At 37.0% G+C, this 144,179-nt stretch overlaps 4 protein-coding genes and 1 pseudogene across 4 annotated transcripts in view; 1 reads left to right on the top strand and 4 right to left on the bottom strand.

Annotated features, from left to right (window-relative positions):
* Positions 1-408, bottom strand: part of NF-YC2 (nuclear factor Y, subunit C2) — a 3,041-nt gene extending 2,633 nt beyond the window's left edge. The window contains exon 1 of the mRNA XM_016315974.3: positions 229-408. The gene's annotated coding sequence lies outside the window, so the exon portion shown is untranslated. The remainder of the gene's footprint in view (positions 1-228) is intronic.
* Positions 409-10,488: 10,080 nt separating this feature from the next.
* Positions 10,489-11,290, bottom strand: LOC107611239 (uncharacterized). The gene is made up of 3 exons (XM_016313191.1): positions 11,283-11,290; positions 11,043-11,123; positions 10,489-11,011 (listed from the first exon to the last, which is right to left on the bottom strand). Exons 1-3 carry the CDS (start codon positions 11,288-11,290, stop codon positions 10,489-10,491), a joined length of 612 nt encoding a protein of 203 aa, XP_016168677.1.
* A 38,003-nt stretch (positions 11,291-49,293) lies between these two features.
* Positions 49,294-50,145, top strand: LOC107611240 (uncharacterized). Its single transcript, XM_016313192.1, has one exon. It carries the CDS (start codon positions 49,294-49,296, stop codon positions 50,143-50,145), a length of 852 nt encoding a protein of 283 aa, XP_016168678.1.
* A 904-nt stretch (positions 50,146-51,049) lies between these two features.
* On the bottom strand, positions 51,050-52,778 carry LOC107614494 (aspartic proteinase CDR1). The gene has a single exon (XM_016316691.3). The coding sequence runs from the start codon at positions 52,750-52,752 to the stop codon at positions 51,430-51,432; it is 1,323 nt and encodes a 440-aa protein (XP_016172177.1). The 5' UTR covers positions 52,753-52,778; the 3' UTR covers positions 51,050-51,429.
* An 18,948-nt stretch (positions 52,779-71,726) lies between these two features.
* Positions 71,727-102,825, bottom strand: LOC148549013 (uncharacterized; annotated as a pseudogene).
* Between the last annotated feature and the right edge of the window lie 41,354 nt (positions 102,826-144,179).

Below are 144,179 nucleotides of genomic sequence, written 5' to 3'. Positions count from 1 at the left end.
CAAAAGAAGCACAAAGACTCTTTTTAGTCCCCAAGCAGCAGCATAACTAACATAAGAACAAAAAAGAAAAAGCTTTGGCACTGCTGATTCCAGCTCATGTTTCATTTTCTCAGCGTTTCCATGTAGCCAAACACTTGGAGCAAAGTTGAAAAATACTTCACGAACCGGAAAATAAAAGTAGAGGGGAGAGAGAGAGAGTAAAGAGGAAGAGCTGTTTGAGAAAGTTACCAAGTCATGGAAATTGAGGTCGAGTTTTTGGCGGAGGGAGGATCGTCTACGGCGGAGAAACCCTAGCAGAGAGAAAACCAGGGTAAAGTCAGAAAGAGAGAACAGGAAAAAGTGGGAAGGGGAGATACAGTGAAGTGAGAAGTGAAGAGTAGAGAATGCGTTTGAAATTGAGATTGAAATGAAGAGAAAGAGAGAGAAGAGGGGTCTTCTGTCTCTGGGAGCATCTGCCGATCGACACGTGGCGGTAACTGAGAGTTCTGACATGTCTGTATGCATTGGGGATGTCCATGTGTCATATATTTAGTGGTAGCTGCTACATTAGTATAAACGAAAGCGACGTATCGTCGGAGATGACAGCGCATGCGGGGCTGCGAACAAGTAAGCTAAGCTTACTCAAATTATTAATTATTAAGAGATAAATAGTAAACAAAAATGTAAAATGTGTTTTGTTTGTTCATTGTTTGATTTTATTTTTGATAAAACAAAAAAGATAAGTGAAAATATGTTTAGTTAGTTTTTTGAAAAAGTTGAATTTTTAAAAGGTGTTTGCTTTGGTAATATAATTAGTTTATACATACTAGTATGAAAAAAAAAATATACAAGTAAAAAGTTGCATATAGATTATATTTTTCCAGTCAAAATTTTTTTTTAAAAATATTATATCAATATCTATACTAAAATACTCTTATACATAATTATAAAAAAATAAAGGAAAAACTATTCTAAAGGACCGTTAAGAAGATTTAATTATTAAAAATACTAAAATTATTAAGAAGGACCAAATCTTTTTATAATATTTAAGAAGAAAAACCAAATCTTTTTATAAAGAGACAAAATATATCTTTTATTTATTTATTTATTTATTATTTTTTATAATTTTTATGTTGATAAATTTTATTTTTCTTAAAATTTTAGTAATTTTTATTAATTATTTATTTATTTTTATTTTTATGATCAACATATAGCCTCTTTATTATGAAGTCTGCTGAACTATCTGATTGAAGTTTGATTCTCTATACCAATGAATTTTTTGCACTTCTCCAATGGATTGGCGAAGACTTTGAATTGCTTGAACCAGTGATCTACTTCACCCATGAACTTGGTATGTCAAGGTTATGAGATATCTGCATTCCAAATAGAACAATGATTTTCACACCGTGATCATGAACATATACACCACATGTTGCCGCGGCGGAATCTGTGACCGTACGATTGGCGTCGATTTTCATCCATGGTTGAGAAGGAGGAAATCAAGCTATAATCAGGTTAACTTAAGTTTTAAGTTTATCTAAATTAAATAAAAAAATAGTTAAGAATATATTTATCTCTTTATAAAAAAATTTGGTTCTTTCTCTTAAATATTATAAAAAAATTTAGTTTTTTTTAATAATTTTAGTATTAAAGGTCCTTTAAAATAATATTCTTATAATTTTGTTGCTGAAAAACTAAATAATCCCTCTTTATTATTGTAACCAAATATCTTATCAAATAAAAAAAAAAACAAATAATCTTAATTTAAAAATCTCAAAAATTAAAAAATTAAAATCAAAGAAACAAAAAACAAAATCTCAATTATTCATTTGAAAAATAAATCCCAATTGCACATATGAAAAGAAAAATTTATTATCTATTATATATTATTAATTTTATAACTAAAATATGACACATATCATTATATCACTGTAATTGAAATAAACATATTTTTTCAAAATTAAAGAGTTCTTTCTTTATCTTTCTCCATTTTTCTCTCTCTCAATTTTTACTTACTCTATCTCTCTTATATATTATTATTGATAACTAATTACAAATTTGACAATCAAAATATATAACATGGTATTTTCTAATTGTATTCAAATTAAATTAAAATTAAAATTAAAGTATAGCTATATTATATATTATATTTATATATTACTAACTAATTTAATAACTAAAATTTGTCACATGACATTCTCTTATTAAAATTTAGAGAATATATTTTCCTCCAAAATTAGTAAACCTCCTTCTTACATTCTCTTATTTACCTCTTTCTTTTTTCTATTTCTCTCTATCTTTCCCACTCTATATATAGTTTATAATTAATATTTATATTAGTAATTTGACAAATCAAAATGTGTCATCAGATATTTTTTCATTATAATTAAAATGAAATTTTTCCTTAACTTCCAAATTAACAAACTCCATATTTCATTCTTCTTCTTTATCTTTCTCTCTCTTTTCTCTCATTCTCTATTTTTCTCTACCTTTCTATTCTATAAAAAATAAAATTAACAACATAATATAATTTAAATAAAAAATATTATTATATGCATATTTTTTATTTAATTTTAAATTTTTACTACTTATCTTTCTAACCTATATTTTTACTTTTTTTTTCTTTCAAATATTTATTACATATAATTTAGAGAAAATACTAATATTGTGATTAAAAATTAAATTAAGATTCACTTGTTTAAAAAAAATAAATTTGAGTTAATTTTATAATTATTAATATAAATATTTTTTATGCTAATATCTAATTATAGTTTTTTATATATAAAAAAATATTACTTTTAGATAGCAAGCATAAAAATTAATTATGTCTATTTGTGCAACAGACTTAATACCTAATTAAATATAAAAGTATACACGTTAAAGTCTTTCAAGTTTTAGACATCGAATGTTAAAATTAATTATTAGTAAAAAATTAAACTCTTTTGTATAAAAACAATAACTAAAAAATTTATTATTTAATTTTTTTTATCTACAGAGACCCTGGTCTTCTTAACCGACGGAGACTTTTGTTCCTTACAATCTTTTTGTAAAAGTAGTTTAATACTATAAATTTTTTATGCCATAATTTATAAAATCAAGATCAACGTAATTTTAAAAGATTTATATTCCCATAATGTTATTATAGATAAAAATAATAGTTTTTAATTATTCATTCCCTTGTAATAGTCTATCATTAGCCCTACTATAGCAATAGAGTTCATGGATTTGAATTTAACTCTTCCATTCTGATCCTATAACACTCTAACTAATGAATCTGTTATGCTATAGTCTGACGAAAAAAAATTGTCAGTTTAAAATTTTTACAAAAGTAATCAATGTCGCAAGTAGCCTAAATTGACAATTGACCTCAAGTTAAAGTTTAGAACAACGTTACAACAATTAAATCAATAACTGGGAGGGGAATTCTGGGTCATTTTTCCTAAGAATTGCCATAAAAAGCACATCACTAATTAAAAATTTTTGAGGATTTTTAAGTTGAGTGCGGAAAAAATAAAATGACTAAAAATTAAAGACAATGAATGACTAACAACTAAATTAAAGCAACTAAAGTTATCAATCAACAATTAATAACTAACAAGCATGTAATAAAAGATAACAACAACTAAAAGCATATATGGTTAAGAGATATGAAATTGAAGTGAGAGAATTAGGAAATCAAAACTAACAAAGATGATTAACAATCAATCAATATAAAAACCTTAGTTAGGGGTGAGAATTAGAATTTCTATCCTTATTATCATCATCAATTGTGATAAAAATTGTCTATTGCTCTCACTTAGTTATCCTCTAACAATTGAAAGAAAGTCAAGTGAGTACAATTGACTATAATCCACAAGTCCTAATCAAATCTTAGTGAAAGATTAATTTTGGTGGAATTCAAGCCAACTAGCAACCTTCAATTATCAAACAATAATAGAATTTGACAATTCAAGAGTTTTCAATTACTCAACCCCAAAGTCAAGAATGGAAATTTACTCCATAAGTCTAAGTTGCATTTTCACAAACACCTTATAAGTACTAATAGAAGTCATTATAAAATTGAGAAATAAATCCAAATTAATGATATCCACTATCAATTATCAACAATAGTAAATCAAATAACACATATAAAACATAAAAATCTCAATGCATTCATTAGGAACCAAAGTTAACAAAATGCAACATCATAAACTAAGGTAACTTGAATCACAAGACTACTAGCAAACTTAGAGAAGAGGAACTACAATTCAAGCAACAAAATAAAAATCTAACAAGATCCAAAAGAGTAATTGAGACAAATTATAATCAAATTGTACTAAACCCTAGAAAAAAGGAAGAGTTTCTCTCTCTAGAAACCTAAGAACAAAAACTAGCTAAAATTAACTCCCCTTATGTGTATGCTTGGTTGCCTCCTATTCCCCCTCAATTTTTGGTCTTTCTCCCTTTAAAATTAGCTTGATTTAGGCCCAAGAAGGGTCCAAAAATTGCTGACACGTGTAATTCTTATGAAGTCACACGCTACATGTCACGCGTACACGCAAGGTCACGCGTACGTGTCGCTTGACGAAATCTCTGGTCACGCGTATGGGCAAGATCACGCGTATGCGCAACTGGGCAGATTTCCAAAACTTCATGAATTCTCCACTTTTACATGCTTTTTCTTCATTTCTTCAATCCAATCTTTGCCTTTTAAGCTTGAAATTACTTAACAAACACATCAAGGGATCGAATAGAATTAAAGTGAATTAAATTTAGCAATTTAAGAGTTTAAAAAATATATTTTCACTCTTAAACACAAATTAGGAAGAATTCATAAAGCCATCATATTTCAATGAATAAATATAAAAAAAGTTGATAAAATCCACCAAATTTAATACAAAATAAATCATAAAATTATTATTTATCACAGTCACAACTGGCTATTAGTGAGGATATTAAAATGATATCTAACCTGTGACTTAAATAATTTATTAATAACATTGACAATAATACTAATGATAGGAGTTTGTAAGCCATTTTTTTATATGTATGTATAAATTCAATTGAGATTCTAGAAAAAAAAGTAATGGCCATTAAAAGTGAATAACATTACAATTTTAGAATTATTTTCGGTGGCCATATAAATTGTCAAGAAAATGGCCGCTAAAAGTTATATACTTTTTGTGGCCATTAAAAAGGTATTTACCGGTAAATATTATAAATGCTACTAATACCTTTTAGCGATAAAGTATAAGACGGTTAATGTCTAATTGTCGGTAAATGTATTAGTGGTTATTTTTATTACTGCTAAAAGCAAAATAAATGGCCGCTAAAAATAATTTTTCTTGTAGTGAGAACACCAAAAAATATGAGTGGAATAATATAAATAATTTTGAATAGGAGTTTCAGATTTAAATGATACAAAATTGTACATAAAACATATGAATGTGTAGGATTACAAGTGTTCATAACACGCAGCGGAAGTAATAAAGTAATCCTATTGATCTATTTTGTGCTTAAAACTTTATTGAAATAAGATGGGTTAGATGCCAATACCTGAGTACCCTAGTGAATGAAAACTTTCTTCTTCGATAGTACGAAGGTAATATGTGTATCCACACCGAGACTGATCCTTGTTGTCAACTCCTTGACCAATGGATTTAACTGAGAAATTTCTTGCAACTCCTTGCACCATCAATTCTTCACTAAGAATTAGAATATTTGTGTATGTGGAGGTAAAAAAAAAACTTCTGTGTTCTTTCTTTTATCATATACACATATATATAGTATGAGATTGATGACTGATTTGTGAATCAAATTACAACTTAATTTGAAACAGAATCAGTTGGGATCTTATCCATATTTAAAACTCATCATAGAATAAATAATTAATTATTTAATATTCTCAATTATCATATTATTATATTCATGGTGCTAGCAAAGAATATAATAATATTCCATTTGAATTAATATAATTATTTATTTGATCTAATCAAAATAATAATTAAATGATTATTTACCAAGGATTAGAACACTCGTTAGTGTGTGACTCCATAGGTTCAATACTAAGAGGGTAGTAAATTAGTCATACTAAATTTACTAATCAAGGTTGGCGTCTAGCAACGCTCCTTGACGACCCGATAGTATGAAGTAATAATATTTTTGCTAAGAACCCAAGATGAACAAAAAAAATACAACTCCTTCCATCTTTTCAGCTCTTTGCTAACTTTTAGAGTACGGTTTGATTGTCAAACTCTAACTTGTAACCATTATTATAATGAATTATGAATGACTTAAGAAACTCATTTCTTAATTCATTCAAACCCCTTGGCCAAGGCATTGTTTATTTCATTCATTATAATCGTAGAGCTCAAACTCATTACCATAGTTGATAGATTCCATTTTGACTAATCATTAATCCTACAAGTATTTAAATCATACCCAATGTCCATTCAACTAACACCGTAGGGTGTTAGGTGTCCGGAATCAAAGTATAACAAATACATTGTCAATTACTATGATAGTCGCAGGTCAAAGGAAAATTCTAATATTATGTTCATCATAAGAATATCCTATTGACAAATATACGGTAACTATAACCATTAGAAATTCTTAGAGTGAGTTAGTTCAATGGTTATATCTCTATATATACCATTTATATATATAATTTAATAAATGAGATCTATTAATCTTCATCCAATGAAGACTATTTTATATATATATATATATATATATTAATCTATCCGAATCACTAATGTCCCATTTTTAGTGATTCTACGATTAAGAACAATTTAAATTAAAAGTACTCAAAAAACGTAAATCTCATTATTACGATCCCTATCGTAATTATTCGTTTCTAATTTTAATTAAGGACACTATCATAAATTATAAAAGTTTATTCTTATAAAAAGAAATAATAATAATAATAATTCACAATAGTATTTTGTTGGACATACACACTTATCTCCAACAATCTCCCACTTGCACTAGAGCCAATGACTGATTGGATCTAGGGCATACATGTATTTCCAACAAAATCTTCCACTTGCACTAGAGTCAATCAGTCATATATTTCAATCCCAATTCCCACATGTGCTTATCAAACTCTTTTGATCCAAGTGCCTTAGTGAATGGGTCTGCTGCATTATCCTTCCCAGCAACCTTTTGAATTTCAACGTCTCCACGTTCAACGATCTCTCTTATCAAATGATACCTTCTCAAGATATGCTTAGATTTTTGATGTGATCTTGGCTCTTTTGCTTGTGCAATGGCTCCATTATTGTCGCACAGTAATGGAAGTGGTTCTTTAATTGAAGGCACCACACAAGCTCGTTTATGAACTTCTTCATCCAGACAACTTCTTTAGCAGCCTCACTTGCTGCTATGTACTCAACTTCAGTTGTTGAATCAGCCACAGTAGCTTGTTTGGAACTTTTCCAACTCACTGCACCACCGTTTAAAGTGAAAACATAACCTGAAGTAGATTTGCTATCAACTTTTTCTGAGGCAAAACTTGCGTCAGTGAACCCTTTTGGTATAAGCTCAGAATCTCCATAGATGAGGAATTGGTCTTTGGTTCTTCTTAAATATTTAAGAATGGATTTAACCACCTTCCAATGTTCCTCACTAGGATTTGCCTAATATCGACTGGCTACTCCTAGCGCATATGCGACATCAGGACGTGTACATGTCATGGTATACATGATAGCTCCCATTGCACTAGCATATGATATTCTACTCATGCGTACTCTCTCTTCAGAAGTTTTAGGACAATCCTTTCTACTGAGAGTAATTCCAGTGCCTATTGGTAAATAGCCCTTTTTGGAGTTTTTCATGTTATACCTTTTCAATATGGTATCAATGTACGTAGATTGTGAGAGTCCGAGCAACCTTTTAGATCTATCTCTATAGATCTTTATTCCTAGAATATAGGCTGCTTCTCCCAAATCTTTCATGAAGAATTGTTGAGATAGCCAAATTTTGGTATTTTGCAATGCTGGTACATCATTTCCTATTAGTAATATGTCATCAACATAGAGTACTAAGAAAATGACTGTCCTCCCACTAAACTTTTTGTATATGCAAGGATCCTCTTCACACTGGATAAAATCGAACTTTTCGATTGTCTTATTAAAGTAAATGTTCCAACTTCTAGAAGCTTGCTTTAGCCCATAAATGGCGCGTTGCAGCTTACAAACTTTACTATGATCAGACTGAAGTGTGAAACCTTCAGTTTGTGTCATGTACACTTCCTCTTTGAGTTCTCCATTAAGAAAAGCTGTTTTCACATTCATTTGCCATATTTCATAATCATAGTATGCTGCTATAGCAAGTAGAATCCGAATAGATTTGAGCATTGCCACAGGAGAAAATGTTTCTTCATAATCTATTCCCTCCTTTTGACGGTATCCCTTGGCAATTAGATGGGCTTTATAGGTCTCTACCTTACCATCTACTCCAATCTTTTTTTTTGTAAACCCATTTGCAACCAAGGTTTTATGTCTTTTGAGGGTTCAACCAAAGTCCAAACATTGTTGATCCTCATAGACTCTATTTCGGATTCCATGGCACTCTGCCATTTTAGACTTTTGGAGCTTTGCATTGCCTCTTCATAAGTCTTATGATCATTATCATCATAATCGATCCCATTTTCTACATCATCTTGCACCATTAGGTTTAGCCTTAGTGGTGGATGATGTTCTCTTGTGGACCGTCGAAGAAGTAGTTCTTGTACCAAATTTGGAGGTTGTTGAACCAGTTCCAAAGATAGTTCAAGGATTGGTTCATTAATCTCTCTTTGAACTACTATTGATTCGTTATCCTCAACTCTTGAAGATGATAAATTTGGTGTTAGTTTGAGTACATCCAAAGTTGGTTGCTCAACTTGAATTTCATATTCTTGAGCTTGTACTATTTCATTGGTTTCTTGAACTTCATCAAGTTCTATTTCTTCACCTTGTCTTCCTTCAAAAAGAAATTCCTTTTCTAAAAAGGTTCCACCTCTTGCCACAAACACTTTGTGATCAGAAGGGTGATAGAAATAATAACCCATTATTTCTTTAGGGTAACCAATGAATCTACATTTATCGGACCTAGCATCAAGTTTATTACTTTACAATTTCTTAACATATGCTGGACATCTCCAGACTCTAATGTGCTTGAGATTTGGTTTTCATCCTTTCCATATCTCATATGGTGTTGAAGAAACTGCTTTAGTGGATACTTTATTTAGCAAATATGCTGTTGTTTCTAAAGTATAGCCCCATAAATTCAATGGAAGATCAGTAAAACCCATCATGGATCGAACCATATCTAATAAAGTTCGATTCCTCCTCTCTGAAACATCATTGTGTTGTGGAGTACCAGGAGGTGTCCATTGAGAAAGAATCCCATTTTTCTTTAAGTACTCAAGAAAATTATCATTTATATATTCTCTTCCTCTATCAGATCTAAGCACCTTAATGCTTTTACCTGTTTGATTTTCAACTTCACTGCGAAAAATTTTGAACATTTCAAATGACTCAGATTTGTGTTTCATAAGATACACAAAGCCATATCTAGACACATCATCAGTGAAAGTGATAAAATAGGAATATCCTCCTTTGACTTGAATTTTCATTGGTCCACAAACATCTGTATGTATTAGTCCCAATAATTCTGTAGCCCTTTGTCCATGTCCCATAAATGGAGTTTTGGTCATTTTTCCTTTGAGACAGGATTCACAAGTTACATATGATTCATAATCATATTTGTTAAGGTAACCTTCTTTATGTAACTTAGAAATCCTTTTTTTCTCCTATTTGACCAAGTCTACAATGCCAAAGATATGATTCATTTACTTGATTATTCCTCTCTCTTTTGAGAGTAGAAACATGCATGACAGAATTACCATTTAAATCGGGAAGAATATAAATGTCATATTGGAGATAGCCATTTATGTATAAGTCATCACCATAATAAGTAGAACAAATGCCATTTTTAATATTAAAATAAAAACCACGTTTGTCCAACATAGAAACAAAAATAACATTTGCAACAAAATTAGGAACATAATGACAATTCTCCAATATTAATGTCTTGCCCGTAGGCATTGCTAAAGAAATAGATCCTATAGCTACAGCAGCAACATTTGCTCTGTTCCCGACTTAAACGTAAGTTTCTCCCTTCTTCAGTCATCTACTTACTCGTAGTCCCTGCAACGAATTGCAAATATTATGAGAACTTCCGGTATCTAATACCCATATAGAAGAATTAATAGTAGCTAAAGAAATCATGAAAACTGTTTTCAAGCATGTCTTACCTTTCTCTTTGGTTTTCAAAGAAGCAAGGTACTCCTTGTAGTTTCTTTTCCAATGACCTTTGCCTTTACAATAAAAGCATTCAGAATCATTTTTGTCAACCTTTTCTTGTTTGTCCTTGGGTTTGGTCTCACCACCCTTAGGTGCCATGTGTTCTCTTTTAAAATTATTCTTTCCATTTCCTTTTGCTTTCCACTTTCCTTTCTTCTTAGAAGAGCTGCCAACTACCATATCAACTCCTTTCTTTTTTCTCAGATGAAATTTGATTCTCATAATCAATTAGCATGTTGAGCATTTCATGAAGATCATAGCTTACTTTAATTATATTAAAGCTAACAATGAATTGTAAAAAATTTTCTAGAAGAGATTGCAAGATCAAATCTTGTGAAAGTTCTTTGCCCAATTTGCATCCCAACTTCTCAAGTTGTTCAATAAGATCAATCATCTTAAGAACATGGGGTCCAACAGGAGAGTCCACATCAAGTGTGGATCTAAACAAAGTTTTGGACAATTGATATCGGGCCGTATTACTTTGTGCACCATACATCTTCTTAAGATGTTCAACAATAGTTGGTGGATCCATATCCTGATGTTGCCTCTGAAGATCAGAACCCATGGTTGCTAGAATGATGCATTTGGCAGTAAGACAATTTTCCAAGTACTTCTCATAAGCCTTGGTTGCCTCATTATCAATACTTCCATCCTCTTTAGGAACTGGGGCCGTTACAGCAGGCTTATCGATTATATCAATTAGCCTTTCATGAGAACAATTTCAAATTGCGATACCAATCATCATAATTGGCTCCAGCCAATTTGTTATTTTCAAGTATGCCACGCAGTGATAGAGCAGACATATTATTCATGAATCTAAAAGGAAAAAACAAATATAAGTACGTATTCACACATACAAATAACACTTTCTACAATAATTATTATTATAGAAAATTAAGAAATCTTTATTTCTTAAATTAAGTGTTAAAAAATATTTAAAATCATGAATGGGTATCTTGGTTGTCAAGTCATTACTCATACATTTTTAAACAGATGATTAAATGTATCACATACAATTTTAATCCCAAATAATTACCTGGTTGTCAGGTTATTATTTAATTGAATTATATTTTATACCCCTAGGTTGTCTAGGTTCAAGTAAAAATTAATTCATTCCATGTATCAAATACATATATATAAATTTTATCCTTGAGTACGAATCTCCTGGTTGTCAGGTAACTCCTCGTAAACAAAGTATAAAATTTATTTATCCTTTTTTTTCTTTCAGTTTTATTTCATAAATAAATAAAAAATAATAATAACAGTATGTTCCTTAACATACATATAATTTTATCCCATATAAATTTATAATTTTGATAATAGCATCCCATGCCATTATTAGGAATCACATTCACAATAATAACAAAACTTAAATTAATCCTATTAATTCTGTAAATTTTTTGCAATAAAGTTTTAAACATAAAAGGGTCATGGCTCTGATACCACTGTAAGATTACAAGTGTTCATAACACGTAGCGGAAGTAATAAAGTAATCCTATTGATCTATTTTGTGCTTAAAACTTTATTCAAATAAGATGGGTTAGATGCCAATACCTGAGTACCCTAGTGAATGAAAACTTTCTCTTTCGATAGTATGAAGGTACTATATGTATCCACACCGAGACTGATCCTTGTTGTCAACTCTTTGACCAATGGATTTAACTGAGAAATTTCTTGCAACTCCTTGCACCAACAATTCTTCACTAAGAATTGGAATATTTGTGTATGTGGAGGTAAAAGAAAAACTTCTGTGTTCTTTCTTTTATCACACACACACACACACACATATAATATGAGATTGGTGACTGATTTGTGAATCAAATTACAACTTAATTTGAAACAGACTTTTATCATATACACATATATATAGTATGAGATTGGTGACTGATTTGTGAATCAAATTACAACTTAATTTGAAACAGAATCAGTTGGGATCTTATCCATATTTAAAACTCATCATAGAATAAATAATTAATTATTTAATATTCTCAATTATCATATTATTATATTCATGGTGCTAGCAAAGAATATAATAATATTTTATTTGAATTAATATAATTATTTATTTGATCTAATCAAAATAATAATTAAATGATTATTTACCAAGGATTAGAACACTCGTTAGTGTGTGACCCCATAGGTTCAATACTAAGCGGGTAGTAAATTAGTCATACTAAATTTACTAATCAAGGTTGGCGTCTAGCAACGCTCCTTGACGACCCGTTTAGTATAAAGTAATAATATTTTTACAAAGAACCCAAGATGAACAAAAAAATACAACTCCTTCCATCTTTTCAGCTCTTTACTAACTTTTAGAGAACGGTTTGATTGTCAAACTCTAACTTGTAACCATTATTATAATGAATTATGAATGACTTAAGAAACTCATTTCTTAATTCATTCAAACCCCTTGGCCAAGGCATTGTTTATTTCATTCGTTATAATCGTAGAGCTCAAACTCATTACCATAGTTGATGGATTCCATTTTGACTAATCATTAATCCTACAAGTATTTAAATCATACCCAATGTCCATTCAACTAACACCGTAGGGTGTTAGGTGTCCGGAATCAAAGTATAATAAATACATTGTCAATTACTATGATAGTCACAGGTCAAAGGAAAATTCTAATATTATGTTCATCATAAGAAAATCCTATTGACAAATATACGATAACTATAACCATTAGGAATTCTTAGAGTGAGTCAGTTCAATGGTTATATCTCTATATATACCATTTATATATATAATTTAATAAATGAGATCTATTAATTTTCATCCAATAAAGACTATATATATATATATATATATATATATTAATCTATTCGAATCACTAATGTCCAATTTTTAGTGATTCTACGATTAAGAACAATTTAAATTAAAAGTACTCAAAAAACGTATATCTCATTATTACGATCCCTATCGTAATTATTCGTTTCTAATTTTAATTAAGTACGCTATCTTAAATTATAAAAGTTTATTCTTATAAAAAGAAATAATAATAATAATAATAATTCACAATAGTATTTTATTGGATATACACACTTATCTCCAACAGAATGTATACAAGAAAAAGAACTCCAAGGCATAGGCTATGAAAAAGGCAACTTAATTGGATCTCAAGCCAAAACGACCTAAATAAGATAACACCAGCTCATGTCTATAGTGCATACAGTAAATAAATCAACATCGAAAAAAGACTACTAAAACTGAGAGGGACACCAAGAACTGAGTAAACTCGTCAGATGTGAACTTGACATTGCTAGAATCCGTTGAGATTTGGAAAAGAGAAGTAAATAGCAATGGGTGAGAACCTGGCAATTTCCAGTAGGATTAACGAATCCAAATAACGATTTTATAAGGGAACATGAATTCTCTAGGTATTCCTAATCTCCAACTCAATAGAATTTCAATGTATAGGGTTTTAACTAAACCATTTGAAAGGAATCACTAAGGTGTACTATGATTTTGATTACAATTTATCTAATCCTCTTACTTATCAATTCACTAACTAAACCCTTAGTATCATGATTCACTTACAATTAGAAGCCAAGAACTCTAAAGTGAACAACTCGCTTATCGACTTTAGACAAATACTACCATAATGCATTCCTCAATATATAATTGGCCATCCTAAACCTTAAATTAACCAAATCCATCAAATTTGGCGGCAATCAAAATCACTAATAATCCCAACCATCATATCATCTTACCTCATCCTTTCAGGAAAAACAAACACAAGCAAGGCATCCAATATTAATCATAATAAGGCACAAATAGTTCAAGTAATATAGAGATAAGCAAGTAGGAAAATTCAATTAATTGTGCACACTCAAACAAATAAAACAAATATATATAATGCATGCTAATCTTATTGTCTATGAGCTCACGTGAACTTAGGATAAAACCTCTCTATCTAGAATTTAAGCTAGAGCTTCTCCTAGAAAAATCAAAATCCTACATTTTAATTTCTCAACCCCAAAACGCAAAAATAGAATAGAATGAGAAATAGAGAGGAGTTCTCACGATTACTCACTGTAAAAGTAGTATAGAAATAAAAAGGGAGATAAAAAAAATGAATTTAAAGATGATGATGAATAGTAACACTCGTTTTTTTCCTTTCTTCTCCCAATCTCTCGTGCCCTCTTCTCTGGAAGAGAGAGAGAGAGAGAGAGAGAGAGAGAGAGAGAGAGAGAGAGAGAGAGAGAGAGAGAGAGAGAGAGAGAGAGAGAGAGAGAGAGAGAGAGAGTATTATTAAGTATGGATGAGGGGTATTTTTATCTTTTTGCCCAGTGGTCCTACCTAGGACCCAAATCTTAAAGATAATCTATTCCAATTTGTGTTTGAAAAATTTTTCTGGTTACTTTTGTAAGAACTGGAGTTTTCACGAAAAATCGTTTAACTAGAATAGAATAATTTAATTGACTGGAATAGGTTCAAAAATATAAAAATATTTTTCTTAAATTATAAATATGAGATTCAGATTCAGTGGATTTTTCTGAGTTTGAAAATATATCTTTTGGGAAAGATTTTTGTAAAAATGTGTACCGGTGCGTAAGCCGGTAGTACCGGCTCTAGTCTGTCTGGTACTGTGTTTTGAGAAAAATAAAATTTTAAAAATTTAATTTATTATTTTGAAAAGACAAAAATAATTTAGAATCGAAAATCGGGCGTTAATCTTAAAGGTTTTGACCCAAAATGGGCCAAACGGGCTAAAAACGTTAACGGATTGGACCAGGTGTAACACCTTAACTTTTAGCACCTCATAATCGCACTAAAAGTCCGAAACGCTACTTACCTCTATTCCTTTAATTATATACTATTTTTATTTAATATTGAGCCTTCGCGAATACGAACCAAAGTTTAAACCAAGAAAACGAAGAGTCTGTACTTCAAACCATTTAATCACAAATATATATATATTCACATAGCATTATATATATAGACTTATTCCAATATTCTGAAAAACAAATGCTACCCCTCTAAAAAAACCAAAACAATAAACGACGAGGGGAAAATAAATTCTAACAACTCAACTTGTGAATATAATCTTATATGCTATTGTAGCTCCGCAATAAACCATCGCACCTGTAACTGAAAGGGGGTGGAAATAGGGGGTAAGAATTGGAAAGTTCTTAGTAGGGTAGGAGTAGCTAGTTAAGTTCGTTTTGCTATTATTAACTAACCGTAACTAACAACAGAACACATATAAGCATAATAATAAAAGAACACATAAGTCAATTAGTCATGCAGCACACACACACAATCACAGAGTTACATAGCACAGAGATATGCACAAACAAGCATGATGCATGTCAAGTCCTATATAGGCTAAGAGCTTATGTGTCGGTTTGTTGCCCAATTCCCGACCCCTGGTCTTGAGATAAGCGTTTCGTACCGCCGTCTTTATCTCAGCCAACGTCCCCTCCATGAGCGTTACGTATCGCCGTTCTCATGGGAGAACCTTCCTTCCGGTCTCCAGTGAGCGTTACGCATCGCCGTCCTCACTGAGCCGTCCTTATAGTATCAAGTGAGCGTTATGTATCGCTGTCCCCACTAGACACTTGGCACTAAGGCCCAAACAGCATTTAACTTTTTTTCAATCTTTGCTCTCTACTCTACTGTGGTAGAGATCCCTTTAGTTAATACATTCTTTCATTCTTGCCCTCTGCTCTCCTGTGGCAGAGATTCTTTAGATTCTTTTAATATTTGCTCTCTGCTCTCCTATAGCAGAGGTCCTTTTACTTAATATATTCTTCTTTTGTTGTTCTTTTTCTTTTCTTTTTTTTTCTCATCTTTCTCTTTTATTTCCTTACTTCTGTTCTTTCTCTTTTCTTTTCTTCAATCTTTTAATTCTTTATCTTAATTCAACTTCACACTCTTTTCTCGCCATTCCCTAATGTCTTATGAAAAAGAATCATAAAATACTTTAATTAAGTCTGCGTTTTCTAAAACTTTTAAGATCACTCTGTTGCTCTTCTCTGACTTATGATAATATTAATAATGTATTTACTAGATAATATTCTTAATAATAAAATAATAATAACAATAATATAAATAAGATATTTTAAATGGTAAATAAATAATACATATATCTTTTCTTAAAACTTAGTTTATAAAACCTTATTTTTAAACTTTTATTAATTACTTTTTAAATCACAAATTTTTTAATATTCTATTTTTAACCTTAATATTTTATAAAATTATATTTGAACCCTCACTTATTTTCAAATTTTAAAAAATAACCCTGAACTTTACTTATTACCAAAAATACCCAAAAACTTATATAATTACAAATTCTACCTCGGTTTTTATTCACAAAAATAATGTTACCCTTCAAAAATAAAGTTCAAATACTAATCCTCCTCTTATACTAAAACCAAATTCCTTAGCCCTTTCCTTTCAAAATATTACTTATAATTTAATCTGTTTTTGAGTTTTTCGATTACCGCTTCTTCGTAACTTTTAATATACTCTCTCAGCCATCACACCTTACCAATATTTTTCAGTATTTTTACATAAAACAGCCCAAAAATCACTCAAAACAGTTTGGTTCTAAGCTAAATTCACTAAGACCAAACCATAATCTCAAAAATAACAATAAATCAACCAAATTCAACACAAAATTCAATCAAACTCAATAACAATTAATCAAACCAACATTCATTTATTAAATCCACATTTAATTATTATAAAATTACCAAACTCTACCTCCATATGAAATCAAAATACTCGAGGCTATGGAAAAGCTTTCTGACCGAGCTGTAAAAAAAAAATATCAGAAATCATCTGTGTTTTTTTGAACTTCAAATCACCGAACTCAAAAAGAAAAAAAATTATTTTACCGTCAATTTCTATCGAACAAAAATAATGCCAACATATAAAAAAAAAAGATACAAACACTTTTATTAAATTAAAATTTTTATTAGAATTACGAATTAAAAAAATCGAAGTTGATAGTCCTTGGTAGGGGGTGACGGTTTCTTTCTCCTCTCTCTTGGCTCTCTTTCATTTCCCTCTTGAAATCAACTTAGCCATGCAATTTGATAATGACTAATGGTGTGTAAATGATGATGATTAATGAATGTAAAAAGGCAACGTGTCATATCATATATATGTCATATGCAACCATAATGAACTCAGCCACGTTGGTTTATATATATATATATATATATATATATATATAAAAGGCCCTTCGCCCAACTCTTTTTTTTCTTCTTTTAAATTTTAATAATAATAATAATAATAATAATAATAATAATAATAATAATAATAATAATAATAAATTTAAATTTTTATCTATTAAAATAGTTTTTAATAAATAATTTAAACTATTAAAATAAATTATAATTAAATTAAACTTCAATAATTATAAAATTTTATTTAATTATTTTTGCTAAAATAATTTTTTTAAAAATAAAATCTCAATAAATATAATACCACATAAATAACTAATTATTTAATTTTCAAAAAATTTAGAATCTTACACAGAGTTTATGTTGGACTCAAGTCTAACATATATAAATTCTATTTAAATGGCAAAACAGCCACTTTCACCTCAAAGAGAAAGAGAGCACGTGGATAAAATAAAGAGAGCTCAAAAAAGAATTAATTGGACAATTAAGTATTTAACTAAAATAGTTAAAATGTGTTCTAACAGGGTCAAAAATTAAAAATTAGAAATTTGAACATTTATCTATGATAATTGAATTCAGTGAATTTTTTTGAGTGAAAAAATATAATTATATGCAAAAAATTGTGTAAAAACGTATTCTGGTATTTTAGCCAGTTGTACCAGCTTAAATATGTCTGGTACTAAGGAAGGAAAAATTAATTTATGAATGAACGAAGTTAAGAAGTTAAAATTTATAATTTAGAGGACTGAAAATAATTAAAATATGAATTAAACACCAATCTTAAAGGTTTTGGCCTAAAATTGGGCCAACAGATTGAATCGAATGAACCGGACCTACGTTGGGCCTAAACCCAACCTATATAAGTATTTTTCAAAGGCCATTTCATCACATTATAACACATTGAGAGAGAGAGAGAGAGAGAGAGCAACTGAGATGAGAAGAGAGTGTCGTGAAGAACCAAAACCCCAATCCCCTTTTTTATCCTCAAAGCTCCACAACTTTCTCTTTGGAGCTCCGATTGCTGCATGTTTGCGGCCACACAAATCCCATCTCATCCTTTTCAATTCTATTAAAAAATTTTGGTAAGCGTCTCCTTCACCAAGCTGTAGTTTCAATTTTCTTATGGAAATCACGTTTTTGGTGTGTGTGTTCATGAAACTTAGTGATTCTTATATTTAAGGGAAGCTCAAACTTGAGTTCTAACTAGATATCATCACCAATATTAGTGGGTAAAGGTAAGAGCCACTTTTCTCATTTTTTTATGAAGTTCTATGAAACCTTAGAATTTGAGTATTGTGTATATTATGTAAAAATAGTGTAGATTGAATACTGGAAGCATTGAGTTGCTCTTTGGAGGTGCTTGAGCTTGGTGGAGGTGATCTTGAAATTTAGACATGGTGAACTTCAAATTTGAGAGTTTGGTTTTGGCTTCATTAAAGTACAGTTTAAGTTTTATTTAAATACTATGTAATGTGACATGAAGTCCTAGGCTAGAGGCCCTAGGAATAGGATTGAATTGTATGACAGGATGAACTTAAAATGTGTAATTGATAAATTATTGTTGGACTTGAGTTTGTTTTGGTGATTGGTTGTTTGAGAATTGTATGAGAATATGATATGAGTTTGGTGATTAAGCAAGATGAATTGATGAATTGGAATGTGAAAATATAATGTGAAATTTATGATGGGTTGGTAGTTATTGAATGATTGATGGGAAGTGTAGATGATGAGGTAATTAGGTATTAGATGATTGAAAATTTATGAATGAGTAATTAAAAATACGGAGGAGTGCCTAAGATTGAAATTGGTATTGAATTGAGTGTGGTTGATTTGGTTTGAAATGAGAGTTTTGAAGACTAGAGGCTTTTGATAAATTTGGTAAAAACCTATTTTTAACCAACATCGGTGGACCACAATATGGCCCTCGGAGTTTGGATTTAAATGAACTTTGTCTTAAATTGAAGATGATTATGAGAACTTTAAAAGAGTTTAAAGATAAAGAAAAACAGAGTTTTGTAGAGAAAGTTATGAACATTGAAGGTTAGGTGTAAAAAACTGAACTCTGTGAAGTTGCAGAAAACCAGAATTTCTGGTTTGTGTGCCTATGCACCATATGGTGCGTATGCACAAAGTAGAGGATTGGAAGTGCTCGTGCGTACGCACGAAGGGTGTGCGCATGCACACCCTGGAATTTTTATAAGTTGTGTGTACGTACACTATGACGCGTACACACACGCTGGGAATTCGTTCTGGCGCCTACGTACTCACAGTAAGGATGCGTACGCACAAGCCCTGCCGTTTGGCCTTCCTAGCAAAACTTTCGTAAAATCCTGTTATAAGTCTAGAGCTAGTGAATTAGAAGGTAGCGGAGCTAGGAATGAGACTGAATGAGTTAAGATAGTAAATATGAGGAGTTTGGGTTATGATATTGTGATGTGATGATGATTGTCATGATTAAGGTATGATGAGGATGATTATAGGATCACGATATAATAATGATTTATTATGAATGAGATATAATGAGGACGACTATGATATGGAGAGATAATGATAATTGATTATGATTGAAATGTGATGAGAATGGTTGTGACATTGAGAGATGGGGATGATGATTTTGATTAGGAATGGAGTGGAATGGAATTGAGATGGAATTCAATAATGAAAGTAACTTTGAATTGAGATATACCTACTGGGGAAGTGCAGTGGAGTGATTCTATTTGTCGCAGTAGAGTGATTCTACTTTCTCCTAAATGTGATTGCAATGTAGTGTAGTGATTCCACTTATTGTAGTAGAGTGATTCTACTTGTTTTGCAATATAGTGGAGGAATTCCACTTGCTGCAGTAGAGTGATTCTACTTGCTCTTAGTTTTTGACCCTCTGTCGTAAGGGTGGCCGGACACTTATATCTTTCTGGATTTTATCCTCTAAGAGAAGTAATTTTTCTTGAGAGATGCGCGTACGTAGGGACTGTCCAAGGTTCACTACCGGACATATTGGGTTTGGCTGGATAACCGACAGATGAGACTCATTGACCATAGGGTAGGCATACATCATTTGTATTTGTTTGATTTGTTTGAGTTTGCTACTTGTAATGGCTTGCTTAATTTTGTGTGTGTGTGTGTGCGCGCGCGCATATATATTAATTGACTATATGCTAATTGCTTTACTTGAATTTACTTGTGTAGTGCCTGTTTGCCTTGTTTGTGTTTGTATACCTGAAAGGTTTCTCATGTTGGTGTGGGTTGAGGCTGAGGCTGGTTTCGTTTGAATGTTGGAAGTATTGGGAAGAATGGTGAAAATTAATGAGATAACTGAGGTAGATTAGAATTCTTTGAGGTAGTTGCCTGGTTATAAATTAATGTGGACTTAGGAAATGGAAATGTTGAAATATGGAGTTTAAGATTGTTTGGTTGCATTTCCCGTTACCTTATATTGTATTTTTTTTGGCATTTTTACCATATTGAAAACCCATGGGCCAGTGATTCTCATTCCGTATATATCTATTATTTTTGAGATGCAGGTCCTGGTGCTCCGCAGTGAGTTAGATTTCATCTAGAAGACGGTGAAGTTTATTTTGAATTCTGCTTTGTATGTTATTTAGACTCCTCTCCATTTTATTTCAGAAAACTTAATGATGTATATGTCTATATTTATTTCTTTTGGAAACTTTATAGATAGAGGCTTTGATGTATCTTAGGGATAGTTAGGATCTGTTATCAACTGCTTTTTGATAAACCCCAATTTTGTGGTTTATATTGTGCTTATTTTAGGGGATTTTATCATCTTTTCCCACATTTATTCAATGAAATAGCATGATTTTGTAATTCTCCCTTAAATTGTGCTTAAGTGTAAAAACATACTTTTTAGGCCCATAAATTGGTGATTTTAATTCACTTTAATTTCAATCGATGCCTTGATGTGTTTATTGAGTGATTTCAGGTTCATAAGGCAAGTATTGGATGGAAGAAATGAAGAGAAAAGCATACAAAGTGGAAAATGCATGAAGAAACAAAGACTGGGAATACTGCAATGGGCGCGCAAGCGTACAAGGCGCGCGCGCGCAGAAGTGGCATCGCATGGCGACACGTACGCGTACATGACGCGTACGCGCGGATGAGAAAATGGACAAGCGACGCGCACGCGCACATGGTGCGTACGTGCCGATACTCACACGTGACCCACTTAAAGGCAAAATGCTGGGGGCGATTTCTGAGCTGCCCAGGCCCAAATCCAACTTGTTTCTGAGTGTATTTCATGCAGAATTGAAGTCTAAGCAAGGGGGAGCAATTAGTTAGTCAACATGAGTCTTTAGTTAGTTTTCTAGAGAGAGAAGCTCCCTCTTCTCTCTAGAATTAGGTTAGGATTAGGTTAATCTCTTGTAGATTTTGCATTAATCACTTGATTTCATCTTGTTTCTTTTACAATTCCTTAATTCTACATCTTGTTTCCCTTAGTTGTAGTGTTAATTTCTTGTTTTACTCTCTTTTATGTTAATGAACAATTGTTGGATCTCAATTTCTTTTAATGCAATTTTATGTTTTCATGTCTCTTTTATGTTTATCTTCATTGTTATTGTTGATTTCTTGCTTATGTTAGTTATAGGTTTTGTTAATTCTTGTATTTTGTGATGTTTACTTTTATTGCACTCTAGGTATTTGATGAAATATTTCCTCTAATTTTTGAGTAGTTCTCTTGACCCTTGGCCTAGGTTAAGGGGATTGAGTGATCTTGAGTCATTGGGCTTCATTGAATTGGTGATTTGAGAACCATTGGGGATCAATTTGATAACCATTAACTCTAGCCTACTACTAAGTTAATTAGTAGCTAAGTTGGGACTTATGGATTGATGTTGATCAAGCCATTTGACGTACTCCAAGCCTAGGAGTAGACATTACGTACTTAAGGCTTTAGTGAGTAGACCTAATGAGCTCGGTTCCTCATAATTACCAATACTTGCATTGTAGACAAGGATGGCGATCTCAATTACCTATGTCTTAGCCAAGAGTTCTTTACCTTGCTTTCTTTAATTACTTGATTGATTTACTTTTCTTGCCCCTCTTATAAATCAAACCCCTTGTTCTTTCATAGCCAATAATTGACCACTTCATTACACTTTCTTGTGAGACGACCCAGAGTTTAAATACTTCGGTTAATTCTTATTGGGGTTTGTACATGTGACAAAACCAAAGTTTAATTTGATGTGAGGATTGTTTGTTGGTTCGGAGCTATGCTTACAACGAAGTTCTAATTTCTATAAGAGAAATTCTAGACCGACAACAATTTTTGTATCAAATTAATGGCTCCGTTGCCAGGTAGTTGCAATGGTGCTATGTTATTGGCTATTGTATATATTGTGAATAGCTTGATTTTGGGTTTATTTGTTAATTTTTGCTAGTTTTAGGATTTAGTCTTCTTTAATTCTTATTAGCTTTTGTTTTTATTTTCTCTTATCACCATGAATTCTCATCACTTTGGCTATGAGTTTGGTTCAAACTATGTTGTAGGAAATGGAAGCTCTAATGAGGATTTGCATCAAGGAATTGGAGATCAAAGCTTGACAAGAGCACTTGGGGACATGACTACTCTCCTCACGGAGATGCGTAAGGACCAAAGGGCATTCCATGCCATCTGAGCCGTTCAAGCGCCACCCCAACGTGACTACTCTTCGGATTCTTATGGGTATACTCCTAATCCTAATGCATACCAATCTAATGTATGTGATGACCCCTATTGTGATTGTCAACCACAACCATCATATGCATAGGAACCCCCTCCTCAACATAGCCCTCAACAACCATACTCATAAGTCTCATACCACCATTCACCTTCATATAACCCTAACCCATACCTACCATACCAACCACCATATAAACCATATCTAGGACCACCACCATTTCAATACCAATACCCCCAAGAACCACAATTTCTATATGCACCACCTCAAGACTTTCACCAACATGAACCACCTTCCGATTACAACACCTTTCCCTCAAACAATGAACCCTCTTTTCCACCACCACCTTCCGATGAAGCCCACATGCAAGAACTAAGACATCTTGAATCTCATATCTTAAGGCAACAAGAGGAGATAGAAAAGGAGTTTAAGGAGATGGAAACCAAGATGGCTACCTGGTAGAAGCCGTTGGTTGCCTAGCCTCCCACCTGAGCTCATGCATTCCAAGTACTCCCGTTGATGAATGTGGAGAAGCAACTAAGGAGCTTAGTGATGGAGTAAAATTGGAGCTCCAAGGTGAAGAAGAAGAGTTAAGGCAAGAAGTACAACATGAGGACAAGGTAGAGATTATTGAACAAAAGGAAGTAGTGGTCGGGTACTTAGGATATGTTGAGTACATAGAGGAATCTCAAGTTGAAAAGCTCCCTTCCACGGAGTTAGGAAGGGATGTTAAGGAATTGGATAGAGAGTTGAGGGATATTGACTAAGAAGTGGACTCTATCATTAGTGATTTTATGTCCACGTTGATCAATCCCCTTGATGATCTTGTTGAACCTTCTTCCATTGGATTAGAAAGCAATGTTGAGGAGGATAAGCAACTTCCAAGGCATGTTGTAAGTGAAGAATTGGAAGAAACATTCCAAGTAATAGGCCCTCATATTTATGATGATTCCGTATCAACACATAAGCCTTTTGACCTTGATGAATCCTTTCCCAATATGTTTGGAATTGATGAAGAAGTAGACTTCACTAAACCTTCTATCTATGGCGAGAGTGATGAGGAGGAGATAGAAGAAGTTGTTGATCAAGAAATTAAAGCTGAAGAAGCTTACAAAGAGGTGGAAGTTGCAAAGGAAGACCACAAGGGAACGGACCTTGCATTGACTAAGTGTGGGGAGGTCACCCTCCCTAAACCACCATCGCTCGACACAACATTCAAGTGGGTAAATTTCCTTTCTATAAGCCTTGCTTTCTCACTTGAATATGGGTTTCTTGGAAATGATGGTCAACTTAAAGCCCTTTGTGGAGTTAAGAGTAGGGGAGAGTTGTGTAGTGGTTGGAGACGTCATCCTAGGTTCACTATGGTTGCATGTTCAACGTTTGATAGCATGGATTGGTGTAGTGCTAAATTGATTGGGTCTAGGAGGATCGTTTGGTGCTCACATGAGAATTCAAATCACTTACCACCCAAATGGAATTGTTTTGATCAACTAGAAGATGGGTGTGAGAATAATATATGGGATCCCGGATCACAACATGAAGACCAATTTTGGGAGCTCGTATCTTGGGAAGAACCTCACCCAAGCTTGGTGAAGATGGTTGGAAATACTGACAACCGACTGAAGAACAAGCACTCTTGGAGGTTCAAGGATGAATACAAACATAAGCCACCTTGACAAGGAGCCTCTCAAATGTCCAACTTAAGGACTTAAACTAAAAGTGCTTGGTTGGAGATACCCCACCATGGTAAACACTTTCCATTCTCTTGTAGATATAATGAATGAATGAATTGGGTTCCATTGAAGGTAGCTTCTTTACTCTTTAGTAGCTGTTGTTTTGCTTGCTAAGTTGTTTATACATTCTATGCCTTAAATAAGGATGATTCTTTGAATTTGAGTTTTTTGCTTGAATTGCAAGTTTCCTCAAGTTGTTTGAAAAATCCTCAAAAATTCAAAAATATGGTTGGTTTTGCATTTTGGCTGGTTTTTGAGTCTTAGAGAAGGTTAGGAGGATTTTGAGCTCTTCTTAGAGTTTTTGAAAAAAAAAAAAAAAGCCACGCGCAAGCGCACAGTGCGCGCGCGCGTCCGTTGTGCATTTTGCATTCTCCAGGCCAAGGACCAGAGAGTTGTGCCACTTCTGGGCCAACTCTGTGCCTTGAGCCACGTGAATGCGTACATGACGCGTCCGCGCCCCTTTGCGTTTCCATACCCACGCGTAGGCGCACCTGTCACCTCCGCGCCCCATCATCGCTCCGATCACCCACGCGCAAGCGCACAGTGCGCGTGCGCGTCGACGCGTTTTTGCATCGTCCAGGCCAAGGACCCGGGAGTTGTGCCAACTCTGGGCCACCTTTGTGCCTCTGGCCTAACTCACCCCGCGTGGACGCGCATCATACACGTCCGCGCCCATGCCCACATCTCCCATCTACGCGGAGGCGCACCTGACGCTTCCGTGCCACTTCCTTATTTTCCCGCCCACGCGGATGCGCACTGTGTGCGCACGCGTGGATTCGAAAACCTTAACCCCAAGGACACGAGAACCCTAGCGCAGTTGCGCACTTTCAACCCTTTTCCCCAACGTCTCTCCCTCTTCTCCTCCCACCGTTCCTCTATAACCACCATCCCTAAGGTTCCCAGTGCCACTATTACCGCCGTCCAACGCCGAACACCACCACTGTACCACCGATCTCTTCTTCTTCTCGCTTCTCTCTCTCATTTCCCCTCCTCATCCCTTTCTCACTCACCCCAACTTCACTGTTACTGCCGTCGTGACCTCCATTGTTGCTGGCAAGCCTTCACCGCAACTACCAACCTTCGTCCAGTCACACTCCCCCTCCATCTTCCCTTCCTCTCTGCTTCGTCTGACCACCCACCTAACCTCTGCCCTTACTCTGTTTTCACTCAATCTCTGCTCTGCTTCCAGCACCCCCGCGAGCTTCGCCGTAGTTCGCCATCACTGGCAGCAGAAATCGGCCGCCCCATTCACCTTCCCTCTCCATTTCTTGGTCCATTTCTTCTACTCTGCTTCCAGGTTTCCTACTGCCCTATTTCTACTCTATTTTTTTAGTTTTGTTTAATGATTAGAGTAGATTAGTTAATTGGTTATCTTTGCATGTTAGGTTAGATAGAATTGCATGCTGTTAGGTAGTTAGGATACGGTTAGATGATTCTAGGCCTGATAAGTGCGCCGTTTGTGTTTACTCGTTCAAATATTACATGCTGAATGATGAGTGGTATGCTCTTTTGTATATGTTCTGTTTCACTGCTGTGCTGATTTTAACTGCTGCTTGCTGAGTTTCATTGTCTGATTGTGTTTGGTACTGCCCTACTATACGTAATCCATGCTTATGTCATACTTGTGCATTTTTGGATTCACATACCTGTTTTTGCTGCTTTATGCTATCCGGGAACATCCAATTTACTGCCGGAATGCTGCCCGAATTTCTGAAAATTGCTATATGCTTTAACTTGCAACCTAAAAATCGAACTTAGCACTTTTCAAATTGAGTTTTATTCAACTTCAACAAGTTCAATTCCTAGGTTGCTATGGTTGGCATTTCCGTGCTTACTTGTATTTCCCGCGATATGCAATGGATTGGTTAGTTCAAGGAGTTGCTTGTCGGATTTCTGTGACAAACAATCCCTTACTTGACTCATCAACTTGAACCTTTTTGTGTCCTCACCCTTCAAGTTAAGTCAACTGCCTTTTGACTCATACTAAAACTTACAATTTGACTTTAACTTGTGATTTTCCTCAATAAGGTTCATTTAATTGCAATAGTTGGTGAATCTCACTGGTATAACGCTTTTTGATTCAATATTGTTTTCAAGTGCTTTTGGTTACATTAGTGCCTACTTCATTCTCTCAATACCAACTATTGCAAAACCCTTGTGACCATGAGATTGATTGATGATTTCCTTCCAATATATATGCTTCTGTGTAAAATTTTCATATTTCATCATCAATGATGCATCTTTTTCATGGATGTGAGTATACTTACCTTTCATACTTTGTGCACTTCTTTTAATTGAGCCAATAACCGTCATATCACTAATTTCTGAACCGGTTTCCAACTCTAACTTGATTAACCAACTGATTTCTTCTTTTTGTTTTCAACCTAACTCCTTTAATCATTCTTTTGGATATGACGTCTCTTAGGCTTAATGAACAAGCATTGTGCAAATGTGGTTTGAATTCTTGGTTTGTGCCTTGGTTTGAATTCTAAGTTTTGTTACTTGCATTCCAAGAATTCTCTTTTCTTCACTCACTTCATGAATATGTCTTACCTTGTGTGCTATACATCTACTTGGCTAGTTGCTTATATCATATCATATCTGTTTTTTAGGATGTCGGATAAAGGAAAAACCATAGCTACTACTTCAAAGAAGAGGAAGCGCTCTCAAGCCTCTACCCCCTCCCCTTATGCCAACTATGCCAAGAATCCGCTTAATGACGTGGATAAAGAGAATCAGCAGCTGCCGCCAACTGACACAACCAAGTTTTCCAATCTCTACTGTGAGCTTCACTTCCCTAAATATCGAAAGACGAATCTGAACATTGAGAAGAAATTAGTCCTTCCCAATGACGTGAGGTGTGCCATCAATACCCGTATTCTGGAATTGGGCTTGGACTTTGTTGATAGGGATTTGGGAAGAATAAACACTTCGTGGGTCAAGGAGTTTTACTGCAACTTCTTTCGTGTGACTCTTGATTCAGTCCATCTACGGGGTAAGCAGATCTTAATTACTGAGGCAGCTATTGAGGAGGCATTGCTCTGCTGACCTCGTACTGGTGACACATGTGCCTATCAGCAGGCAGAGATAGCTATACACTGCATGACCTTTAATTATGAGGCGCTGAAGTGCGTTATTGCCACACCGGATGCCCCTTGGGTGATGGATTCTAGCAACAAGAAGTCCAAGGGGATGTTATTTACTTATCTGTCTAGAGAGGCTAGGACTTGGCAGCAGATATTTGCCCACTATGTCCTGCCCACTACCCATTTTTCTGAGATTTCGATGGATATGCTTGTTCTGATTGGCTGTGTCATGGAGGGGAAGGAGGTATATAGTGCACGAAATTGTGATCATCAATGGCGCCAACAACTTGGTACGCACAATTGTAATCTCAACTCTTTGCCACAACTCTGTACAACTAACCAGCAAGTGCATTGGGTCGTCCAAGTAATAAACCCTACGTGAGTAAGGGTCGATCCCACGGAGACTGTCGGCTTGAAGCAAGCTATGGTCATCTTGTAAATCTCAGTCAGGCAGATTTAAATGGTTATGGAGGATTGATAATTAAAAGATGAATAAAACATAAAATAAAGATAGAGATACTTATGTAATTCATTGGTAGAAATTTCAGATAAGCATATGAAGATGCTTTGTTCCTTCTGAACCTCTGCTTTCCTATTGCCTTCTTCCAATCATTCATACTCCTTTCCATGGCAAGCTTTATGTTGGGCATCACCGTTGTCAATGGCTACTTCCCGTCCTCTCAGTGAAAATGTTCCAAATGCGCTGTCACCGTACGGCTAATCATCTGGTGGTTCTCGATCATGTTGGAATAGGATCCATTGATCCTTTTGCGTCTGTCACACGCCCAACACTCGCAAGTTTGAAGCTCGTCATAGTCATCCCTTCCCAGATCCTACTCGGAATACCACAGACAAGGTTTAGACTTTTCGGACCTCAGGAATGGCCACCAATAATTCTAGTCTATACCACGAAGGTTCTAATCTTATATTAGAAACCCAAGAGATACACATTCAAGCTTGATTGCATGTAGAACGGAAGTGGTTGTCAGGCACGCGTTCATAGGTGAGAATGATGATGAGTGTCACGGATCATCACATTCATCAAGTTGAAGAACGAGTGTATATCTTAGAGAAGAAGTAGGCGTTAATTGAATAGAAAAACAGTAGTACTTTGCATTAATTCATGAAGAACAGCAGAGCTCCACACCTTAATCTATGGTGTGTAGAAATTCCACCATTGAAAATACATAAGAACAAGGTTCAGGCATGGCCGAATGGCCAGCCCTCATAAAGGTCTAAGATAGCATAAGACTAATCAAAGATTTAAGTATATAAATACAATAGCAAAAGGTCCTATTTATAGAGAACTAGTAACCTAGGGTTTATAGAAATGAGTAAATGATGTAGAAATCTACTTTCGGGCCTACTTGGTGTGTGCTTGGGCTGAGTATTGAAGCTTTCACGTGTAGAGACTTTTCTTGGAGTTAAACGCCAGCTTTTGTGCCAGTTTGGGCGTTTAACTCCAGCTTTTATGCCAGTTCTGGCGTTTTGACGCCAGAATTTCTATGCTGACTTTGAACGCCAGTTTGGGCCATCAAATCTTGGGCAAAGTATAGACTATTATATATTGCTTGAAAGCCCATGATGTCTACTTTCCAATGCAATTGAGAGAGCGCCAATTGGGCTTCTGTAGCTCCAGAAAATCTACTTCGAGTGCAGGGAGGTCAGAATCCAACATCATCTGCAGTCCTTTTTCAGCCTCTGAATCAGATTTTTGCTCAGGTCCCTCAATTTCAGCCAGAAAATACCTGAAATCATAGAAAAACATACAAACTCATAGTAAAGTCCAGAAATGTGATTTTTATTTAAAAACTAATAAAAATATAATAAAACTAACTAAAATATACTAAAAACAATGCCAAAAAGCGTATAAATTATCCGCTCATCACAACACCAAACTTAAATTGTTGCTTGTCCCCAAGCAACTGAAAATTAAATAGGATAAAAAGAATAGAATACACAATGAATTCCAAAAATATCTATGAAGATCAGTTTTAATTAGATGAGCGGGGCTATTAGCTTTCTGGTTCTGAACAGTTTCGGCATCTCACTTTATCCTTTTGAAGTTCAGAATGATTGGCATCTATAGGAACTCAGAATTCAGACGGTGTTATTGATTCTCCTAGTTCAGTATGTTGATTCTTGAACACAGCTACTTTATGAGTCTTGGCCGTGACCCAAAGCATTTTGTTTTCCAGTATTACCACCGGATACATAAATGCCGCAGACACATAACTGGGTGAACCTTTTCAGATTGTGACTCAGCTTTGCTAGAGTCCCCAATTAGAGGTGTCCAGAACTCTTAAGCACACTCTTTTTACTTTGGACCACGACTTTAACCGCTCAGTCTCAAGTTTTCACTTGACACCTTCACGCCACAAGCACATGGTTAGGGACAGCTTGGTTTAGCCGCTTAGACCAGGATTTTATTCCTGTGGGCCCTCCTATCCACTGATGCTCAAAGCCTTGGATCCTTTTTATTTTACCCTTGCCTTTTGGTTTAAAGGGCTATTGGCTTTTTCTGCTTGCTTTTTCTTTTTCTTTCTTTCTCTCTTTTTTTTTCGCATATATATTTTTTTCTGCAAGCTTTTCACTGCTTTTTCTTGCTTCAAGAATCATTTTTATGATTTTTCAGATTATCAAATAACATTTCTCCTTTTCCATCATTCTTTCAAGAGCCAACAATTTTAACATTCATGAATCAACAAATTCAAAAATATGCACTGTTCAAGCATTCATTCAGAAAAACAAAAGTATTGCCACCACATCAAAATAACTAAACTGTTTTAAAATTCGAAATTCATGCACTTCTTTTTCTTTTTCAATTAAAAACATTTTTCATTTAAGAAAGGTGATGGACTCATTTTCATAGCTTTAAGGCATAGACACTTAGACACTAGTGATCATGTAATAAAGACACAAACATAAATAAACATAAAGCATAAAAATTCGAAAAACATAAAATAGAGAACAAGGAAATTAAAGAACGGGTCCACCTTATTGATGGCGGCTTGTTCTTCCTCTTGAAGATCTTATGGATTGCTTGAGCTCCTCAATATCTCTTCCTTGCCTTTGTTGCTCTTCTCTCATAACTCTTTGGTCTTCTCTAATTTCATGGAAGAGGATAGAATGCTCTTGGTGCTCCACCCTTAGTTGTCCCATGTTGGAACTTAATTCTCCTAGGGAGGTGTTGATTTGCTCCCAATAGTTTTGTGGAGAAAAATGCATCCCTTGAGGTATCTCAGGGATTTCATGATGAGGAATTTTCTCATGCTCTTGTCCATGAGTGGGATCTCTTGTTTGCTCCATCCTTTTCTTAGTAATGAGCTTGTCCTCATCAATGAGGATGTCTTCCTCTATGTCAATTTCAGCTGAATTGCAAAGGTGACAAATAAGATGAAGGAAGGCTAACCTTGACAAAGTAGAGGACTTGTCCGTCACCTTGTAGAGTTCTAGGGATATAACCTCATGAACTTCTACTTCCTCTCCAATTATGATGCTATGGATCACGATAGCCCGGTCTATGGTAACTTCAGACCGGTTGCTAGTGGAAATGATTGAGCGTTGGATGAACTCCAACCATCCCCTAGCCACAGGCTTGAGGTCATGCCTTCTTAGTTGAACCGACTTTCCTCTTGAATCTCTCTTCCATTGAGCACCCTCTTCACAAATGTCTATGAGAACTTGGTCCAACCTTTGATCAAAGTTGACCCTTCTAGTGTAGGGGTGTGCATCTCCTTGCATCATTGGTAAGTTGAATGCCAACCTTACATTTTCCGGACTGAAATCTAAGTATTTTCCCCGAACCATTGTAAGCCAATTCTTTGGATCCGGGTTCACACTTTGATCATGGTTCTTGGTGATCCATGCATTAGTATAGAACTCTTGAACCATTAAGATTCCGACTTGTTGAATGGGGTTGGTGAGAACTTCCCAACCTCTTCTTCGAATCTCATGTCGGATCTCCGGATATTCACCCTTTTTGAGCTTGAAAGGGACCTCGGGGATCACTTTCTTCTTGGCCACGACTTTATATAAGTGGTCTTGATGCACCTTTGAGATGAATCTCTCCATCTCCTTTGACTCGGAGGTGGAAGCTTTTGCCTTCTCTTTCCTCTTTCTAGAGGTTTCTCTGGTCTTAGGTGCCATAAATAGTTATGGAAAAAGAAAAAGCAACACTTTTACCACACCAAACTTAGAAGGTTTGCTCGTCCTCAAGCAAAAGAAGTGGAGGGAGGGGTAGTGTTTCGGCCAAGGGGGTAAAGTAGTGTTGAAGATGTGTGAAAATGAAGGAGTGAAGATGGGTTTATATAGGAGTGGAGGGAGGGTTTGGGTTTGGCCATGTATGGGTGGGTTTGGGAGGGAAAGTGTTTTGAATTTGAATGGTGAGGTAGGTGGGGTTTATGATGGGTGGATGTGGATTGGTGAAGGATTTATGGAGAGAGGGTAAAATTTGATAGGTAAGGGGTTTTTAGGGAAGAGGTATTGAGGTGATTGGTGAAGGATATTTGGGGAAGAGTGTTATGAAAAGGTGTGAAGAAGAGAGAGAGTGAGTTGAGGTTAGTGGAGATCCTGTGGGGTCCACAGATCCTGAGGTGTGAAGGATTTCTCATCCCTGCACCAATTAGGCTTGCAAAATGCCCTTTTCTGCCAATCCTGGCGTTAAACGCCAGGTTGCTGCCCATTTCTGGCGTTTAACGCCAGCTTCTTGCCCTTTTCTGGCGTTAAACGCCAGTCTGGTGCCCATTTCTGGCGTTAAACGCCCAGAATGGTGCCAGACTGGGCGTTTAACGCCCATTCTGCTGCCCTTACTAGCGTTTAAACGCCAGTAGCCTTCTCCTCCAGGGTGTGCTATTTTTCATTCTATTTTTCAGTTTGTTTTTGCTTTTTCAATTGTTTTTGTGACTTCACATGATCATCAACCTACAGAAAACATAAAATAACAATGGAAAATAGAAATTTAACATAGATAAGTAAAATTTGGGTTGCCTCTCAACAAGCACTTCTTTAATGTCAGTAGCTTGACAGTGGGCTCTCATGAGCCTCATAGATGCTCAGAGCATGCTGATGGCCTCTCAACACCAAACTTAGAGTTTGGTTGTGGCCTCCTAACACCAAACTTAGAGTTTGAATGTGGGGATTTTGTTTGACTCTGCATTAAGAGAAGCTTTTCATGCTTTCTCTCCATGGTTACAGAGGGAGATCCTTGAGCTTTAAACACAAGGGAGTCCTTATTCACTTGAAGGACCAATTCTCCTCTGTCAACATCAATCACAGCTTTTGCTGTGGCTAGGAAGGGTCTGCCAAGGATGATGGATTCATCCATACACTTCCTAGTGTCTAGAATTATGAAATCAGCAAGGATGTAGTGGCCTTCAACCTTTACCAAGACATTCTCTACAAGTCCATAAGCCTATTTTCTTGAATTATCTGCCATCTCTAGTGAGATTCTTGCAGCTTGTACCTCAAAGATTCCTAGCTTCTCCATTACAGAGAGAGGCAGGAGGTTTATGCTTGACCATAGGTCACACAGAGCCTTCTCAAAGGTCATGATGCCTATGGTACAAGGTATTGAGAACTTTCTAGGATCTTGTCTCTTCAGAGGTAATCTCTGCCTAGTCAAGTCATCCAGTTCTTTGGTGAGCAAGGGGGGTTCATCCTCCCAAGTCTCATTACCAAATAGCTTGGCATTTAGCTTCATGATTGCTCCAAGGTAGTTAGCAACTTGTTTTTCAATAACATCTTCATCCTCTTCAGAGGAAGAATACCCATCAGAGCTCATGAATGGAAAAAGTAAATTTAATGGAATCTCTATGGTCTCTGTATGAGCCTCAGACTCCCATGGTTCCTCATTAGGGAACTCCTTGGAGGGCAGTGGATGTCCATTGAGGTCTTCCTCAGTGGAGATCACTGCCTCTTCCTCTTCTCCAAGTTCGGTCGTGTGGGTCATGTTGATGGCCTTGCACTCTCCTTTTGGATTCTCTTCTGTATTGCTTGGAAGAGTACTAGGAGGGAGTTCAGTAACTTTCTTACTCAGCTGACCCACTTGTGCCTCCAAATTTCTAATGGAGGACCTTGTTTCAGTCATGAAACTTTGAGTGGTTTTAATTAGATCAGAGACTATGGTTGCTAAGTCAGAATGGCTCTGCTTAGAATTCTCTGTCTGTTGCTGAGAAGATGATGAAAAAGGCTTGCTATTGCTAAACCTATTTCTTCTACCATTATTGTTGTTGAAACCTTGTTGAGGCCTCTGTTGATCCTTCCATGAGAGGTTTGGATGATTTCTCCATGAAGGATTATAGGTGTTTCCATAGGGTTCTCCCATGTAATTCACCTCTTCCATTGCTGGGTTCTCAGGATCATAAGCTTCTTCTTCAGATGAAGCTTCTTTGGTACTACCTGTTGCTACTTACATTCCAAACAGACTCTGAGAAATCATATTGACTTGTTGAGTCAATATTTTGTTCTGAGCCAATATGGCATTCAGAGTATCAATTTCAAGAACTCCTTTCTTCTGATTTGTCCAATTATTCACAGGATTCCTTTCAGAAGTGTACATGAATTGGTTATTTGCAACCATTTCAATGAGTTCTTGAGCTTCTGTAGGTGTCTTCTTCAGATGAAGAGATCCTCTAGCAGAGCTGTCCAATGACATCTTGGACAGTTCAGATAGACCATCATAGAAAATACCTATGATGCTCCATTCTGAAAGCATGTCAAAAGGACACCTTCTGATCAATTGTTTGTATCTTTCTCAAGCTTCATAGAGGGATTCACCTTCCTTCTGTCTGAAGGTTTGGACTTCCACTCTAAGCTTGCTCAATTTTTGAGGTGGAAAGAACTTTGCCAAGAAGGCATTGATTAGCTTTTCCCAAGAGTTCAGGCTTTCTTTAGGTTGTGAATCCAACCATGTTCTAGCTCTGTCTCTTACAGCAAAGGGAAAAAGCATAAGCTTGTAGACCTCGGGATCAACCCCATTGGTCTTGACAGTGTCACAGATTTGCAAGAATTTAGCTAAGAACTGATGAGGATCTTCCAATTGAAGTCCATGAAACTTGCAATTCTGTTGCATCAGAGAAACTAATTGAGGCTTAAGCTCAAAGTTGTTTGCTTCAACGGCAGGGATTGAGATGCTTCTCCCATAGAAGTCAGGAGTAGGTGCAGTAAAGTCACCAAGCACCTTCCTTGCATTGTTGGCATTGTTGTTGTTTTCGGCTGCCATGGCTTCTTCTTGTTTGAAAAGTTCTGTTAGAGAGTTGTACTTTAGCTTCTCTTAGCTTTCTCTTCAAGGTCCTTTCAGGTTCAGGATCAGCTTCAACAAGAATGCCTTTGTCCTTGCTCCTGCTCATATGAAAAGAGAGGAGAAGAAAATATGAAATCCTCTATGTCACAGTATAGAGATTCCTTGAGGTGTCAGAGGAAAATAAAAATAGAAGGATGAGATAGAGAATTCAAACTTATCAAGAGAGATAGAGTTCGAATTGTTGATAATAGAGAGGTGTTAGTCCTTTAAATAGAAGGATGTGAGAATAGGGGAAGAATTTTCGAAAATAAATTAAAAAGATTTTGAAATAATAAAAAGAAATTTGAAAATTTGATTGATGATTTTTGAAAATCAAGATTGGGAAAGAAATTAAGTGATTTTTGAAAAAGATTTTGAAATTAGAAATCAAAGAGATATGATTGAAACTTAATTTTGAAAAAGATGTGATTGAAAAGATATGATTGAAAAGATATGAATTGAGAATTTAAAAAAAGGAAATTTTAAAATTAAAGTTGATTACTTGACTAACAAGAAATTAAAAGATATGATTCTAGAATTTAAAATATGATCCTTTCTTAATAGGCAAGTAACAACTAGAAAATTTTGAATTAAATCATTAATTGTAACAAATATTTTCAAAAATAGTAATAATTAAAAAAATGGAAAGAAATTGATTTTGAAAGGATATGATTGAAAAGATATGATTTGAAAAAGATTTGATTTTGAAAAATTATGAAAACTTGAAAAAGATTTGAAATAAAAACAAAATCTTTCCTCTAGTGTCCTCCTGGCGTTTAACGCTCAAAATGCCACCTTTTTGGGCATTTAACGCCCAGCCAGGTCCCCTGGCTGGCGTTTAAATGCCAGTTTTTCTTCTTCACTGGGCGTTTTGAACGCCCAGCTTTTTCTGTGTAATTCCTCTGCTGAATATTCTGAATCTTCAATTCTCTGTGTTACTGACTTGAAAAGACATAATTTTGAAATTTTTTTTTGAATTTTTAATGATGAGAAACAATAAAAAATGCAACTAAGATCAAATAAACAATGCATGCAAGACACCAAACTCAGAAGTTTGTATACTAAGGACTATAACAATTTAAAAATGCATGTAAGAAACAACAAAAGACACAAAATAAGAGAAATTAAAGATCAGAGCACTGAAATCATCAAGAACAACTTGAAGATCAATGAAGAACATAATGCATATATTCGAAAAAATGCAAGAAGAATAAAGACATGCAATTGACACCAAACTTAAAAATTGACACTAGACTCAAACAAGAAACATAAAATATTTTTTATTTTTTTTATTTTATAAATTTTTTTTGTGATTTTTCAAAAATTATATGGAAAGGAAAATAAAGGGATTCAAAATTTTTAATGAAAATTCCAGGAATCATTGCAATGTTAGTCTAAAACTCCGGTCCAGGAATTAGACATGGCTTACTAGTCAGCCAAGCTTTCAGTGAAAGCTTTGGTCCAAAACACTAGACATGGACAATGGCCAGCCAAGCTTTAGCAGATCATTACTTTCAACAGCAAAATTGATAGAAATCAACAAGTTCTTGTGATGATAAGTTAAAACCTTGGTCCAAAAGATTAGACATGGCTTCACAGCCAGCCAGACTTCAACCGATCATCATGAAACTCTAGAATTCATTCTTAAAAACTCTGAAGAACAAAATAGAAAATTTTTTGTATTTTTGAAAATTTTTTTGAAAATAAAAAGTAAAAAGCTTAAGCATAAAATAACATTACCTAATCTAAGCAACAAGATGAACCGTCAGTTGTCCAAACTCGAACAATCCCCGGCAACGGCGCCAAAAACTTGGTGCACGAAATTGTGATCATCAATGGGGCCAACAACTTGGTACGCACAATTGTAATCTCAACTCTTTGTCACAACTCCGCACAACTAACCAGCAAGTGCACTAGGTCGTCCAAGTAATAAACCTTACGTGAGTAAGGGTCGATCCCGCGGAAACTGTCGGCTTGAAGCAAGCTATGGTCATCTTGTAAATCTCAGTCAGGCAGATTTAAATGTTTATGGAGGATTGATAATTAAAAGATGAATAAAACATAAAATAAAGATAGAGATGATAATGTAATTCATTGGTAGGAATTTCAGATAAGCGTATGAAGATGCTTTGTTCCTTCTGAACCTCTGCTTTCCTATTGCCTTCTTCCAATCATTCATACTCCTTTCCATGGCAAGCTTTATGTTGGGCATCACCGTTTTCAATGGCTACTTCCCGTCCTCTCAGTGAAAATGTTCCAAATGCACTGTCACCGCACAGCTAATCATCTGTCGATTCTCGATCATGTTAGAATAGGATCCATTGATCCTTTTGCGTCTGTCACACGACCAACACTCGCGAGTTTGAAGCTCGTCACAGTCATCCCTTCCCAGATCCTACTCAGAATACCACAGACAAGGTTTAGACTTTCTGGACCTCAGGAATGGCCACCAATAATTCTAGCCTATACCACGAAGGTTCTAATCTTAGATTAGAAACCCAAGAGATACACATTCAAGCTTGATTGCATGTAGAACGGAAGTGGTTGTCAGGCACGCGTTCATAGGTGAGAATGATGATGAGTGTCACGGATCATCACATTCATCAAGTTGAAGAACGAGTGTATATCTTAGAGAAGAAGTAGGCGTTAATTGAATAGAAAAACAGTAGTACTTTGCATTAATTCATGAAGAACAGCAGAGCTCCACACTTTAATCTATGGTGTGTAGAAATTCCCCCGTTGAAAATACATAAGAACAAGGTTCAAGCATGGCCAAATGGCCAGCCCTCATAAAGGTCTAAGATAGCATAAGACTAATCAAAGATTTAAGTATATAAATACAATAGCAAAAGGTCCTATTTATAGAGAACTAGTAACCTAGGATTTACAGAAATGAGTAAATGATGCAGAAATCCACTTTCGGGCCCACTTGGTGTGTTCTTGGGCTGAGTATTGAAGCTTTCACGTGTAGAGACTTTTCTTGGAGTCAAACGCCAGCTTTTGTGCCAGTTTGGGCGTTTAACTCCAGTTTTTATGCCAGTTCTAGCGTTTTGACGCCAGAATTTCTATGCTGACTTTGAACGCCGGTTTGGACCATCAAATCTTGGGCAAAATATGGACTATTATATATTGCTGGAAAGCCCAGGATATCTACTTTCCAACGCAATTGAGAGTGCGCCAATTGGGCTTATGTAGCTCTAGAAAATTCCCTTCGAGTGCAGGAAGGTCAGAATCCAACAGCATCTGCAGTCCTTTTTCAGCCTCTGAATCAGATTTTTGCTCAGGTCCCTCAATTTCAGCCAGAAAATACCTGAAATCACAGAAAAATATACAAACTCATAGTAAAATCCAGAAATGTGATTTTTATTTAAAAACTAATAAAAATATAATAAAAACTAACTAAAATATACTAAAAACATACTAAAAACAATGCCAAAAAGCGTATAAATTATCCGCTCATCAGTATACTTCCCCCGGTTGATCAGGCAAAGCATGTGGCGAGCACACATTCGTGGCCTACTACCATTTCCCACATTGGTCACCAGCATGATTGAGTTAGCCGATGCCCCATGGAGGGACGATGACGTGACACCACCACCCCCAAAAGACGACGACAAGGAGGTTATTATTCTGTGGGGTACGTGGGTGCACGAGAAGCCCTCACCCAGACGTCGCTCTCGAGCTAGAGCAGTGGTAGAGGCAGCTAGACCTTCATCTTCAGCAGCCGCAACAGGACCCTCTTCTTCTTCAGCAGCAGTAGCACCTTCGCCACCACCAACAGCACCTGAGTCGACTTACCTACTAGTACAATGCCTGTTTTGCTTCATGGAGCGCAGCGAGCGTCGTATCATGCGACGTCTCGATCGCATAGACCAGGTGTTTGTATCACAGGGCATTGAGCTACCTCCTCTCCCCGACTCTCCCACTTCCGATGAGCAGGATCACGAAGCAGAGCACGAGGAGGAGCATGTTGAAGAGCCAGTTCAGCAGGAGGCACCTCCACAGACGCAGGCTACTCAGGAGACCCAACAGCCTCCCGAGGAGCCAGTACCCCAGACTGAGCCCCAGCCAGAGCCAGATGCGACTATTGACCCTCACCATGAGCCCGATCAGTAGCATCGAGGACGATGCTTCATCTTAAGTGTGGGGAGGTCACCGTCGTAGCCGTCGGTGGATTTGGTGAACATTTTCGGACACTATTTTCTAGCCTATGTTATTTTGCTGTATTTTACACCTTTTGGATCATTGTATATATTAGTATTGTGGATACTTTTGTTTAGACTGTTGATTTTACACTTTCGCTTTATATATGCACTTTTGCTTTATGTAGTTGTTTTAGCTTGTTTTAGCTTTTGGTTATGATTAGAAAAGTATTTTGGATTGTTGAAACCTAGTTGACCCTTCCTGTATAAGAAATGTGGTTTGATTAAAAAGGGGGTAAACTAAGGAAAATTTTAAATTTTCTAAATCACAACATTGCATTAGAATAAGCTTAGTCAATATGATGAAATTTTCCAAGAAATCCATTTCTAGGGCACCACCCCAATTGGTTGAAATTTTTTTTTAAACTTGCTTGAATTATACACTTTGTGGATCATGTTTTGAGCAAAGAACACAAGCATATGAGTTTTGAGCCTTAATTGTGTGGTTGCATCATATATAACCACCTATTCTCATTCTTGTGTGCATTATTCTCTTCCTATGATTGTAATCTTTGATTTGTTTGATTCTTTATGTCCATTACTTTGTGTATACATGCATTTATATTATTGAGGCCATTGTTCAAATAGCTCACTTACCCAAATAGCCTACCTTTTATCTTCCATTGTTAACCAATTTTGAGCCTATGCTTAACCCACTTATTCTTAATTGTAGCACATTACAAGCCTAAGTGAAAAACAATAAATGTCCCTTGTTTGGATCTTTGATTAGCTTAGGCTAGTGAGAGTGTTCATTATTTGATTTTGGAAAAGTTGGGAACATTGGGTAGGGATAAAAGTGTGTTGGTATTTGTGTTGAAAAATTGGGAATTGGGTGCATAATCATACGTTAAATATGAGACCATATGCGTTGATACTCTTGTATATATACTTTATAAAAAAAAAGCAATAAAAAGGGGACAAAATGCCCCAAGGTTCAAGGTTCAATAATGATCAATGCATATGTGTGGTGATCAAAAGGGAATGCATGAGTGTGTGAAGAAAATGAAGAATGGGTAGTTAGGTTTGTTTAGAATTGTATAGGTTGTCATAGGTTAGGTGGGAAGTTTAAGTTAATCAAAGATTCAAATTTCAAGCTCACTTGACCATATGCATCCTACCATTGACCCTAACCCTATTACAACATATGGGAAGTCCTCATGACATTTGTATGCATGCATGAAATAATTGTTGATTGTTAGATGAAAAATAAATCTTGGAAAGCATGATTAGGGGAGAATCAAGTGAATCAACCCCATACACTTGAGTTCCTAGAGCGGATACACATCCGGTGAGGGTTCGATCGCTCAATTACATGTTTCCACCCATGATCATCTTTTCTTGCAAGTTTATAAAATCTTTCAATAATTCAATTCAATTGTGGGTTGATTTGATTGCTATTGCCTTGGCCCTTGTGCTTGTATATGTATTCTTGGATGCATACATGTAGAATAGATCTCATATAGATAGGTTGCATGTAGTTAGTTTGCATTGAATAAATGTTGATACCCCTTTGCTTCTTTCTTGATTTTAGCATGAGGACATGCTTAGTTTAAGTGTGGGGAGGTTTGATAAACCCCAATTTTGTGGTTTATATTGTGCTTATTTTAGGGAATTTTATCATCTTTTCCCACATTTATTCAATGAAATAGCATGGTTTTGTAATTCTCCCTTAAATTGTGCTTAAGTGTAAAAACATGCTTTTTAGGCCCTTAAATTGGTGATTTTAATTCACTTTAATTTCAATCGATGCCTTGATGTGTTTATTGAGTGATTTCAGGTTCATAAGGCAAGTATTGGATGGAAGAAATGAAGAGAAAAGCATACAAAGTGGAGAATGCATGAAGAAACAAAGATTGGGAATACTGCAATGGGCGTGCAAGCGTACAAGGCGCGCGCACGCAGAAGTGGCATCGCATGGCGACGCGTACGCGTACATGGCGCGCACGCGCGGATGAGAAAATGGCCAAGCGATGCGCACGCGCACATGGCGCGTACGTGCCGATACTCCCACGTGACCCACTTAAAGGCAAAACGCTGGGGACGATTTCTGAGCTGTCCAGGCCCAAATCCAACTTATTTCTGAGTGTATTTCATGCAGAATTGAAGCCTAAGCAAGGGGGAGCAATTAGTTAGTCAACATGAGCCTTTAGTTAGTTTTCTAGAGAGAGAAGCTTCCTCTTCTCTCTAGAATTAGGTTAATCTCTTGTAGATTTTGCATTAATCACTTGATTTCATCTTGTTTCTTTTACAATTCCTTAATTCTACATCTTGTTTCCCTTAGTTGTAGTGTTAATTTCTTGTTTTATTCTCTTTTATGTTAATGAACAATTGTTGGATCTCAATTTCTTTTAATGCAATTTTATGTTTCCATGTCTCTTTTATGTTTATCTTCATTGTTATTGTTGATTTCTTGCTTATGTTAGTTATGGGTTTTGTTAATTCTTGCATTTTGTGATGTTTACTTTTATTGCACTCTAGGTATTTGATGAAATATTTCCTCTAATTTTTGAGTAGTTTTCTTGATCCTTGGTCTAGGCTAAAGGGATTAAGTGATCTTGAGTCATTGGGCTTCATTGAATTGGTGATTTGAGAACCATTGGGGATCAATTTGATAACCATTGACTCTAGCCTATTACTAAGTTAATTAGTAGCTAAGTTGGGACTTATAGATTGATGTTGATCAAGCCATTTGACGTACTTCAAGCCTAGGAGTAGACATTACGTACTTAAGGCTTTAGTGAGTAGACCTAATGAGCTTGGTTCCTCATAATTACCAATACTTGCATTGTAGACAAGGATGGCGATCTCAATTACCTATGTCTTAGCCAAGAGTTCTTTACCTTGCTTTCTTTAATTACTTGATTGATTTACTTTTCTTGCCTCTCTTATAAATCAAACCCCTTGTTCCTTCATAGCCAATAATTGACCACTTCATTGCAATTCCTTGTGAGATGACCCGGAGTTTAAATACTCTGGTTAATTCTTATTGGGGTTTGTACATGTGAAAAAACCAAAGTTTAATTTGATGTGAGGATTGTTTGTTGGTTCGGAACTATGCTTACAACAAAGTTCTAATTTCTACAAGAGAAATTCTAGACCGACAACAATTTTTGTATCACTTTTACTACTGTAACCCTAGCCGATCTAAACTTCGTGGGTCGTGACTATTGGCTATTATATATATTTATATATATTCTATCTTTAATCTATTCTTCCTTTAAGTTTTATTTTTATTCTGCTTTTCTGGACGCGATGCTTTTCATTACGTAAGTGTTTTCAATCGCAATATTCTTTTACTCCCTTTTCAGGCTCCTCATTTAATAATAATTTCTTCCAATTATATAAGTATTATAACTCCACCTCGAGCATACCACCTTAGTATCATTGACTTATGACTCGAGCATAAGGATTTGGATGTTAGGGTGTTACACTGAGCCTATACCTGTGCTGGAGTCTGACGATGCGTATGTACCAAAGTTTCCACCCAAGGTGGAGATTCCACCTAATCCTGGTGATGCGTGCGTACGCAATCCCCCACACTTTCCGTACAGCAGCAGTACCAGCAAGTGCACTGGGTTGTCCAAGTAATACATGAGCAAGTGGGGATCGATCCCATGAGGATGGTGGCTTAAAGCAATCTTTTGGTTGTCTTGCAGGTCTTAGTCAGGCGGAATCATAATACTATGATTGTGGAGGAATACTAAATTGTAATAAAGTTAAAGTATATGGAGTTGGATGAAGTATCATGCAATAATAGGAATTATATGATGGGAATTGAGTTGAGAGTCGGAGTTGCTTTGTCTTTCTGAAGTAGCTCTGGTACTACTATCTTCTTTGCTCGTGACTGATCTTCTTCTATGGTAGGCTGTAAGTGATCAAAGCCATTGCCCTTGGTCATTGATCTCCTCTGCTACAGAATGAACGTCAGGTACCATGATCATTCAATCCAATTGAGGGTGAAGTGCTTAGCAAGTCATTCTCCTGGCGATCCTACTCAAAACTCCACTGACAAGGTAGAATCTTTCGGATCAGAAAAGTCCATAACTGTTGGTTCATGCTGTTGGTTCATGCTTTCCGGCCAAGTATTCACATGAACCCAAGTGGACGCGGGTGTTTGTCAGGCACGTTTGTCTTGGTGTGATGAATAGATCTGATTTGTCAGATCATCCTGTTCATCACGATGAAGATCAGGATATACATCTTAGAGATAGATCAGACACGGATCGAAGAAGAAGAAATAGTACTTTTAATAATTTATAGGACTCAGTAGGGCTCCTCCCCTCAAACTAGGAGGTTTAGAAACTCATATTGAGGTATACAACAATGATGAAAATGAAAATAAAGAGAAAAGTGATGAAAAAGTTCTAAAGATGATGTTAAAAGTCTCTTAAATACTAAACTAGTGACTAGTAAGGGTACAACAGTCTTTTTAGTGCTAAAATCTACTTCTAAGGCCCACTTGGTAAGTTTTTGGGCTGATCTTGATGAGATTCACGTCCTATGAGGTCTTCTGGATGTGGAACGCCAGCTAGGGTGTCATCTCTGGCCTTTTGGATATTGGGCTTTACTTCCTTGGGCGCTAGACGCCAGAAAGGGCAGGAAGCTGGTGTTGGACGCCAGTTTTGGGCCTTCTAATCCGAAACAACATATGGAGTATTATATATTGCCGGAAAGCTCTGGAAGTCATCTTTCCATAGCTGTTGAGAATGCTCTATTTAAACTTCTGTAGTTCCAGAAAATCTCTTCCGAATGCGAGCAGGTCAGATCTGGACAGCATCTGCAGTGCTTTCTCTGTCTCTGAATTAGACTTCTGCTCCATCTCCTCAAATTCAACCAGAAAATACCTAAAAAGGTACAAAAACATACAAACTCAAAGTAGAATCCAAAAATGTAAATTTAACACTAAAACCTGCAAAAACTTAATAAAAATTAAATAAAACCTATTAAAAACTATATGAAAACTAAGCCAAAAAGCATATAAAATATCCGCTCATCACCTGGGCCTCCTCTCCAACCAGCTGAGCAATTGATCACCCAGTACGGACCATTGGGTGAAGTTCTCATGCCGATCTATGCTAACAGACCTATCTATGTAGATGGGAATGCTAGTAGCTCGAAAGAGGAGGAGAATGAAGAGGATCTGGAGGATGATCCTAATTGCGAGGAGCAGCATCATGAGGGCAAAGATCAGCAAGGAGATGGAGCACTGGCAGGTTTGCCCAACGGCGATATTTGACCATATAGAGGAGTAGTTGATGATGCTTTTTCTTTTGATGATGTTCAACTTGGCCCGACCCTAATGACATTCAGCTTGCCCAACGGTAAGATTTTCCATATAATCTCAAGCAAATTGTGATTGTTAAAGCGCTACAAGCTCATAATTATACCATGATATAAGGTCTAAAGTCCCCTAGGTTAGCTAAATAGTAATACTTGATGATTGGCATTGGTCATAACATACTAAAAGTTGGGTCATTACATGACCCATTTATTAACATCGACATTGATGGCGTTTAAACACAGTCCTTAATCCACTCCGTCCACTTCTGGCCAATCCCATCTTTGACATTATAGTATCCACAAAACTCCATTTGACTCTGTCATAAGCTCTCTTAAAATCTAGCTTGATAATCATAGATGTTTTCTTCCTCAACTTCAACTATTAAAAAGTCTCACATGCAATCAAAGCCCATTATGAATTTTTCGGCCTTCCACAAAAGCATTCTGTATCTCCGATCCCCAACTAATCTTGGCATTAACCTCCACATTCTCCTAGCCAATAACTTTACATATTTCCTTGTACAGACAACCAACTATACTGGTCAGCCGCAAGTATTTGATCTCCTTTGTTCCAATAAACTTTGGAGCCAAAGTCACCCAAATGTAATATTGAAATAGTTTGGTAGTTTAGACGTCTCAAAGAAGCTCATCACGATTGCAATAAACTCTCCTCCAATCTCTACCCAACACCTTATAATAAAGTTCATATTATTCCCATCACTTCCTAGTACCTTTGAAGATTCATAATCCCAAACTGCTTCTCTCATCTCTTGAACAGATGGCATCATCTTTAGTGCTTGACAGAGAGAAATTGTCGTTTAAGAATTTTCACAAAATAATTCTGTTGAAGTATAGATCCAAACCAATAATCAACCCTCAATCAAAGTTTAATTTGTTTGTCACTAGTCGTCTCTCAAAGGAATTGCAGGAAAGTGTGCATATTATTGGTTATGAGATATTTTCTTTTGGGGTTTTAGAATGATGAACAAGAAATGTAAATTGTAAGAAAGTAAAGCTAACAACTAAGATAATATAAATGCTAAAAGACACTCTTGGCAAGGATTAAGAGTCAAGGCTTCTTATCTAGATCATTGACCACAACATGGTAATTACAAATGGTTAATTCCACTTAGTTTTCCTCTAACATCGGAGGGTGAACTCAAGTAGACATAATTGATCCTAAAACCAACTAACAACCCTAAATTACCAATTCAATGACATTAAGGCACCTAAGTCCTCAATCTCAAGTCAAGAGTGCTAAAATCTACTCTAAAACCCAATAAAGCGTTTTACTAAACACTTGGAAGGCATAAAAATGAAAGCATGGTAAAATAACAAGAATTAATAAAATATATGACTAAAAATTGCAAGATAACAATAACAATAGTTAAAGAAAGCAACAATGATCATAAAAATATAAATTGCATTAAAGAGAATCAAATTAACAAGAGTTCATAAAACTAGAAGTAACAAAATAAAGAAATTAACAAGAAAATTAAGAGAATTAAGGCAATTCAACAAGGAAAAGTAGATGAAACTAGATCAAAACAAGAAATAAAACCTAAATTTAAGAGGAATTTAACCTAAATCTACCTTGATTTTAGAGAGAAGAGAGAGCTTCTCTCTCTAGAAAAATAACCTAAAACATGTTCTATTCTAAACCTAATTGCTCTCCCATTGTTCCTCCTTGAGAATTGCATGAAATTCTTCAGAAATGAGTTGGATTTGGGCTTGAGAGGGTCCAGAAATCGCCAGCCACATTTTCTTTAAGTGAGTCACGTGCTTCGTGTTACGCGTACTTGAAAGGTCACGCGTATGGGGAACATGGCAAAATTTCAAGTCACGCATATGCGGAAGGTCATGCGTACGCGGAACTGGCAGATTTCTAAAACTTCATTTCCTCATGAATTCTCCACTTTTACATGCTTTTTCTTCATTTTTTCAATCCAATATTTGCTTTCTAATCCAGAAATCACTTAACAAACACATCAAGGTATCAAATGGAATTAAAGTGAATTAAATTTAGCAATTTAAGAGCCTAAAAAGCATGTTTTCACTCTTAAGAACAAATTAGGAAGAATTCATAAAACCATACTATTTCATTCAATAAATGTAGGAAAAGTTGATAAAATCTACCAAATTCAATACAAGATATATCATAAAATTGTGGTTTATCAGTGTTATAGATTCCTCATTATTAATCCGACTCACCTTCCCATAACAAACTAATATTTTACTCACCTTTCTCATCATCTGCTTCCATTGAATCTCTTTCTTTACATACCGTTTCTCACAACAACTAACTAGTGCTTTTTATTTTTTGCCTCTATTTTTCCATCATATATCCCATGCTGATTATATTAACACATTATTAATGATATTGTTCATGCACTGGCCCATAATTTAGCCAGACCCAAAATGAATGAAGCCCAACCTACAGACATCGTTCGATCTACCCCTACCCGACCTTATAAAGGTCAGACATGGCGACATGAGTCTAGCTCTACTTACTAAATAAATAACTAACTCCTAAGATATCTCCTATTAACCTAGAAAGGAGATCTCAACAACCTCCTTAACAAAAGGGAACAATTATCCACCAACAAAGGTGAAACTACACTAAAAGGTGGTTATCTATTCTACTATATATACACTGACACCCCTCAGGTAGATTCAAGTCTCAATCTACTAAAAACCTGCCGAAATCCTTTGCTAACTTAAGCATCGGAGTTTCTTGTAGGTATCATCCCTCACCTTCTCACGAGAAACTCGGACAGCGGCACCTCGATACCAATACAAGTCGGATGCTGCCATCGAAGGAGCCTGAACCTCACGTCTAGACCCAAATACAACCTAGTTTCAAGTAATCCTCGAAACAGATATTAATATATCTAAATATTACATTAAGCACATTAACTTAAAGAATAAATATAGGGAACTAATTTTAATTAGTTAATATTAGTCAATTTTTTATCTTAGAATTATTTTTGAACCCTTATTTTTTTTGAAGAATTTAGTGTTTTTAATCATAATTTATGATTTAGAATTTAGAATTTAAAATTTATCATAAAAGAATAATTTCAAAAGATACTTTTGACATCGCCTGAAAAATAATCGACTCTCTGATTGAACTCTAAATTGAAATATACTAATTTAATTAAAACGTTAAATACTTTAGATCTGATTTGAAAAAAATTGCCTTTTGAATAATATATAGTTTATTATTGCTACTTTTTCAAGGATATTTTTTTAAAGTTGTGTCAGCTACTTTTGGTAAATCAAAACAAAAGTAATTTTCAACAATAAGCACAATCTACAAAAATTATATTTGATAAAATTGTTGTTAACATTCAAAATAATTAAAATAAATAATATAATAAAAAGTAAGAATAAATATAAATATTTATTAATATATAAGATTATATTAAATTTTTAATTTTAAAAAATATAAACTAAATTTAAAAAATATTTTTATATTTTTAAAAACATTTGTAATTTTTCAAAATTAGAAGCACATGCACGTGATCATCAAATACTTGCTTGTACTTTTAACTATCCAAAAAACTTTAAGTAGACCTTAGTCTATTTTCATCTAGGTTTGGGGTGTTTAATTACATTTATAGGGGGATATTTTCTTTATGGAGATGTGCTTGCTTGTTATTGTTAAGTTGTACTTTTGGTTTACTGTAATTTGTTTTTAAAAAAATATTTGAAAAATAATACAAAATTAGTCGAAAATAATTTAAAACTGATATGGCGGTTACGAATATAAGTCATAACTCGATATCGCGCGTTATAGCTCGGCTTAATGAGCTATAAGTCATTCAAACGGTACCCACAATATTAACGTCCGATCCCACGGCGCAATAGTCGGATACGTTACAAATCTTCTGTAAACCGAGATAATCACACCAAATGTAACTAACAAGGACCTCAGTCTGTATAAAAGAAGGTAGAATATTTTCTTTGAGCAGACAATTTAAGAGATAATACTGACTTAAGTATTGGAGCGCCTTTGCAGGTACACTTCCCCTCCCCTCTTTCACGAGTTGCGAAGGAAAAGCTCGGACAAGAAAGGTTTATAGCTCGGTATTCAAGAGGAAAGCTCGGCAACTTGTTGTTGACTGCTGACGTGCTCTCCAGTATTCCCAGGAAAGAACAATTGGCATCCACCGTGGGCCGAACAATATATATATATATATATATATAAGCCCTACCTTATTCTCAGCCCCATTACCTTCACGTACACCTATGGCCGATGCACAATCTCCTTCTGCTTCCGAACTCCTTCGAATGGTGACCGAGCTACAACAGGCAAACCAGCGGATGGTGCAAGAAAATCAGAGAATGACTGATCAGATTGCCGAGTTGAACAACGCTCGGATAGAAAACAACAATGGTACGGTCGTCAACCGCAACAGGAAGACGAGGAACATCAATTTGATGCTTCACATGTTTTCGAAACTATTCGGATTCAGCCACAAGACGAAGAAGCGCAACCTGAAGATGAACATAAGGAGCTCGACAATTCTGTGGGATCCTTCACACCAGATGTGATGAGCTTCGAAATGCCACAAAGGTTCACCTTACCAATGACTCTTACCCCCTATGACGGGCTTGGTGACCCAAAGAAGTTCCTCAAAAAATTCCGATCAATAATGATCGTTAATGGTGCATCCGATCTTGTTTTATGTCGTTGCTTTCAATCTTATTTGGACGGCCCTGCACTTGACTGGTTTTGTGCTTTGCCTGCAGGTTCAATCTCCAGGTTCCAGGAGCTGGCCACGCTATTTGAAGATCAATTTCCTAGATCTGCTATTTATCTGCATGACTCAGATTATCTGAATACAATAAAGCAAGGCCAGAATGAGAGCTTGAAAGATTATATGACTCGCTTCACAAAGGTCGCCATGAGTATACCAGACCTCCACTCCGAGGTCCATTTGCATGCCATCAAGAGTGGACTTCGGCCAGGAAAGTTCCAAGAGACCATCCTTGTAGCCAAGCCAAAGACCCTTGCCGAGTTTCGCGAAAAAGCAAAAGGACAAATCGACATCGAAGAACTCAGACAAGCTCGGAAAGCCGACAAAACACAATACAGAGACGAAGATAAGGTACAAAATAATAAGAAAAATTTTAAACTAACTCCTCGGTTTGAATCCTATACACAGTTCAACACAAAGCGGGACGACATCATCAAAGAGATCCTGAACTCAAAATTGATCGAACCCCCGAAGAAGGCCGGCACCTATCAAGACACAAAGAACGTGAATAAATCCAAATACTGTACTTTCCACCAGAAGCACGGCCAAACTACTGACGAATGTGTGGTCGCAAAAGACCTTTTGGAGCGGCTAGCTCAGCAAGATCACATTGACAAATACATCAGTGGCCAAATGCAAAGGCATACACCATCCTTTATTGGAAACACCTCGTCAGAATAACAACATCGGAAAAAAGAGAAGGCGTCTTCAAGCCCATATGAACCACCTCGAGATGTAATCAACTGTATCTCAGGTGGGTACGCAAGCGGAGGAGCATCAAGCTTGGCTCGAAAAAGGTTTGTCCGAGCAATGTATTCAGTAGAAAGTACTCAACAAGAACCGAGAAAAGTCCCCCAATTTCCACAAATGATATTCACACGTGCCGACTTTAATTGCAACATTCAAAATTTGGATGACCCTGTAGTCATATCTCTTCAATTGGGCGATCTGCTGGTAAAGAAGGTGCTATTAGATCCAGGGAGCAGCGCCGACGTTCTTTTTCATTTTACCTTCTAGAAGATGAAGCTCAGCCACAACATCCTCCAATTATCGAGCGGAGACTTAGTCAGCTTCTCAGGTGAAAGAGTTCCCGTATTGGGATCAGTGTGGTTACAAACCACACTGGGTGAGCACCCCCTATCCAAAACATCTGATATTTAGTATTTAGTATTTAGTAGTAGATTGTTTTAGCCTCTATAATCTTATACTTAGCCGACCTTTTTTAAATAAGTTTGGCGCAATTGTATCCACAATTCATCTTTGCGTTAAATTTTTTGTGTAGGATGATCAAATTGCAACTATCCATAGCGACCATAAAGAAGCGCGATAGTACTACAACATCAGCACTATTTTATTTTATATATTTAATTATTATTTATTTTAACTTTAGATATAATAAATATATAATTATAAACATTACATACATAAGAATATAGATATTATTTTAAATAAAATAAATTTAGATTAGTATCTTATTATCTCCCTACGTATTATCTTTTGTATTATATGCGTGTTTGATACCTTGTTTTTATTCCCTCATGGTGGATGCTTAAACCTTCAATTTTCGAAAAAAAAAAAAAAACATTAAATCACTTAATCACATATTAATTATCATCAGTAATTTACATCTAATTTAACAGTAAATGCACCGTGAATTGGCCTATATAATAGAATAACAAATATAAAACATATGCAACCAAGTTGGGTTGGTCTAGTGGTTAGCTCACTAGTCCGCTTAAGCAAGTGTCGGGGGTTTGAATCCTGCCTTGTGCATGCAGCAACCCATTGGCCAGCGACAAACCCTTAAATGGAGCTCAGTACCGCGACGGATTAGTCATTGACTTGTCGGGTTGGGGGATACCGTGGAAAAAAAAAAAATATATAAAACATATGCATAATGCATATAACACAATCTTATTATCTTACTTTATTTAATACACAAAAGGCGTAGGTAACAAGAATTTGCTAATTACTATTAGTACAATTAGCTGGAGCAAAAGAAACCTTATTCCCTTGAAGATCGTACTCTACCTGAAAATTAATCTGCGCCAAATTTCCGAAGATGGACAATCCATTTAATCCGGTGTTGGGTAGCAGCAGCAAGCAGAGCAAGTTGTTGTCAACAACGGTGTACATGTTTTCAGTTGGCAAAGCAACATCAGCACCAGTAAAGTGAAACACGAAATCAGGCACGTTAACACCTGATCCTTGGAAACTGCCGCAAAAACCGTACGGTTTTGGAGGGTCTTGCAGTGCCTCAACAGCTGAGGATTCCGTGACCAGAGTCACGATATCATTGAACATACTTGGGTCAAGATAAGTAAACGTTGTCCCCGAATCAATGATTATGTTGCTAGAATTTTGAGTACTCTGAATCGTGTTATTACCAACGGTTATGCCTTCAAGATTAAGGTTGTAATAAGTAGGTGTAGAGGAATTGATGGTTAACGGAGTTGACACAACTCCGTTTCCTGAAATGATTGCATCGTCCCCAAATTTAAGCTTGCTTGTAGAATTTGAACCAACAGGAACCAAACAATACGAGAATTTGTGACCAATTTGGTCACCAAGTTGTGAAACTAGTGACAATGGCCCTGCTCCTAGACCAACTAGCCCTGTGGCTTTTTTAGTGCTATTAAACGTTACACTATTGTTATGGCCACATCCAAAAATTGAATTTGGAAATGTAACACCACTAGTGGAATCAAAACTTACGGAATCAGAAGCCAATTCTCCACTTGTGTAAGAGTGGTCGCCATATTTGTACAAATACTCGCAAACATTTGAGGTTCCACATGTACGCTGGTTTTGGTACAGTAACGTGCAATTTTCTGAGGTACATGAAATTGGAGTATAAGTGGAAGAGTTGTTTGGATCAAACAGTGGGCTATCTTGGGAGAAACAACTAGAATTGTCGTCGCACGGCGAGCATTGAACCCATATGAGATCACTGCCCGTGTCTGCGACGGCAATTCTTTCCACGGGAGGAGTGCCGATATAGATTTTCGTTAGGTAATCGCCGACCGCACCATTTGGAAATACAATGGATTCAGGGAATTGATTGCTACTTTCACTCAAGGCGTATCGCGCGATGGAACGCAGCGCGGCCTTCTTAAAAATATCCGATGAGGTCATTGAAGAATCATAAAACGGTGAGAGTGGGGAATCATGGTGAATAAGATCAATGGTGAAGCTTGTTTGGGTTTTAGTAGCTTCAACAAAGGGTATGAAATTAGAAAGTGAGTACAAATGTGCTGAAAACGAGAACAATAACAAAAGACTATGCATGGTGTTGTTGGTGGAGAACTATATCTAAAGAGCTTCTATTTATACAACGATCAAGAAACTTTTTATTAAGGTATTCCGTTGACAAATTCTTTAAATTGATAAATTCTCTGTTGTTATTGTCATTCTTTCTCGAAAAATTATTGTATTTCCCCTCTTTACTGTAATGTTTTGTGTTAAGTTGATAAGTATAAACTATATCAACTATACTACTTGCACATTAAAATCAGTTACTAAATATAAAATATATGTTAAAATATAAATAATATTAAAAATAAATTAAATTACATATATATTTATATATAAAATATATTGGTAACTGATTTTAGTGTAGGAAGAATATTTTTAAAATTATATTATATCATTGTAAGACTAAGTTATAAGAAAAAGAAATGTAAGACAGTTTTCTTTCATTTCTTTATCATGTGATTAATTAATACCTACCATTATTGACGTGTTCCACACTTCCACTCTTTTTGTCATTGATCCGGGTTTTTCTTTTTATTATTGGCACAAAATTTTAAAAATTTTCAAAAATATCTTAGATATTTTACAGCTAAACATTCAGGATTTACCGATTTAATATATGTTTCCCTTTTTTTAAAAAAATTGAACCATTTTTAATAAATTTTATTTGCATCTATAGGTTGATGCAGGGACGGACCCAAACACAACAATGAAAGGACATTTGCTCATGGTGTTTTTAATTTTTGTTTTAAAAAATATAGTTATATATAATATGCCTCTATTTTAAATTTTAAATGATTTTACTACAAATAAAATAAATTCAATTAGTTAAAATTTTAAATTTATTTTTTTATATTTTTATCATTTTGACTATTATTTAACCTAATCAAATTTAATTATTGTACTGTCACTTTTTTATTCTCTTAAACCCTCTTTTTATTTTTATATTTTCAACCTTCTTTTTCTATTCCTTGTCTAATAGTCATCTTCTCTTTATCAAAAAGTAAATTTTAAATTCTCTAATTTTTTTTATATAGCTCTCCATGATTCTATGTATCTTTCAATTTCATTATTTCTCTTTTTGATATTTTCAATTACAATTTTTAATTCAAACAATTATAGTTTAGATATTAATCTAATATTTTATTTTTTCCGTGACTTTATATATTTTATTTTATTCTCGATTTATTCATCTTTATTACTTATTTTTTATCTTTTGTTCTATTATATGTACCTATGTTGCATATAAAATTTTAAAATGAACTGATTAATTTATTAATTTAGAATATATTTTTTATTTTAAAAATAATGATAAAAAATATTTTAATTACAATATATAATTAAACAGATATATAAAATCTTTTATCTAAGATTATATCAAAATTAAATTAAAAAATATATAACAAATTTAATTATTTAAAAAAAAATAAAAAAATTGTAAATTATGTTTTTATTATTTTATATAAACATACTTTTCATATAGAGATTTAATTTTTCTAGTATTTATATATAATTCTAATTTCAAATTATAAATACTAATGTATCATTAGGCGCTAATATGCCAGTTAATTCAGTCTTTTATTATTAAATGTGTATAAAAAATTAGTTAGGATAATAAGTTATCTATAATTTAATTAAAATATGTTAATTTTAAATTTTAGAAATAAAAAAATATTTTTTTATAAATTATATATAATGAATAGTATTTTAAGATTAAAAGTGTATGTTCACTAACTCTTTTTAATTTTTATATCTCCATATAATTAATAATATTTAACAAAACTTATTTAATATATATATTTTTTCCCCACTCTTAAAATTTTTTGGATCCGTCACTGGGTTGATGTAATTTTTTATTTTCAATTTTGTGAGAAAAATATTTTTATGCGTTCCCTTTAGTTTTACGAATCAATTGACTTTTTATTTTGAACTATGTATCTATCGATTATTAATGGTTTTTCTTTTTCTTAATAATAATTATTATTTGTGATAGTTTTTTCATCTAATACTTGTAAAATTAATGTGTTTTTTTCTCCTTGAAACGTGAACTATACACATACGCTATTCATACCCTTTTTTTAATTTGGAATTTTTTTTTGTTGACAAGAGGGCCAAAGGTCCTAGAAACTACACCGAATTTACAGTTCTCCGAATTGAAGTTCCCATATCATTACTAACAAGATAATGGCTCATCCCTATTCCCTAGAGGAGAGAATTCCAGTAATGAGTGTTCTCATCTTGCCTCAGACTTCAATTAGCTAATCAATCAGCGCAACTGTTAGCTTTTTTGTAAGCGTAAGTAATCTTTACTTGCCAACTGCGGGTAAGCAGTTTTTAAATCCAATGGGAAAGGATAATCCCAGGGCTTCCTCTATTATTTCGATCCAGAATGCTACTAACCACTGTCTTGGAGTCACTTTAATTTCCACCTAAACATTTCTACTTAATATCCATGCCATCTCCAAACCAATGAAAACACTCCAGAGCTCGGTCATAAAAGCAGAAGACCATATCCAGCATTTTAGTGAATCCCATAACCCATCTCCCCTCATTGTTCCTAATCAACCGACCATATCCAGCTATGTGAGAGTTTCTCTGGACAACCCTATCCGTGTTTAGCTTGATCCAACCGTTAGACGGTGGCTCCCAAGCAACCTTAATAACTCTTTGGGACGGGATCTGAGTGTTTTTCATCCTTTTACCATGATTGGTTTGAATAGACAAAGTATATTCTTAAATTTTGAAATGAGCCATATAGGGTCTCCTAAACTTCTCTGATGGATTTTCGAATTTCTCCAACTCCCTAATCTCCACCAGGTGATAGGGAACAAATAGATCCATTCAATAGCATATTGAAAACCCAATTTGAACTCATGCTTTCTTCTAACCACCTCACTGTTGAAAATAAGTAATATTAATCATGTATCAAATAATTTGTTATTGTTATTATATTAAAATATTAATATAATAAAGTCTTTGATTAAATTTAGAGATTTATCATTGTGATAGTGATTATAATATTGAGAGATGAATTTTTTATAATTTAGTCTAAATTGTTTTTGCTCATAGGATTATTAAAATAGGCATTATAATCCGGATATATATATATATATATATATATATAGTCTTCATTGAATGAAGATTAATAGATCCCATTTATTAAATTATATATATAGATGTGGTGCACAGAGAGATATGACCATTGAACTGACTCAATTTGAGAATTCCTAACGGTTATAATTACCGCATATTTGTCAATAGGATATTCTCAAGATGAACATAGTAATAGAGTTTCTTTTGACTTGCGATTGTCATAGTAATTAATAATGTATTTATTATACTTTGATTTCGGACACCCAATACCCTAGGGTGCTAGTTGAATAGATATTGAGTATGATTTAAATACTTGTAGATTTTGAGAATAATTAGTTATTCTATTTATAAATTTGAATTTTAAATTTGGATGAGATCCTAACTGATTCTGTTTCAAATTGAGTTATGATATGATTCATAAATTTGAAAGATTCAAGTTTAAAATAATAACATATGATTCAAATTTGAATTGAGATTCAAATTTAAAATTAATAACAAATCTCATACTATATATATGTATGCCAAGAGTAGAGGAAATAGACGAGAATAACATACAAGTGTTTTATTCCTTTACCTATATACACATAAACGTATGTGAGCCTAATTCTTGGAGAAGAATTTTATGGTATGCAACGAGCTGCAAGAGGTTTCTCAATTTAAATCAGATGTCTATTGGTTAAGGAGTTGACAGCAAAGATTGGTTTCGTTGTGGATACGCATAGCAACTTCATACCATTGAAGGAGAAACTGATTTTTACTAGCGTACACAGGTATTTAGATCTGATATATACATATATTATTTTTCGAATAAAATTTAAGCACAAAATAGATTTTTAGGATTACTTTCTTTTCTTCCGCTGCGTGTTATAAACACATGGTAATTCTTCACTAGTAGGGTCCAGATTAAAAGAATTCTGCAATTTAATCAGGTGAACCAGTTTCTTCCTAATATCGCCAGCGTTCTTACAATTCCTAAGGACATGAGTGAAATTCTCAATTTGATTACTACATTTGTGACAATATAGGGATGCTCTAAACCATCTACTCCTCTTATCATTTGTTAGAAGCTTGTCATAAGCTATTTGTCAGAGAAAAAAGTTTGATTCGTGGGGATTCTTTCCACTCCCAAATCTTTTTCCAAACAATCTTGAAATATTGAGAAAAGTGACTGAGTTGTGTAAGCCGATTTCACAAAAAATCTGCCATCTTGTGAGTGCCTCGAAGCCAAAGTGTTTCCGGGGTCATTGGGTCTAGGGGCAAGGTTGGGTGTTATTCTCAAAGCCACCTCGTTGGGACTAGCCTTTTAATCTCATCCATCTTTGAAGTCCCATCCATTATAAGAAAGTCTTTAACCAAAGCATTTTCATTCAAAATTGTTACAGTAGGCAAATTGTTCTCCATTAGGGTATCTTTAATATTCAACCAGCTATTCCTCCAAAACATGATATTCTCACCATTTTCAACTCTGTGAATGATACTGTTTTCAACAAACCCCCACACTTGTGGAAGCGCCCGCCAAGAAGGAGAACTACCATCCATTAGTCATCTATAGATCATCTGGTTGTTAGGACAGTACTTGCTAGAAAGAACCTTTGTTCAAAGGGGTTAGGATTATTTATAAATTTCTAACAGTCTAACAAACCTTGGCAAGAAAAGTTGTTTTCATCCTTTCTATGTTTTTCCTGGCCAGATGGCGGAGGAAAATTGTCGGTAAAGAATTTCACAAAAATGTCGCGTTGCAAGTATAGTTCTAAACCAACAAATTATCCTCGGCCAACGTTTAAATTGTTTGTCACTTAAGCAAACCCAATAAAATTAACCGAATTATTTAAACCTCGGGTCGTCTTTCAAAGAAATTGCAGGAAAGTGTAGTTTATTATTAGCTATGGAAAAGTATATTTTTGGATTTTGAAATAAGGAACAAGAAAATATAAATTGCGAGAAAAATAAACTAACAACTAAGAAAGGTCCTAGCAAGGAAAGAGAATTAGAAGTCCTATCCTCATTATCATCGTCAATTGTGATGGTAAATGTAAATTGCCTTCACTTAGTTAACCTCTAACCAATGAAGGAAAGTCAAGTGCATACCATCAACTTGAGTTCACAAGTCCTAGTCAACTCATAGAGAGAGACTAGATTTAGTGAAGTTCAAGCTAATCGGCAATCTTCAATTACTAATCAACAAGAGACTTTGACAACTCAAGAGTCTCTAATTAATCAATCCAGGTTAAGAACATAAAAATCTATTTTAAAATCCAACCAAACATTTTATCAAACACTTAGAAGGTACAAAATAAAAGCATGAAAAATTAATAAGAGATAGTAAAATATAAGACTAACACATGCAAGGAATTAATAACCAACAATTAAGGAAGGAAGCAATAAACATGAAATACCTCAAATTGCATTAAAAGAAAATTGAATATAACAAGAAGAGTTCATTGATGAGCGGATATTTTATACGCTTTTTGGGGTTAATTTCATATAGCTTTTAGTATATTTTAGTTAGTTTTTAGTCTATTTTCATTAGTTTTTAGGAAAAATTCATATTTCTGGACTTTACTATGAGTTGTGTATTTTTCTGTAATTTCAGGTATTTTTCTGGCTGAAATTGAAGGAGCTGAGCAAAAATCTGATTCAGGCTGAAAAAGGACTGCTGATGCTGTTGGATTCTGACCTCCCTACACTCAAAGTGGATTTTCTGGAGCTACAGAACTCGAAATGGCATGATTTCAATTGCGTTGGAAAGTAGACATCCAGGGCTTTCCAGAAATATATAATAGTCCATACTTTGCACAAGGATAGAAGACGTAAACTGGCGTTCAACGCCAGTTCTCTGCCCAATTCTGGCGTCCAGCGCCAGAAAAGGATCAAAAGCTGGAGTTGAACGCCCAAACTGGCACAAAAACTGGCGTTCAACTCCACAAATGGCCTCTGCACGTGGATTGCTTAATTCTCAGCCCAGTACACACCTAGTGGGCCCCAGAAGTGGATCTCTGCATCATCCATCATAGTTTACTCATTTGTTGTAAACCTAGGCTACAAGTTTAGTATTTAAACAACTTTTAGAGACTTATTTTGCACCTAATCTCATTTTTAGATCTGAACTTTGTATTCTCTGATGGCATGAGTCTCTAAACCCCATTATTGGGGGTGAGGAGCTCTGCTGTGTCTCGATGAATTAATGCAAGTATTTCTGTTTTCCATTCAAACACGCTTGTTCCTATCTAAGATGTTCATTCGCGCTTAACTGTGATGAAGGTGATGATCCGCGACATTCATCACCTTCCTCAACCCATGAACGTGTGCCTGACAACCACCTCCGTTCTATATCCGATTGAATGAGTGTCTCTTAGATTCCTTAATCAGAATCTCCGTGGTATAAGCTAGAACTGATGGCGGCATTAATGAGAATCCGGAAAGTCTAAACCTTGTCTGTGGTATTCCGAGTAGGATTCAATGATTGAGTGACTGTGACGAACCTCAAACTCACGAGTGCTGGGCGTAGTGACAGACGCAAAAGGATAGCAGATCCTATTCCGGCATGATTGAGAACCTGCAGATGATTAGCCGTGCGGTGACAGCGCATTGGGAATCTTTTCACTGGAAGGATGGATGGTAGCCATTGACAACGGTGATCCACCTACACACAGCTTGCCATAGGGGGACGTGCGTGCGTGAATTAGAAGACAGAGGAAAGCAGAGATTCAGAAGACAAAGCATCTCCAAAACTCCAACATATTCTCCATTACTGCATAACAAGTAACCTTTAATTTATGCTCTCTTGGTTATTCACAATTCAACTGATAAACATAATTGACTTCCTGACTAAGATTTACAAGATAACCATAGATTGCTTCAAACCAACAATCTCCGTGGGATTCGACCCTTACTCACGTGAGGTATTACTTGGACGACCCAGTGCACTTGCTGGTTAGTGGTACGAGTTGTGAAAAGTGTGATTCACAATTTGTGCACCAAGTTTTTGGCGCTGTTGCCGGGGATTGTTCGTGTTTGAACAACTGACGGATTATTTTGTTGCTTAGATTAGGAAAATTTTTCTTTTTGGTTTAGAGTCTCTTATTGTTGTTCTTGGTTAAAAATATCCTTCTTTAAAACAAGTGTTACATTTACTGCCCAGTTGGCTAGAGCATTAGTCTAAGCCCGTGGCAGTTGGGTACACTCTTTTTAAAATCTTTTTCATAAATAATATTTTCTCTATTAAATTTTGTGCCAAACTTTAAGTTTGGTGTTTTCTTGTTGTTTTTTTCAAAAAAAAAAAAAATTTGTTTTCGAAAATTTATTTTGGTTTTCTAAAAAATTTTAAGTTTGGTGTTCTTCCTTCATGTTCTTGTGTTCTTGTGAGTCTTCAAAGTGTTCTTGAGTCTTCCTTGTGTCTTGATCTTAAAATTTTTAAGTTTGGTGTTCCTTAGTGTTTTTCCCTTAAAAATTTTCGAAAACAAGGAGCATCAGATCTAAAAATTTTAAATCTTGTGCTATCTTATTGTTTTTCTCTCTCCTCTTTAAATTCAAAAATATTTTTTCTCTCCATTTTTAAGCAATTTTTCGAAAATTTCCTTTAAAATTCAGATTTTTTTTTTAAATTTTAAAACCTTTTTCAAAAATCATCATATCCTTTTCAAAAATTCCTAACCACTTTCTCTCTCCTCATTTTTTTTGAAAATCTTCACCCATTTTTATTTATTTTATTTTAATTTATTTTGTTTTTGAAATAAATAAATAAATTAAATAAATAAAAATATTTTCTCTATTTTACATCATCTCCCTTTCTCCATCATGGATCTAAGCGGAAATGAACAGTCCAAGAGGACTCTGGGGTCATATTCTAACCCCTCTACTGCTTCATATGGGAGTAGCATCTGCATACCCTCCATTGGAGTCAGTAGCTTTGAGTTGAATCCTCAGCTCATTATCATGGTGTAGCAAAGTTGCCAGTATTCCGGTCTTCCACAGGAAGAACCTACAGAGTTTCTGGCACAGTTTCTACAGATTGCTGACACAGTACATGATAAAGAAATAGATCAGGATGTCTACAGACTATTACTGTTTCCATTTGCTGTAAAAGATCAAGCTAAGAGGTGGTTGAATAACCAACCTAAGGCCAGCATAAAGACATGGAAACAGCTGACAGAAAAATTCCTGAATCAGTACTTTCCCCCAAAACGGATGACACAGCTAAGGCTGGACATCCAAGGCTTTAAACAAGGAGATAATGAATCTCTTTATGATGCCTGGGAAAGATACAGAGAGATGCTACGAAAATGCCCCTCTGAAATGTTTTCAGAGTGGGTTCAGTTAGACATCTTCTACTATGGGCTTGCAGAAGGAGCTCAGATGTCTCTAGATTACTCAGCTGGTGGATCTATCCACATGAGAAAGACAATTGAAGAGGCTCAAGAGCTCATTGATACAGTTGCCAGGAATCAGCATCTGTACCTAAGCAGCAACCCTTCCATGAATGAAGAGGTTAAAACAGTAACTGCTGAACTCAGTCCTATAAAACAAGCTGCTGAATTCAATCAGCAATTGGACTTTCTAACAAAGCAGTTAGCCGAATTTAAAGACAGGTTACAAGAAACAAGAATGGCTAATATACATATGGACGAACAGTTTAAGCAAACAAAGCAGCAGCTGTCAAGGCAAATAGCAGAAGAATGCCAAGCAGTTCAACTAAGAAGTGGGAAAACATTAAATACCCCACCTCAAGGCAGCAAAAAGCTAAGAAATGAGCAACCCACCAAAGATTCACCTGAGGATAGTAAGAGCCCAGGGAAAAATAATTCTGGCGCTAAGACGCCAGAAAATTGGTGGAAGGCTGGCGCTGAATGCCCAGACCATGCTCAAAACTGGCGTTCAACGCCAGAAACAAGGCAGGACTGGCGTTCAACGCCAGAAATGGGCAAGGATCTGGCGTTGAACGCCCAAAAAGGGCAAGATCTTGCGCTGAACGCCCAAAATGGGCACAGTTCTAGCGTTCAGATGCCAGGAGCAGACAAGGAGCTGGCGTCCAGTTTCACTCCAGCTTCTAACTCTGGCACTCAATCGCCAGTGAGGGATCAGACACACACAAATGCTGATAACAACCCCTCCAAAAAGGCTTCTTCAACCACTTCTGTAGGCAATAAACCTGCAGCAACTAAGGTTGAAGAATATAAAGCCAAGATACCTTATCCTCAAAAACTCCGGAAAGAGGAGCAGGATAAGCAATTTTCTCGCTTTGCAGATTATCTCAGGACTCTTGAAATAAAGATTCCATTTGCAGAAGCACTTGAGCAAATACCTTCTTATGCCAAGTTCATGAAAGAGATCTTGAGTCATAAGAAGGATTGGAGAGAAACAGAAAGAGTTCTCCTCACTGAAGAATGCAGTGCAGTCATTCTGAAAAGCTTTCCTGAAAAGCTTAAAGACCCTGGGAGTTTTCTAATACCATGGATATTAGAAGGTAACTGCACCAAGATAGCTTTATGCGATCTTGGGGCAAGCATCAACCTAATACCTGCATCTACTATCAGAAAGCTTGGTTTAACTGAAGAAGTTAAACCAACCCAGATATGTCTCCAACTTGCTGATGGTTCTACTAAATACCCATCAGGCGTGATTGAAGACATGATTGTCAGAGTTGGGCCGTTCGCCTTTCCCACTGACTTTGTTGTGCTAGAGATGGAGGAGCACAAGAGTGCTACCCTCATTCTAGGAAGACCCTTCCTAGCAACTGGACGATCCCTCATTGACGTCCAACAGGGGGAAATAACCCTGAGAGTCAATGATGATGAGTTCAAGCTGAACGCTGTCAAAGCCATGCAGCATCCAGACACATCAACAGACTGCATGAAAGTTGATCTTATTGACTCCTTGGTAGAAGAGATCAACATGGCTGAGAGTCTCGAATCAGAGTTGGAAGACATCTTTAAAGATGTTCAGCCTGATTTGGAGGATTCAGAGGACATGAAAGAGCCTCTGAAATTTCTTCTGAAAGAGGAAAAACCTCCTAAACCCGAGCTCAAGCCATTACCACCATCCTTGAAATATGCATTTCTGGGAGAAGGTGATACTTTTCCAGTGATCATAAGCTCTGCTTTAAATTCACAGGAAGAGGAAGCACTTATTCAAGTGCTAAGGACACACAAGACAGCTCTTGGGTGGTCCATAGGTGACCTTAAGGGCATAAGCCCAGCTAGATGCATGCACAAAATCCTATTGGAGGATAATGCCAAACCAGTGGTTCAACCACAGAGGCGGCTAAATCCAGCCATAAAGGAAGTGGTGCAGAAAGAGGTCACCAAAATACTAGAGGCTGGGATTATTTATCCTATTTCTGATAGCCCCTGGGTGAGCCCTGTCCAAGTCGTCCCAAAAAAGGGAGGCATGACAGTGATTCATAATGAAAAAAATGAACTGGTTCCTACAAGAACAGTTACAGGGTGGCGCATGTGTATTGACTATAGAAGGCTCAATACAGCCACCAGAAATGATCATTTTCCTTTACCATTCATAGACCAGATGCTAGAAAGACTAGCAGGTCATGATTATTACTGCTTTTTGGATGGCTACTCAGGCTATAACCAGATTGCAGTAGATCCCCAGGATAAAGAGAAAACAGCATTCACATGTCCATCCGGAGTGTTTGCTTATAGAAGGATGCCATTTGGGCTATGTAATGCGCCTGCAACCTTCCAGAGATGCATGCTCTCTATTTTCTCTGATATGGTGGAAAAATTTCTGGAAGTCTTCATGGATGACTTCTCAGTATATGGAGACTCATTCATCTCCTGTCTTGATCACCTGAAACTTGTTCTGAAAAGATGCCAAGAAACTAACCTAGTTTTAAACTGGGAAAAGTGTCACTTCATGGTGACTGAAGGAATTGTTCTTGGGCATAAAATCTTAAACAAGGGAATATAGGTGGATCAAGCAAAAATAGAGGTAATTGAAAAATTACTACCACCTGCCAATGTTAAGGCAATCAGAAGCTTTCTGGGGCATGCAGGATTCTATAGGAGGTTTATAAAGGATTTCTCAAAAATCGCAAAACCTCTAAGCAATCTGCTAGCTGCTGACACGCCATTTGTGTTTGACACAGAGTGCCTGCAGGCGTTTGAAACGCTGAAAGCTAAGCTGGTCACCGCACCAGTTATTTCTGCACCAGACTGGACACTACCATTTGAGCTAATGTGTGATGCCAGTGATCACGCCATTGGTGCAGTGCTGGGACAGAGGCATGACAAGCTTCTGCACGTCATTTATTATGCTAGTCGCGTTTTAAATGATGCCCAGAAAAATTACACAACCACAGAAAAAGAATTACCTGCAGTGGTTTACGCCATTGACAAGTTCAGATCATACTTAGTAGGATCAAAAGTGATTGTGTATACTGATCATGCTGCTCTTAAATATCTACTCACAAAGCAGGATTCAAAACCCAGGCTCATCAGATGGGTGTTGCTTCTGCAAGAGTTTGATATAGAAATAAGAGACAGAAAAGGGACAGAGAACCAAGTGGCTGATCATCTGTCCCGGATAGAGCCAATGGAAGGGACGTCCCTCTCCTTTCTTGAGATCTCTGAGACGTTTCCTGATGAGCATTTATTTGCCATTCAGGAAGCACCATGGTTTGCCGATATTGCAAACTATAAAGCTGCAAGGTTCATACCCAAGGAGTACAACAGGATACAAAAGAAGAAATTAATTACTGATTCAAAGTATTACTTGTGGGATGAACCCTATCTCTTTAAGAGATGTGCAGACGGAATAATCCGCAGGTGTGTGCCTAGAGAAGAGGCACAGAGGATCCTATGGCATTGCCATGGATCTCAATATGGAGGCCATTTCGGAGGTGAGCGAACAGCCACCAAGGTCCTCCAATGTGGCTTCTATTGGCCCACACTCTATAAAGATTCCCGAGAGTTTGTACGTAACTGTGACAGTTGCCAAAGAGCTGGTAATCTGCCTCATGGTTACGCCATGCCTCAACAAGGAATCTTGGAAATTGAGTTGTTTGACGTATGGGGAATTGACTTCATGGGACCTTTCCCACCATCATACTCAAACACTTATATTTTGGTGGCAGTTGACTATGTATCAAAATGGGTTGAGGCTATTGCCACACCTACCAATGATACTAAAACAGTGCTGAAGTTCCTCCAGAAACATATATTTAGCAGGTTTGGTGTCCCTAGAGTACTAATCAGTGATGGGGGCACTCACTTCTGCAATAAACAGCTTTACTCTGCCATGGTTCGGTATGGAATTCGCCACAAGGTGGCCACTCCATATCATCCACAAACCAATGGGCAAGCTGAAGTCTCTAATAGAGAATTAAAGAGAATCCTGGAACGGACAGTAAATACCCGTAGAAAGGATTGGGCACGGAGCTTGGATGATGCTCTGTGGGCTTACAGGACAGCATTCAAGACCCCTATAGGGACCTCTCCATACCAACTCGTGTATGGTAAGGCATGTCACCTGCCCGTGGAACTGGAACATAAGGCCTACTGGGCAACCAGATTCCTAAACTTTGATGCCAAACTAGCAGGAGAAAAACGATTGCTCCAGCTAAATGAGCTAGAGGAATTCAGATTCACAGCTTTCGAAAATGCCAAGCTTTATAAAGAAAAATAAAAAAAGTGGCATGACAGAAAGCTGTCATCTAGAATTTTTGAACCAGGACAGAAGGTTCTGTTGTTTAACTCTAGACTCAGGCTATTCCCTGGGAAACTGAAATCCCGGTGGAGGGGACCATACGTGATTACAAGTGTATCACCATATGGTTATGTGGAGCTTCAAGATATTGATTCTGATAAGAAGTTCATTGTCAATGGACAGAGAATCAAGCATTATCTTGAAGGCAACATTGAGCAAGAATGCTCAAGGCTGAAGCTAGATTAAAAGCTCAGCAAGGTCCAGCTAAAGACATTAAAGAAGCGCTTGTTGGGAGGCAACCCAATTTTTATTTATTTTCATAGTTTTTCATGTTTTATTAGGTTCATGATCATGTGGAGTCACAAAATAAATATTAAAAATTAAAAACGGAATCAAAAACAGCAGAAGAAAAATCACACCCTGGAGGAAGCACCTGTCTGGCGTTCAACGCCAGAACAGAGCATGGTTCTGGCGCTGAACGCCCAAAATGGGCAACATCCTGGCGCTGAACGCCCAGAACAAGCATGGTTCTAGCGTTCAACGCCAGAAATGGCTAGTAAATGGGCGTTGAACACCCAAAATGGGCACCAACCTGGCGCTGAACGCCCAGAGTTGTGTGCAAGGGCATTTTGCATGCCTAAATTGGTGCAGGGATGTAAATGCCTTGACACCTCAAGATCTGTGGACCTCACAGGATCATTTCAAGATCTGTGGACCCCACAGGATCCCCACCTTCCTTCCTCATAATCCTAGTTTTTTTTCCACATCTTCTTCTTCATCTATTCCTTCTTCTTTTGCTCGAGGGCGAGCAACATTCTAAGTTTGGTGTGGTAAAACAATTATGTGAAGGATCTATAGCTCAGTGGCAGAACATGTGGCTGCAAATCAAGAGATCCCTGAGATACCTCAGGGGATGCACTTCCCTCCACATAATTATTGGAAGCAACTGAGGATAGAAATACCAAAAATCACTAGGAATCAAGCCACAAAGGCAAGGAAGAAACATAAAAGAGCTCAAGAACATCATTGGTTCCTCAAGAAGGAAATGCCATAATCACTAAGGTGGACTCGTTCATTGTTCTTACTTTCTCTATTTTTCGTTTTCTCTATGTTAAGTGCTTATCTATGTTTGTGTCTTTATTACATGATCATTAGTAGTAATTAGTGTCTATTTTGATTTTATCCCCAATTAAGTTATAGTCTATTTTTCTCATCATCAGCAAACATGAATAAAATAGTAGATCTTTTGAATAAGAGGCAATAAAATTTCGAGTTTTTAATAAGAAAATTTCTAATTAGTAACATGTGGTGGCAATGCTTTCTGTCTTCTGAATGAATGCTTGAACAGTGCATATGTCTTTTGAATTTGTTGTTTAAGACTGTTAAATATGTTGGCTCTTGAAAGAATGATGAACATGAGACATGTTATTGATAATCTGAAAAATCATAAAAATGATTCTTGAAGCAAGAAAAAGCAGCAAAGAACAAAGCTTGCAGAAAAAAATATATATATAATAAAATAGGCGAAAAAAAATAATAGAAAGAAAAAGAAAAAGCAAGCAGAAAAAGCCAAAAGCTCTTAAAACCAAGAGGCAAGAGCAAAAAGCTAATAACCCTTAAAACCAAAAGGCAAGGGCAAATAAAAAGGATCCCAAGGCTTTGAGCATCAGTGGATAGGAGGGCCTAAAGGAATAAAATCCTGGTCTAAGCGGCTAAACCAAGCTGTCCCTAACCATGTGCTTGTGGCGTGTAGGTGTCAAGTGAGAACTTGAGACTGAGCGGTTAAAGTCAAGGTCCAAAGCAAAAAGAAGAGTGTGCTTAAGAACTCTGGACACCTCTAATTGGGGACTTTAGCAAAGCTGAGTCACAATCCAAAGGGTTCACCCAATTATGTGTCTGTGGCATTTATGTATCCGGTGGTAATACTGGAAAACAAAGTGCTTAGGGCCACGACCAAGACTCATGAAATAGCTGTGTTCAAGAATCATCATACTGAAATAGGAGAATCAATAACACTATCTGAATTCTAAGTTCTTATAGATGCCAATCACTCTGAGCTTCAAGGGATAAAGTGAGATGCCAAAACTGTTCAGAAGCAAAAAGCTACTAGTCCCGCTCATCTAATTAGAATCTGAGCTTCACTCAAAAACTCTGAGATATTATTGCTTCTCAACCTATTAGTCTTCTATTTTATTTGTCTAGTTGCTTGAGGACAAGCAACAGTTTAAGTTTGGTGTTGTGATGAGCGGATATTTTATACGCTTTTTGGGGTTAATTTCATATAGCTTTTAGTATATTTTAGTTAGTTTTTAGTCTATTTTCATTAGTTTTTAGGAAAAATTCATATTTCTGGACTTTACTATGAGTTGTGTATTTTTTTGTAATTTCAGGTATTTTTCTGGCTGAAATTGAAGGAGCTGAGCAAAAATCTGATTCAGGCTGAAAAAGGACTGCTGATGCTGTTGGATTCTGACCTCCCTGCACTCAAAGTGGATTTTCTGGAGCTACAGAACTCGAAATGGCATGCTTTCAATTGAGTTGGAAAGTAGACATCCAGGTCTTTCCAGCAATATATATCAGTCCATACTTTGCACAAGGATAGACGACGTAAACTGGCGTTCAATGCCAGTTCTCTGCCCAATTCTGGCGTCCAGCGCCAGAAAAGGATCAAAAGCTGGAGTTGAACGCCCAAACTGGCACAAAAACTGGCGTTCAACTCCACAAATGGCCTCTGCACGTGGATTGCTTAATTCTCAGCCCAGTACACACCTAGTGGGCCTCAGAAGTGGATCTCTGCATCATCCATCATAGTTTACTCATTTGTTGTAAACCTAAGCTACAAGTTTAGTATTTAAACAACTTTTAGAGACTTATTTTGCACCTAATCTCATTTTTAGATCTGAACTTTGTATTCTCTGACGGCATGAGTCTCTAACTGTGATGAAGGTGATGATCCGCGACATTCATCACCTTCCTCAACCCATGAACGTGTGCCTGACAACCACCTCCGTTCTATATCCGATTGAATGAGTGTCTCTTAGATTCCTTAATCAGAATCTCCGTGGTATAAGCTAGAACTGATGGCGGCATTCATGAGAATCCGGAAAGTCTAAACCTTGTCTGTGGTATTCCGAGTAGGATTCAATGATTGAGTGACTGTGACGAACCTCAAACTCATGAGTGCTGGGCGTAGTGACAGACGCAAAAGGATAGCAGATCCTATTCCGGCATGATTGAGAACCTGCAGATGATTAGCCGTGCGGTGACAGCGCATTGGGAATCTTTTCACTGGAAGGATGGATGGTAGCCATTGACAACGGTGATCCACCTACACACAGCTTGCCATAGGGGGACGTGCGTGCGTGAATTAGAAGACAGAGGAAAGCAGAGATTCAGAAGACAAAGCATCTCCAAAACTCCAACATATTCTCCATTACTGCATAACAAGTAACCTTTAATTTATGCTCTCTTGGTTATTCACAATTCAACTGATAAACATAATTGACTTCCTGACTAAGATTTACAAGATAACCATAGATTGCTTTAAACCAACAATCTCCGTGGGATTCGACCCTTACTCACGTGAGGTATTACTTGGACGACCCAGTGCACTTGCTGGTTAGTGGTATGAGTTGTGAAAAGTGTGATTCACAATTTGTGCACCATTCATAAACTAAATTGGGAAAATAAAGAAATCACCAAGAGAAGATAAACTAAGATACTAGAATAATAAAAGGTAGAAGAAAACTAAATTAAAGAAAAATAAAATTCTGAAGCTAAGAAGAAATAAGACTAAAAATCCTAAAACCTAGAGAGAGGAGAGAGCATATCTTTCTAGAAACCTACATCTAAAACCTAACAAATGTGAATGAATTAAAAATGAATGGTTGATGAATCGTATCTCCACTCTGCCGCCTCTTGTTTTCATTTTTGGCCGTGAAACTGGGCCAAAAACAGCTCAGAAATCGCCCCCTGCAAATTCACTTTACTGAGGCACCTGACGCTCGTCACGCATACGTGTGGGTCATGCGTACGCGTTGCTGACAACTTTCTTCATCACGCGTACGCGTCCGTCACGCGTACGCGTCGCCTTTACAAATATCTTCTTCGCGCGCACGCGTACGCGTCACCTTGAATGTTCCAAATCTTCATTTTTCATGAATTCTCCATCTTCCATGATTTTCTCTTCACTCATTTGATCCATTCCTTGCCTCTTAACCCTGAAATCACTAACACACATATCAAGGCATCGAGTGGAATCAAAGTGAATTAGATTTATCTAATTAAAGGTCTAAAAAGCATGTTTTTAACCATTAAGTACAATTAGGAAAAATTCACGAAACCATGCTATTTTGTTGAATAAATGGGAGAAAAGTTAACAAAATCCACCAAATACAATACAAAATAAACTATAAAATTGTGGTTTATCAACCTCCCCACAGTTAAACATTAGCATGTCCTCATGCTAAATTCAAGAAAGACAAAAAGGGGTAATAAATTTATTCAAATGCAACCTATCTAAATGCAAGCTACCTACAAAATTTCCGAGAGATCATATGCACAATCAAGGGCTAAATAAATCATATAAAAACACATTCACATTTGAATTCAGTTATTAACAAAAAAAAGTTTACAAACTTGCAAGATAAGCAATGATCAAAGATGGACATATGGAATTGAGCAATTGAACCCTCACCAGATGTGTATATGCACTCTAGTCGCTCAAGTGGTTAGGGTTAGTCTACTCAAATCTCCTCTAATAATGCTTTCTAAAAGTTTGTTCTTCATCTAACCAATCAACAAATATTTAGTGCACATATGCAATTATCATGAGGGCTTTTCAAGGTTGTAATGGGGCTAAGGTAAGGGTGAGGATATATGTATGGTCAAGTGAGCTATCATTTGAATCTTTGACTAACCTGAGTTCTCACCTAACACATACACACTCTGTACAATTCTAAAATCAAGCCTAGGCACCCATGATCTCACTTTTACACATATACATACACTCATGTATCAATTCCAATACCATCACATATGCATTGATCTTTTTATTGAACTTAACATTGGGGTAATTTCATCCCCTATTCATTTATATATTCTATTTTTCTTTTTCCTTTTTTTCTTTTTTTTATGAAAACATAATATATACAAAGGACATCAATGCATATGGTTTCTATACTTTCACATGAGTATACACCCAAATTCTCAACATTCCTCAATAATTCTCATCAACCAAAGTCCCACATTTTTCCACACTTAATTAACACACACACTCACTATCTTAAGCTAACCAAAGATTCAAATAGGACAATTAATTATTTTTCCACTTAAGACTAGTGATGTGGTAATATAAAGAACAAAAGGGGGTTAAAAAGGCTCAAAGTGACAAACAAAGGTAAATGAAATGGTAGGCTATTTGGGATAAGTGAGCTATAATCAAATGATGGCCTCAATCACATAAATGTATGAATATATACTAAACAATGAACATATAGAATAGAACAAACCAAAGATTACAATCATAGAGAAGAAAACACACAATAATCAAAATCATGGTTAAATAGTGTAACCATACCATTAGGCTCAAAACTCACAGGCTATGTGTTCTTAGCTCAAAAAACTATATTCCAAACTATATATACATCATTCAAGTTTGAAAAGGTTTCAACTCAAACAATTTGAATCTTAATGCCCTTTTTAAGGAAAAAGAATTTCTTGAAAATTTCATCAAATTGACCAACATTTATTATATATACCCTAAATGATTTGATGTGATTGTGAAAAGTTAAAAATTCCTAATTTAATCCTATTTTCAACCAAATCAATTTTTCATATTGAACGGAATAAACTAAGCTCAATTATGCACATTTTTTCAATCACAACTAATAAACTAAAATAATATGCATATATACTATCAAACTAAAAAAGTGCAAATCAAACTAGAAATCTAAGGTATATACAAGCAAAAGTGCAAAATGCAATAAACTAAAAAGTACCCAAAACAACTAATATATACAAGAATCCAAAAGTGCAATAAAGTAAAAATGTAAATACTAAAAAGTAAAACAAAATAAAAGCAGGAATGTCTGGAATGGTTCACCAAAATATAACTCTGCCAATGACGGTGACCTCCCCACACTTAAATGACAGCATCGTCCTCGATGCTCCTCAGGTCAAGTCGGGTGAGAGGGGTCAACGCCTGCATCTTTACCGTCGCCTGTGGGTGGATGTGGCTCTGGCTCTATCGGCTGTGGCTATGCAGGTGCCTGTGGCTCTGTAGGGATCTCATTCTGAGTCTCCTCCTGCTGGGCATCCTCCTGCTGGGCATCCTTCTCCTCCTCAAACTGGTCAGATGGAGTGTCGGGCTCAGAGGGAATATCCGCGTGGCCAGAAGTCACAATCAACTTCAAGTGTGCATAACGTCGCTTGTTGTGATGCTTAGACTGCTCATAACGTTACAACAAGCGCCGCTCCATCCGATCCATGCGCTCAAAGAGGTATTGCACAAGACGGTAGACCGGCTGTGATGTAGATGATGGTGCTAATCGAGATGGTGCAGATGGTCCTACTGCAGTTGAAGAAGTAGCTGGCTCAGTAGCTGCTGCTATGGCCGCTCGGTCTCGGTGCCGGACTACTGGGCGGTCACCAAACCAGTCACCCCAAGGGATAACCTTCTCCTTACTATGAACTACTGGTGCCTCATCACCCTGCTCCTAGGGTACCTCAACCCGGTGAGCTAGCTGTGTGAATAAACAAGGGAATGGCAGGTTACCTCTGATATTGGCCCGGTACATATATCTCTTGATGAGTTGTGGAAGGTACATCTCCTTCCCCTCTAAGACATACCAGATCAGAACTACCATATCGGCCGGGACCTCAGTAGAGTACTAGGCATGACACAGGTGCATAGGATCTTCTGTGACACATTAGCCTCCTTCATCAGATAATCGAACTTGATGCCCTTCGGAGTCACTTTCGAGGATCCTTGCTCCCAAGGGGCATCAGGATGGGCAACCGTACGATGCACTACATCCCAATCAAAACTCATGCAGCGAATATCCTCCTCAGCCTTGTGGAAGGCATCCTTATCGCTGATCTTTGGCTGAAAGTGGAGGATGTCCTCAATAGCCTCTTCTGTAATCAGAATCTGCCTGTCTCTGAGGTGAACTGCATCAAGGGTCTCTCGGTAGAAATTGCAATAGAACTCCCAGATCCAAGACTCGTTCACTCTCACTAGCTCTCTGTCCAAAAAGACCTAACCCCGCTCCTCAATCCGATGCTCAGTATGCTGCTTCAGATCGGAGGGTACAACTAGTTTCTTCTCCACAATGAGGTTCCGCTTATCAAAGTGCGAAAATCTGAGCCCACAGTACAGGTTGGCAAACTTAACTGACTTGGTAGAAGGCGTAGCTTGGTCAGCCTTCTCCTTCTCATTAAGCTTCCGCTCAGATAAGCCTAAGGTTGCCAACTCAGTGGATGGCTGCGACCTTTTCCTCTTACTGGAGGTGGCCTTGGCGTTTGATGAGCGGATAATTTATACACTTTTTGGCATTGTTTTTAGTATATTTTTAGTAGAATCTAGTTACTTTTAGGGATGTTTTCATTAGTTTTTATGTTAAATTCATATTTCTGGACTTTACTATGAGTTTGTGTGTTTTTCTGTGATTTCAGGTATTTTTTGGCTGAAATTGAGGGACTTGAGCAAAAATCAGATTCAGAGGTTGAAGAAGGACTGCTGATGCCGTTGGATTCTGACCTCCCTGCACTCAAAATGAATTTTCTGGAGTTACAGAACTCAAAATGGCGTGCTTCCAATTTCATTGGAAAGTAGACATCCCGGGCTTTCCAGCAATATATAATAGTCTATACTTTGTCCAAGTTTAGATGACGCAAACTGGCATTTAACGCCAGCTCTCTGCCCAATTCTGGCGTCCAGCGCCAGAAACAAGTTGCAAAGTGGAGTTCAACGCCCAAACTGGCACAAAAGCTGGCGTTCAACTCCAAGAATGACCTCTCCACATGTAGACTTCAAGCTCAGCCCAAGCACACACCAAGTGGGCCCCGGAAGTGGATTTATGCATCAATTACTTACTTCTGTAAACCCTAGTGACTAGTTTATTATAAATAGAACTTTTTATCATTGTATTCGTAGTCTTGGTTACTCCGGTTCCCCTCGGGGGCCGAGACCAATGAACTCCATTATCACTTATGTATTTTCAACGGTAGAGTTTCTACACTCCATAGATTAAGGTGTGGAGCTCTGCTGTTCCTCAAAGATTAATGCAAAGTACTACTGTTTTCTATTCAATTCATCTTATTTCGCTTCTAAGATATTCATTCGCACTTCAACCTGAATGTGATGAACGTGACAATCATCATCATTCCCTATGAACGCATGCCTGACAACCACTTCCGTTCTACATTAGATTGAATGAGTATCTCTTAGATCTCTTAATCAGAATCTTCGTGGTATAAGCTAGATTGATGGCGGCATTCATGAGAGTCCGGAAAGTCTAAACCTTGTCCGTGGTATTCCGAGTAGGACTCTGGGATTGAATGACTGTGACGAACTCCAAACTCGCGAGTGCTGGGCGTAGTGACAGACGCAAAAGGATAATAAATTCTATTCCAGTATGATCGAGAACCTCCAAGATGATTAGCCATGCAGTGACAGCGCATCGGACCATTTTCACAGAGAGGAATAGGATGCAACCAACGACAAGGGTGATGCCTCCAGACGATTAGCCGTGCTGTGACAGAGCATTTGGACCATTTTCCCGAGAGGATTGAAAGTAGCCATTGGCACCGGTGACATCCTTACACAAAGCCAGCCATAGAAAGGAGTAAGACTGATTGGATGAAGACAGCAGGAAAGCAGAGGTTCAGAGGAATGAATGCATCTCCATACGCTTATCTGAAATTCTCACCAATGATTTACATAAGTATTTCTATCCTTATTTTAGTATTAATTTCGAAAACTCCATAACTATTTTATATCCGCCTGACTGAGATTTACAAGGTGACCATAGCTTGCTTCATACCAACAATCTCCGTGGGATCGACCCTTACTCACGTAAGGTTTATTACTTGGACGACCTAGTGCACTTGCTGGTTAGTTATGCGAAGTTGTGAAGATATGTTTAGACCATGGTTCTGTGCATCCGTTTTTGGTGCCATCGCCAGGGAATCAATTTCGAACAATAATTCACAACCTGAGTAACAATTTCGCATACCAAGTTTTTGGCCCCGTTGCCGGGGATTGTTCGAGTTTGGACAACTGACGGTTCATCTTGTTGCTCAGATTAGGTAACTTTCTTTTTGTTTTCTTTTCAAAAAGTTTTCAAAAATCTTTCAAAAATTTCTCCTTTGTTTTCGAAAAAAAATGTTTTCAAAAATATATTTTTCTTCAAAATTTTTAAGAATGAATTCTAGTGTTTCATGAAGCATGTTGAAGCCTGACTAGCTATAAAGCCATATCTAAATTCTTTTGTACTGAGGCTTCCAAACCATCAGCATAGAGGCAAGTTACTTTGATAAGTAATGAGCAGTATATTCTCTGATGTTATATGCTAAAGCTTGGCTGGCTATTAAGCCATGCCTAACCCTCAGATTGGAGCTTTAGATTAAGAATGCTAGATTCCTGGAATTCATATTAAAAACATTGGAATCCTTATTTTTGTTTTTCAAATAATTTTCGAAAAAAATACAAAAAAATTAGAAAATCATAAAAATCAAAAATATTTTTTGTGTTTCTTGTTTGAGTCTTGAGTCATGTTATAAGTTTGGTGTCAATTGCATGTTCATCTTGCATTTTTCGAAAAAATTCATGCATTCATAGTGTTCTTCATGATCTTCAAGTTGTTCTTGGTAAGTCTTCTTGTTTGATCTTTGCATTTGCATGTTTTGTGTCTTTTCTTGTTTTTCATATGCATTCCTGAATTCTTTATGTCTAAGCATTAAAGAATTCTAAGTTTGGTGTCTTGCATGTTTTCTTTGCATTAAAAATTTTTCAAAAATGTGTTCTTGATGTTCATCATGATCTTCATAGTGTTCTTGGTGTTCATCTTGACATTCATAGCATTCTTGCATGCATTCATTGTTTTGATCCATAACTTTCATGCATTGCATCATTTTTCTTGTTTTTCTCTCTCATCATAAAAATTCAAAAATCAAAAAAATATCTTTCCCTTTTTCTCTCTTAAAATTTCGAAAATTAGATTTGACTTTTTCAAAAATTTTTAAAATCTAGTTGTTTTTATGAGTCAAATCAAATTTTCAATTTAAAAAAATCTTATCTTTTTCAAAATCTTTTTCAAAAATCAAATCTTTTTTCAATTTTTTTAGTTATTTTCAAAAATTTCAAAAATATTTTTCAAAAATATTTTTCTTAATTTTACATCATATTTTCGAAAATAACATTATCAATTAATGTTTTGATTCAAAAATTTCAAGTTTGTTACTTACTTGTTAAGAAAGATTCAAACTTTAAGTTCTAGAATCATATCTTGTGATTTCTTGTGAATCAAGTCATTAATTGAGATTTTAAAAATCAAATCTTTTTCAAAAACTAATTTCTATCATATCTTTTCAAAAATATCTTCTTATCTTACCTTTTTCAAAAAAGTGATTGCAAAATATCTTTTCTAACTTCCTAACTTCTTATCTTTTCAAAATTTGTTTCAACTAACTAACTAACTTTTTGTTTGTTTCTTACCTTTTTCAAAACTACCTAACTAACTCTCTCTCTCTAATTTTCGAAAAAATCTTCCCTCTTTTTCAAAATTTCTTTTTAATTAGACTAATTATTTTATTTTTTATTTGAATTTTAGAAAAACTACTAACCTTTTTCAAAAACTATTTTCAAAAATTCTCTCCTCCTCTCATCCCCTTCTATTTATTTATTCATCTACTAACACTTCTCTTCATCTCACATCTCTGCTCCTATCATCACCTTTGTGTTTGGATTCTTCATTCTTCTTCACCCCTATTCCTTTTCTTCTTCTACTAACAATAAGGAACCTCTTTACTGTGACATAGAGGATTCCTCTTCTTTTCTTTTTCTCTTCTCTTTCTTATGAGCAGGGACAAAGAAAAAGGCATTCTTGTTGAAGCTGATCCAGAACATGAAAGGACTCTGAAGAGAAAACTAAGAGAAGCTAAATTACAACAATCCAGAGACAACCTTATTGAAAATTTTGAACAAGTAAAGGAGATGGCAGCCGAACCCAACAACAATAATGCAAGGAGAATGCTTGGTGACTTTACTGCACCTAATTTCAATTTACATGGAAGAAGCATCTCCATTCCTACCATTGGAGCAAACAATTTTGAGCTAAAACCTCAGCTAGTTTCTCTGATGCAGCAGAACTGCAAGTTTCATGGACTTCCATCTGAAGATCCTTTTCAGTTCTTAATTGAATTCTTGCAGATCTGTGATACTGTTAAGACTAATGGAGTAGATCCTGAAGTCTACAGGCTCATGCTTTTCCCTTTTGCTGTAAGAGACAGAGCTAGAATATGGTTAGACTCTCAACCCAAAGACAGCCTGAACTCTTGGGATAAGCTGATCACGGCTTTCTTAGCCAAGTTCTTTCCTCCTCAAAAGCTGAGCAAGCTTAGAGCTGATGTTCAAACCTTCAGACAGAAAGAAGGCAAATCCCTCTATGAAGCTTGGGAAAGATACAAGCAGCTGACCAAAAAGTGTCCTTCTGACATGCTTTCAGAATGGACCATCCTGGATATATTCTATGATGGTTTATCTGAGCTATCAAAGATGTCATTGGATACTTCTGCAGGTGGATCCATTCACCTAAAGAAAACGCCTGCAGAAGCTCAAGAACTCATTGACATGGTTGCTAATAACCAGTTTATGTACACTTCTGAGAGGAATCCTGTGAGTATTGGGACGCCTATGAAGAAGGGAGTTCTTGAAATTAATACTCTAAATGCCATATTAGCTCAGAACAAAATATTGACTCAGCAAGTCAATATGATTTCTCAGAGTCTGAATGGAATGCAAGCAGCATCCAACAGTACTCAAGAGGCATCTTCTGAGGAAGAAGCTTATGATCCTGAGAACCCTGCAATAGCAGAGTTAAAATACATGGGTGAACCATATGGAAACACCTACAATCCATCATGGAGAAATCACCCAAATCTCTCATGGAAGGATCAAAAGCCTCAACAAGGCTTTAATAATGGTAGAAGAAACAGGTTTAGCAATAGCAAGCCTTTTCCATCATCCACTCAGCAACAGACAGAGAATTCTGAGCAGAATCCATCTAGCTTAGCAAATTTAGTCTCTGATCTATCTAAGGCCACTGTGAGTTTCATGAATGAAACAAGGTCTTCCATTAGAAATTTGGAAGCACAAGTGGGCCAGCTGAGTAAAAGGATCACTGAAATCCCTCCTAGTACTCTCCCAAGCAATACAGAAGAGAATCCAAAAGGAGAGTGCAAGGCCATTGAATTAATTACCATGGCCGAACCCACAAGAGAGGAGAAGGACGTGAATCCCAAGGAGGAAGACCTCCTGGGACGTCCAGTGATCAATAAGGAGCTTCCCTCTGAGGAACCTAAGGAATCTGAGACTCATCTAGAGACCATAGAGATTCCATTGAACCTCCTTATGCCATTCATGAGCTCTGATGAGTATTCCTCTTCTGAAGAGAATGAGGATGTTACTGAAGAGCAAGCTGGCAAGTTCCTTGGTGCAATCATGAAGCTAAATGCCAAATTATTTGGTATTGAAACTTGGGAAGATGAACCTCCCTTATTCACCAATGAACTAAGTGATCTGGATCAACTGACATTGCCTCAGAAGAGACAGGATCCTGGAAAGTTCATAATACCTTGTACCATAGGCACCATGATCTTTAAGGCTCTGTGTGACCTTGGTTCAGGAATAAACCTCATGGCCCTCTCTATAATAGAGAAGCTGGGAATATATGGGGTGCAAGCTGCTAAAATCTCATTAGAGATGGCAGACAATTCAAGAAAACAGGCTTATGGACAAGTAGAGGACGCGTTAGTAAAGGTTGAAGGCCTTTACATCCCTGCTGATTTCATAGTCCTGGATACTGGAAAGGAAGAGGATGAATCCATCATCCTAGGAAGACCTTTCCTAGCCACAGCAAGAGCTGTGATTGATGTGGACAAAGGAGAATTGATCCTTCAATTAAATAAGGACAACCTTATGTTTACAACTCAAGGATCTCTCTCTGCATCCATGGAGAGAAAGCAGAAAAAGCTTCTCTCAAAGCAGAGTCAACCAAAGCCCCCACAGTCAAACTCTAAGTTTGGTGTTGGGAGGCCACAACCAAACTCTAAGTTTGGTGTCAAACCCCCATATCCAAACTCTAAGTTTGGTGTTGGGAGGTCTCAACAAAGCTCTGTACATCTGTGAGGCTCCATGAGAGCCCACTGTCAAGCTATTGACATTAAAGAAGCGCTTGTTGGGAGGCAACCCAATGTTTATTTATCTAATTTTATTTTTTTTTCATGTTTTCTTAGGTTCATGATCATGTGGAGTCACAAAATAAACGAAAAATTTATAAACAGAATCAAAAACAGCGAAAGAAAAATTACACCCTGGAGGAAGCACCTGTCTGGCGTTCAACGCCAGAACAGAGCATGGTTCTGGCACTGAACGCCTAAAATGGGCAGTATCTGGGCGCTGAACGCCCAAAATGGGCAACATCTGGGCGCTGAACGCCAGAATTGCACCCTGGAGAAGAGCTGGCGCTGAACGCCCAGAACAAGCATGGTTCTGGCATTCAATGCCAGAAATGGGCAACAAATGGGCGTTGAACGCCCAAAATGGGCACCAACCTGGCGCTGAACGCCCAGAGTTGTGTGCAAGGGCATTTTACATGCCTAATTTGGTGCAAGGTTATAAATCCTTGAACACCTCAGGATCTGTGGACCCCACAGGATCATCTCAGGATCTGTGGACCCCACAGGATCCCCACCTACCTCCACTCACTCTCTTCTCTCTTCTCAATCATCCTCTATTCCCAATAAACACTCTTCCTCAAAACCCTTCACCTATTACCTCCATCTCTCTTCCCTATTAACCCTTCACCACTCACATCCACCCACTCTTCCCCATAAACCTACCCAATAAACTCCACCTACCTTCAAAATTCAAATCAATTTTCCACCCAAACCCACCCATATGGCCGAACCTTAACCCCCCCTCCCTTCCCTATATAAAGCCTTCCATTCTTCCTCATTTTCACACAACACAACCCTCTCTTCTCTTCTTGGCCGAAACACACCTCCCCCCTCTTCTCCATCTTTTCTTCTTCTTCTTCATCTAATTCTTTATTTTTTTGCTCGAGGGCGAGCAATATTCTAAGTTTGGTGTGGTAAAAGCATAAGCTTTTTGTTTTTCCATTACCATTGATGGCACCTAAGACCGGAGAATCCTCTAGAAAAGGGAAAAGGAAGACAAAAACTTCCACCTCCGAGTCATGGGAGATGGAAAGATTCATCTCCAAAGCTCATCAAGACCACTTCTATGATGTTGTGGCCAAGAAGAAGGTGATCCCCGAGGTCCCTTTCAAACTCAAAAGAAATGAGTATCCGAAGATCCGACATGAAATTCAAAGAAGAGGTTGGGAAGTTCTAACAAATCCCATCCAACAAGTCGGCATCCTAATGGTTCAAGAGTTCTATGCCAATGCATGGATCACCAAGAACCATGATCAAAGTAAGAACCCGGATCCAAAGAACTATGTTACAATGGTTCGGGGGAAATACTTGGATTTTAGTCCAGAAAATGTGAGGTTGGCGTTTAACTTGCCTATGATGCAAGGAGATGAACGCCCTACATTAGAAGGGTCAACTTTAATCAAAGGTTGGACCAAGTCCTCATGGACATATGTGTGGAAGGAGCTCAATGGAAGATTGACTCCAAAGGCAAGCCGGTTCAACTAAGAAGATTGGACCTCAAGCCTGTGGCTAGAGGATGGTTGGAGTTCATCCAACGCTCCATCATCCCCACTAGCAACCGATCTGAAGTTACTGTGGATCGGGCCATCATGATCCATAGCATCATGATTGGAGAAGAAGTAGAGGTTCATGAAGTCATCTCCCTTGAACTCTACAAAATAGCCGAAAAGCCCTCTCCTGGGGCAAGGCTAGCTTTTCCTCATCTTATATGCCATCTATGTTACTCAGCTGGAGCTTCCATAGAAGGAGACATTCACATTGAGGAAGAGAAGCCCATCACTAAGAAAAATATGGAGCAAGCAAGAGAGCCCATTCATGGAGCTCAAGAGGCGCAGGAAGCTCATCACCATGAGATCCCGGAGATGCCTCATATGCATTTTCCTCCACAAAACTATTGGGAGCAAATCAACACCTCCCTAGGAGAATTAAGTTCCAACATGGGACAACTAAGGGTGGAACATCAAGAGCACTCCATCATCCTTCATAAAATAAGAGAAGATCAAAAAGCAATGAGGGAGGAGCAACAAAGACAAGGAAGAGACATAGAAGAGCTCAAGGACATCATTGGTTCCTCAAGAAGGAAACGCCACCATCACTAAGGTGGACTCATTCCTTGTTCTTACTTTCTCTGTTTTTTGTTTTCTCTATGTTAAGTGCTTATCTATGTTTGTGTCTTCATTACATGATCATTAGTAGTTAGTAACTTTGTCTTAAAGTTATGAATGTCCTATGAATCCATCACCTCTCTTAAATGAAAAATGTTTTAATTCAAAAGAACAAGAAGTACATGAGTTTTGAATTTATCCTTGAACTTAGTTTAATTATATTGATGTGGTGACAATGCTTCTTGTTTTTTGAATGTATGCTTGAACAGTGCATATGTCTTTTGAAGTTGTTGTTTAAGAATGTTAAATATGTTGGCTCTTGAAAGAATGATGACTAGGAAACATGTTATTTGATAATCTGAAAAATCATAAAAATGATTCTTGAAGTAAGAAAAAGCAGCAAAGAACAAAGCTTGCAGAAAAAAAAAGGGCGAAAAAAAATAGAAAGAAAGAGAAAAAGCAAGCAGAAAAAGCCAAAAGCTCTTAAAACCAAGAGGCAAGAGCAAAAAGCCAATAACCCTTAAAACCAAAAGGCAAGGGCAAATAAAAAGGATCCCAAGGCTTTGAGCATCAGTGGATAGGAGGGCCTAAAGGAATAAAATTCTGGCCTAAGCGGCTAAACCAAGCTGTCCCTAACCATGTGCTTGTGGCGTGTAGGTGTCAAGTGAAAACTTGAGACTGAGCGGTTAAAGTCAAGGTCCAAAGCAAAAAAAAGAGTGTGCTTAAGAACCCTGGACACCTCTAATTGGGGACTTTAGCAAAGCTGAGTCACAATCTGAAAAGGTTCACCCAATTATGTGTCTGTGGCATTTATGTATCCGGTGGTAATACTGGAAAACAAAGTGCTTAGGGCCACGGCCAAGACTCATAAAGAAGCTGTGTTCAAGAATCATCATACTGAACTAGGAGAGTCAACAACACTATCTAAACTCTGAGTTCCTATAGATGCCAATCATTCTGAACCTCCATGGATAAAGTGAGATGCCAAAACTATTTAAGAGGCAAAAAGCTACAAGTCCCGCTCATCTGATTGGAGCTATGTTTCATTGATAGTTTGGAATTTATAGTATATTCTCTTCTTTTTATCCTATTTGATTTTCAGTTGCTTGGGGACAAGCAACAATTTAAGTTTGGTGTTGTGATGAGCGGATAATTTATACGCTTTTTGGCATTGTTTTTAGTATGTTTTTAGTAGAATCTAGTTACTTTTAGGGATGTTTTCATTAGTTTTTATGTTAAATTAACATTTCTGGACTTTACTATGAGTTTGTGTGTTTTTCTGTGATTTCAGGTATTTTCTGGCTGAAATTGAGGGACTTGAGCAAAAATCAGATTCAGAGGTTGAAGAAGGACTGCTGATGCTATTGGATTCTGACCTCCCTGCACTCAAAATGGATTTTCTGGAGCTACAAAACTCAAAATGGCGCACTTTCAATTGCATTGGAAATTAGACATCTAGGGCTTTCTAGAAATATATAATAGTCCATACTTTGTCCAAGTTTAGATGACACAAACTGGTGTTCAACGCCAGCTCTCTGCCCAATTCTGGCGTCCAGCGCCAGAAACAAGTTGCAAAGTGGAGTTCAACGCCCAAACTGGCACAAAAGCTGGCGTTCAACTCCAAGAATAACCTCTCCACGTGTAGACTTCAAGCTCAGCCCAAGCACACACCAAGTGGGCCCTGGAAGTGGATTTATGCATCAATTACTTACTTCTGTAAACCCTAGTGACTAGTTTATTATAAATAGAACTTTTTATCATTGTATTCGTAGTCTTGGTTACTCCGGTTCCCCTTGGGGGCCGAGACCAATGAACTCCATTATCACTTATGTATTTTCAACGGTAGAGTTTCTGCACTCCATAGATTAAGGTGTGGAGCTCTGCTGTTCCTCAAAGATTAATGCAAAGTACTACTGTTTTCTATTCAAATCATCTTATTTCACTTCTAAGATATTCATTCGCACTTTAATCTGAATGTGATGAATGTGACAATCATCATTATTCCCTATGAACGCGTGCCTGACAACCACTTCCGTTCTACATTAGATTGAATGAGTATCTCTTAGATCTCTTAATCAGAATCTTCGTGGTATAAGCTAGATTGATGGCGGCATTCATGAGAGTCCGGAAAGTCTAAACCTTGTCCGTGGTATTCCGAGTAGGACTCTGGGATTGAATGACTGTGATGAACTCCAAACTCACGAGTGCTGGGCGTAGTGACAGACGCAAAAGGATAGTAAATTCTATTCCAGTATGATCGAGAACCTCCAAGATGATTAGCCATGCAGTGACAGCGCATCGGACCATTTTCACAGAGAGGAATAGGATGCAACCAATGACAAGGGTGATGCCTCCAGACGATTAGCCGTGCTATGACAGAGCATTTGGACCATTTTCCCGAGAGGATTGAAAGTAGCCATTGGCACCGGTGACATCCTTACACAAAGCCAGCCATAGAAAGGAGTAAGACTGATTGGATGAAGACAGCAGGAAAGCAGAGGTTCAGAGGAATGAATGCATCTCCATACGCTTATCTGAAATTCTCACCAATGATTTACATAAGTATTTCTATCCTTATTTTAGTATTAATTTCGAAAACTCCATAACTATTTTATATCCGCCTGACTGAGATTTACAAGGTGATCATAGCTTGCTTCATACCAACAATCTCCGTGGGATCGACCCTTACTCACGTAAGGTTTATTACTTGGACGACCCAGTGCACTTGTTGGTTAGTTATGCAAAGTTGTGAAGATATATTTAGACCATGGTTCTGTGCATCCGTTTTTGGTGCCATCGCCAGGGAATCAATTTCGAACAATAATTCACAACCTGAGTAACAATTTCGCATACCAGCGTTGCCTTTTCCTTTGTCAGACATCCTGAAAAATAGAATTTACAGGATACAGAATATTAAACAAAGCCGAGGAAAGAAAAGCAAACCGCATATAATCAAACAGACAGAAATAAGAAAACAGAAGGGCATTGAAACAAAATCATAAAGTGAGTATAAAGATGTAAATTCTTGGAATGAAAGAAAAAATAGAATTCAAAAATCAATCAGAAATCACAATCCAAGAATTTATACAATAATGCCTAGAATACTTGATTGTTAAGAAACAAAATTTATCATGCCATAAAAGAATTCAAAAGAGTTAAACTGGAAAAGGAAAAAACTAAGAAGAAAAGTTAGAAAGTTAATTAAATCAAAAGTTAGAAAAGTAGGTAAAAAATTAGTGGCATGACAATTATTGAACTTAACCAAGAGAAGTTCAAAAGTTTAAGAAACAAGCATACTCACATTCATGAATTGTAATGCAATTCATTGATGATGACATATGTAATGCAACATAAGCACACAAAGAAATGAAAGTCATCATCAATGTGTTTGATCACAAAATTGTAAAAATTGGTGTGAAAAAGATTGAGCATGCACTTAATGTAACCCAAAGTTGATTGAAAAATGAAACTTTACCAAACGGTTACAAAAGTGAGACCGCACCAATATTTACAACTGCAAAAGAACCTCAAACAAAGATGAAGAAGATTAGTTCAAATAGAAAATTTATAAAAGTCACTTTCATGGTCAAGGAAAAATTTGAATAGAAAAGGACTAATGAAGAAGAAAATTTTTTTTGACCTAACTTGAAAACTAAAAACACTAAAGAGGTTCAAAATGACTTGGTCAATCAAGGTTCTATTTGACACATAAATCCATCAAATAGTACCTTGATGTCAACAATCACAAATTCAATTAAAGGAAACTAAAAAAAAGATGCCGAACTACTAGCCGGCCAAAGTATGGATTGGAGTTGGCAATAACAAAATGGGACCAAAGTTAAAAAAATGCACCAAATCCAATTCACAAATTGGAACCTAATGTCATAAAAAATTGCAAAAAATTCAGCAGCATCTCGGCAGAAAATTGGACGTTCCCTGACAGAAATAAACAGCAAAATCAACTCATATGAATCCAAGATATTTCAAATAAGCATGAAGAACAATAAATTCGTATGAATCAGGTAGCAATAAGTAAAATTAGCACAACAGCAATATATAGATTAACAAAAGAATATCAACATCATCATCACTTCAACAAAACAATTGAGAATCAGCCATTCTAGACAGCATCAGCAGCAAGAACCAGACCTAAATCCACTAACCAAAATTCTAAAACTACCTAACCACCTAGAATCAACTAACTAATCTAACTCAACTAATAACAGAAAATAAACTAATTAAGCTAATGAAATGAAAGCAGCAATTAATGAAAACTTGGAAAAATAATCAGAAGCAGATAATGGAGATGACGAGAGAATGAAGGAAGAGCTGCCGCTCCAGAGGCGGCAGAAGCGGCGGTCTGTGGTGACGAGAGGCAGGACCGGCGTTGAGCTGAGAACAGGAGTGTGCTCTCAGACAATGCTCGAGGAATCAGGGAATGTAGCGAGCTGAGTAGAGAAGAGAAGAAGGAAGGGTAATGGTGGTGGGTGGTAAGGACGCCGGCGGTGAAGGTGTGGCCGCAACGGGGATAGTGGTAGGGGAGAAGGTGAATGGACGAGCAGAGAGGGAGAGAGAGGGGGAAAAGAAAGGAAGAAAAGGGAAGAGCAGAGGGTGGCCGATGGCGGTTCGGCAGCGGTGACGGAGGCTAGGTTGGAGGCTGGGTGGTGGTTATGGAAGTTTCAGTTTGAGGAAGAGGAAAAGAGAAAGAGACGTTAGAGGAAGACGAAAAAAGGCTACGCGAATGAGCTAGGGCACTCGCGTAAGAGATTATCATATTTGAATCCACGCGTAGGCGTGGCTAACGTGTGAGCGTCGCAGGAGGAAACGGGGCCTCGATGCATATGCGTCGATCATGCGTGGGCGTGAGAGGAGAGAAGAGGGTATGACGCGTACGCGTAGACGACGCGCACGCATGGGTGAAATTTATGCTAAACTCACAAAACCAGCACAGTTCCATCACAACTCTCTGGTTTTTGTACCAGAGGTAGCATTTAGGTACGACGCGTGCGCGTCGGTCACGCCCACGCGTGGAAGGCCAGAAATGCAAATGATGCGTATGGGTCAGGGAGGCGCACGCGTGGGTTGGGTCGCGTGCCTAGCACCCCACCCGCACAATTTCAGCACAACTCTCTGGTTTTTGTACCAGAGAGGAGCAGTAGCAAATTTTTATTATTATTATTATTATTAAAATGCTACCGAAGTAATGCCAAATATTATCAAACGAGTTAAATCACAACTTAAACTAAATAAACCTAACTAAAAAGGAAAATTCAACTTATTACCAATAAAAACAAAAAGGGAAAATGGGAAGGGTTTACCATGGTGGGGTGTCTCTGATGATGCGATTTGAGTGTCGGTCTAGAATTTCTCTCATAGAAATAAGGACTTCGTTGCAAGTATAGTTCTACATCAACAAATAATTCTCACATAAAAAATTTTGGTTCTCACAAAGAACAAAACCCAAATAAGAATTAACCAAAGTATTTAGACTCCGGGTTGTCTCACGAGGAATTGCAATGAAGTGTATGCTTATTGGCTATGAAGGAACAAGGGGGTTTGATTTATAAGGGGTGGAAAATAAATGGCAAGAAATGTAAATCAAGCAAGCAATTAAAGAAAGCAAAATAAAGAAAAGCAATTAATAAAGAGAGACATTCATGGCCAGAATTGAGATCATAGGCCTTCCATCCTAGTCACTAATAACAATAATTAACAAGAATTTATCTTATTACGTCATCCCCAATAATGGAAGAAGATATAGGTTATCTTCCATGAGAGAAAGTCTAACAAGACTAGCTAATCTCAATCCAAATGTCCTAATCAACTCACTAATTGGATTAGCAAGAGATTAGAGTCAATGGAAATGATATTAACTAACAATTCTAGATCACCAACATAGGTTGGGTTTTCATGACTCAAGATTGCCTAATTACTCTTTCCAAGCCAAGAATGCTCAAAGTCTACTCTAAAAACCGACCAAGCATTTTGTCAAACACTTGGCGGGTAATAAAGGAAAGCATGGTAAATATGCGAGAATAATAAAATCTAACAACTACCAATTGCAAGGAGAGTAAATCAACAACTTGATTCATCAATGAAAGGAACATCAACATCAAATTTCATTAAATGTAAACCAAATCCAACATGAGTTCATCATCACAAAAGAGAGCATAAAAGTAAAATTGACAAGAGAACTAAGAAGAATAGAGTAGTAAAAACAAGAAATTATGAAGGAACCAAGATAAAATTGAGTAATTAATTCAAGATCCATGACAATTTATCCTAAACCTAACCTAATTCTAGAGAGAAGAGGGAGCTTCTCTCTCTAGAAAACTAACTAAAGGCTCATGTTGACTAACTAATTGCTCCCCCTTGCTTGGACTTCAATTTTGCATGAAATACACTCAGAAACAAGCTGAATTTGGGTCTGGGCAGCTCAGAAATCGCCCCCAGCATTTTTTCTTTAAGTGGGTCACGTGTTAGTATCGGCGCGTACGCGCCATGTGCACGTGTGCGTCGATTGGCTGTTTCTTCATCCGTGCGTACGCGGCATGTACGCGTGCGCGTCTTTATGCAAAATCACTTCTGCGCGTGCGCGCCTTGTACGCGTGCGCACCCATCGATGTATTCCCAATTCTTGTTTTCTCATGCATTCTCCACTTTGTATGCTTTTCTCCTCATTCCTTACATCAAATACTTGCCTTATGAACCTGAAATCACTCAACAAACACATCAAGGCATCGAATGGAATTAAAGTAAGTTAAAATCACCAATTTAAGGGCCTAAAAAGCATGTTTTTACACTTAAGCACAATTCATGGGAGAATTATAAAACCATGCTATTTCATTGAATAAATGTGAGAAAAGGTGATAAAATCCCCTAAAATAAGCACAAGATAAACCACGAAATTGGGGTTTATCAAATCTCCCCACACTTAAACTAAGCATGTCCTTATGCTAAAATCAAGAAAGAAACAAAGGGGTATCAACATTTATTCAATGCAAACTAACTAAATGCAATCTATCTATATGCAACCTATTACATGAATGCAATGGCTCAGTCAAAATAAATCAATCTCCAAGAATACACATGCAAGCACAAGGGCTATGGCAATAGCAATCAAAGCAAACCACAATTGGATTGAATCATTGAAAGATTTTACAAACTTGCAAAAAAAGATGATCATGGGTGGAAACATGTAATTGAGCGATCGAACCCTCGCCGGATGTGTATCCGCTCTAGGCACTCAGGTGTATGGGGTTGATTCACTCAATTCTCCCCTAATCATGCTTTCCAAGATTTGTTTCTCATCTAACAATCAACAATTACTTTATGCATGCATACAAATATCATGAGGACTTTCCCATGGGTTGTAATGGGGCTAGGGTCATGGTAGGATGCATATGGTCAAGTGAGTTTGAGAATTGGATCTTTGATCAACTTAAACTTTCCACCTAACCTATGACAACATATACAATTCTAAACAATCTAGCTATCCATTCTTCACTTTTCTACACACTCATGTATTCTCTTTTGATCACCATACATATGCATTGATCATTATTGAACTTCACCTTGGGGCGTTTTTGTCCCCTTTTTATTGCAAATTTTTTTTAAATATGTACAAGAGCATCAATACATATGGTTTACACATGATTAATATATGAGTGTGTACCCAATTTCCAAGATTTTTACACAACTACAAAACATGCTTTCATCTCTTACCCAATGTACCCAACTTTCCCAAAATCTAGTGATGAACACTCTCACTAGCCTAAGATAATCAAAGATCCAAACAAGAAATATTTATTATTTTTCACTTAGGCTTGTAATGTGCTACACTTATGAACAAATGGGTTAAGAATAGGCTCAAATTGGCTGACAATGGAAGAAAAAAGGTAGGCTATTTGGATAAGTGAGCTATTTGAACAATGGCCTCAATCATATAAATGCATGTATACACAAAGTAATGGACATAAAGAATCAAACAAATCAAAGATTACAACCATAGGAAGAGAATAATACACAATTAGGCTCAAATCTCACATGCTTGTGTTCTTAGCTCAAAACATGATCCACAAAGTATATAATTCAAGCAAGTTCTAAAAAAAAAAATTTTTTTTTTCAACAATAGGGGTGCAGGTGCCCTATAGATAAAATCCTTGGAAAATATCATGATTTTGACTAAGCTTAATATATACATATGCAAAATAAGAAAATGCAACTAAGAATCCTAAAATGAAATGCAAAAGTGTTGGGATTAGAAACTTGTCACCCAAAAACGCCGAGTGGTCGGACGACCTCCCCACACTTAAAAGTTTGCACCGTCCTCGGTGCACTAAATGAGAAAGGGGGTACGGTGACTTTCCTAGTTGCTACCTTCAGCTGGTAGGTCAACCGGTTGCTGCATGTTCTTCCTTCCACTTCTATTTTTGCTTATGGTGCATCAATCATGAAAAACAAAATAAACACCGTAAGATGAAAACATACAAAAGCTAGGAAGCGTGAATTGTTGGAATAAGGTGAATCACTAGAATTGAGCGAGCGAATTAGTGTGACATTGATGAAAAATAGGTGTGTGGGTTCTAAAATTGCGCACAGTTTAGAACGCACACACGCTAGTATAAAAAGCTATGTCACATTTACACAAAAGAAAGCATACACTTCACTCATTCTAGTGTGCTTGAGATACTTTAAAAGACTTGTAGGTTAGGGCAACCAAACAAGTAGTGAAGAAGCATAAAAGTATTCAAGCAATTAATCAAGCCATTGTGAAATTGGATAGTGCATGGAAATTGATTGATGTGTAGGTAAACTTAGTGAACAAAATGGTATATGAAACTCACACAACAATCAATGACACATATTGAAGTTGTTGCAACACCTAAGTGATATAGAGGTGAAATACATGGATGCTATGGAACTTAGGAAAAAGAAGATAGAAGTGAAAATCAATCACATAGCAAGCATGGTCCACAAAGCTTTACAAAGCTCAAAAATATGTCACTAGGTAAACTTTCGATCCAATTTCACAACTCTACAATCTCAATGCATGAAATGAGTGATGTGAATAAGGGTAAACCATAATCAAGCATCACCTAAAAAAAATCAATGATAATATACAATTGCCTAACAATAGATGATGAATGCATGGTGGCCAAAACATGCAATTCAAAGAGTTAAGATGCATGAAGGCAATGTAACATGTACTTGGTATTCAAAAGCATTAAACACGAAAAGTTCCGAACCAAGTAACCAAATATAAGCTCAACAAAGAATCCAACAATGACAATTAACATCAATGATGTTAAACTAACATCCTATTAGTAATAAGCAGCAGTAAACAGTAAACAAGATTAGTAATCTAACACTTATAATGGAAAACAAAAATTAAACTAACTAACTAACTAAAAGAAATGGTGTTACATGGTGTTTGGTAGTGTCGGATGATGTTTGAAGGGTGGAAATAAAAGAAGAGAAAAGAGAAGAAGGAAAGGAATGGAAAGAAGAGAAGAAAAGAAGATGGTTGAAACAGGACAATCCACGCGTGCGCGTCATGTGCGCGTAAGCATGGATTGATGAAATGGAAGTGACGCATATGCGCGGCTGACGTGTACGCGTGCATGGCAAAGCAGAGAGTCGACGCGTACGCGCAAGGTACGCGTGCGTGTGCACTGGGGCACAAAGTTGGCACACTTCAGGCACAACTCTCGGGTGAATGTATGGAAAGGGTAAAAATTCAATCCATGCGTACGCGTATATGACGCGTGCGCGTGGATGGTCGAAATTGCTTGGGGCACGCGTACACGTGAGTGACGCGTATGCGTGGGTTAGTGCCCTGTTTTTCAAAAATTTTTCTATGTTTTTGCACCAAACCAAGCATTCCAAACCTCCAAACAACTACCAAAACACCACAAAACCTTATTTAACACACTAAACTACCAAACAAGATTAACAAATCAATCAAAACATGAAATTAAACCTATTTTACCAATATGTACAAAAGAGAAAAATGAAAGGATATTACCATGGTGGGGTGTTTCCCACCTAGCACTTTTATTTATTGTCCTTAAGTTGGACTTATGGGGAGTTATCCATCAAGGTGGCTTGTGCTTGAATCCATCCTTGAACATCCACCAACGCTTGGACTTCCATTGTACTTCATCATTCAAAGTTAATAACTCCAAGCTTTGATGGAGTTCTTCACAAACCATAGGCTCCCAAAGTTGATCTTCCTTGTGCGATCCGGGATCCCACACTTTGTTTTCATACCCGTCCTTGAGTTGATCATGGTGATTTTCTCTGGGTGGCAAGAGAGATAAATTCTCATGAAGGCACCAAACTACCCTCCTAGACCTATCCAATTGAGCACTAGTCCAACCTTTGCTCCTTGAAGCTTCAACCATAATGAGCCTAGACTTACAATGCTAACCACTAAACATCCTCCTTTTACGCTTAATTCCGCAAAGCGCCCTAAGTTGGCCATCCATCTCAAGCAAACTAAATTCAAGTGGGATAATAAAGCTAAGAGTTAGAAATTTTACCCACTCAAATGAAGGATTAGATGATAACCTAGGTGGAGGAGTTCCCAACGGCCTTGACAAAGCATGTTTCACTCCCGTCCATCCTCTTCTAGAGGCGTCCACCACTTGGTAAGGTTCTTCGAGCTTTACCTCTTGTCAAGCTTCCTCAAGTTCACATTCATCTTCACCAAGTTCTTCTAACTCTTTCCCATCACTCAAATCATAAATAGGAGGTTGAGTAAAATCTACCTCATCATCAATTCCAAGTATGGTGGGGAAGGATTCCTCAAACTCGAAAGGATCATATGTTGATGCGGAATCATCATAAATAGGAGGGCCTATTGATTGGAACACTTCTTCCAATTCTTTAATCACATTGTGTCTTGGAGGTTGTGCACTCTCCTCCTCAACATTAACTTCAAACTCCATGGAAGAAGGCTCTTCAATTTGTGACTCCTCTGTGTACTCAATATATCCTAAGGTTCCAACCACTACTTCCTTTAGTTCAATCATCTCTACCTTCTCCTCTTGTTGCACTTCTCGCTTTAACTCCTCTTCTTCACCTTGGAGCTTCAAGTCTATTCCCTCACTAAGCTCCTTGGGTGCTTCTCCGCATTCAACAATGGGAGTGCCTTGATTGCATAGGCTTAGGCGGGATGAGACTATGTTGCCAATGGCTTCTACCATGATAGCCATTTTTGCTCTTAACTCCTCAAACTTCTTTTCATCCTCCTCTTGTCGATTTAAGATATGAGATTCAAGATCTCTCAATTCTAGCATGAAGGCTTCATCGGGAGGTGATGGTTGAAGAGAGGGTTCATTGTTTGAGGGAAGGTTATTGTAGTTGGAAGGTGATTCATATTGGTGAAATTCTTGAGGTGGTGTGTATGGACTTTGTGGTTCATGGGAGTATTGGTGTTGGAATGATAGTGGCTCTATATATGGTTCATATGGTGGTTGGTATGGTGGTGTGGGTTGAAATCATATGAAGGTGAATGGTGGCATGAGGCTTGTGAGTATGGTGGAGGGCTATGTTGAGGAGGGGGTTCATATGCATATGATGATTGTGGTTGACAACCACAATGAGGGTCATCACATACATTAGATTGGCATGCATCAAGATTTGAATTGTACCCATAAGGAGCCGGAGGAGGTTGTTGCCAAGAAGGTTGTCCATAAGCTTGGGGCTCCTCCCACCTTTGATCTCCAAATCCTTGATGCACATCCCTATTGAAGCTTCCATTTCCTACAACATAGTTGTAACCAGCTCATAGCCAAAAGGATAAGAATTCATAGTGAAAGAGAAAATAAAAACAAAGACTAATAAGAAACAAAGAGAGCAAAATTCTACACTAGCAAAAATTAACAAACAAACCAAAATTCAAGCTATTCACAATATATACAATAGCCAATAACATAGGACCATTGCAACTCCCCGGCAATGGTGCCATTATGATGATGCAATTTGAGTGTCGGTCTAGAATTTCTCTCATAGAAATAAGGACTTCGTTGCAAGTATAGTTCTACACCAACAAACAATTCTCACATCAAAAATTTTGGTTGTCACAAAGAACAAACCCCAAATAAGAATTAACCGAAGTATTTAGACTCCGGCTCGTCTCACGTGGAATTGCAATGAAGTGTATGCTTATTGGCTATGAAGGAACAAGGGGGTTTGATTTATAAGGGGCGGAAAATAAATGGCAAGAAATGTAAATCAAGCAAGCAATTAAAGAAAGCAAAATAAAGAAAAGCAATTAATAAAGAGAGACATTCATGACCAGAATTGAGATCATAAGCCTTCCATCCTAGTCACTAATAACAATAATTAACAAGAATTTATCTTATTACGTCATTCCCAATGATGGAAGAAGATATAGGTTATCTTCCATGAGAGAAAGTCTAACAAGACTAGCTAATCTCAATCCAAATGTCCTAATCAACTCACTAATTGGATTAGCAAGAGATTAGAGTCAATGGAAATGATATTAACTAACAATTCTAGATCACCAACATAGGTTGGGTTTTCATGACTCAAGATTGCCTAATTACTCTTTCCAAGCCAAGAATGCTCAAAGTCTACTCTAAAAACCGACCAAGCATTTTGTCAAACACTTGGCGGGTAATAAAGGAAAGCATGGTAAATATGCAAGAATAATAAAATCTAACAACTACCAATTGCAAGGAGAGTAAATCAACAACTTGATTCATCAATGAAAGGAACATCAACATCAAATTGCATTAAATGTAAACCAAATCCAGCATGAGTTCATCATCACAAAAGAGAGCATAAAAGTAAAATTGACAAGAGAACTAAGAAGAATAGAGTAGTAAAAACAAGAAATTATGAAGGAACCAAGATAAAATTGAGTAATTAATTCAAGATCCAAGACAATTTATCCTAAAACTAACCTAATTCTAGAGAGAAAAGGGAGCTTCTCTCTCTCGAAAACTAACTAAAGGCTCATGTTGACTAACTAATTGCTCCCCCTTGCTTGGACTTCAATTTTGCATGAAATACACTCAAAAACAAGTTGGATTTGGGCCTAGGCAGCTCAGAAATCGCCCCCAGTGTTTTGCCTTTAAGTGGGTCACATGTTAGTATCGGCGCGTACGCGCCATGTTCGCGTGCGCGTCGATTGGCTGTTTCTTCATCCGCGCATACGTGGCATGTACGCGTGCGCGTCTTTATGCAAAATCACTTCTGCGCGTGTGCGCCTTGTATGCGTGCGCACCCATCGATGCATTTCCAATTCTTGTTTCCTCATGCATTCTCCACTTTGTATGCTTTTCTCCTCATTCCTTCCATCCAATACTTGTCTTATGAACCTGAAATCACTCAACAAACACATCAAGGCATCGAATGGAATTAAAGTGAGTTAAAATCACCAATTTAAGGGCCTAAAAAGTATGTTTTTACACTTAAGCACAATTCAAGGGAGAATTACAAAACCATACTATTTCATTGAATAAATGTGGGAAAAGGTGATAAAATCCCCTAAAATAAGCACAAGATAAACCATGAAATTGGGTTTTATCAGTCTCCCACCTAGCACTTTTAGTTAAAGTCCTTAAGTTGGACATTTAGTGAGCTCCTTGTCATGGTGGCTTGTGCTTGAACTCATCTTGAAACTTCCACCAATGCTTGGACTTCCAATAAGCTCCAAAGTTCAACGTTAATAGCTCCAAGCCTTGATGAGGTTCCACACAAGCTAAGGGCTCACAAAATTGATCCTCATATATTTTCGGATCCCAAATCTGATTTCTATGCCCGTCTTCAAGTTGATCATCATTGTTCCAACCGAGTGGCAAGCAATCTGAGTTCTCTATAAAATATCAAACTCTTCTTCTAGGGAATATGCTTAGGAAGTTGTGAACCTTCTTCCTTAACCCCTTTTTAAAGTCCAATGGTGGATGATTCGATTGTAGCTAGAAAATCTTCAATTATTGAATCCATCTCTTGATCAACCTCCTTAAAGTCTTCAACCATCATATGTGTTGGAGGTTGTACACTCTCCTCAACATCAAATTCAAACTTCTTGGAAGGAGGCTCTATGACTTGAGGTTCCCACGGACTCTCAACATCTCCTAAGTCTTCAACCACTTCTTCCTCTTCAACAATTACGATTTCCTCCAATTGTTCCAATACAAAGTCACATTTCTTACTTTCCACCGAAGTTTCTAATCTCTCCTTCATGCTATGCTCTTCAATTGATTCTCCACATGTGGCCATGGGGGTACTTTGGGTGTCGAAGCATAGGGTATTAAATTATTTACTACCTCGGTCAAGGTAGTCACGAATTCTAGTGTCTTCCTTTGAGTTTCACGTTGCTCATGAAGTAGTAAAGTGAGAGAATTATCTATTGGGGCTTAGGGTGGATAGGAGGGTTCATTGGTTAGGAGAAAGAGTTCATGATAGGAAGGTGGTTCATCTTGATAAGGATATGGAGATGGTGTATATTGAGATAGTGGTTCTTGGGAGTAATTGTGTTGGAATTGGGGAGGTTATATGTATGATTCATATGGCTCATAAGGTGGTTGGTATGGTGGATATTAGTTAGGGTCATATAGAGGTGTTTGATTGTAGGGGGCTATTGAGTATGGTAGTTCAAAACTACGTTGAGGAGGGAGTTCATAGGCATATGGTGGTGGTTGTTGGTAGTCACAAGGAGGTCCACCATATCCATTGTCTTGGTATACATCATGGAATGGCTCTTGCTCATAGTACGCTGGAGGAGGTTGTTGCCAAGATGGTTGATCATAAGCATATGGCTCCTCCCACCTTTGATTGTTCCATCCTTGTTCCATATCCTTATTATAATAAGGCACACATATTCACAATAACTAATAATAAGGCACACATTTGCAATTCCCAGGCAATAGCGGTAAAAACTTGGCGGAGAAAAATTGTCGGTAAAGAATTTCACAAAAATATCGCGTTGCAAGTATGGTTTTAAACCAATAAATTATCCTCGGTCAACGTTTAAATTTTTTGTCACTTAAGCAAACCCAATAAAATTAACCGGAGTATTTAAACCTCAGGTCATCTCTTAAAGGAATTGCAGGGAAGTGTAGTTTATTACTGGCTATGGAAATGTATATTTTTGGGTTTTGAAATAAGGAACAAGAAAATATAAATTGCGAGAAAAATAAATTAACAACTAAGAAAGATCCTAGCAAGGAAAGAGAATCAGAAGTCCTATCCTCATTATCATCGTCAATTGTGATGGTAAATGTAAATTGTCTTCACTTAGTTAACCTCTAACCAATGAAGGAAAGTCAAGTGCATACCGTCAACTTGAGTTCACAAGTCCTAGTCAACTCATAGAGAGAGACTAGATTTAGTGAAGTTCAAGCTAACCTGCAATCTTCAATTACAAATAAACAAGAGACTTTGACAACTCAAGAGTCTCTAATTAATCAATCCAAGTCAAGAACATAAAAATCTATTTTAAAATCAAACCAAACATTTTATCAAATACTTGGAAGGCATAAAATAAAAGCATGGAAAATTAATAAGAGATAGTAAATATAAGACTAATACATGCAAGGAATTAATAACCAACAATTAAGGAAGGAAGCAATAAACATGAAATACCTCAAATTGCATTAAAAAGAAATTGAATATAATAAGAAGAGTTCATAAACTAAATTGGGAAAATAAAGAAATCAACAAGAGAAGATAAACTAAGATACTAGAACAATAAAAGGTAGAAGAAAACTAAATTAAAACAAGATAAAATTCTGAAGCTAAGAAGAAATAAGACTAAAAACCCTAAAACCTAGAGAGAGGAGAGAGCCTCTATCTCTAGAAAACTACATCTAAAACCTAACTAATGTAAATGAATGAAAAATGAATGGTTGATAAATCCTATCTCAACTCTGCAGCCTCTTGTCTTCATTTTCGGGCCTGAAACTAGGCCAAAAAGCAGCTCAAAAATCGCCCCAACGAATTCACTTTATTGAGGCACATGACGCTCATCACGCGTACGCGTCACTGACAACTTTCTTCATCACGCGTACGCATCCGTCACGCGTATGCATCGCCTTGACAAATTTTTTCTTCGCGCGCACGCGTCGAGCACACGTACGCGTCACCTTGAATGTTCCAAATCTTCATTTTCCATGAATTCTCCATCTTCCATGCTTTTCTCTTCACTCGTTTGATCCATTCCTTGCCTCTTAACCCTGAAATCACTAACACGCATATCAAGGCATCGAGTGGAATCAAAGTAAATTAGATTTAACTAATTAAAGGGCTAAAAAGCATGTGTTTAACCATTAAGCACAATTAGGAAAAATTCACGAAACCATACTATTTTTTTAAATAAATGGGAGAAAAGTTAACAAAATCCACCAAATACATTACAAAATAGACCATAAAATTATGGTTTATCACTAGACTCCTCATATCCTTGGGAAGAAAGAGTTTTCCAAATAACCATGTGCATTTTTCTAGTTGTTCCATCAGACTCCAAGATTAACTGTCTTTAGACTATTGCAATGCTATTGCAAATGAATTTAGGGACATGGCTATGTTGCATAGTAAAATTAGCAATAAGAGCTATAGCAGTTTGAGTCAATACAGTCTTACCTGTCATAGAAAGGCTGTTTTGTTTCCAACCTGTAAGTTTATTATTGACCTTGTCCAAAATGTGCTTGTATTTTTTATGATTCCTCTACCATTTATTATAAGAAAGTCATCAGATACCGTAGAATTTATCGGCGGAACGAATCCGATGGCATAAACTTCACCGATAATTATCGGTAGATTTTTTCGTCCACTGCTAATTATCGACGGATATAAACTTTTAATTGGCAAACTTTTGGAGCTTGTTACCGTTGGATTTTTCCCTCAATAAATCCAACGATAATATATTATTTATTATCAATAATTAAATTAATAGTTACCGGCAGATTTAATCGATGGTAAATCCGACGGTAAATTTAAATTTAATTTTTTTAAAAAAATATTTAAAAATTCAATATATAATTTTAAATATTTAAATTTAATAATTTCTAAATTAACAAAATTAAATTTTCTTATAATAATTTGCCTTTAATTTTTAGTTAAAATTTCACAAACAAGTTTAATTACAAAAATTTAACAAAATTAAATCAGAAATCGAAAGAGCAATTATTTACTTAATATTTACAATGAACCAAAGGTAAATGATTCACTTTACATTTAAAAACATAGATTTAAGCATCCAATCTAAGAACATATTGTCAAAATCAATTATACCATATGAACTACAAGTCTACAACAAAGGAAGATAACTCATATATACCAAAAATAATTATATTACATCAACTTTCAAGTCATGTTATGTTTCTATCACTAAGTATTCTATTAGAAAAATTATCATAACTAGCAATCTAAGATTATACATAAAAAAAACTTGAAATATTTATAGCAAAGTGTCAAAAACATCAACAAGACATTACATTATACAACCTAATGATACACAAGAACATGTTCAATGTCTATTGCACCAAACATACAAAATTGTTTTATACATGATTATTACTTCATGAGAGAGTGTGCAAATTATAGCTATTTCATTTTCGTTCTATCTTAGGAAAATCAAAATTAAAATTATAAATGCATATGACTTAAATTAGTGACTTACACTAGAGATACCTTCACATTTCATAATAAGCAAGCATTACTCATTTGAATGTGAAAACAACAATTATCTATACAAATCCTAGGGTCCTTGAAAATTGCATGTGGCAAATAAACAAATTTACAAAAAAAAGTCAATTTTCACAACAAAAAAAATTAGCAAAATCCTATAGCAACGGTCACAATAACTTCCATTACTTTCTAGAAAGTTGAAATAGGTATATTATCAATCTCAAAACCAAGACAATATTGAGTACCAACTTAATTACGATGCAATAGTACCCAAAACTATAATTCCAATAACATAAAACCTAGATAATTGCACAATTCAATATCACATGAAAGAAAAAAAGTAAGTTAAATTTCACGAAATAGCAAACAAAACAATAAAAATTGCAAAATACTCACCTTATGATGAATCAAAATGGCGCAACTGATCCTTATGCACCTTTTACATGGAACCTCCAACCCTACTAACAAGACCAATCCAAATAAAAATTAAGTAACTAATTAAAATTTGGAGTTGAAAATGAAATCAAATTAGGGTTTCTATATTTTTAATTATTAGACTAACCAAACAACAAGTTACAGGTAGACAACAAATCATAAATTTCAGTGTAAACAAATTAACATAATTAAGATACTACTATCAATATTCTTATTAAAACTAATAAAGTCTCCACAAAAAATATAAATATAACAAAATCCAAAGATAAAAATAATTAGATAATTATGAATGAACAGTTCAACCAAGGTCATCACATCCAAGTAAACTAATGATACTAATTTAGAGGGATAAAAATAGGGGGTAAAAAAGTGTAGGGTTAGGGTTAAATAAATGCCAACAATGTCAAAAAAAATAGAAGGAAGGGAAGAAGACATACTTGGATGAAAGAGGAAGGGTAGCATCGCAGCTGATGGAGGCAAGCGGTGGTGGCAGCGAACGACAGAGGTAGAAACTCACATGGGAGAAACAAGCTCCTTCATGGCAAACACAAGCTCCAGATGGATGCTCCTCGACAACGACGATGGCTGGAGTTGTGGGAAGTGGTTGACAATGGCAAAACAACAACTAATGGGGGGGGGGGATGGGGGCTGATGACGAGAGAGAAAGAGAAATGGGGAGTGAAGTGAGGTTGATGATGTTGTAGAAATGGAGGAAAAGGGTTCATAAATTTGAATTTAAGGTCAATTTTACAGGCGGTTTTACCATTGAAAAAATCAGCCAGTAACGCATAACCTGTCACCAAAACGGCGCATTTTATTTAATTATTTCACTGTCGAATTTTTCATCCCTAAATCTGAAGGTAATAATCTCATCGATTTTTTTCTTCCAATTATTACTGGCAAATTTACTATCGGAAAACTAAATCCGACAGTAACTTTTTTACCCGATGAATTTGTAACCAAATTCGCTGGTAAATCTGCCGATATATCCGCCGCTAACCTTCGATGCTAAATCTGACGATATTCAACATTTTTCTTGTAGTACTTCAATAAATAAGTTCCTATATATTTTTCCATATCATTAGTTTCTTGAAAGCCTACCAAATCAGTAATAGCTCTTCTATAGGCACTTTCCACGCCTTTGGAAAAATGAATCTAAGTCTTCCTTGTATTAACAATTTGACCAAATAAAATTCCAAAAGAATCAAGACAGTTTTTTATGAGACGCATTTGACTCGAATCGGTCTTAGCAAAAAGCATTAGATCATTAGCAAACATAAGGTGCAAAATGTTTGGGCCATTTCTTCGAAATGTAAAAGGCCTTCATTGACCCCCACTAACTAGATCATGTATCATGTGGGATAACCTATCTAAATAGAAAACAAAAATGTAAGGTGATAAAGGATCTCCTTGTCTTATGCCACATGAAGGGGGTGAATTTGTTTGTTAGCTCCCCATTTCATAAAACTTGGAAGCTAGGAGTTTTAACACAATACATGCTAATGTCTATGACGGGATAGGAATGAAAAAGTCCCTAAAACGCTGTTCAATTAATTCCCAACTGGGATGATTATATGCCTTTTCAAGATCTATTTTGATGTCATATGTCTTCTCCTTAGCCTCATCTTTTTCATGGAATGGATAATTTCTTATGTCATAATGATATTGTCTTAAATATTTCTCCCTGGCACAAAACTCGATTGATTAAGGGAAATATGGTCTTAAAGAATATACTTGATATGATTAGAAATTATTTTAGTAATGATCTTGTAAGTAACTTTGTACAAGGCAATAGACCAGAATCGAGACATAAATTTTGGACTATCGATATTGGGAATAAGGGCCAGTAAAGTATTGTTCACCTCTTCCACATTGTGGGGTGTTTAACCAAATCATCTTTGCAAATCTCTTCAAAGAATTTCCAACTATACTCCAATTCTCTTTATAGAATCCCACAGGTAGACCATTATCTCCAGTAGTTTTAATAGACCCATAGCAAAACTAACTCTCTCCACCTCTTCCTCTGTTTCTATTAATCCAAGACCTTGTTTTTTCCTCTGACTTAACTCCAGATAAAAGGCTACAGACTAATTAATATGACTTCTATCTAGGGTGCTTAAATGGATTCTTAAAGTAGTCACACACATGAGGCTTGAGCATATCCAATCTCCATGCTCATCTTTAAGTTTATGATTTCAATTTTGACTTCTACTAATGATGGGCTCGGTGTGATAATACCATGTGTTTCTGTCCCTCCACACCATCCAGTTCCCTCTAGATTTCTACAACCAGAAGATTTGTTCTTTATCAAGGATGGACTCTAGATCATTGCTGAGTTTAGCTTCTAACTCTTTCAAAAACTCGCTTCAACCATATTTGTGAGATTGTTGGATCCCATGGAACCTAATGAGAATACTTTTTTCCTTGAATAAATGTCCAAAGGTATTTTTATTCAACTCTTTACTTCTTTCCATAAAGAGGTTAATCGACATATTTAAGGGGAGATGGGAGGGGTAAGTTCTCTTGAAGGAAAGGGTTAAAATTATCATGCTGCATCTACATGAATTCAAAGAGAAAGGGCTTTTTTCGGAATGTGGTTTATGACATTGTATTTGACCAAAATAAGGTGATGATTAGACTTGAAACGAGCTAAAGTTTCCACCACCGCATCTTGTAATCACAAAATAGAGTGGAGGGCCATTTGTCCACCACATATGATCTCCTGAATACCTATACTAAATTGGGTTTAAACTGCAAGCAATACTCCTTGAGAAACTTAGCAAATTTGGTGCTCGCTACCCCTCTGGTATTCTAACAAAAACTAATTATTGGACTAAAAAGACTTGAGAAGGAAGTAAAACACTTTAGGCCCATAACAAAAGCAATCAAGTAAAACAAAACTGGCCCAATTAGGCCATGTTCATGCCCTCTCCCATGGGAATATCCCCATTTTCCCAAGCCATAACAACTTCTGCACATTGGACCATAATCTCATCTAGTGAGGATCTAGAGGGGGTAGGCTCACCAGGGTCAAGAGGTTTTGGTTGTGGGCCATACCTATGATAACATTGGGGTCCCCACGACCATGGTTAGCCCAACATCCTCTTTAGATGGTGAAACATCAGCTTGAGTACAAAAGGGGTGGTTATAAAGAATTAGACTTGGTGGGTTAGCAGGGTCCATCGGACTGGATTTCTATTGGTTTATTTTTTTGCCGTTTTGGTTAATATGTGGAGTTTGAACAATGATATTGTGGGCTGCTTAGGTTGAGATTGAGTTAGGGCTAGTATTTTGCTAGTTTAGGTAAGAATTTTTCACTCCGGCCTTAGCTTTTCTCATCTGGCTCTCATTTCGAAATTCTTTGGACTTTTATGGAGGTATATTCCTTGTGGCTCTCATCTCGTACTTGAAATTTCCCCCACTACCTCCACGACGCCCTTGTTTTTGTCTTCCTTATTTTGTCCCCTACTATTGTCCTTACCTGTAGGATACTTCCTTGTCGTTTTTGTTTTTGGACCACCATCCACTCTCCAAACTTGTGAGAGTCTGAAATTACCTCCATCCCCTTATCTGTTGCCCTACTCGTTCCCTGCACATGTTGTTGTTGCTGCTCAACCACTATTGGAGCTATCTCTACATGGCAAAGGTTCAAAGTACTACCACTATTCTTCTGTCTTCCATCCGACTTAGACATACATCCATAAAAAATATGACCAAACTTTCCACAAGAAAAATAAATCATGTGCAACCCCTCATACTCAATATGATAGGTTTGTCCATTAACCAGCTATTCAGCATCCAGAGGCTTGTCCATGTCTATTTTCATGCATAAACGTACAAAATTATCTTTAGATTGATTTATAATATTCATATCTACTTTCAAGGTCTTACCTATTTCATATCCCACCATACCCAGAAAGTGCTCTTCATAGTATTCTATGGATAAGTCCCACAAACGTACCCAAGCAACAATCTTATTTATTTTGTCACCGAAGGAGTGGAAGTCAGGAATCTATCTTCTAGTGATGAGGTAATGGTCGAAGAGCAGACATGGAAGTCAGGAATCCATCTTCTAGGAATCCATCTTCATTGCTTGACTCTTCTGACTCTACCCTTTGTTCAACATTTACTTGCAAGAGGAGGTCTACTTAGGTTTGCGTCTCCCATTTGTCCCTACAAAAGCAGTCTTGTCAAACATCCATTTTTCTTCTCATAGAACCCTGGATGTTTCATCACCATAGCTGCCTTTATCATTATGTATTTTCTTCTTGCTCCTCTAGAGTTAGTTCGCTTCCTCAGTGGTGGTGTCAGCCATGAACATTTAGCTTGTAGCAAGAGCAAAAGAGACTATACAAAGAGCAAAAATATTTTTTCTCAGTTTAGGCTCTTTCCTGATTTTTTTGAAATATTATTTCATTAAGAAAAAAGTGAGTGACTACGATCAAACTCTAGATATAATTGATAGAGTTATATTTTAGCCTAACATGACCTCACCCCATCCTATGTTACTCTACTTAAATCTTGCCTTATTCATATATGTGAATTTGTAAATTTTTGTTATAATTCATCTCATATTGTGAATTTGCTTCGTCTTTTTTAAATATAATTGTCACTGTTTTAGTTTAGATTAAGAAAGTTTAGTATGTAATATCAAAATATGTGTGAGTTAATGGTAAATATGTATATCTGATTAATACCCTAATTTATAACATTCATATACTTTTGTATTTATTTTTTTATTTTTAATATATAATTATATAATATATTTAGTTATGTTATATATGTACTGGAACGCATACATACATATAATTTTGCCCATAATAAAATCCATCACATTGACAAATCCATCAAGTAATTATCCGCCTAAGTTGGGGTAGGATAAATATACGCAGATTCAAAGGGTGTTGTCATTCTTATATCTAGAAACATTAATCAAATTCATCTAATACGCTTACGTGCCTAGTACATAGATGATTGGATTTATATCTAATACAATAACACTTTCATTAAATATTACGTTCACTTGATTCCGAAATTCTTATTATTAATTAAATTTTATTATTTATTTTTACATAATTTTCAATAAGATATTTTCATGAAAAAATATTTTTGAAACTAAATTTTTAAAAAGTTACTAGTTTTATAGAGGAAACAGAAGGAGGAAGTTGATTTTTTTAATATCTATTTTTACGGAAGTTGACCGCTGTATAGCTCATCCGCCGATGAATATCTGCAAGCTTTCTATCGGAATGAGTTATACGCCGGCAATGAGAGAACAAGGGGTGGGTACCTGCAAAAGATACTCCGACACTCAAGGCAGTAAGTGAATAATAGGCTTTGCAAATTGTAATAATCTGAACAATCTTCTTACCATTTTTTTTATATCTGAAATAAAAAGTAATGGTTACGTCTCCGAATAATGATGTTTTAAACGGAGGGTAATAGCATATCTGAATGCTTTGGTGCTTGTTTGAATGACTGTTGTTGACAACTGATCTATAACATTTATAACTGAGTTATAATGTATAACCGATGTATGACGATCATATCACAACCTCCAAACTTGGCCTAGTGGTATTTTGATAAAATATGTTGAGCTTTTATTGAGTTATAACTCGATGCTTTGATAAGGTATGGAACCTCCATTTCAACATATTTTATCAAAATAAAAATGAATTTGAAACAAGTAAATGCAGCGGTTATAATTTTCTTGAAAAAAAATTAAAAGATCTTGTCATTAAATGAAAAGTAGGTGTAGTTCCAATTTCCAATGAGCTTTATTACCGTTGGTTTCTCAGAGAAATAACTGTTGTGATGGATCTGGAACTAAAACATTTTATTTAATGTTGTCATATTCATTTGGAATCCTGAAGGTTTTCACTAAAGCAAGTGTATGTAGTTTTGTTTAAACATGTAAGAGATGAGTAAAAGAGGTTAGTCTTCCTCTCTTTCTATTTTTAATTTTTTCATCTTCTTTTTCAAATTTTCTTTTGAAAAAACTATGAGTGAGAAAAATAGAAAGAAAAAATTGAAAGATGGTGACGATGGTTGTTACGATTGGGTTGGCGAGGATGTGAAAATTCGAGGTTCTCTTTTTGTGGACACGGATAGTGTAGCTAAGATTGATGTTTCAAAAATAGTTAGAAAAATTTCTGGGGTGAGGATTGAGTTGCTTCCATGGACTAGGGCTGATCGTGTTTTTCATAGAAAAATGGATTTTGATTATTTTTACATGCATAGTTGTGTTTTTGAGGAACTGCGTGTGAAACTGCCTTTTGCTGCTTTCGAATGTGATGTTTTGAAATAACTAAATTGTGTCCCATCTTAGCTCCATCTGAATGGTTGGTATTTTCTAAGATCGTTTGAAATTTTAATGGAGTTTCTGGAAATAAAATCTTCTCTTGAGTTATTTTTCTCTTTGTTTCAAGCTAAAGGAGTTTTGGAAGGGATTCAGGTGAATCTGAATAGTGCTCCTGGTTTTTCAGTTTTCAAACTCTATAAGTCATCTTTCAAGTATTTTAAGGAGATGTTTTCGAAAGTAAAGTCGGTTGACGAGAATTTTTCTTCTATTTAGATGAGCATTCAGGTGAGAAGCTCCCCCTGTTTTGGTGCTCGCAGCCACAATATATATTGGGTACAGAAGAGATCAATCCTCGGAATGAGTATATAATAGGTTATTTGGTGGAGGTTGTTGATAGAACAAACTTGATATCTGTATTTGATTTACTTCCATGGGAGAAAGATAGAACATTTGTGGTGAACTATCTTGGTGAGCTTTTTGTTGGAGATATTGATATTTTGGATGTATTGCTTATATTGTATATTGGTTTTGTAGGTGAAAAATATCCTAAGGTATCTGCGGCGAGCTTGAGAGCTCGTTTAACAAAGAATTTTGAAAAAGAGGGGTCATCCTCTAATCCCGAGAAAGTGGATGGAGAGGGAGAGGTGAATCAACCAACTCCCAAGAAGAAGAGCTTTGTTTTTAAGAAGAGAAAAGCCAATGTTATAATTTTGGGTGATGATGTCACTGAGAAGGAGAAGAAAATTCTTCTAGAAGAGTTGTCTTCAGTCGTGAGCAAGCTAGAGAAGCTCCATGGATTTGCCGAAGAAGGGGATGGTTCCTCGGTTTGGGATAAGAGGTTTCCTTTTATAGTTGTAGCTGATGAGGTAGTGCAGTCATTTTCTGACGTTGAATTGATTAATGAGGACGGAGATATCGGTATCGACCAATATCTTCGGGTACAAAAATTGAACTTCATTTATAGATTTTTGTAATGGCAAGTTATATGTTATTTAACTTTTAGATTGTTTTAGGTTTTGGGTTTTCATTTGGCTAGTATAGGTCGGAGTCAAGAGAGGTGGCATAAGAAGCTATTGCTGAAAAATGATGAATCTGTAAGTCTAAAAGAGGAGTTGGACTTGAAAAAAATTGTTATTGTAGATTTGAAAAAGAAATTGGCTGAAAAAGATGAAGAGTTGAAATTAGAGAAGAGTAATCATGACAAAGATGTAGAGTTGTTGAAGGAAAGGAAAGTGATATTTCCAATTTGAATAATCAAGTTATTAAGGTTACTGTGAAGCTAAAAAATATGAAAAAGAATCATGAGACAGAGGTTTTAGAGGCCTTTGCTGAAGGATTTGAACGTGCTGTGATCCAAGTGAAATTATTAGCCCCCGAGAGTAACTTCTCAACGATAGATTCGAGCAAAGTAGTTCGGGATGGTATTTTAGTTGATGAGAGGATGCTTCCAAGGATGAGGATGACAACCTGGCAGATTGATGTTTGTAGTTTGTTTCAAAAACTTTGAATGGTTTGATATATTTGAGTTTTGGCAATTTATTTTGGCTTTATTGAGATTTGTAATAGATAGTCTTCGGAACTTATTTTATTTTGATAATATTTGATCACTGTTTGATTATGTGATGTTTGTTTGACTTGTAGATTGATCATTGGGTAATGGTTTGCTAGTAATTAGTGTTGTATTATAAAAAACTTTTTAATTCCCGTTTATCATAGGTTTGATAGAAGTACACTTGTATTGAGTGAGAATACCTCGTTTGATTTGTTAGAAATTGATTATGTTAGGGTTTGAGGTCGCATGTTTGTACATTGTGATTTTGAATAGTTATCAATAGTGGATAAATTTGATGATTGTTCAATATTTGATTGAATGAGTTAGTTGACTGTAGGTAATCATAGTGCGGATTGATATAAATCGAAAGATAGTTGATATAAATCAGAAGAAAGGAGATAGTAGATATAGATCAGCCATTTTCTGGCCATAATGAGTTGTCTGATGACCTTTGTTTACAAAGGTGTAGGTAGGCTTGTCTCGTTAAAACCTCTCCAAGCAAAACTCTCTTTGAGAAAAATCTTGTAAGTAGAAAAAAGAGTACAAGCATGTCCCTGTCTTTTTTTCTATAATATTGCTTTAAAGAGAAAATATTCCAAGTGTTAGGTAACATTGTACCATCTAGAGATTCGAGCTTATAAGCTCCATTTCCGAAGATTTCAAGAATTCTGAGTGGACTTTCCCATTTGGTGGCAAGTTTCCCATGGGATGGAGGTCATCTGGCTTGTTCGGTCTTTCTGAGTACTAAGTCACCAACTTGAAATGAGAAAGGATTGGCTTTTTTATTGTAACGTTGAGCTATGTTTTACTCCATTGCTCGATGGTAGACAGAGGCTATGTCTTGGATTTCTTCAATTAAATCGAGTTCAATTTTCTGAATTGCTTCATGATTTGTTGCTTGTATTCTTAGTAAGGATTAAGAGATATCTAAAGGAATCATTGCATCAGACCTGTAGAGTAAACGGAACAGGGTTTCCTTAGTAGTAGAATGTATAGTGGTGTTATAACTCCAAAGGATTTTTGGAATCAGCTCGGCCCAAAGTCCTTTTGCATCGTCAAATTTCTTTCTCAAAGCATGTAAGACAACTTTGTTTGCAGCTTCAACTAATCTGTTAGTCTGCGAATGTTCAACTGAAGAGAAGTGTTGTTGGAGTTTTAAGTTCTGTAAAAAAGATGTGAAATTATGGTCGCCAAATTGATGACCATTAGTAATGATATGATGAGGTATACCAAATCTACATATAATATGTTTCCAAACAAAAAAAATCATTTGTTGTGATGTGATTTTGGCCAGTGGTTGTGCCTCAATCTATTTGGAAAAGTAATCAATTGTCACAACTAAAAATTTTACCTGTCCTAGAGCAATAGGGAAAGGGCCGAGGATGTCGATTCTCCACTGATAAAATGGCCAACTTACCTCGGAGTGATGTAATAGTTTGGCTGGTACATGTATTATTAGAGCGTGTTTTTGACAGTTTTTATAGGTATTCACCTTTTAATGACAGTCTTTCTGCAAGCTTAGCCAGAAAAACCCAGCTAGAATTTTAGAGGATAAGCTCTGTGTTCCTATATGTGTACCGCATATTCCTCATGGACCTCAGCCAAGGCAAGGTTGGCTTCTAACCTGTTTAGACACTTTAATAGTGGATGAGTATAGCCTCGCCTATACAAGTTATCATTTAACAATGTAAAGAATGAAGCTTGTCTCCTGAATTTTTTTAAATTACTAATTTCAAGGAGAATATTTCCAGTTTTTAGATAATGGATGTAAGGCCATCGCCAATCATCCTTTTCAGTAATGTGGCAAATGATAATTAAATGGATGCTTGGTGTAATCAAAGTGGATTGTAAGAGAGTAGCAGTATGTGATTGTGTACTGCCAAGCTTTGACAGAATGTCGGCTTGGTGATTTTGTTCCCTGGGAATATGATGGATTTCAAATTTTAAAAAATGAGATATAGTGTTTTGACAACATCTAAGTATTTTGTTAAGAGAGGATTTTTTTGCTTGAAAAGATTGATTTACTTGTTGTACTACCAATAAAGAATCACAGTGTACCTTGATTGCAGAAATATTTAATTCGATGGCTAACCTTAGGCTAGTAATGAGTGCTTCGAAAAGATTGATTTACTTGTTGTACTACCAATAAAGAATCACAGTGTACCTTGATTGCAGAAATATTTAATTCGATGGCTAACCTTAGGCTAGTAATGAGTGCTTCATATTCAGCTTGATTGTTGTTGGCCTTGAAGGAGGAGCATAGAGAATATTCCAAAACAATTCCATTGGTGTCTTCAGGAAGAATTATGGCTCCTGACTCATGGGAGTTGGAAGTGCCGTTGACGTATAGTCGAAAAGGCATTGTGATAAAGTAAACAAAGTTGGAAAGGTATTGTGATTTGAATGAGCCTCGAAATTGATACCTGATATCAAACTTTGATAATTGGATATACAATTTTATTAATTGCCCAGCTAGTTTTGGTTTTGTGAGCACTTTTCGTAGTGATTTCTTAGTTTGGACATTGATGGTATGACTCTGGAAATAAGGTCGGCGGTGCCTAGCTGAGAATACTAAGGTGAGGGTGAGCTTTTCTATCTTTGGGTAGCGAAGCTTGGCATTTTACAGCGATTTGCTAATGAGGTAAACAAGCTATTTCATCTTGTCCCCTTCTATAATAAGAACAGAACTAATTGACTAGTTAGTAATGGATAGATAAAGATAAAGTTCTTTTCCAAGTTCAGGTTTTTACAAATTGGAAGGTTTTGAAAGAATAATTTTTAAATTTGAAAAAGCAGTTTCACATTCATCATCCCATTTGAAGTTGTTTTTCTTTTTAAGTGATTTAAAAAAGTAGAAAGATTTAGAAGCTAAACAAGGTAAGAATCTTGATAAAGCAGTGAATCTCCATGCTAATTGTTGGACCTCTTTGACTATTTGGGGACTTTACATTTCCAGGATAACTCGGCACTTTTCAGGGTTTGCCTCTATACCTCGGCTTGTCAGCATAAAGCTGAGGAATTTACCTCTTTAGACACCAAAGGCACATTTCTCAAGGTTTAATCTCGTGTTGTATTTTTGGATTTGTACGAAAATCTCCACAAGGTCGTTTACGTGAGATTTGCCGGCTTTAGTTTTTGTGACCATGTCATCAATACAGACTTCGATGTTCTAACCAATTTGCTTAGCGAATATTTTGTCCATAAGTCGTTGGTAAGTAGCCCTATATTCTTAAGGCCAAAAGACATAACTTTATAGCAAAAATTACCGTATTCAGTTATGAAAGCACTTTTATCTTGGTCAGATGGATGCATGAGGATCTGGTTATAACCAAAATATGCATTCATGAAATTTAAAGTGCCAAAGCCAGAGATCAATCAATAGTAAAGGGTATGCATCTTTAGGATGTGCCTTGTTTAGATCGGTGACGTCGATGCACGTGCGCCATTTACCATTATGTTTCGTTACCATTACAACATTGTCTAACCATGTTGTGAATCTGAGCTCTTAGATGAAGTTGGCATCAAGGAGCTTTTTGGTATTTTCCAAGGATGCTTGTTTCTTTTTCATTCCGAGGTTGCGCTTTTTCTGTGCTATAGGTCGGATTGACAGGTTTATCGCCAGCTTATGAGATATTACAGAGAGATCGATGTTTGGCATGTCTGCGGGTGTCCAAGCAAATAGATCAAAATTTTGTTGGAGAAATTGGATGAGCTTCTCCTTTTCGTCACCATGCATGGTTGAACCTACAAAAGTGAACTTGTTTGGATTATTAGTTAAAGGAACCTTTTCTAATTCTTCATTTGGGGTAGGTTGGTCTTGAAACTCGACACGTGGATGTAACTCGACTGATGAGGGAAGCTTGAGCGAGTTGTGGATAGTATTTACTTGTGCACCTATAGCTCGGTTAGAGATAGGCATTTTGAGAATGATGTTATAACGATTCTGAGCTTCACGATGGTCACTGTGAATTGTTGCAACAAGGTTGTCCTACACATCAAACTTAACACAGAGATGAATTGTAGATACAATTGCACCAAACTTATTCAAAAAAGATCGGCCAAGTATAAAGTTATAAGGACTAAAACAATCAACTACAAGGCATTGAACATCTAAAGTTTTGGTTAGAGGACTCTCACCAAGTATGGTTTGTAACCACACTGATCCCAACACAAGTACTCGTTCACCTGAAAATCTTACCAGGTCTCCAGTGGATGACTGCAGTATGTTATCACTCAACTTCATTTTCTGAAATGTGGAATAAAATAGAACATCGGCATTGCTTCCTGGATCCAACAAAACTTTCCAAACAATTAGGTCTCCCATTTGAATAAAGATGACAACCAAGTTGTCTAAATTAAGTTCGGTTGAATTGAAATCAGACAGTTGGAACGTCATTTTAGGGAAGGTGGGCAAAGTTTGATGATTGTGGATGGTGCTCTCTACAGCGAGCATAGTTTGGTAAATGCATTTGCGAGCAGAGCTTGATGCTCCACCTCCGGTGAAGCCCCCAGATATGCAATTAATCACACCTCGGGGTTGATTGGGTTGAGCTGTATGTGCTTTGTCCTTATCCTGAGAAGATTGACCTGCAAAACATAAGCCAGTTTGATGTGTATTGTGCTTTTGGATGTGGCCACCGATGTATTTGTCCAGATGTCTTTGCCGAGCTAAGCGCTCGAGCAAGTCTTTCGGTACAACACACTCATCAGTAGTGTGCCCGTGTTTCTGATGAAAAGCACAATGCTTTGTCTTGTCCGCATTTTTTGTATCTTGGTAGGTTCCGGCCTTTGGAGGAGGTTTGATTAGCTTTAAATTTAATATTTCCTTGATCATTGCCTCCCTTTAGGTGTTGAACTGGGTATAAGAATCGTAACGTGGTGCCAACCGGAAAGATTTGTTGTTGTCCTTAGCTATATTGTCATCCTTGTTGTTTGATTCTTCTTAGATTTCTGAGCTTGGCGCAGCTCTTCAATTTCCATTTGACCCTTAGCATTCTCTCAAAACTTGGCCAAGGTTTTGGGTTTGGCCATTGTAATGGCTTCTTGGAACTTCCCGGGGAGATGTCCACTTTTTATAGCATACAAAGGTATTTCGAGGTGAAGGTTTGGGGTGCTCATTGCTACTTTGGTGAAGCGGGTGACATATTCCCTTAAACTTTTGTGCTGTTCTTGCTTGATAGTTGATGACTGGAATTCACACCCCATTCAAAATTGGTGAATTAGTTCTTTTGGCAAGCGCACCAAAATTATCGTCAAGTAATAACCCACAGTGGAGTGGGATCGTATCCACAGAGATTGACAAATTCGAGCAGTTTTAATCAATTGATGAATTAGTCAAGCGGATCAATAGGATTGTAAAGTGCAGAATTGTAAATGACATAAATGTAAATGACTAGAATATAAAGAAAAGCAATGAAGTGCAGGAATATAAATGGCAGAGTGTAAAGTGCAGAATCATAAATGACTTGAATGTAAATGGGAATGGGGAATTGCTGAATGTAAAAAATAAGCTGTAAAGAAATTGATAGATAAGAATGGGGAAATTCATTGAGATTGAGAGATGTTGTCTCTTTGGATCAAATCTAGCTTATATCCTCTTCAATCATTCAACTCATTGACCTCCTGGCAATCATGATTGATTGAGCCCTAATCCCTTGGTGACTCAATCTCTCAGATCTTGATTAATAGCCAATTTCTTGGTCTAATTGCTCATGAAGAGAGATATGCTTGGTCCCTGATTATACCACACACCATTATAGGTCCAAGTAGAGGGAGGATTATATGTCACATATCCAAACACCAAAACCCAGATTCTACTCAAGTGTGAGAAGGGATTTCAAGTATGGTTTCATGTTTCCTTTCCCAAGGTTCCCATGAAACCCAATTGCATTCAATCTCTTTCCCAAGATAATTGAATACTAAGTGATAAACCCATATTTTATGATGTATTTTGTGCTCAATTTAGGTGATTTATTCAATCCTTCACTCACTTATTCATGTAAATTGCATGGTTTTACTTTCCCTTCCTTATTATGTGATATATGTGAAAAACATGTTTCCTATGCTTTAAAAATAATTATTTTAATTCCCTTTTATTACCATTCGATACTGTGATTTGTGTGTTAAGTAGTTTCAGATCTCCTAAGGCAGGAATAACTTAAAGGATGGAAAGGAAACATACAAAAACAGAAGGAAAGCACAAAATGGAGTTTTTGAAGAAACTGGCAGCGACGCGAATGCATGGACGACGCGGCCGCATGCCCAGCATGAAAAGGCAGCAATGCGAACGCGTGACTGACCCGGACGCGTGCCTTGAGCAGAACGCAGATGACCCGTACGCGTGACCGAAGCGAACGCATGACAAGGAAAACTCCCAGATGACGCGACCGCGTGACCCACGCAGACGCGTGACAGACGCCATATGCAGAAAAAGCAGAAAATGCTACCAGCGATTTCTAAAACCCTTTTTGGCCCAGATCCAAGTCCAGAAAATACAGATTAGAGGTTATAAAGTAGGGGAATGCATCCATTCAAGAGAGGGCTCTCGAATTATTCACTTTTCATGATTTAGATGTAGTTTTTAGAGGGAGAGGTTCTCTCCTCTCTCTTAGGTTTTAGGATTAGGATTTTTTATTATTTCAATTTAGTATTTCAACTCTTTATCAGGTTCAATATTCCTTTTACCTTATATTTCTCTTTTACTTTCAGATACTTTAATGCTCTCATTTAATTACTTATGTTGCCAAATTAGCTTGTGAACTCTTCATGTTTAGATTGATTTTCTCTTATTAATGCAATTGAGGTATTTCAGATTTATAATTCTTATTTAGCTTTTCATATTCTTGGCTTTAATTGATTAACTGGAAATTCTTGAGTTATTAAACTTATCGTGATTGATTGTTATGTTTGCTAATTAAATTGAATTCCACTAACTCTAGTCTTTCCTTAGGAGTTGGCTAGGACTTGGGAATTCTAACTAGTTAGTTCACTTAACTTTCTCTTGCTTTCGTAAGGGTTAACTAAGTGGGATTAACTTTAATTCTCATAAGAATAACTAGGATAGGACTTCCGAATTTTCATGCCTTGCCAAGAGTTTATTTTATAGTTATTTATTTATTTTACTTGTCATTTAAATTACTTGTTCCTTACTCTCAAAACCCCCAATTTACAAAACTCATAACCAATAATAAGAACATACCTCCCTGCAGTTCCTTGAGAAGACGACCCGAGGTTTGAATACTTCGGTTATCAATTTTTAAGGGGTTTGTTACTTGTGACAACCAAAATGTTTGCAAGAAAGGACTTTTGTTGGTTTAGAAGCTATACTTACAACGGGAATTTATTCTGAATTCTAGACCATGCAAAAGTTCTCTCTTCAAAATGGCGCCGTTGCTGGGGAATTGCAAACGTGTGCCTTATTATTGGTTATTGTAAGTATTTTTCTTTTACTTGTTTATTTGTTTTAGTTCTTCTCTTTTATTTAGCTACTATGAACTCTCACCCCTCTCGCTTTGAGTTTGGTTCTAAATTTGTTGAAGGGAATAGAATCTATAACAGGAATATGCATCAAGGTCTAAGCAATCAAAGATGGATGGAGCCAAGAGGATCTGATCAACCCTTTCGGCAACAACACCTTCCAAGATATCATGGACAAAGACCATTCTACAATGCATACCAATCTGATAGATATGGTGGACCTCCTGGTAGTTACCAACAAACTCCACCCTGTGCTTATAGACCATCCTCTCAACATAACTTCGAACCACCACACTCACAAGCTCCTTTTCACCATTCACCACCACATGATCCTTATTTACCCCAATTCCAATCCAATTACTCCCTAACACCACAACTTCCCTATGTACCATGTCTATATCCATCACCTCAATAATCACAGGGTCGCCTCAAGGAAATAGTAGATCAACTTCATACAACCCTTCATCAGTTGGTGCAAGCAATACATCAATTATCTTCCAGACATTTAGACACTCAAGGAACTCCAATAGCTTTATGTGGAGAATCTAATGACAAACGTAGCATGAAGGAGACACTAGAGACCCCAGTGGGCAGTAATGAGTATAACTTTATTCTGGAACAATTGGAGGAAGCTCAAATTATCCAAGAAGAAGAAGTACTGATTGAAGATTTAGGAGATGCTGAACCTCCATGGGAATCCAGAGTTGTGAAAAATTCCGTCAAGGACGTTACAATTGATGCTAAGGAGGATAGTGCACAACCCCCAAAGCAGGTATTTTATGAAGAACTAGACGGAATAACCCAAGACGCAAGTTTCCTTGATGATGATAGTCTCAAGTCAAGTTCTCCTAGTAATGAACTTGCATCCGCACGTGAATTCTCTGAGATTGAAGAACCTTATCCAAGTGAATATGAAGATGATGTCGAAGTAGATTTCTCTCAACCTCCAGCTTATGACTTGAGTGATGAGGAAGACATAGAAGACTTTGATCAGGACGTAGTTGCAGTTGAAGAATCTTATAAAGAAGTGGAGGAATTCACAGAAGATTACAAGGGAGTAGAACTCACAGAACCACTGGAAACACCTATCCCAAGGCCGTTACCACCTAATACAAGCTTCAAGTGGGTACAATCCTTAACCTTTATCTTTACTTTTTCACTTGAATATGGTTTGCTTGAAACAGATGGCCAGCTTAGAGCTCTCTGTGGCTTTAAGAGTAAGAGGGAAATGGCTCGTACTCAGAGCTGGTGCGCAAGATTCAATAAGGTTCCACGCTTCAATTCGAAGTGCACGGATTGGTAACATGTTCAATTGAATGGATCTCGGAAAACGTTTGGTCATCTTGGTGAGAATCTAATTCCTAAACCGCCCGGATGGAAAAATATATATCAAGACAAAGGCGGATTTAAAAGCAAAGTTTGGGATCCTGGAAAATATTATGATATTTGTCACCCCGGGAGCTTGAGAATCTGTTTGAAGCTGCTTAGAAGCTTTACATGCCTAGTTTGGGACCCCGGAGGCTGTTGGCATTCCAAACATTGGTGGAGATTTCTGGATGAATTTAAGCATAAGCCACCATAACAGGAAGCTCATCCAATGTCCAACTTAAGGACTTTAACTAAAAGTGCTAGGTGGGAGACAACCCACCATGGTATGGTCGTTTCTTTTTCAGTTTTATTTCGTGTTGTTTGTTTTTATGTTATATTGTTTTTCATTGAACCTGAATATTATTAATTAGCATTGCATACTGCTTAATTGCATAATTGCATAATTTCAAAAAAAAAAGAGAGAGAGAAGCGCGTGACGCGACCGCGTTGCTCACGCATTCGCGTCAGTTGCGAAAAATACCTCCCACGCGTCCGCGTCAATCACGCGAACGCGTGATCTGGAAATCGGCGTAAAAAATCCAACGCCTGGAAATCTGGGCTGGAATCATGCGGTTGGTGTGTGTTTAGCACAAAACGGCCCACGCGTTCGCATTCCTGACGCGAACGCGTCACTTGTAAAACACCCATCCCACGCGAAAGCGTGAGCGACGCGTCCGCGTTGCGTGGATTGCATACCACCCTAAATGGAGACAGAGAGTTGCGCTGAAATGACGCTGGAATTGTGCATTTAGCACAATTTTCAGCGACGCGGTCACGTGCCTCACGCGACCGCGTCATTCATCTTTTACCCATTCCACGCGATCGCGTCAACCACGCGACCGCGTCAACCCCATTTCACCCTAGCCATGCGATCGCGTGCCCCACGCGTTCGCGTAGATTCAAATTCATTAACCCCCAGTCATGCGAAATCCTACCCCATCGCGCCCCCATTCTCTTCCCCCCCAACCCCCCTCTGCTCCCTCTCTGCTCCCCACTCCAACACCATCACCCTAACCACCTCTGACCGCCGCACCACCAACAACCACCCGGACCCACCGCGACGCCCACCCCCCTCCTTCTTCCTTCCCTCCCCTTCTTCTCTCTCTCTTCTCTTCTTCCCTCCACCACCGCTGCCCCACCGCGGCCAGCCACCACCACCACGCCATCACCGCCGCGCCTCCCACCACCACCACCCTCACCCCCTTTCTTCTTACCCACCACCATTAAACCCCACCCGAAACCCCTTGCCACCACAAACAGCCGCCCACCACCGCGCCGCCCTGTCTCCTCCCAGCACCACCACTCCGCCACCACCATTTCTCTGATCCCTACCTTAAGTTCATCCGCATACCAGGTTCCGCCAAACGCCACTTTTCTTTCATTCGTAGTTAGTTGCATATTTTTTCAATTATGTTCAAATTAGGCTAGTTAGAGATGCATGTTTGTAGTGGATTCTAGGTGGTTAGGTAGCTAGGATGTGGTTAGTGGATTTAGGCCTGATAATTGCGCTGTTCTTGCTACTTGTTTTATAAATTTTGCAATTCTGATGTTGCCGTGATGATCATATTGTTCATATGCTGTTCTTTCGTATTTCATGCTGCTGTTGAGACTGTTCTTTACTGTTCCTACTATTTATGTCTAATTGTAGCTTTATTTAAATTCATATGAACTGTTTTTCATAATGCGAAGAGAGGAATCAACAGATAGCCTTATGCAATAGAGTTCTACTTATGCAGCTCATAGGAATCAACTCTATTACATTTCGGATTGTGATTTTTCATCTCGGATTCCTAACTCAAATACAATCACTTATGCACATATACTTAACTCATCTCATAATTATACTGCTCTTTTGTCACTATGTGCTTATATTGCCACTATTCTATTTGCCTACTTGTTTTCCTGCTCTATTCTTCATTTATATCCTGGAATTTCTACTTTTCAGGATGTCTGACCCTCAAAGAAAAGGAAAAGGCAAGGCAACCATAGGTAAAAGGAAAAGAGGTGAATCCTCTATGTCTATCATGGATATTATACATGATGACTCCTGGCGAAAAAAGTACTTTACCCCGCAGGAGAAGGCTGACCAGCTCCTCACTGCCAATGATCCAGTAAAATTTGCAAACAGATACTGCGAGCTGAAGTATTCGGTGTTTGCCACCTCTAGGAACCTGTACCTGGAGAGAACTCTGAAAATTCCAGAAGAACTACAGCAATACACCTGGATGAGCTTCTCTTCTTGTTCCTTACTCAGACTTGAATTTATGATCACTGGTTGGGTGTTGTTAGCACCCAGATATGCATATTTCAAGCTGGGTGGTAATGCTTTCAGCTCTAGTTTTGATGACTCTGCATCTTTGTTGTTTGTAGTGGTTGGCATGATTGAGTTTCCCATGGTTGCTTGTGGTGATTTTCCATCTGGTGCTTGTTCCAGCTCAATGGTTCCTCCACATTGTTCTTCTTCCAAGACTTCTTGAACTATTTGTTCCATGGTGTCTACTAGCATGCATTCTCCTATGGATTCCTTGGGGTAACTCATTGCTTTGAAGATGTTGAAGACCATTTTCTCTTCATGCAACCTCAAAACTAGTTCCCCTTTTTGTACATCAATGATGGCTCCAGCAGTAGCTAAGAATAGTCTTCCTAGGATAATTGACGTGTTGGCCGCTTCTTCCATGTCCAGCACAATGAAATCAGCAGGGAAAATGAACTCTCCTACTTTCACTAGCAAGTCTTCCACCACCCCATGTTGAAAGTTAAATGTTCTGTCAGCCAATTGGACTGCCATACATATTGGCTTGGCTTCCTCAATCTTCATCCTTCTCATCATGGTTAGGGACATAAGATTTATGCTAGCTCCCAAATCACACAAAACTTTCTCAATAGTGATGTCCCCTATGATGCAGGGGATTTGAAAACTCCCTGGGTCTTTCAACTTTTGAGGCAGCTTCTTCTGTATGATGGCGCTGCATTCTTCAGTCAATATTGTGGTTTCTTTTGCCTCCCAGTTCCTCTTTTTGGTTATAAGCTCCTTCAAAAATTTGGCATAGAGTGGCATTTGTTCTAATGCCTCAGCAAATGGTATGTTGATTTGGAGCCTCTTGAAGATCTCTAGGAACTTAAAAAACTGGCCATCCTTCCCATCTTTTCCCAATCTTTGTGGGTATGGTGCCTTTGGCACATAAGGCTTCAAGACTAACTTTGGTGGAGGTAGAGCATGGATCTCTTCTTCATCCTTATTCCCATGCTTTTCTGCTACTTCTTCATGATTGTCTTTGCTTGGGGTCCTTTCTTCTACAACCTTCCCACTTCTTAGAGTAATAGATTTGCATTCCCCTCTTGGGTTAGCCATGGTATCACTAGAAATTGTGTGTGTGGGAAGTGGGATTTTCTTGGATAAAATCCCCACTTGTGCTTCCAACTTTGAGATTGTTGCGCCTTGATTTTTCAGATTTGACCTGTATTCCTCTTGATTAGTGGTGCGCAGAAATCGTGATCGTTCATTCCTTGGTAACGGCGCTGAAAACTTAATACGCACGTTCATAATCTTAGTTCTTTGTCACAACTTCGCACAACTAACCAGCAAGTGCACTGGGCCGTCCAAGTAATAAACCTTACGTGAGTAAGGGTAGATCCCACAGAGATTGTCGGTTTGAAGCAAGCTATAGTCACCTTGTAAATCTCAGTCAGGCAGATTCAATTGGTTATGGAGATTTGATAATTAAAATATAATTTAAAATATAAAATAGGATAGAGATACTTATGTAATTCCTTGGTGAGAATTTCAGATAAGCGTATAGAGATGCTTTTGTTCCTCCTGAACCTCTGCTTTCCTGCTGTCTTCATCCAATCATTCCTACTCCTTTCCATGGCAAGCTTTATGTAAGGCATCACCGTTGTCAATGGCTACTTCCTGTCCTCTCAGTGAAAATGGTCCAAGATGCGCTGTCACCGCACGGCTAATCATCTATCGGTTCTTGATCATACTGGAATAGGATTCAGTAATCCTTTTGCGTCTGTCACTACGCCCAGCACTTGCGAGTTTGAAGCTCGTCACAGCCATCCCTTCCCAGATCCTACTCGGAATACCACAGACAAGGTTTAGACTTTCCGGATCTCAAGAATGGCCGCCAATAATTCTAGCCTATACCACGAAGACTCTGATCTCACGATCAGAAGGCTAAGAGATACACATTCAAGCTTGTTTACATGTAGAACGAAAGTGTTTGTCAGGCACGCGTTCATAGGTGAGAATGAAGATGAGCGTCACATAATCATCATATTCATCATGTTCTTGTGTGCGAATGAATATCTTAGAGAAGAAATAGGCTTGAATTGAATAGAAAAACAATAGTACTTTGCATTAATTCATGAGGAACAGCAGAACTCCACACCTTAATCTATGATGTGTAGAAACTCTACCGTTGAAAATACATAAGTGAAAATAGGGTAGATATGGCCGAGTGGCCAGCCTCCCATGGAGGTCTAGAGATCTAAAAGTGTTCAAAAGATCGATCCTTAACATGATAGTAAAAAGTTCTATTTATACTAAACTAGATACTAGGGTTACAGAAATGAGTAAATGATGTAGAAATTCACTTCCGGGCCCACTTGGTATGTGCTTGGGCTAAGCATTGAAGCTTTCATGTGCAGAGGTCTTTCTTGGAGTTAAACGCTAGTTTGTAACCTATTTCTGGCATTTAACTCTGCTTTGCAACCTATTTCTGGCGTTTAACTCCAGAATAGGGCATAGAGCTGGCATTGAACGCCAGTTTGCATCATCTAAACTCGGGCAAAGTATAAACTATTATATATTGCTGAAAAGCCCTGGATGTCTACTTTCCAACGCAATTGAGAACGCACCATTTGAACTTCTGTAGCTCCAGAAAATCCACTTTGAGTGCAGGGAGGTCAGAATCCAACAGCATCTGTAGTCTTTCTTCAACCTCTGAATCTGATTTTTGCTCAAGTCCCTCAATTTTAGCCAGAAATTACCTAAAATCATAGAAAAATACACAAACTCATAGTAAAGTCTAGAAATGTGATTTTTATTTTAAAAACTAATAAAAATATACTAAAAACTAACTAAATCATACTAAAAACTATGTAAAAACAATGCCAAAAAGCGTATAAATTATCCGCTCATCAATTAGCATCTATCCTTCTTTCAGTTTGTGCTTGTCTGTCCATGAGGGTAGAGACTGCCCCTGTAATCTGGGATGACAGTTGTGCTATTGCAGCCTCCATCCTCTCAAAGTTGCTCTTGATTTCACATGGTTGCATAGTTGAGGATGGTGCATCTTGATTGAGGTTGTTGTGTATGGGTTGGTTACTATGGTATGATGTGTTTTGTGAGTTGTGGTAGGGTCTATGGTTCCCTGTTTGATGGTCGGGGTTGTGGTTGAAATGCTGATTTGATGAATAAGGCTTGTTGTGGTCCTGGTTGTGGTTTTGTTGATTTCTCCACCCAAAGTTTGGGTGGTTCTTCCAACCTGGGTTGTATGTCTTAGAGTTTGGGTCATATGGTGGTCTGGATGAATTGTTCACATAATTGGCTTGTTCCTAGTCACCTTCAGATTCTGGTGCATTTCCTTCTTGTTGAGGAGTTTGGTCTTGAATGACTGAGGCTTGGTTGGGCTCCATCCTCTTAGTTAAGGCTGCTATTTGTGCTGCAATTGCCTTGTTCTGAGCTAACAAAGCATCTACAGAGTTGCGTTCTAGCATTCCCTTCTTCTGAGTCCTTTCTAAAGCATAGAAATACTCATTTTCAGCTACAGTCTCAATGACATCTATGGCCTCTTCAATGGTTTTCTTCTTGTTGAGTGAGCCTCCTGAAGAATGATCCACTGCCTTCTTTGCTTCATAGGATAGTCCTTCATAAAAGATATGTAGTTGTACCCACTCATTGAACATTTTCGGTGGGCATCTTCATGTCAGATCTTTGAATCTCTCCCAGGCCTCATAGAGTGTTTCTCCATCTTATTGTCTGAAAGTTTGCACCTCAGCTCTCAGCCTATTGATTCTTTGTGGAGGGTAAAATCTTGCAAGGAATCTGTTCACGACCTCCTCCCATGTAGTTAGGCTATCCTTGGGGAATGATTCCAACCACTTTGCTGCCTTATCTCTGAGTGAGAAAGGGAACAAGAGTAGTTTGTAGATGTCGGGGTGTACCCCATTGGACTTTACAGTATCACGTATCCTCAAGAATGTGCTAAGATGTTGATTAGGGTCTTCTTGGGGACTTCCTCCATATGAGCAATTGTTCTGAACAAGTGTGATGAGCTGAGATTTTAGCTCAAAATTATTGGCATGAATTTTTGGCTTTAGGATGCTGCTGCCACAATTTCCTGGGTTTGGGTTGATGTAGGAGCCTAAGACTCTCCTTTCTTACCCATCATGATTTATATTTGGGCCTTCTCTGGCATGGTTGTGAGCTTCTTCTTCATGGTGGTTCTCCATGTTCTCCTCCATGTCTGTTTCAAAATACTCTTCCTCTTCCTCAGCACCAACGACTCCTTTCCCTCTTGCTTCCCTCCTTAATCTAAGGAAGGTCCTCTCAGGTTCAGAATCAAAGGAAGTTGAAGCCCCGCTTCTTCTACCTGTCGTACAACCAACAAGGCAAAAACAAGAAAAAAAATTAAATAAAGAAGTTACTCTTGTTAGAGTGGTTGTTAGTGTGAGTGGTGCAATTACTCGAACAGTTAGAAGAGTGGAAATATGGGTGATAAAAATAATCAAAGAAGAAAGAAATAGAACTCAAAATAAAAGAAAACAAAAAGGTGCTAAATAAAATAAAATAACAAGGAATTTAAATTGCTTAATCTAGCTCTCCAATCAATTTAATCACTATCAAATTTAAGCCAATCCCCGGCAACGGCGCCATAAAACTTTATGGCTGGAATTCACACCCCATTCAAAATTGGTGAATTAGTTCTTTTGGCAAGCGCACCAAAATTATCGTCAAGTAATAACCTACAGTGAAGTGGGATCGTATCCATAGAGATTAGCAAATTCGAGCAGTTTTAATCAATTGATGAATTAGTCAAGCGGATCAATAGGATTGTAAAGTGCAGAATTATAAATGACATAAATGTAAATGACTAGAATATAAAGAAAAGCAATAAAGTGTAGGAATATAAATGGCAGAATGTAAAGTGCAGAATCATAAATGACATGAATGTAAATGGGAATGGGGAATTACTGAATGTGAAAAATAAGCTATAAAGAAATGGATAGATAAGAATGGGGAAATTCATTGAGATTGGGAGATGTTGTCTCTTTGGATCAAATCTAGCTTATATCCTCTTCAATCATGGAACTCATTGACCTCTTGGCAATTATGATTGATTGAGCCCCAATCCCTTGGTGACTCAATCTCTCAGATCTTGATCAATAGCAATTCCTTGGTCTAATTGCTCATGAAGAGAGATATGCTTGGTCCCTGATTATACCACACACCATTATAGGTCCAAGTAGAAGGAGGATTATATGTCACATATCCAAACACCAAAACCCAGATTCTACTCAAGTGTGAGAAGGGATTTCAAGCATTGTTTCATGTTTCCTTTCCCAAGGTTCCATGAAACCCAATTGCATTCAATCTCTTTCCCAAGATAATTGAATACTAAGCATTAAGAACGAAATTCCTTCTAGCAAATCAAAGAGAAGATGAAGAGAAGAAGAATTTCACTATTATCAATCCATCAAGTACAACAGAGCTCCCTCTCTCAATGAGAGGGAAGTTAGCTACTCATAGCTCAAAAAGTACTCAAAAGTGAAGTGTAAAAGTGGATCTAAAACTGCTGCTTATCCCCTTCTTCAGTACTCCTTGGGGGTATTTATACTACTCCTAGTAAAATAAAAGAATTACAAAAGTGAAAAAGGAAAATTACATTTTGGAGGGAAAAGAAAACACTCAATAAGCGTGACTTTTCAGCTGGCGTGTGGCTGGCACTTTTCTAGCGTGTCACGTGCCCTTCATTTCTAGCTTGGCGTGCCACGCCCAATCCTTCAAGTGGCACGCTCGTCCCTCTAACAACCTTGGCATCCACGCCTTCGAACTCAAGTGGCACGCCCCTTGCCTTTCTCACTTCTCTTTGCCTTTGGAAACCTGAACTGGCGTGCCACGCCCAAGGTCTGGCATGCCACGCCCTTGCTCTATGCTTGGCTAGGCTTTTCTGGAAAGTTGAACTAGCGTGGCACGCCTAGGGTCTGGCGTGCCACGCCCCTTTTGTGAGTGAGTGGTTCCTCTATTTGGCATGCCACGCCACGAACTCAAGTGGCACGCCCCAATGCTTCTTTGCTCTCTGACTGACACTGGCGTGTCACGCCTGGTTGCTCAAGTGGCATGCCTAAGTGAAGAATGGTGAGTGGCGTGCCACACCTTCGATATCAAGTAGCACGCCCCATGTAATTGGCCTCCTTCATCCTCTCTGGAAACTTATACCAGTGTGCCACGCCTAAAGGCTGGCGTGCCACGCCCATGATCTTATCTTGGTTCCAGTAGTTGGCGTGCCACGCCTTCGATACCAAGTGGCACGCCCAGTCCTTGCTTTTGGTCCTTTATGCATTGGCGTGCCATGCCTGGTTGCTCAAGTGGCACGCCCAGTCTTCAATTGCCTTCAGCCCCTTCTCTGGATTGTTGTACCAGCGTGCCATGCCATGCTGCTCAAGTGGCACGCCCATGGATTTGTGAACTCTTCAAGCTTGGCGTGCCACGCCTGGGTTCTCAAGTGGCACACCCAAGTGACTTCTTGGGGCTGGCGTGCCACGCCTTCGATACCAAGTGGCACGCCATAGTGAAGGCTCTTCTTGGAGTGGTGCGTTGGCGGGCCACGCCCCTTTGCTCAAGTGGCACGCCCATAGTAATTGATGGGTCAGGCGTGCCACGCCCAGCCTGGCGTGCCACGCCCCTTTTGTGTCCCCCTATTGTAGCTCTCTGGAATAATGTATTAGCGTGCCACACCCTCATGCATGCTTGGACTTCTTCTTTGGACTTTAGTACTGGCGTGCCACGCCCAGCTCCTGGCATGCCACGCCAGTGCATTTTTGTGGCGTTTGCTCCCAAGTGGCACGCTAGTTTCACACGCCCAGCTTCTTGTTTGTCTTCTACCCATTTTTGATGCCTTCTTCACCTGAAATTCAGCACAATTCATTTCAAAGTAGTGTACCATAATATTCATCAAAAAATGCATGAATTGTACTGATCAAATGAGATTTATGCTCTTTTATGGTCTTCTTTATGCAAGAAAGAAGGGTAGATGATGCAAGTCATCAATAGTGTTCAGATAGTCGGAATCATGTAGATAGATGGAAGACGCAGCGAACTGATCTTCGAGTTGCTTAGCAAGCTTTTGAAAGCATGAAATTGAACCTGCAGGCAAAGATGAAAACTAATCAAGTGCGGAATCGTCTAAAAAGGTAGGAAAACAATGACATAAAATAGGATCAAAAGCACTGTTCACTATCATCATAGATCAAATTTTCTTGATGTGTTTTTTCAGATCTCCCATGCCATCGTAGGCAGTCAGAGTTATTGGTAATGTGAAGTTCCTAGATAGTTTGAAATTCATGACGTCGGTCGTGAATGGTCCAACAATGTGTCCAATCCGTCATCGTCATCGTTTTGCTGGTCTCCCTCTGGTTGTTGAGTTTCCAAGATGTGTGTTGGATCCAAATTTTCTTCATCATCTTTTGGTTGTTCACTATCATTATTTTCAACTTGAGCATTGGTTAACTCAGCTATTTGATTTGTCATTCGTTGGTTTTCTTTCGCTATACGCTGATTAGCTTGTTGTAGCTCCGTTACCATCCGAAAAAGTTTAGATGGTGTGGGAGGAGGCTGGTCAGCCATAAACAAGTATGGGAGTTTTGGGGCCTAAAGAAAGAAGGATTTTTGTTTCTAGGCCCCACGGTGGGCGCCAATTGTTTTTGTAGAGGTTAGCGGCTGTATAGCTCGTCCGCAGATAAATATCTGCAAGCTTTCCATCGGGATGAGTTATGCGTCGGCATTGAGAGAACAAGGGACGGGTACCTGCAAAAAGCACTCTGACACTCAAGTCAGTAAGCGAATAAAAGGCTTTGCAAATTGCAATAATCTTAACAATCTTCTTATCCTTTTCTTTATATCTGAAATAAAGAGTAACTGTTACGTCTCTGAGTAATGATATTTTAAACGAAAAGTAATAGCATATCTAAATGTTTTGCTGCTTGTTTGAATGACTGTTATTGACCGCCGATCTATAACATTTATAGCCGAATTATAATGTATAATCAATGTATAACGGCAATATATATATATATATATATTAAAAGTCTTACTTAAAAATTTAGTTCAATAATGACTTAGTTAGTTCCCCTCATTTTCAACAACCATTTGTTTTCAATAACTATTTATAATAATACGAAAAGTCCAAATAACACTACTATTCCTTTGTGAAAGCTACATAATAATAAAATAAGTTAAAAAAATTAAAACAATTGCACTTGAGATACAATGAGAGGGCGAGAGACTGTGAGAGGGAGGGGAAACACTTCGGGGGGTAGCACTAGGGGTCTGCACCTGACTGGAAAGGATCCAAGGATTTGGAATCGAGAGGAATATCAACGATTGGAAAACGAATCTTTTTCTGTGTTCGTGGATAATCTACCGGAGGATATCTCCAGAAGAGAGTTGCATCACTTGTTCTGTTGGACGGGAAGGATTAATGACATTTATCTGTGCAGAAAATGGAAGAAGGAAAGGATTCATCTGTTTGCCTTTGTCCGATACACGACAAAAGGTGGCGCACTGAAGGCTATTGTGGAGATGAACCAGTGGAGAATCCGTGGGAAGGTGATTACAGTAGGGGAAGCGAAGTTTCGAAGACAAATGCAGATAAAGGATGGATCGAGGCAGGTGAACATGAATAGTCAGCAGATTGACACAGCAGATGAGGGTGAGCGCCGGAACAATGTGAGGACTAACACAGCCGTAGATGGACTGCCGGGGAACAACCAAACGATGATCAAACAGGGAAATGGAAGTATTAAAAAAATTGAAGTGGCCATTGTGGAAGAGAATATGGATTGGCTGGCAAGAAGTCTAGTTGGAAAAACCTTGCAACCTTTGGACTTGCAATCGTTGAAGGATATGGTACGGAGGAATATGCCGCATATTGTCGATGTTAGGGAGCTTGGGACGTTTAAAGTGCTGTTAATCTTTGACACCGTGGAACATGCCAATGACGCGTTTACTTTCAGTCTGAATCATTTGCTGCACCTGTTCCATAGGATTTGGAGGTGGGAAGAGTCTGAAAAATGTGAGACACGAAGAGTTTGGCTGGAGTGCTACGGAGTCCCCCTACAAGTATGGTCACCGGTAACATTCAGAGCAATCGGAAGCCAGTGGGGAGAAGTGATTCAGTGCACTGTCCCGACAGGTGAAGGTGCATCATTTAGAACTGGAAGACTTCAGGTTGATACAAGCGCATTTGACACCATTAGGGAGTGGGTGCAACTATCTGTTGGAAACGCTGTGTTTGAAGTATTTGTAAAGGAGGTGGGGTCAGAGCCTTGTGGGGTGGACAGGACAGGGGGGAGAATGGTATGCTGTTCGGAGAATGGCGAGTCTGGCGCCCACGACAATGACCTGACGAGGGTGGCGGTGCCACAGGATCCGGTGGCGGACCTAATCAGGAGGGATGCAACGGTACAGGAACATGGCAAGGACAGAATAGTAATTCACGAAGTGCTGTTGAATGATGCTGGGGTGGATTATTCGAATTTCAAAAAAGATACGCAAGCAACAGATTCGGTGAGTTGTACCAAGGTTGATGGAGAAGCGGATCTTGAGGGATTTGGAGAAATTAATGTGGCTGAGTCTGAGCGGACGGTTACTCAGATTTGTGGTACTAAGGGAGAAGGGATTAATGTACCAGGTGAAGTTATTGTTGTGGGCCATCCGGTTTTTTATAAGGAAGGCAGATACATTGGGGAAAGGGGTAAGTTGGGCTTAATTTCAAGTGGCCCAATGGAAATAAAACAAAAGGAAAGTGGGCTGCAGGTCAAGGCTGGGGAGAGTTTGGGGAGGGGGACATTCAATGGGCTTGATCAGCTTGGTACAGGGGGTGACCGGGTAAAGGAAGCCCAGACTATTGCATGCACGAGTGGGTCGGATGGCTTGCAAGACGTGCAGGCGCCTCAGGGTGCAGTGATGGCGGCGCCTCGCCTTGGCTTGGGTGTTTGGACAGGGACGTCCGAGGGCGACAGGGGGAGGCTGGAACCGTCCGAGGTGAGACCGAGAGAGGCTGGGTTTCGATCCGAGGTGGCGGATCTGGCGGGAACAGGTCCGGTGGCAGAGGGGGCTTTGGAAGGGGACTGTGACGAGGATGGGAGGAGGACGCTGGCAGGGCCGCAAGTCCGGGGTGCAGGACGGGGACATGCGCAGGAGAGCCATGCAGGAGGGACGGAGGCCGTGACTGCGCGGGCTGGGTCTTCGGACAGATTGGACCGGGTGAACTGGAAGGAGATGTCTCCCATAGCAAACAGCACAACTGAGGGGGCCGTACAGGAGGTGACTGAAGCTGGAAAACCCTCGCGGGTAGTGACAGGGTCTGAAACTGAGACTCGGGGGAATAATTCAGGGGCTGATCGCAGCAAGGAAATGCAGAAAGAGCAGATGAAGGAAAATGCAGCAACCTGGGAACTAGCAGTGGAATCGGGTGCGGTTTTATATGATGACGAGGTAGACATTATGGGTATTTTGCAAGAACAGAACGATATAATAGCGGCAAAAAGGAAGCTGGCGAAGCAAAAAGAGAAGGCAAGACGAAGTAGGCCAAAGAATAAAAATAAGGTGAGCAAAAATTTGTTTAAATGATTGTGAGCTGTTGGAATATTAGGGGGTTGCGGGGTGATGGAAAGTTAAGCATGGTGAAAAATTTGAAGAAAAAATTTAACTTGAACATGTTAGGATTGATTGAAACAAAAAGAGAGATGCTTAATAAATATGATATTTCAAGAATTTGGGGGCATAGCACTGTGAGCTGGGAGTTGGTGGAGGCAGTAGGGACGGCTGGGGGTCTATTATTAATGTGGGATGATGTAATATTTAAAGCTCGTAACTGTTATAAAGGTGATAGGTGGTTGTGCGTGGAAGGCGTCGTAACACAGGCCGACTTCCTTTGTGCGTTTTGTTTGGTATATGGGGCGCATGAGAGGGAGGAGAAGCGGGGGGTGTGGGAAGAACTGAGCTATGTGGCGGGTTTGTGTCAGGTGCCAGTTTGTTTTTTAGGGGACTTTAATGAAATATTACAAGTGGAGGATCGAAAAGGATTGTCTAGCTTACCGACATCGTCAGAGGAATTTAGGGATTGGGTGCATGACATGCAGTTGATTGAGTTACCTCTTACTGATAGGAAGTACACCTGGTTCAGGGGTAGGTCATGCAGTCGAATTGATAGGGTTCTGGTCACTTTGGAATGGACTGAGAAATTTCCGGAAATTAGATTGAAAGGTGGTCCGCGGGGACTGTCAGACCACTGCCCGTTACTTGTGGAAGGTACAAGGAGAGGAGGGGGATCTAGACCGTTCAGAAGCCTGGACTCCTGGTTTACACATGAGGGATTTTTGAGGATGGTGAAAAATGAATGGAGGAACTTGGGAGATGCGCAGTTCACAGGTAAACTGAAGGCGTTAACAGTACCACTGAGGAAATGGCACAAGGAACACTTTAGTGATATGGATAAAAGACTGCAGAGGTTTGAGGAGGAGATCACGAAGCTGGACAATCTAGTTAGTGATGGGATCTACGATGGTACAACAGAGGCTAGACGAAAAGCACTGGTGAGATGCTGTGAAAAATGGTACATTAGGAAGGAAATGCACTGGAAACAGATGTCTAGATCCCAGCATGCTGCCAACATGGATAAGAATACCAGATACTTTCATAACATTGCCTCGGCCAGAAGAAGAAATAATAGGATTGATGCTTTGATGATTCATGGAAGACTTGTGCGGAATCAGAAGAGAATAAAAGGGGCAATTAGGGGATTCTACAAGGATCTGTACCGGCAGGATTATGTTCCGAGCATTGGTATTAGGGATGGATTGGTGAAACGGATTCATAATGATGAGGTAGTAGCATTGGAAGTCTTGCCGTCTGCGGAGGAGATAAAGGAGGCAGTATGGGATTGCGAATCTTCTAAGGCCCCAGGGAGTGATGGGTACAACATGAACTTCATCAAGAAATGCTGGGAGGATATTGGCCAGGAATTCACTACAGCGGTACTGGGGTTCTTTCAAAGTTCTAAGCTGCCACCGGATGTGAATGTGACGTGGGTGACGCTAGCCCCAAAGATTGAAGGTGCAAAGGAGGTAAAAGACTTTCGGCCGATTAGTATGGTGGGGTGTGTATATAAAGTGATCTCAAAGGTACTGGTAAGAAGAATGCGAGCAGTTATGCCGGGGTTGGTAGGGGAGACTCAGACAGCGTTTGTCAAGGGCAGGAAAATTCATGATGGAGCGCTCATAGCCTGTGAAACAGTTCATTGGTTGAAAGCGCGGAAAAAGACAACGGCTATTATCAAGCTTGATTTTCAGAAAGCTTATGATAGAGTAAGGTGGAGTTTTGTTGATATTGTGCTGCAGAAGATGGGTTTTGGCCAAAGGTGGAGGAACTGGGTAAAGGAGTGTGTGAGTACGGCTACGATGGCAGTCATGGTAAACGGGTCACCATCCAAGCCGTTTAAGATGGAGAGGGGACTAAGACAAGGGGACCCACTTTCTCCTTTTCTGTTTGTGCTAGTGGTTGATGTGTTGCATAGGATGTTGGGGGAAGCGGTGAGGAACGGGCGCATTGCCCCGCTGCTGGTCGGGGGTGATCATATTGAATTGTCACACTTACAATTTGCAGATGATACCATTCTGTTTTGTCCCCCGGATACTGAGACGATTGTAAATTATAAGCGACTGCTGCGCAGCTTTGAGTTAATGTCCGGGCTGAGTATTAATTTTGAGAAATCGAATCTGATCTCGGTGAACTGTGAGCAAGAATGGATTCAACAGGCGTCTGACCTTCTGGGGTGCCAGCAAGCATTTCTACCTGTGAGATATCTCGGGATTTCTCTAGGAGCAAATCCGCGCCTGAGGAAGACCTGGAAACCAATAATAGAGAAGGTGGAACAGAAGCTAAGCTTATGGAAAGCAAAGGCCCTGAACAAAGCAGGTAAGCTTGTCCTCATCAAATCAGTACTAAATAGCCTACCTATATACTACCTGAGTTTGTACAAGATGCCCAAGGCAGTGGCTGACAAGCTGATTGCGTTACAACGGAACTTCTTGTGGTGTAAGGAGGACGGGAACAGTGGTATACCTCTGGTAAGGTGGGAGCTAATCCAGGCTCCAAAACAGGCTGGGGGCTTGGGGGTGGGAGATGCAGTGCTTCGAAACACAGCCCTCCTGTTTAAGTGGTGGTGGAGGTTCTCAAAGGAGGAGTGCCCGCTATGGAAGAAGATTGTTTGTTCTTGCAACAAGTTGAACCCAAATGTAATGTTAGCAACTCAGTCCCTACCAGTAAAAGGAGGACCCTGGAAAGATATCTGTCAGCTGAATATGGAAGATCAACGAGTTCGAGAAAAGATGGTGAGTGGACTGGCAATGGAAGTTGGCAACGGGAGAAAAACCCGGTTTTGGGAGGATAACTGGGTTCAAGGTGGTCCCCTACAAGTGAGCTTCCCAAGACTCTACTCTATTTCAAGCCAAAGAGGATCAGTCATTGGGGATTGTGGATTTTGGGATGGGCTAGACTGGATATGGAATTTTCAATGGAGGAGGGAATTGTTCCAATGGGAGCTGGAACTTGTCCATCAGCTGCATGAGAGGATAAGGCCGGTGAAGTTGTCATTGGAGAGTGAGGACAATGTGGTGTGGAAATTTGATAACAAAGGCGTTTTTTCTACTAAATCTGTTTTAAAGGTCCTACAAACGGAGACGCTGGCGGAAGAGATAACGAGCTACAGCTTCACAAAGTCACTTTGGAAGGGTTTCGTACCTCCGAGAGTTGAGCTTTTCGGATGGTTTGTGCTAGTTGGCAGAGTTAATACTAAGGAGCGATTGACTAGACTGGGAGTTCCTATCCATAGTGATAATATTTGTGTCTTGTGTGCCAAGGAGGTTGAATCTGTTGAGCATTTATTTCTCTTCTGCGAGTTCACCTGGCAGGTGTGGTGCTCCTGGTTGAGGTCTCTTGGTAGACCATGGGTAGTTCCTGGAACCATGAAGGCCCTGTTTGAGAGTTGGGTTGGTATGCGCAATAAGAAGCAAGATCAGCAGTCGTGGGTGGTAGCGTTCTTTGCAGTAATCTGGAACGTCTGGATGGAACGAAATGCCAGAATATTTAATAATACAAGAGCGGGTGTTGAGATCATTCAAATGAGGGCGTTGTCGAGCTATAACGAGTGGACTGCATGTTATTCTCTTGGTGGTTGATGGCTATGAGGAGATGCCATAGGATAGAGTTCTTTTGTCTGCAACTATGTTATGTTTATCTTTTGCTCCACTCTAATGTGTTGAACTTATTTTGATTCAAAAAAAAAATTGCACTTGAAACTTCTACGAAATTTTAAATAATTCCAATACTAGTTGACTCACGGTCATATTTATACTAGTCTATATATTCTTTTATATTCTTGAGAGCGTATTATAACAACTTGTACTTTTTATATTTTGAAAAATATAAATATACCTCTCTTACAATCGTTACAAAAACCTTCCTCGATTATTACAGGTATGACAAATCAAACTGACATTGTCCATGATATTATCCAACCTCAAAAGATGATATATATGAAATTTAGCCTAATTTGAATTGTATTATTCTTATAAAATTTGAACTGTATGTAGAATCAAACTGAACCTAGGAATTGATAATCTCTACATATTGAAAATGAAAACTTGTTTTACGTTATATTAACTAATGAAAATTAAAAAATTTATTTATTGTTATATAGACTAGTCTAAAATAGGCCTATTAGTAGACGGATTAATCATTGAAATTTAAGGACTAAGATATATAAGACTCGAAGAAAATTAAAGGTAGGGAAATCTATATAGCATAGTTGTTTTACCAATACAAAGAAAACGGACAAAATCAATTGTTCTATAGCATACGCAGTTCATTATTTATTAAACAAAATTGTTTTATCAATACAAATTAAAAGAACCTTTTCTCTTCAATTTGTTATAAATAAATTGGTTCCATTTTTCTTCCTAATGGTAATTATCAAACTGAAGTTTATTTATTTAAATAAAAGAATGATTCATTAATTTTTAACTTGTGTAAAGAGTAATTTTTGTTTACGTTTTTGAATTTTGAGTATTATCGGTTAATGTTGCAAATAAAATCATTTCTTAGACACAAACTGTGAGTTAAGAAACAAAACGTATTGATAATAAGAAGTTCATTGATGTAGACCAATAATTTGACCAAACCAACCCTATAGTACGAAACTATGAATTCGTCTATATGTGATTACATATCGAGCGATGATGATCTACCCATATATATGCATGTTAGAAACTACCAAGTCACATCTTGTGATGAATTTCATTATAAAAAATCACAAAAATTCTAAAAATGAGGTAAAACGCATATATATATATATATATATATAGTGATCATCTATTAAGATAAACATTTTATTAAGAAATAATCAAAATTATTATAGTAGCAATATTAAGTTTTCTATAACACCAAAATTCATCCACAAGTATGTTTTTTACATTTTTTTTGTATTTTGATTATAAATATAACAATTAATTTAATTATATTATTTATTAAATTTGATTACAATGTGAATTAAGTTTGATCATATCATTAAATTTATATAGTTTTATTATATTATTTATAACATTTGATTATAAATGTAAATGTGTGATCGATCTTTCTAGCGAATGATTGACTAATGTTATTAATGGCAAAATTTTTCCATTAATATACATAAAAAAGTCTAAAAGATCAACTAGGGATGTAACTAACTACAGTTAATTAGGATAAAAATTTAAAATAAAAAATTAAAATAGTACAAACGAATTACTCTAATGTCAATTTCTCTCCATTATTCAGAGTTTAAAAAAAAAAGAACCCTTATCTCTCTCCATCTCTTTATAGCGGTAGTCGTAAACTTGCCGACCAGATGTACACCGACCCTGCTGCAATTTCTGTCGACCAACCTTGCATTGCCGTCGCTTGCAATGTATATACACGCAGAGCCACAAATGCAGATGTATTTAGAGACGGCAGGACTGTGCGGACACGCCACCACAACGTCACAGAAAGGAATTCAGAAATCACTGGGAGTGTTTTCTGTAATTTCTGGTGCGTGGCGTCTGTCACGCGTCCGCGTGGGTCACGCGGTCGCGTCATCTGGAGTTTTCCTTATCACGCGTTCGCTTCGGTCATGCGTCCGCGTCATCTGTGTTCTGCTTAAGGCGCGCGTCCGTGTCAGTCACGCGTTCGCGTTGCTGCCTTTTCGCGCTAGGCATGCGGCCGCGTCGTCCATGCGTTCGCGTCGCTACCAGTTTCTTCAAAAACTCCATTTTGTGCTTTCCTTCCATTTTTGTATGTTTCCTTTCCATCCTTTAAGTTATTCCTGCCTTAGAAGATCTGAAACTACTCAACACACAAATCATGGCATAGAATGGTAATAAAGGGTAATTAAAATAGTTATTTTTAAAGCATAGAAAACATGTTTTTCACATATATCACATAATAAGGAAGGAAAAGTAAAACCATGAAATTTACATGAATAAGTGGGTGAAGGGTTGAATAAATCACTTAAATTGAGCACAATATATATCATAAAATATGGGTTTATCAAGACTCAAACGGCGAAGTTCTAAACTCTATTGTTATTGCCCTCTTCAATTGATTCCATGAGTGAAATTGTTCAGTCCTCTAAGACATCCGAAACCAAGGAATGGCGGTCCTCGCCATGTGGATTGTAACAATTCCAATTTGTTCCTCATTTGGTACTGTTATATAAAAAAATAATATTTTCAACAAAGATATTATTGAACTATTTGACAAGCCAGTGTTCAACAAGTTTAGAGTTCGATCATTGCCAAGTGCAAAAAATATTGCACTTTCAATCAACTTCTAAGTACAGATTTGAGATTGGAGCCAATTACATACTCAGTTAGGTACTCTTTGTTAATCGATTGTCGTAAATGCGGAAGTCGAAGAGGTAGGCTCGATGGAGGTCAGCAGTGTCGAAGGCAAAGTTTTAGTCTCTGAAGGACGCGAATATTTATTTAGCAAAATTAACTGTTAGCAGATAATTGGACGGATTGGCTTTGTAAATTGACAAGATGCATATGAAAAAAGTGGTTGGAATTTTTTCAAAGACAACACTCACACTCACTACATCCACAATGACTTTTCGATTCAGTTAAGAGTCTTTTTCTTTGAAGGGTTCCTTCCATGTCTTTCGATTCTACTTTACCATTTTTGTACTTTCTTTTCTTGCAATTTTCCTTCTTTACAATGTTGTTTTGTTTTCTTTAAATTTAGCAACTTTTACCCTTTTCAGTCTTTATATTTTGGTTTGTCCTTCACTTTTCCAAATATTTTTACTTTTTATAATTTGATTTCACTTTTATTCAGTTCATTTAAGTTTTATTGTTCATTTTGAATTACTGCAAAGTTTAGTTCCTTCTTCTTCGTCATTGTCAAACGCATTAATTTTGATACAAATAAAATTAGTATTCACAATGAGGAGTAAGTTTCACTCCTAGAATTCAAATATTGAACCAACCTAGATATTTTGTTTTGGTCAAGAAACTTAATTTCTTTTGTCGCGTTCGACCTATGAAAAATTTTCAAAACAAAAATGGAACGTCTGACGGGATAATTTTAAAATTTAATTGTGTCAAAAAAATTTTTTTTCAACTTTTGCGTTGTGCATGCAGTGTTGATATTTGGTGCATGCGATTAAGAAATGGTAGAATTATTACTATGTCTGAAGAGGTTTCAATTGCCAATGCAGAAACAAGTAAAAATGTCCCAATAACGGCTACACAAAATTCTACAAATTTGATACCACATGCAGAGTATAATTTTGGGGAAAGTGTTGCAGTTATTGGTGCAATTGCTAGTGGTAATAGATGAAATCCACGCCCTAGGATCACCCTAGTGTAGAATCAATCGCAAGTGACCACAGGTTAGCCTCTATTTGGCCTTCCTCTTGATTATACGCCTCCTATGAGCAGTTAGTTATACGCCCTTAGTCAGATTTGGGAATGCGCCAATTATGGTTTCTAACCAACCTCCTTTTCCATATCCAGACGTTAGTCGAGATTACCAAGCGGGCTCCTTGTCAAAAAATTCAGGATGAACGGCTGCGCTTCGATAACACATTGACGAAAGCCATAATGATTTATTCAACCTGTTGACTCACTAGATGAGTGCTATTTTGAATCCTATCATGGCTGACAATGAGTCAAAATATGATCGACTGGCTAGGCAAGTCGAGAGAATTTTCTGAAATGTCGATTATGATGAGGGGCAGTCTATTCTCCATGATTTGGTAGTAGACTAAGAGAACGTAGGATATAATGAGGAGAATGTATTTAACAATCCTGAAAGAAAAGAAAATATCCCTCATCTCGTTCGACGAGATCAAAATTCTGATGAAATTTTGAATAGATTTCGCACACAGCATGGATATCATTACAAATGACGAGGATTGTCGAGACTATCCTCAATAGAGTGGGTATCAAAGTGAGTTTCATGCATCGACCATATTTTTTCTCCACTTTTCCTGTGCAATGAAAATGGCTGAAATGCCAAGGAGTGTGAAAATCCTAAAATAATTATAAAATTTGCAGGAGAACCTGGAGAGTGTATTGTCGAGCATATAGCTCGCTATATGGCCAAATTAGAAAATTTGGCAAAAAATAAAAACCTGAGAATGAAGTTTTTTCTTTCTTCATTTACAAAAAATGCTTTCACTTGGTTTTCAAAACTGAAGCCCAATTTGATTTTGATGTGGGCACAATTAGAAAGTACCTTTCATGCTCAATTCTATAAGGGAGAGTTGAATGTCATGCTGACAGATTTGCTTGTAATAAAACGAGATGACGGTCAATTGATAGATGATTTCATGATTCGGTTCAAAAATGCCCGTAATTGTTGTTTTGTGGCGCTCCCAGAGAGCAAAGTTGTCAAGCTAGCAACAATGGGCTTAGGTTTTTATATGCGTCAAAAATTACTCAATGTGCATATACCTGATTTAGCCCATTTGACTGAGATAGTTCGACAAGTTGAAAAAATAAAAGAAGAAAAGAAATAGAAAAAAAATGGTTGAATATGAATTTGTCAAAAATAATATTTAATGATAATAAGTATTTTTGCTTTTGTCCTTCTAATAAATTTATTTTTTGTATCAAAAATAATATTTTTAATAAGATATTGTTGAATTCTTTGAAAACCCAATGTTCGACAAATTTAAACTTTGATAAGGTTACAAGTACATATTAGAATCTTTTGGAAGTAGTTACCTACTCAATTACGTACTCTATTAAAGTCTGTACAAGTATGTCTACAAGAAGAAGTCATCGAGAAGCGGTTCTTGGCGATTCTTAGATATAATTGTGGAAAAAAGAAAAACAAAGCTTCATTCCACTTTGAAATTCTATAAAGTTAATCAAATTTTAGAAAAGAAATAGCTTCTCTAATCAATTTTGAATTTTTTTGAAGTTGGAAATTTAAAAAAAAATTATGGATAATAATCATTATATTTTTGAATCATCCAATACGACAAACTATCTCACCACAATGATCCGAGAAGAAATAAGAAAGAGCCACCATGTTTTGAAAAATATGTTGTCTAAAAATTTTCAATGAGGCATTGAAAATGAGCATGGCTGAAAATATTCAACAAAATATCAAAAATTAAATAGTTCAATAAACAGCCACTTAACCTAAAGATGTCAACAATAAATACTTGGGGGAATTTGTTATATCGAAGATCATTTTTCTTCGATAAATTGAAAGAAAACAGGAAAGCATGGTTGAAACATGGGATCATATTTATTCATTTTATTATCTTTGGCTCTTCAACAATGACATGATGTTTCACTAATTTTTTGTTATGCACTACAAAACAATATTTGTAAAAATTTATAGAATATATGAAGTTGATCAAACAATTAATTGGGGTTGGTTTCAAATTCATCAAGCATCGAAGACTAATTTCGACAAAGAAGAGCAAGCTAGATAAAGAGGCAAGACGTCTAAAGGCTCAATAATCTCAAAGTCTACATGACAATTATTCACCTTGGTTTCGTCAAATTCCAGACTATTGGAGTTGGATATATCAAGAATTGGCAAGAGTTTGGTGATCGAAAAATGAGAGAATATCAACAGTAACAGGCTTGATGTAGTTATTTTGGTCAACGCCATGTTAGAAATACCAATTTTCGAGATCGAATTGGTGGTAACCAAGGTGGTCGACAGTCGAGTTAATACTAGTGTTCCTTCTATCTTAACCGATCAGGGCAAAATCTTTTCTTTTAAATCAAGTTGTCTTTTCAGCAGATGATGAAATAATTCTAAAAGAAAAAAAGCTCATACTGATCGAAGGAAAAGGCAAAGCTTTAAAACTTCACTCACTAAAATAGATTCAAATGTGATGATGAGGAGTATTTTGAGAAAGAAGACGAAGAAATGACTGGTATTGTATCGATCATTCCTTATGAATTTGTTGGGCAATATGAAGGTAATCTAAGTGGGTGATATTTGATGATGGAATGGTTATTAAAGAAATAGTTTGATGAGATCATCAAAAATATTAAATAATATTAAGTATTTATATTTTTTTTCTTCTAGTTAAAAAATAAATATTTAGTGGGTATTTTTTATATCAAAAATAATATTTTCGACAAAAATATTATTGAACTGTTTGACAAGTCAATATTTTACAAGTTTAGACTTCGATCATTGCCAAGACAAAAAATATTGCATTGTCGATCAACTCTAAGTACAGATTAGAATCAACTTTGGATTGGAGCTAATTACGTACTCAATTAGGTACTTTCTGTTAATCGATTGATGCAAATGCGGAAGTCGAAGAGGTAGGCTCAACGAGGTCAACAGTGTCGAAGGCAAAGTTTCAGTCTCTAAGGGGTTCGAATATTTATTTAGCAAAACTAACTATCAACAAATAATTGGACGGATTATTGGCCTATAAATTGACAAAACACATGAAAAAAGGGGTTGGAATTTTCTCAAAGAAAACTCTCACACTCGCTCACATCCATAGCGATTTTTTGAGTCGGTCAAGAGTCTTTTTCTTTGAAAGGCTCCTTCTATGTCTTTCCATTATATTTTACCATTTTTATAGTTTCTTTTCGTGCAATTTACCTTCTCTACAATGTCGTTTTGTTTTTTTTTTTTAATTCAGCAACTTTTATCCTTTTCAGTCTTTACATTTAAATTTATACTTTATTTTTTCAAATATTTTTAATTTCTGTAATTTAATTTCACTTTTATTCAAATCATTTAAGTTTTATTGTTTATTTCGAAATTTTGTAAAATTTGGTTTCTTTTTCTTTGTCATTGTCAAAGACATGAATTTTGATGCAAATAAAATTTTCACAAAGAAACTTAGCTTTCGCTCCTAAAATTTAGATATTTCAGATATTTGATTTTGGTAAAAAAAAAAAAAACTTAATTTCTTGACACTTTTGACCTGCAAAAAAACTGCATAACAGGTCCCATAAAAAATTCAAAATACTGATTTATAGATAAGATCCATCCCAAGGCGTTGCTACCATCGAGTTTTTGTAAATCAAAATTCACCCTTTGATGTTGCTGTTAGTTTGCATCAAGGTTGGTGATCATAACCTAAGTTCGATACTTGGGAGAGTTCATGGGAAGGTGATCGACTCTAATTTTGAAAATATTCATAAAAATAAAAATCTATTCAAAAACGGTATAATCAAATTAAAACAAGTAAAATCATATTTTAGAATTGTTCAATCGTTTGAGAAAGGCGGGTTTATAAAATTTAAAGAAAAAGGTAATCAAACATTAAATAAAAAAGAACTTGCATTAGGCTAAGATTGTGAGAATTGAATCAGTTAATAAATTAGTAGAATGATTGATTTAATAGTCTAATTAAAATTGAACTATAGCTAATCAGTTTAATTAAATATAAATATAAAATTATTAAAAATTTAATATATAATTTTAAATACTTAAATTTAATAATTTTTAGACTAATAAAATTTAAATTTTTATAAATTTATATAATAATTTATTTAAAATTTATCATTAAAAATTAATAAATAAATTCAAACATTAAAGTTTATAACTAACTACACATAAATTATAAACACATAATTTTCTATCACAAAAAAAAATTTTTTTTTAACTAAACAAAAAATATTACTCATCACAGATCATTATCATCATTAAATATTTCAGATTATATATCGCCAATAACAACACAAATTATATTTTAATCAGATTTTGAATATACCTTGATTGCATAAAAATATTTGTAGGATGACGATTTGCAACGTCAGCTGATTTTTAATAATAATAATAATAATAATAATAATAATAATAATAATAATAATTAACCCACACAAATTTGGAATTATTGAGTTGTTAAAAGAGAGAGAGATTCTATTTTTTAAAAAAATTAAAAGACATTATTTAAAAAAAATTAACACCGAACCCGAAATTTTAAAAAAATTGGACCGTTTCACATAATTCATCGATTAATCGTTGATTTAACCGATTTTTTATTGATATTTTATCACAATTTTTCATGTCAATTAAACCAATAAAAAAATTAATTTTCAATTACTGAATAAATCGATCCGGTTCAATTTAGAATTAAGCAATAAACACGTTAGTGTGGTAATAGACCCTTTCTTCAACGTGATCTCCAAAATCCAAATGTTATATTTCTATATGCCATCAAATTGACGTTCAAAACAACACACCAAATTGGTCCTTGATGTCATTGTGGTTGACAAATCAGGTCCACCTTTTTAACTCCGAAAACAATACTTGAATTGTGTTTAGGAAAATTAGGTCCTTAATGCCAACGCGCCTTTGTTTAGATTATAGCCCTGCCTTGCTATGAAAGGGGGGAACCTTCCTTTACTTTTCTTTTTTTTATTTTAAATTCGACATACTCTTTCATGGCTCAATCTTCTTTTTCATTTTCCGATCCTAACTTTATTTGAAATTTTGATAATTGGAAAAAGTATGTAATGTGAAAATTGTAAATAATTTTCTTAAATTTCTGAAACATATATATTGGGGACTGTCCCAATCCAACTTCTAGAAGGAGTGGTTTGAACTTTTGAACGTAAACAAAGCCATTAAATCTTTGCAAGTTCTTTAAAAATCCAATTAACATCCTTTGTCCAATTTTATGATTGGTCCTAAATAAAATAATCCAAACCATAAATAAATTATCCAAACAGATAACATGACCAAATGAAACATAATTTTAATTTCTCAAAATAAATTAAATATTTTTTTATAGAAGATGTTGATATTCTGGCCCAAAACACAAAAGTCAGGCTTAATAAGGATAAAAGTCCACCTAAGAGAATGGCCTCTACCGAATACCTGACCTCTTTAAAGAAGTCGGACACGATGAAAAGGGGCAGCTTATGCTTATCTAAGTAAGTAACTGTCTCCCCAAATCTCTCCAACTATCTCTATCTTCCTTGAATGATAGATCCTAACAAACTCCCAAGATAAAGAGAACGGTTATCCATCAATAAAGATGGAACTACTCCAACAAAGGTGGTTATCTATTCTACTATAAATACATTGACACTCCTCAGGTATATTTAGGGGTGGCAAGCGGAAAAGCCCGTCCTTTGGCGGGCTGGCCCGCCCCGCCCCGCCTAGTGAGGCGGTCCCAGAATCCCACCCCACCCTGCCTAACGGCGGGTTAGCGGGCCGGCGTATCCTTTTTTTACTTTTAACTATTAAATAATATTTATAAAGGCATAAAAAAATTTCTTCTATTTTTTACTTTTAACTGTTATAATTTCTAAAAATATAAACAAATTATAACTTTTATATTCACAAACATTAAAGTCTTTGTAATTATAAATATCTAATAAACATAATTATAAACCAAGTTTTTATCCAAAATATAATTATAAATATTGTTCCCAAAGAAAAATAAACATAATCTAAAACATAATTATAAATATTTTTTCTAAAACAAAATAAACATAATCCAAAACACTCAATTTTCATCTTCATTCTCTTGTAAGTTGGGTTGGAAAAAGTTGGATTTTGGCAAAAAAAATTGTAAAAATATCCCTTGCAAAAAAAATACTAAGCCCGGCGGGGAAGCCCGCCCCACGCCGCCAAAGACTGCCAAATCCCGCGGTTTAAGTGTTGCGGGTTAGGCGGATTTTTGCTATTTGGCGATCCCAATTTTCCAGTCCAGCCTACCTTTTTTGGCGGGTTACACAGGCCGCCCCGGTGGGTTTAGGCCCGTTTGCCACCCTTAGGTATATTCATGTTCTAATATACTAAAAACCTACCAAAAGCCCTTGCTAACTTAAGCATCGGAATCTCTTGCAGGTACAATCCCCCACCTCCTCACAAGGAACTCAGACAAGCGAAACCTCGGCACCAAACAAGTCGGACACTGCCATACAAAAGAATTTGGACCTCACGTTTAGGCCCAAATTAACGTTTCAGGTAACCCTCAAAACAGAAAATATCTTATCTTATCTAAATAGATGTTATTTGCAACCGACTAATTTTTTTATCTTCAAGACAAAATAGCTTCATGCAATAGCATTAAATAAAATATGCAATTTTTTTCTAAACCATACTCATTGTAATTAACTTTGATTAACATTTTTCTAGTTTAGAATGGCTCAAACAAAAATTGGCATTTTTGTACAGTTACCACTTGATGCATCAACATCTTTAGTTATTTTTTTGTTAAAATTTCATTCATAAGCTAATGACTCTTGTTAGATAATTAATGATTTTATAGTAGTATTACTTTGAATTAGTTTGAATTCATTTGTTACTGGAGTATTTGGAGGAAAGTTAGCAAAAATCAAGAAAAAAAGAGGCTAGAATCAGCACATTGAGATGCAGAAGAAGTAGGAATCAAACAGAAAGCTCTCTGAACTAAGAATACACCAAATCACTCCCTCCAGTGGCTTAGAAGCAAGCCATGCGTTATACGCACCAAATGAAGCCATGTGTCATACGCACAACACCTTGAGACTCCCTGCGTAGAACAAATGGGCTTGGGACACCTCCAGGGCTTGCAAGAAGGCATGTGTTATATGTGGGGTTTCCTGTGTTATACTTGCAAAGCAAACAGAGGGCAAACATTGCCAATTGAAGCCCATGGGTTATACACATAGCATCTTGCGTATAATGCACCAAACAAAGCCCTCCAGTAAGCCTTCAATTCACTCATCGAATCCTCTATCCTTCAAGCACTTAAGTGGATATCTCAAGGCTTAGCATAAGCCCATGATATCAAGCTTTAATTACCAGTTGTGTAGAAGATCAAAGGGGCTAATATTAAAGGAAAAAACTCTCTGAGAAGAACTAATAAATGAATTTTGATTTGATTTAACTTCTTTTTGAATTAGTTTAAATTTTAAATTAGTTTTTAAGGATAGTATAAAAAGGAAAGGAGACACACACGTGAGCTCCTTCTTCCGGCTGCTTTTACAATCGAGAATTTTGGTTTTTCTTTTATCATGAGCAACTAATCTCTTCTGTTAAGGTTATGAACTCTATTTATTACCATGGAATAATGCTATTACTTTTCTATTCTTAATTTATGCATTGATGTTTTCTTAATAATTTGGTTTACGTTCTTCATCACAAAGGTTTAAGTTTATTAGAAAATAACTTTTATCTGAATTGAATTCTATATGCATCTTGGAAAAGATTGTTTAATAGAATTAAGTTTGAAAACTTCTTCTCTCAACTCTAAAAATTTTGAACTTGGCTTGATAAGTAATATTGAATCAATTAGGTTTAAATCTTAAAAATTGTGTGGCTTATGAATTAGTATATGTGCTTTATTTCTTATCATATTGATTGATAAAGGAATTGATGATTAGTTAAGTCGAGGAAAACCGGATTACCAAGGAATTAGGGTCTGGTAAATTAGGGTTCGTCGTTGGATACATCTTTGCATGATCAAGATAGTGAAAATCATTTTTTCTAGAAGTTTTAAAAATGTTCGAAACCTTAGCATTCCATTGATACTATTTTCTCAACAATTTATAAAGTGTCTTCATTTAATCTTCTATTTTTGCTACTTGATATTACTGAAATCCTAAT

Source organism: Arachis ipaensis, chromosome B8 (genome assembly GCF_059453495.1).
Source record: "Arachis ipaensis isolate K30076 ecotype BB chromosome B8, ASM5945349v1, whole genome shotgun sequence".
Classification (NCBI taxonomy): Eukaryota; Viridiplantae; Streptophyta; class Magnoliopsida; order Fabales; family Fabaceae; genus Arachis; species Arachis ipaensis.
Note: the sequence above shows the minus strand (reverse complement) of the source record. Positions and strands in the feature narration are given on the sequence as shown.

Coding starts and splice junctions, on each gene's coding strand:
- LOC107611239 (XM_016313191.1), bottom strand. Junction 11,012..11,042: donor GGAGCCAATTATGATGATTG/GTATCGCAATTT, acceptor TTCTCATGAAAG/GCTAATTGATATAATCGATA.
- LOC107611240 (XM_016313192.1), top strand. CDS start 49,294: ATGACTCTTACCCCCTATGACGGGCTTGGTGACCCAAAGAAGTTCCTC.
- LOC107614494 (XM_016316691.3), bottom strand. CDS start 52,752: ATGCATAGTCTTTTGTTATTGTTCTCGTTTTCAGCACATTTGTACTCA.